Source organism: Rhinopithecus roxellana, chromosome 18, assembly GCF_007565055.1.
Source record: "Rhinopithecus roxellana isolate Shanxi Qingling chromosome 18, ASM756505v1, whole genome shotgun sequence".
In the NCBI taxonomy this organism is placed as follows: domain Eukaryota; kingdom Metazoa; phylum Chordata; class Mammalia; order Primates; family Cercopithecidae; genus Rhinopithecus; species Rhinopithecus roxellana.
The window spans coordinates 79,656,829-79,801,007 of record NC_044566.1 but is presented as its reverse complement, the minus strand read 5'-3'; positions in this window follow the sequence as shown (position 1 = coordinate 79,801,007).

The following is a 144,179-nucleotide window of genomic DNA, read 5'->3' as shown; positions in this document are numbered from 1 at the left end:
TTTGATGGGGTTGTTTGTTTTTTTCTCGTATATTTGTTTGAGTTCTTTGTAGATTCTGGATATTAGCCCTTTGTCAGATGAGTAGGTTGCAAAAATTTTCTCCCATTCTGTAGGTTGCCTGTTCACTCTGACGGTAGTTTCTTTTGCTGTGCAAAAGCTCTTTAGTTTAATGAGATCCCATTTGTCAATTTTGGCTTTTGCTGCCGTTGCTTTTGGTGTTTTAGACACGAAGTCCTTGCCCATGCCTATGTCCTGAATGGTACTACCTAGATTTTCTTCTAGGGTTTTTATGGTATTAGGTCTAACATTTAAGTCTCTAATCCATCTTGAATTAATCTTCGTATAAGGGGTAAGGAAAGGATCCAGTTTCAGCTTTCTACTTATGGCTAGCCAATTTTCCCAGCACCATTTATTAAATAGGGAATCCTTTCCCCATTTCTTGTTTCTCTCAGGTTTGTCAAAGATCAGATGGCTGTAGATGTGCGGTATTATTTCTGAGGACTCTGTTCTGTTCCATTGGTCTATATCTCTGTTTTGGTACCAGTACCATGCTGTTTTGGTTACTGTAGCCTTGTAGTATAGTTTGAAGTCAGGTAGCGTGACGCCTCCAGCTTTGTCCTTTTGACTTAGGATTGTCTTGGCAATGCGGGCTCTTTTTTGGTTCCATATGAACTTTAAAGCAGTGTTTTCCAATTCTGTGAAGAAAGTCATTGGTAGCTTGATGGGGATGGCATTGAATCTATAAATAACCTTGGGGAGTATGGCCATTTTCACGATATTGATTCTTCCTATCCATGAGCATGGTATGTTCTTCCATTTGTTTGTGTCCTCTTTGATTTCACTGAGCAGTGGTTTGTAGTTCTCCTTGAAGAGGTCCTTTACATCCCTTGTAAGTTGGATTCCTAGGTATTTGATTCTCTTTGAAGCAATTGTGAATGGAAGTTCATTCCTGATTTGGCTCTCTGCTTGTCTGTTGCTGGTGTATAAGAATGCTTGTGATTTTTGCACATTAATTTTGTATCCTGAGACTTTGCTGAAGTTGCTTATCAGCTTAAGGAGATTTTGGGCTGAGACGATGGGGTTTTCTAAATATACAATCATGTCATCTGCAAACAGGGACAATTTGACTTCTTCTTTTCCTAACTGGATACCCTTGATTTCTTTCTCTTGCCTGATTGCCCTAGCCAGAACTTCCAACACTATGTTGAATAGGAGTGGTGAGAGAGGGCATCCCTGTCTTGTGCCAGTTTTCAAAGGGAATTTTTCCAGTTTTTGCCCATTCAGTATGATATTAGCTGTGGGTTTGTCATAAATAGCTCTTATTATTTTGAGGTACGTTCCATCAATACCGAATTTATTGAGCGTTTTTAGCATGAAGGGCTGTTGAATTTTGTCAAAAGCCTTTTCTGCATCTATTGAGACAATCATGTGGTTCTTGTCTTTGGTTCTGTTTATATGCTGGATTACGTTTATTGATTTGCGAATGTTGAACCAGCCTTGCATCCCAGGGATGAAGCCCACTTGATCATGGTGGATAAGCTTTTTGATGTGCTGCTGAATCCGGTTTGCCAGTATTTTATTGAGGATTTTTGCATCAATGTTCATCAGGGATATTGGTCTAAAATTCTCTTTTTTTGTTGTGTCTCTGCCAGGCTTTGGTATCAGGATGATGTTGGCCTCATAAAATGAGTTAGGGAGGATTCCCTCTTTTTCTATTGATTGGAATAGTTTCAGAAGGAATGGTACCAGCTCCTCCTTGTACCTCTGGTAGAATTCAGCTGTGAATCCATCTGGTCCTGGACTTTTTTTGGTGGGTAGGCTATTAATTGTTGCCTCAATTTCAGAGCCTGCTATTGGTCTATTCAGGGATTCAACTTCTTCCTGGTTTAGCCTTGGGAGAGTGTAAGTGTCCAGGAAATTATCCATTTCTTCTAGATTTTCTAGTTGATTTGCGTAGAGGCGTTTATAGTATTCTCTGATGGTAGTTTGTATTTCTGTGGGGTCAGTGGTGATATCCCCTTTATCATTTTTTATTGCATCTATTTGATTCCTCTCTCTTTTTTTCTTTATTAGCCTTGCTAGCGGTCTGTCAATTTTGTTGATCTTTTCAAAAAACCAACTCCTGGATTCATTGATTTTTTGGAGGGTTTTTTGTGTCTCTATCTCCTTCAGTTCTGCTCTGATCTTAGTTATTTCTTGCCTTCTGCTAGCTTTTGAATGTGATTGCTCTTGCCTCTCTAGTTCTTTTAATTATGATGTTAGAGTGTCAATTTTAGATCTTTCCTGCTTTCTCTTGTGGGCATTTAGTGCTATAAATTTCCCTCTACACACTGCTTTAAATGTGTCCCAGAGATTCTGGTATGTTGTATCTTTGTTCTCATTGGTTTCAAAGAACATCTTTATTTCCGCTTTCATTTCGTTATGTACCCAGTAGTCATTCAGGAGCAGGTTGTTCAGTTTCCATGTAGTTGAGCGGTTTTGATTGAGTTTCTTAGTCCTGAGTTCTAGTTTGATTGCACTGTGGTCTGAGAGACAGTTTGTTATAATTTCTGTTCTTTTACATTTGCTGAGGAGTACTTTACTTCCAATTATGTGGTCAATTTTGGAATAAGTGCGATGTGGTGCTGAGAAGAATGTATATTCTGTTGATTTGGGGTGGAGAGTTCTATAGATGTCTATTAGGTCCGCTTGGTGCAGAGATGAGTTCAATTCCTGGATATCCTTGTTAACTTTCTGTCTCGTTGATCTGTCTAATGTTGACAGCGGAGTGTTGAAGTCCCCCATTATTATTGTATGGGAGTCTAAGTCTCTTTGTAAGTCTCTAAGGACTTGCTTTATGAATCTGGGTGCTCCTGTATTGGGTGCATATATATTTAGGAGAGTGAGCTCTTCCTGTTGAATTGATCCCTTTACCATTATGTAATGGCCTTCTTTGTCTCTTTTGATCTTTGATGGTTTAAAGTCTGTTTTATCAGAGACTAGGATTGCAACCCCTGCTTTTTTTTGTTCTCCATTTGCTTGGTAGATCTTCCTCCATCCCTTTATTTTGAGCCTATGTATGTCTCTGCATGTGAGATGGGTCTCCTGAATACAGCAGACTGATGGGTCTTGACTCTTTATCCAGTTTGCCAGTCTGTGTCTTTTAATTGGAGCATTTAGTCCATTAACATTTAAGGTTAATATTGTTATGTGTGAACTTGATCCTGCCATTATGATATTAACTGGTTATTTTGCTCGTTAGTTGATGCAGTTTCTTCCTAGCCTCGATGGTCTTTACATTTTGCCAAGTTTTTGCGATGGCTGGTACCGGTTGTTCCTTTCCATGTTTAGGGCTTCCTTCAGGGTCTCTTGTAAGGCAGGCCTGGTGGTGACAAAATCTCTAAGCATTTGCTTATCTGTAAAGGATTTTATTTCTCCTTCACTTATGAAACTTAGTTTGGCTGGATATGAAATTCTGGGTTTAAAATTCTTTTCTTTAAGAACGTTGAATATTGGCCCCCACTCTCTTCTGGCTTGTAGAGTTTCTGCCGAGAGATCTGCTGTTAGTCTGATGGGTTTCCCTTTGTGGGTGACCCGACCTTTCTCTCTGGCTGCCCTTAAGATTTTTTCCTTCATTTCAACTTTGGTGAATCTGGCAATTATGTGTCTTGGAGTTGCTCTTCTGGAGGAGTATCTTTGTGGCGTTCTCTGTATTTCCTGAATTTGAATGTTGGCCTGCCCTACTAGGTTGGGGAAGTTCTCCTGGATGATATCCTGAAGAGTGTTTTCCAACTTGGTTCCATTTTCCCCCTCACTTTCAGGCACCCCAATCAGACGTAGATTTGGTCTTTTTACGTAATCCCATACTTCTTGCAGGCTTTGCTCATTTCTTTTTCTTCTTTTTTCTTTTGGTTTCTCTTCTCGCTTCATTTCATTCATTTGATCTTCAATCGCTGATACTCTTTCTTCCAGTTGATCGAGTCGGTTACTGAAGCTTGTGCATTTGTCACGTATTTCTCGTGTCATGGTTTTCATCTCTGTCATTTCGTTTATGATCTTCTCTGCATTAATGAGTCTAGCTGTCAATTCTTCCACTCTTTTTTCAAGATTTTTAGTTTCTTTGCGCTGGGTACGTAATTCCTCCTTTAGCTCTGATAAGTTTGATGGACTGAAGCCTTCTTCTCTCCTCTCGTCCAAGTCATTCTCTGACCAGTTTTGATCCGTTGCTGGTGATGGGCTGCGCTCCTCAGTTGAAAATGCAGAAATCACCGGTCTTCTGTGTCGCTCGCGCTGGGAGTTGGAGACTGGAGTTGTTCCTATTCGGCCATCTTGCTCCGCCCCTCCTTAAACTTCTTTCTTAGCTGCAAGGTGAAATCCCTGTAATAATTGCATATAGTGAATAATTTCTATTAATTATAATTTGACCTTATTCATGAGGATTTAATAAGCTATAATGTCTGGAATTTTATTAAATGCAGAGGCTCTGAATTGAGAAATATTTTTTACAAAATATGTTATTGTAGAAAATTTATTGTTCTTTCTGTGCCTCTATCATTTTTCTATAACGTGGAAATGATAATAATACGGGAGAAGCTGGTTACGAGGAATAAAAAGTTCATCTACAGCATTTACAAAACACTGCTTTGTTTTTGGCCTTATTTTTTTTCTTTTAAGTTTGATGTAGCATATACCTTTGTAAAGTTTTTATAAGACTTCATTAAGTACATTTTTAATGAGGCTGGACTGTACCAAAAAACTGTTGGTATTTTGAGTTTTGCTTTATACTTACCTTTCTTGCTGAAAGACTGCCATTGTCTAGAATTGTGACTGTCTTTTTTTTTTTTTTTTTTTTTTGAGACGGAGTCTGGCTCTGTCGCCCAGGCTGGAGTGCGGTGGCTGGATCTCAGCTCACTGCAAGTTCCGCCTCCCAGGTTCACGCCATTCTCCTGCCTCCGCCTCCCAAGTAGCTGGGACTACAGGCGCCCGCCTCGTCGCCCGGCTAGTTTTTTGTATTCTTTAGTAGAGACGGGGTTTCACCGTATTAGCCAAGATGGTCTCGATCTCCTGACCTTGTGATCCGCCCGTCTCGGCCTCCCAAAGTGCTGGGATTACAGGCTTGAGCCACCGCGCCCGGCCGTGAGACTGTCTTAACAATGAGAAAAAATAGTATGTTCTCCATAGTATTATGACACTCATGCAATCAGTTTTTGGAGGAAGTGGTCTACATGTCACGGTGAGGTGCTTAAGTCAGCTTTGCCTCTAGCAATATCTACCACACAATATTTCTTCTGTTGATATAGGTTTCTCTAGTGGAAAGCAGTTTTGTGATATCAGACAGCAATGATAACGCTTGGTAATGTTAATTTTCCTGTGTACCCTAAGAAGATAAGTTTTTATAAGCAATTAAAACTAATTTCTTAATACAGTAGAAAAAGCCATAACATGTACATTTGTTTTACAGTTACCATTTCTCTACTTTTGCTTCTTGTCGAGTGTGGTTTAGTTTAGCGATCAACTTGGATCTTATAGCTCAACTAGAAAGTAGTAAGTAGCAGTATCTCTGAAGTTACTCTAAACTGTTTTCTCCTAAAGTTACTACTATTTCTCTTTAAATGACTACTCCATGATAGTTATGTATTTTTTTTTTTTTTTTTTTTTTTTTTTTGAGACGGAGTCTCACTCTGTCACCCAGGCTGGAGTGGAGCCACCGCGCCCGGCCAGTTATGTATATTTTTAAGGCCTTACCCTACCTAGCTTAGATTTGGTCTAAGTCATCAAATTTCTCCCTTAGCAACTGATTTCAACTCAGTATTTATAAAGCATATTCATTGCCATATGAGATAACCGCAATGACCTGGAAGAATGTGTGCAATATATAAATGAAGAATAATTATATATTTCCTCTGTGCAAGAAAGAATATAGAAAAGAAATTGCAAGTAGTATAATAAAATATATATTAGAATAAAATATGAAACATTAAAGCAAAAGGCTACATTAAGTGCAAAAGAGGGCAAAAATAAATATATGTTTTTAAAATAATAGACAAGTTTAAAGAGATAGAACTTGAAGTAGTGTGGACATAAGCATATATCAAGATACTTTCAAATCTGTATCAATATAACTTTGCTTTTCTTATATTTAATGTTATAATTTCAATGTATCCTCATATTAATAATGGAAATATTAATCCTTTCTAATTTTTCAGAAAAATAAGTATTTCTTCTGGACTAAGGGCTGATGATGCTTTTTATTTTAAATGTAATAGCTAATAATAAACAGATCAAATCAGAAGAAAACCAACATGAATGTTCTTTAGTAAAATTATTAATGATAAATTACACTCAGTAGATTTAACACTACTCACCTTATAAATTTTATTTTTTAAAATTATACTGCAATTCTGAGGTCTCTTAGGGAACATTGTACTTTAACTGAATGTATGTATCCTACAACTGTTGTTTTACCAAACAAAAACATCTTGAATGTGTTTACGTTGTAGACAAATTAACGGATTTTTTTCATATTCCAAATACCAAGACATTTCCAGATTATTGTCTAATTCAAGGCAACCTAACATCAATATTGAATTATTACTAAAATTTGTGTGTTCCATAAGTATTGTTTAACCAATGATTTTTTTTTTTTTTTTATTGTTAGGAACAGTATTATTAGGTTGAGAGATATTTAACATAGAGGATAATTTCTCTTAAATCTTCTCAGTTAAGAGCACCAGGAAAATTAATAGACATATTATATTTACAAGCAAACTTTTCAAACTTTCTTCTCCCCCTTGCTTTGCTATTATCCTTGCCTCTCAGTGTTAATTCGTCATTCTTTTTATGTCAGCTGTCTGCACTATTAGTTGAGGATTTCCAAAATGCCGGAAGGTGCACCATCAGCTGTAGATACTTGAGTCAACAAGGTAATATCGGTTGATTTTGTTCTAGACAATACACATACACATCATTGCACAGAGTACACGTTGTGGAGGCACTTGGCACATTTCAAAATATAACCTATGTTATTGCACTAAGTGCCTAAAGCAGCACAGAATTTTCACAATAACATTTCTGCCCCCAATTATTTTTTTAAATTCTAAAAGTTTGGGGATCAGGTATTCTTCAAGAGTCACAATAAGAAAATGTAATTCTCATAATACTTGGATAAATTACTAAGCAATGTAACCGCTGCATTGCTCTACTTCTTAAATGCACTCCAGCGAATGAAACTGCATGTCCCTATTCAGGAAACACGGTCATTGCATCGGTGGAGTTATACCACATATATGCAGGTTGTTAATTTAAAGTTTAGATAAAAAAGCAATCCCTTATTTATGGTATAAAAAGAAGAAAAGAAGATATATAGAACTAATCATAAATATTGCACCTGAAGAACTTCAATGTCTACAGGGAAATACAATTCTGATCCTTTAAGAGTAATCCTGTTAGTTATTAAATGAAACTATATCTAGATTGTTAGTTATAAATTTAGAAACCTAAATTTCCCATGTCATATATTATTTGAGGGTATAATCACGCCAGTCTCTCAGAGAATATGCAGAACATACATCTCTGGTAGATCCATCATCACCTGAATTGATTGCATCAGTGTATACTGAAAGTGTAAGAGGCTATCTTTAAAGTATTAGCAAAGGGAATGATCAGTTAGTGAGTTCAATTTTCCAGAGTCCAGGCAGGATGCAAAAACAACTTGGTCTGTGGCAAGCTGTGCCCCTACTGAATACAATAGGAAAGCAAACTGAAAGCATCCTGGAGAATACAGAAAGCTAGAACCAGGTCAGAAAATCAAAAGTAAGAACACGGAACAGTGATTCCAGTGACTACATAGAAAACCATCAGGAGAAATACCTAAAGAGTCAGGATTCAGGCTCACATTTCATGTGATGCTGGAGATGAATAAAATAAAATTTAAAAAAAGACAACATTTAAATTTCTTCCACTTTAAAAATTATGATTGCTTGATATTTCCTCTTTTACCAGTTCTGGCTTATGTGTTTATTTTTAGAGGTTGAGTTCACCTCACCCTTTAAGAAGTTACGATCTATAATATCACAGTCAAGAACAGTCTTTCTGTAAACTCCGACAAAAATGGATTACTAGAGAAATCTAACTTGTTTTAAAATCATTGCCATAAATAATGTGTTGTCAACTTTGTAAAGTCTTGCACATATGTATACACATTTGAGAGGAACCTGCATTTTGTATAATTTCATAGATATCTAGCATCATGAACATGTATATTAAAATTATTATTATATGTATGCCAATATAATTGTATAAACATGTATTTGTACTTAATGGCAAAAGTTGGTTCATAAGCTGGGAGAAATAATTTTCCCCATGATGTTCATATGTTTATATGTTCATAGCATAATATTCTAATTCATTTTCTAAATGCATTGTATTCAAGCTTATATCTAAGAATTTTTTTGAATCTAATTTAAGAAGTTTTCATAATTCACTATTTGAAAACATATTACTCAATTTTTTCTTCCTTGCAGAAACTTCTATACTTTTTCTCTCAAGGTTATACAGCCCTGAATCTGATAGCAACAGAACTTCAGCAATAACAGCAGATGCCATCTTACATTAATGTGAGTGAATATTTTTTCACAATATTTATAGTTTCTCTTCTTTGCACCCATGTTGACAGGGAACAATGTTGGGTTCAATGCTGGGTGCCCTAGAGGTGCCCTAGAGTTATTTTTAATGGATTCAATTTGCTTGTTCATGTGAGAACGGTTTTTCTTCTTAGATTTTTTTTGAGGTATAGGAGAAACTATTTCTTACATAAAATATGTTTAAAAGTTTACTGTTTATATAAGCCTTCATTATAGAATCATAGAATTAAAAAAAAAACAGAGACTGTAGAGATCATCTATTCTACTGTTTCTCAAGGATAATAAGTCTACCACTCATTCCTATTTTTGTTTCTTTTCATGAATATAGTTAATCTCACCTACTTTGCCCACTTTTCCTACTTCTTTAGGTCAGCAGTGGATAATTTAACTAGTTTACTTTTTTGTAGTATATTTTGAATTATGAAACACTAAAGTGGTTTTAAGTCTTCATTTCACATAAAGAAACCACGTTGCAGAACAGCTTAGCTAATTATGAAAGAGCAAACAAATATCTAGTAGCAGAAGCAGGTCCTGAATGGCTCAGAAATGCAAGGCTGTTTCCCCCCGTGAATTATAACCTAGGAAGACTACACGTGAAACCAGAGCTTTGACTCCTTTCCCAATGCACATAACTGTCTGGCAGATACTGGTCAGTGGCCCTGTTATTCTCCTGCCAGCACCTTCATAATTTCCTGACTGAAAAACCTTAGCTCATCTCTTTCCATTCTTTTTTCTTTATGATTGCTATTTTAATTTTATCTTCATTTGCTTTCTTCTTAATTTCAATAAATTTCCCGTATTAATATATGTAATGCCAGAGTCCATAGAAAAGTGAAATCAGATTATGTAACGTTCTGGCTTGAAATAATCCAATGATTCACATTTCATTTGATGTCCTAATTACAGTGTTTATTCCCAAAATTCTCAGTGATTTGGCCACAGTCTAACAGGCAGTTATGTGCAGTAGGAAAGAGTCAAAGCTCTGCTTTCACATGCAGACACCCTCCATTAAACTCTTGTGTCTACCAACTATTTACAGTATAATCTTGGACATATTATTTTACTGCTTTATTGCACAATTCCTTCATCTGCAAAGTGTGCATAATAATTTTACCTACCTAATGAAATATTTCATAGGATTAAATGAGTTCATCTGTGTAAAGAGTTTAGACTAGTGCATGGCATAGAGCGTAAGTTTGAACTCTGTTATTACCCCCTACTGTTACAATCCCACAACACTGACCTTCTTTCATTTATTTGAACATTACTCTTGGGCCTTTAACCGTTAAGATTTCACTTACCCAAGTGTTTTCTGTGTTTATCACTTTCATGACTTACAAACTTTCAGTTTATATGTCATATCCGTTACAGAGATTACATCTGACTCAAAAACACCCATCATCACATTCATTTATTTTCTGTCACATCAACCGTTTTCATCTTCTTCATGTCAATTTTAGATCTGATATTTCTTGTTTCTTAATTTATTTGCAAGATCCCCTACAAAGATCTTTACATTCCTGAAAATAATAAAATTGTCTGTAATAGTTGTTATCCATTACAGTAGCTTAAGATTTATCCCTAGGGCTTGAACAGCCATAGAGTAGCAGACTCTCAAAATTATTGCTGAAGGAATGAGTTTTCTATTTTTATTTATTTATTTATTTATTTATTTATTTATTTATTTATTTTGAGATGGAGTCTGATTCTGTCACTCAGTGTAGAGTGCAGTGGCACTGTATCTGCTCACTGCAACCTCCGCCTCCTGGATTCAAGCGATTCTCCTGCCTCAGACTCCCAAGTAGATGGGATTACAGGCGCCAGCCACCATGCCTGGCTAATTTTTGTATTATTAATAGAGATGGGGTTTTATCATGTTGGCCAGGCTGGCCTCAAACTCGATCTCATGTGATCCACTCACATTGAACTCACAAAGTTCTGGGATTACAGGCATGAGCTACTGTGCCTGGATGAGCTTACTGTTTTTCAATATTCCTTTTTTCTTTCATTCTGAGCATTTTGTCTTAAAAGCCCTCAATTCTTCAGATATTACTTCATAATTCTTCATACATTTCTTCATACATTTCTGAAAAATGTAAGTGGAAAAGCAAATAATTTTTCAACAATTTACGAATTAAGGAACCAAGCAATATAATTTTATTTCCAAAGAAGATATTTTTGTCCTGGTTATCTAGCCTGACTCCATCAACAGTTCTTTATGTCAGGGTCCACATATGTAACGCATCTGCTTGCCTGAAATAAAGAATTGTAATGAGATGAACCTCCTTTGAACCCTGAAGTTGGGTGTGACTTTACTGGGATGAGGAGAATAGTGCAACCAATGAAGATTTCACAATTGTATGTATATATAGAAAATAGTGATTAACTAACACTGTACCTAAAAACATACCACTAAAATGTTTGGACATTTTGTGAGTTCAATAAACATGTTGATGAAACAATACACATAAATAAGATAGGTTAAAGAGCAAAACAGATTCATTTCACTTGATTTTCAAATATTTTAAATAAGAGCAACACTTTTAAAATTAAATACATTGCCTAAAATTTGGAAATATATATGTTTCTAATGCATTACATCATGATTATGCACATTTTAATTTTATAATACTGGATACTTCTTGATATGAACTATGCATCTTATATTTATAAAAAAATTACATTCATATGCAGCTATGAGAGTTTATGTGTAAAATATTAGATAGGAAAGCAAAGTGACAACTATATTTGTATTAATCTACTTTTTTAAAGAAGTTGGAATTTTAAAAATCATACACCAGTCGGGAGGACCTGAGGTTCCTTTATTTGATTCATTAGATCTTTGGTTTGCTTTATTCATGTGTTATACAAAGCATAGTCACATGTAAGTTAGCTATTATTCTATATTCTTAAAATGGTAAAATTATCTTTATTTTTTGCTTATTGTTTCCTGGGTTTGTTTTTTCCAAATTTTCTTGCTTTGCTTATTTTTCACCTATTTGGTTTTTACATATATGGTGCTTTGTAATTTCCTGTTACACAAGTGTATTTTTTCCTCTTCTATCCATACATTTTGCATATGTGATTTAAATTCTCAATGTGAACCACAATTAAAGATTTTACACATTTGTCAGAGCATGGTGTTAAAAAGTATGAGTTGGTTCTTTAGACTAAAATTATAGAATAGGCAGACATTGATTTAATCACAACTATAGGCATTGTTAAAGAATTCTAATTACATGTATAGATGAAGCATGGTACTAATGTATATTAGTTCACATATATTGGGGACCATGCCAGGGGTGGTGGAGAATGAACAGACACAAGAGACAAAGACAAACAGAGAACATGGCGGCCGCACCTAGAGCCTCCGCCTCACTTTATTTATACTCCATAAATCCCACGTCAGCAAAAATAACACAATGCAAAACAAACTTTCTGCACCCAGATATAACCTTCTGCTTAGTTCCTTGTCTCTAAGTTCTGTCTTATTTGTCTGCCTTCTTGGCACCTACTAGAGTTCATTAAAAGTTCAACTAGAGATACTGTCTTTGACTACTGGAGTTCATTGAAAGTGCAACTAGCTAGAGATACTGTCCTTGAGCCTTATCTATTCTTAGCATATTATTTTCAGTAGCCCCTGCATTTCCCCCTTTTTTGTTTTGCCTCAATCTTAGAAAGGTAGCCCATACTTGTTCCTGTTTTTTCCTTTGTTTTTGGATGCGACGGAGGGAGCATCGGATTACCAGGAGAAGTAGACTCAATCCAAGCGCCCAAAGCAATATACTTCCAGAGATTGTAGAAATCCATGTTTTCATCTGGGTCCATGGATTAAGAGCAGCAAGGCGTTGACCCAGCTCCTGCATAGTAGCTGCTTCGGACAATACATGTAATTGTTGTTGAAATGCTTCAGAAATGTTTTGAGTGAGTTCTTGGATGTCCAAACTAATATTTTTATGGCCTATTAATAATCTTCAGATTTCGGTCCAATTCTGAGAAACATTAAAAGGCACAGGTGTTACGCAAAATTGAGTGGAGTTCCAATCACATTGCAATGTTATTTGAGTACTGAGGACAGTGAGCTGATCTCCAAGCCACGTTAAGGCTTGTTCCACGTTGTCCAATCTTTCAGCGAGTTGAGAGTCAATGTTCCGTTGTTGAAGCCACAGCCGATGAGATTGCTCATGCCATTGTTGCACAAATTCAGCATTTTGTATGCTTTGATGTAGCGCGAGCCCTGCCACAGCTGCAGTGGAGGCAATGGCAACAAGGCTCATCACCAAGGGAATTATAAGTCCAAGGGCACGACGGGTCCGCTGAAGGGAAGTCCAAATATAAGTCTCAAGAGGTGATGCCCCCCACGGTCGCGTAAGGTTGACAGGTAGCCAAATTTCCTTACGAGCCCTGAGGATATAAATATCCCCATAAAACTGTGCCACCAGGAATGATTGAGGCAAGACAAAAATGTACAGGTATCTTTACAATTAACAATCCCCGTATCATTATCCCATGTTAAATTCCCTGCTAACAATAGGTAAGGCTTTCGGACACAAGCAATAATATATCGGGAGACATTCCGATGTAATTGAATATGAAAGGGGTTATTCGGGTTAGAAAGATTAAGGGACATATTCCCCACAAAAGTACTAATAGCATCACCTGCAGCTAATAACTTCCAAAGATGACTTTGTACTTGTAAAGAGTATTTAAGATGAGGCATAGGTGGCGACAAGCCTCTTTCACGCCATATCAAAGTTTCATTACCGTTAGCAGGAATACTTTTATTTACCTGGTGCCATTTCAAAGGTATGTGACTAAATTTTGTTTGAAAATCACCGTGCACACTCCAATCAATTACTTGCATTATATGCTAATAAAATCCAGGGCTTAGTTCCCCGACAATGTTGCCACTCCAATACCTCAATATTAGGGGAAACCTCTGGAATAGGACAAAAAGGTAAGGAACTAGGAATAGTCTCATTAATATATACAGTATGATTATAATGAAAACTTTTAGTTACAATAATAACAGTATTGGCAGCCACATGGCTATGATTATAGTCAACAGCCCAAGCTTCATGTGATTTCCGGAGACAATGAGGACTATTTCCCATGCAAATCGGAAGTCCTTCCACTCCAAATTGGTATATGCTGTTTATTATTCCCTTTTCCCGTTCTGTGTTGTCCTTGTCCATAGAGGGGGACGGCATCCAAGTAGTGTCATTGGTGAAAACCTTAACTTCTGCCTCCCCCCAGGCAACTCCCTGATACAAGGGTGGAAAGGGAATATAAGTCCAATATTCATACAAAGCCTCACTAAGGGAAATAAGTCCCCCACTGAGGCACATCCAACAAAGGAAGAGATGCATGCTGAGTCCAGTTTTCTTTTCAACAGGGTTTTAATCGCCTTGTAGGAAACCACTCAGGTCCGCTCCCTGTAAGGACAAGAGCATAGCCCCATCCCTGTTTTAGAACTTACCCCTGTGCATACTTACCTTCTTCATTAGGATACCAAACCTTTAAATTATCAGCAGGGACTATCACCGAGGGAGGTGAGGAAAGATGAGTTACGGCAGCGGAGTCCTGCAATTGTCTCCATTGATTCAAAAAATTTAAGGTAAACAAAACCTTTAAAATCTGATTTCTGGGGGACTCATTTCCCCCTTTTTTGTTTTAGCAGTTGAGTTTTTAAGGTTAAATTTGTGCGCTCAATGATGGCTTGACCTTGACTGTTGCCCGGGATACCGGTGAGATGTTGAATATTGTATTGCTGTAAGAAAACTTGTAACTTACGAGAAACATAAGCAGGGGCATTATCAGTTTTAAGTATTAGAGGAATGCCCATGATGGCGAAACAAGCTAAGAGATGAGTAATAACAGAATCAGCTTTTTTAGATGGCAAAGGAATTGCCCATTGAAAATGAGAGAAAGTATCAATGGTATGATGAACAGACTTTAATCGTCCAAAAGAAGGGATGTGTGTGACATCCACTTGCCAAATCTGATTAACTTGAGTACCTCGCGGATTAACCCCAGGATGGAAAGATGGAATGCACAAGGAGCACAAGAAGGACAAGCTCGAATAAGAGAACGAGCTTGTTTACAAGTTAAAGGAAATCGTCGTTGAAGGCCAGAACTATTAGTGTGATGTAGAGCATGTTCTTGTTCTGCAGCCTGTAGGTGGCCGATTAAAAGCGAATCAATCTGAGCATTACCATGAACTAACGGTCCAGGAAGTTGAGAATGAGAATGAAGATGAGTGATGAATAAAGGAGCTTGACGTTGGCTCAAAGTAGAAGACAACAAAGAAAAGAGTTTTTGAAGAGAAGAAGTAGCACAACTAGGTAGAGTGGCTTGAGAAATATAAGAAGTAACATACACGGCGTATTGAGAATCACTAACAATGTTACAACTGGTGGAAGGGAAATCAAGTAAGACCATGAGAATAGCAAACAGTTCTCCCTGTTGCACCGAGGGATAAAGATAAACTGTAACTCAAGATTGATGAACACTCCAATATTTAGCTTTACCATTGCTACTAGCATCAGTAAAAAAGGTAGGGCCTTGAACAGGAAATAAAGATATTGGTGAGAAAGGCAACACAAAATGCTGTCTAAAAAATGAAAAGATCGGAGACTTAGGATACTGGGTAGAAAATTGTCCGACAAATGAGGCACAAGCAACTTGCCAAGAATCAGAAGTGGCAAGAAGATAAGTAATCTGACTATGAGTGAACTGAGAGATAATGAAGGAAGGATCTCCTCCCCACAGTTGTCGACAGCGATGCCGTCCTTTGATGACCAATTTAGCTAAACGATCAATATAAGTCAAGCGTTTAGATGTTTTGTTGGATAAAAAAATCCATTCTAACGGCCGATTTGTTTGATGAATCATACCTGTAGGAGAATATAAAGTATGAAATAAACAAAAGGAAAGGGGAACGTTGGGAAGGATATAATGTAGATGGGCCTTTTGAAGTTGTTCTTCTACAAGCTGTAGTTCCTGTAAAGCCAAAGGAGTTAAATGACATGAGCTGTCCAAGTGACTGTCTCCTTCTAGAATAGAAAAAAGATGTTGTAACTGATACGTTGGTATTCCTAAAACAGGACGCATCCAATTAATATCTCCTAAAAGTTTTTGAAAGTCATTTAATGTTTTTAAATGATCGTGTCAAATTTGAATCTTTTGGGGTCGAATATTTTGCGCTCCCAAGGTATAACCTAAATATTGAATAGGAAAATCTATTTGAATTTTTTCTGGGGCAATATTAAGTGAGTATAAAGAGAGCTGCGTTTGTAAGGATGTAAAAGCATCTTGCTGCTCTTTTTCGGTGGGTGCGGCAAGAAGAATGTCATCCATATAATGATATAAAAGAACAGAAGGATGACTTTTTTTTTTTTCTGATGCATAATTTTATTAAAGGCAGAGATGGTCACTTCTTCTAGAGAAACAGATCTCTGAGGTTAGAATGGAAGATAATGAAAGGAGAGATTTCACTTTATAATTTACCATTGTTAAACTATCCTGGAGCATGTCAATTCTATTATGAAAATATTACTTCGACATTGTATAACCAGTTATTAATAGAAAACATACATGCCAAAAAACCTTAAATTCTGTAATCTTCAAGTCAATCATCAACTTTTCTTGGATTTTTGAAGACCCAAAAAGAAAAATAATTTCAAACAACAGCACTCAAACACCATATGCATTTGTAATGAGGCACAGCAACCATTTTTTTTTTTTTTTTTTTTTTTTTTTTGAGATGGAGTCTCAGTCACCCAGGCAGGAGTGCAGTGGCGCAATCCCGGCTCACTGCAACCTCTACAGGATTCAGAGCTCGATGGACAAATTCTTGACACAAGGTAGGGCTGTTTAACATACCTTGAGGTAAAACCTTCCACTGATATTGAGAAAGTGGCTGAGAATTATTAAAAACAGGGACAGAGAAGGCAAAACTCTTACAAGCCTTTTGATCCAAAGGAATAGAAAAAAAAAAAATCTTTTAAATCAATAACCAAAAGTAACCAATCTTGAGAAATCATAGAAGGGTTAGGAAGGCCAGGTTGTAAGGATCCCATGGGTTGAATACATGCATTAATAGCACGAAAATCTGTTAATAGTCTCCATTTACCGTTTTCTATTTTTTATTTATTTATTTTTATTTATTTATTTATTTATTTATTTATTTATTTATTTATTATTTTTTTTTTAATCACAAAGACAGGGGAATTCCATGGAGAAATACTAGGTTCTATATGACCTATGGATAATTGTTCCTGAACTAAGTTTTCCAAGGCCTTAAGCTTTTCACGTGTTAAAAGCCACTGTTCAACCCATACAGGAATATTAGTTTTCCATGTTAAGGGAAGGGCTTGAGGCTGCTGAACAGTGGCTACATGTCTAAAGATTTTTTAAGGGGATTGTAGCCCATGCGGAACATCATATTTTTGGCAGAATTAGAGACATGAGGAATAGAAACAAAAGCACCAAATTGTTGCAATAAATCTCACCCCCATAAATTTAGGGCAATAGGAACAATATAAAACTGAACTTGGGCCACTTGACCATCCAGCCCTCGGCAATTTAAGGATTGAGAACTTTGATACACCTCAGAGGCAGAACCTAATCCTGTAAGAGAAACAGCAACAGGCTGTTTAGGCCACTGCAAAGGCCATTGATCAGAGGCAATAATGGAAACGTCAGCTCCAGTGTCGACCAAGCCCTGAAAAATTTGTCCCTCTACTTCGAGGGGAAACAAGGGTTTTTGTTGAGTTACTAAAGTTTCCCAAAAAATGTTTACCCGTGCTTCCAAAACCTCCAGTTCTTTCTTGCCTCCGTGAAGGAAACTGAAAATAGGGTAGTATAAGGAGTTGTGCAATCCGCTGCCCCTCTTTCAGGGATATAGGTTTATGAGCCTGAGCCATAATTTGAATTTCCCCTTTATAATCAGAATCTATAACACCCAAATGAACTTGTAAACCCTGTAAAATGCTACTACTGGGTCCTATAAGCAATCCAACAGTATGTGGAGGTAATGGCCCAAAAACACTTGTAGCCAATTTAACAACTCCCATTTCTGGGGTGAGCTCGACGACCTGTAAAATCACCACATCAGCAGCGGCGCTACCGGAAGTAGCAGAGAAAAGCTGAGCTAATGAAAATTGGGGGTTAACATTGGCTGACTGGCCTGCTGATGCTGGACCCCTGAGCTGACTGGAAATTGCAAATGAAGAGGGCTTGTATTGTTGTTGAGGCCCCAAGCTGAAGGGCCCCTTTGCAAGTTTCCCGATCCAGAGGTGAGAGAATTACCGTTTTTGTCCACTTTAGAGTGACATTCATTAGTCCAGTGTTGCCCTTTGCCGCAACGACGACAGGGCTCAGTAGGAAGCTTTTTAAATTTTACTTTGGAGGAGTCACTCCTATTAGATAACTTACGGCGCTCCTTTTTAAACTGACCAGTCTTTCCACATTGGAAGCAAACTCCCTTTTTTCCCATGAATGCCTTAGATAAAGCTCCAGCAAACAACTGAGCGTTGTAGGCAGCCCCTCCCACTCCTGCACAGGCTCTAATAAAATCTTCTATTTGTAAGTTTTCAGCAGCCTTTAGAGGATGCAACAACCTCTGACATTCCTGATTAGCATTCTCAAAAGCTAGTGTGGTTACCAGGATTTGGCCTGCAGCCCCACTACCCACAGTCTTTATTACAGCATCTTGGAGCCGAGCCACAAAGTCAGGATAAGATTCGTTTGCACCCTGCAAAATCTTAACAAAAGACAAGGCAGTTTTTCCTGATGGTTCTACTTTACACCAAGCCTTTAAAAAAAAAGTGCTTTAACTTGTGATAATGCCACGTCCTCAAATCCAGATTGAGCTGCTACGGTAGCAGACTGACCAGTGCCTGTTAATTGCTCCTCTGTAGGTCCTGGAGGATTTCTAGCGGCATTGCGGCAGGCCTGCTCTTTGGCATCTTCCAGCCACCAACTGAGTAGCTGAAGCCACTGAGAGCGGTCCAAAACAGCCTTCCCCAAGGTCTCCCAATCAAGAGGCAAAAACAAATTCTCAGAAGAGAAAGAATCTGAAAGCCCCATGACAAAAGGAGATTGAGGGCCATAATTAGCAACAGCTGCCTTCATTTCTTTAAGAAATTTAAATTGAAGAACATTATACTGCACATTTATACCCCCTTGAGGAAATTGGTCATTAGGACCAAAAGGTTGCCTAATAATGGGGAACAATTGTAGAGGATCCTCATCCTCTGGAGAATCCAATACCTTAATTACAGCTTTAGCAGTAGAAGCAGGAACAGCAAAAACCGTGCCTAAACGAGGCAGCATTTCCACCGGCGGTGGTGGTGGCGGTGGGGGAAAACTGTCCTCCTCGTCCGCCTTAGGTACTGATGGGGGTGGATGAACCACGGGAAAAGTAAAAACAGGAGTGGGTGGAGGAGAAGGTTAAGGGGGAGATAACTGCAATTGTAAAATTTGTTGTAACAATTGAACAACCGGCTGAAGCTCCTTTTGAATTTCTGATTCCTTTTCATGAGACACATTATCACACAAAGGACCTTCTCCTTCAGTTACAGAATTATCCAAAGGAGGGGAAATGGCTATTGGAGACTTCAAAGACTCCTCATCCCCGCCTTCCCCCTTTTCAGAGTCTGTCTCTAAGAGCTCCAAAGCCTGAGTAATAGAGGCATAAAGGGCCCACAAAGGTGCTGACATTACATCACCGCGCTAATGCGCTTGACGAAGGGTCTTAACAACCTGTTGCCACTCTCGCTTATTTAATTGTACTTCAGTTTGATATTGAAACCAAGAGCAATGTTGTTCCACATGAGCAAACAATTTCCGCAAAGTTCTCTCTTCTGCATCAACCCCAATAGAAAGTAAAAGCCCTTGTAATAATCTTAAATATTCTGAGGCCAAGGAACTGGAATTCCCCATAATGAAAGCTTAAGAAGGTTCCCCTTAACAATTCCTGGGTTTTACCCGCTCCTAGGGGGTTCCCCTTCTTGTTCCCCACTACTCACCCTGTGCACCCTGCTCGCTGCGCCACTTATTGGGTACCGTGCCGGGGGTGGTGGAGAATGAACAGACACAAGAGACAAAGACAAACAGAGAACATGGGGGCCGCACCTAGAGCCTCCGCCTCACTTTATTTATACTCCATAAATCCCACGTCAGCAAAAATAACACAGTGCAAAACAAACTTTCTGCACCCAGGTGTAACCTTCTACTTAGTTCCTTGTCTCTAAGCTCTTTCTTATTTGTCTGCCTTCTTGGCACCTACTAGAGTTCATTAAAAGTTCAACTAGAGATACTGTCTTTGACTACTGGAGTTCATTGAAATTGCAACTAGCTAGAGATACTGTCCTTGAGCCTTATCTATTCTTAGCATATTATTTTCAGTGGCCCCTGCACACATATTTATTATGATGATTATTGATATTGTTATTAGTATTTAAATAGCCTCATCCATTTCAGAGTGTCTTTTTCTACAAGTTGGTAAGTGAAAATAATGATACATTGGAATAACCGTGACTTTTCTTTTGAATTTCATAGTTTCTTGAACAACATCCTCCACTACTTGACTTTAAAATTGTTCTAGTGTTATCTTAGGAGTTGCTTCGTTATATTTTAACTGGTCATTTATACTTTATTCTGAGCCTGTCTCTCATTATCAATTTTATTGGAAAAAAAGTGAAAATAACACCTAATTCAAGAAGAATAAATTGATTAGACAAATATAAGTAATTGCTTAGCAAAATGCTCTATACTAAGCACAAGTTAACAAAAGTTAACTTTTTACTTCCTAAAAATTGACAATTATTACTTTTATTTGTTTATTCATTCATCCAATCATTTGCTCTCTTTTTGTTAGTTTCTAAGTTATAGAATACTATTTACTTGAAAATGGTTCTTCAGATGCTAAGTATAAAAAGGTGCCATTAAAACAAAAGAATCCTGGAGAAGTGACGGTATATGAACCCCTTACCATCACAGATCTGTGCACAGAATAAAATAAAAACAAAATTGCACACTAGAGACATCCCTGGCTCTGATTTCAGAGTTCAAAATTTAGCCTTGATATCTGTGCTACATAGTTAACTTTTTATTCCTAGACCTTCAGTTATTCATCAAATAAAGAGAAAGGATTTTCCTTATTTTGTGCTCTTCCCTATAAAAATACAGATGGTATGCATAATAATATCAATTTAATTTTATGTTGTGAAAACTAAATATCACTGCAAAATATCCCTTTTGCAGAACTTTCACATAGCAGTAAAGAAATAGATCTCGCCGGGCGCAGTGGCTCATGCCTGTAATCCCAGCACTTTGGGAGGCCGAGGCAGATGGATCACGAGGTCAGGAGTTCAAGATTAACCTGGCGAAGATGGTGATACCCCCATCTACTAATACAAAAAAATTAGCCAGGCATGGTGGCAGGTGCCTGTAATTCCAGCTACTCAGGAGGGTGAGGAAGGAGAATCCCTTGATCCCAGGTGGCAGAGGTTGCAGTGAGCCAAGATCCAAGATCACACCACTGTACTCCAGCCTGGGTGACAGGCTAAGACTCCGTCTCAAAAAAAAAAAAAAAAAAAAAAAAAAAAAAAAAAAAAAAAATTAGTTCTATTACTTCTGTCTTTGAACTACAGTAAGAATTAATTTACAAATTTCTGATGATGATAATAATGACAATCTTGAAGACAGTGAGGGCTATTATAACTTTCTTAGTCATTTTATGTTCGTATTTTTCATTGCATCTTTATGTGCATTATTAGTTTTGTATATGTCTATGTCTATGTCTAAATACTGCAAACTCTCTCAGAGGGGACTTTAGGACCTTTTGTTTGTATTCTCCACAAATAATGTAAAAATAGATTGCACAAATAACTGAAAAATATTTTTAAAGTTAGACCCAAAGCAAAGTGCTTAAATTTACTTTCTTTACTCTTTGAACAAAAGATAGTGAGTTATATTTCTATGTTTTGTTTCTCCTCTAGTCAAATGCTTTAAAATAACACTAATGCCCTTCACACTTTTCTCCGGTAGTGTGAAGGCACAAATATTTATTTGTATGGATATTGAAGTTGGAAGAGTTTGGGAAAATATTCACTTTGGGAAATTTTCTTTTTAAAAAACAAGTTTTTATTCTTGTCACTCTTGTAATCCACTTTAATGATCTAATTCCCATGAACTGTGCAGCTAAATGAGTGCATAAAGTCAGTTTTTTCAGTGTTATTTGATGCTGTTATAGGCAGACATTATTGAATTAATCGTTATGATAGCTGATAGAATTACTTTCTCAGCATATCTTATTGTCTAAACAAGGGCATCTATAAGATATAACTTACTGTTATTATTTGTATAGATTTAGAGGGTTACAAGTGCTATTACTTTTTACATGAATGTGTTGTGCAGTGGTATAATTTAGGCTTTTAGTGTAGCCATCACCCAAACGGTGTACATTGTACCCCTGAAGCAATTTCTTATTTCACAACCCGCTCCCCTCTCCCATCTTTCCAAGTCTTTGATACCTGTTATTACACACATTATGTCCATGTGTTCACATTATTCAGCTCACTTATACGTGAGATCATGTGATTTTTTGAAATTCTGTTCTGAGTTATATCACTTAAAATAATGGCCTCCAATTCTCTCCATGTTGCTGCAAAACACATGATTTCCATCTTTTTATGACTAAGTCATATTCCATGGTGTATGTGTATATGTGTATAATGTATATATCTACATAATTATACATGACTATATACAGCAATCAGTGTCACAGCTCTCAAAATGTACAGAAACATAACAGACCAGGGATCACTGTTTCCCACCAACACCTTTCTACACAATGACAATGTCTTCATTGTAAGATCAGAACAACCCCTTTCTATACAATGACAATGTCTTAATTGTAAGATCAAAAAATAGCATGAGTTTAAATTGGAGCATGTCATATTTTTTGTCATCATAAACTATCTTCTATTGTTACAGGATCGACCAGTATGTACTATTGTTTTAAGGAATACCTTCATGGATGCACTGAGAACTTTTTTCTGACACGTTTGTTCATTTTTATCTTGTATTCTATTACTCCAGTTAAAGTCAAGCTTCTAATATTTCTTAACTTCCTCATAGAACTGAGAAAAAGATTATGAGTTTTACTAAGAACTACCATGACTCACAGCTTAGCTATTACACAGACTAGATAGGAACATGTGGCAATTTGTTGGGGTGATCAGATCCAACACCAGGTCATGGGGATGACAAAGTTTGGCAGTGTCAAAGAATTGAGAAAGACAGTTTGAGCGAGAAATGTGGGACACCAGGCGGCCATCGCTATCATTGAGGCTGCGAAGGCACCGTGCTGTGGGAGCCCATAGTATTTATTGGTAATCCAACAAAGAAACAGATGATGAGAATGTGGAGGTCGAAAGGGCACATTGCATTAACCACGATTTACAGCTGTGATGGTTTTTCATTTATATGGAACATGTTCTGCTACTTGAGATAATGGAACTAGGAGCCAGAAAGTCTCGACACATTCCAGAGGACATTATGCAAGCCCCATCCTCAGTTTCCCTCCCAACACTCAGCTTTTTCCCAACATGCCCCCCCTTCTCTTTTTTGTAAAAGAGAAGGTATCATTATTACTATCATTATCACTAGCTATTATTTCTAGCATAAAAGGTGGCCTTTTAAGTGAGCAAGGCGATTGCAGGCTGTACAGCCCTTAATTGCCGGCTGGTGATCCAGCTTCATTTTTCTTAGCCCTTGTTCAAACTGGAGTCACTCTGGTTTGAATTCTTCCCACATATCTCCCCTTTCCCTTTTACAAGAGGACCCTTAATCCTAGGAGTTGCAGAAGGATGAAGGCCCGTCTTCTGTAACTTCTTCATGCTGAATAGGCGTGATGATATTGCTGCCTATTAGGGTCTTTTGTATTCAGGGTAGAGAGGAGCTGAGTCAGAAAGCATTGGTCCATTAAGCATCATGACACCGGTCGGTCCTCATTCCATCTTGGCATTCAGATTCATCTAGCTCATGGCTCGTACTGGGGGAACCTCGTCCATGGTTGGGATCCATGGGTCCCTCCAGTCTCCTGTTTCATGGTTGTACACATCTTGAGGACATCCACACGTTCATTCATGTCCTGCAAAAACACAAACATACTCTCAACACCATGTTAGTAAATCTACTGAAACAGAAACAAAAACTTCTGTGGCTGTAGCTGAGAGTCATGCCATTGCTGAAGCATTTGTTAACTCCGTTTCTGCCTCTTTCGTTAATTACTGTGAGGTAAAACTTTCCACTGATAATGAGAAACAGGCCTTTTCTGATTAACAGAAGGCATAGAGAAAGCAAATTGAGGCTTTTCAAACCTTCAATTCACACATACAGGTGGGTCCACTAGATGCTGCGGCTCATGATAGATCTTCAGATGTTTGGTGGGCACCCACATAGGCACCTGATTGTCACCTGGAGAGACACGAGCAAATCCTCTTCCCCATAAAATTGTCTTTAGGAAGGGATTGGAGGAAGGAGACTCAGAGGTAAGGAGAATTTTGGGGTCTAATGGTTTCCTGATGTTTGATAACTGTTCCCTCAGAAGTTAAGAATTCCCTTTCTCTCCATATTGCTATGTGGGCATGGAGGACTAGGTAAGCATACTTAGAGTCTGTATATATATTTACCCCTTTTTCTTCTACCTAATTCTAGTGTATAACGGCCCCTGTTTTTCCTAGGATGTCTCTCCCTAACAAAGGAGTAGGGCTTTCGGACATAATTAGAAAGGCATGTGAAAAGAGTAAAGTTCCCCAGTCACAACTTAGTGGCTGGGAGAAGTATCTAGTTGATTGCCGGTCCTAGGACCCCTCTGGTAGTGACAGATCTAGAGGATAGTTGTCCGGAACAAGAGAGTAAGACTGAGAAGGCCATACCAGTGTCCAGAAGACAGTTAACCTCCTGGCTCCTGGTGGTCAAGCATACCTGGGGAGGGTGACGGCATGGGCTGGCGCTTGCCAAGGGCACCCTCATTCCTGCTGCTGGATCATCTGGTTAGTGGCTTCTGACTCAGAGGATCTTCATCCCCTGGGGCAGTGGGCCTTCCAGTGATTCCCTTGACATAAGGGGCATGAACGAGGGGGCAGCTTATTTCTATTCAATCTTTTTTAAAGTGTCCTTGTAGACTGTACTGGAAGCAAACCCTAGTAGGCATTCAATTTTCCTAGCTTTTCCCTTTTCTAGAGGCTCCAAAGTCTGCTTGCCTGAGGGTCATGACTAAAGCGGTGGCTTTTTTTTGTCCCATTCCCTCTGCTCCCTATCATAAAAAACAAACAAACAACACCAAAAAAAAAAAAAAACAGGGTTGCCAAGTTCAATAGGGTTTCTAAGTTTTTTTCCGGGCCTAAGGCAGACTTTTGAAGTTTTTTCTAATGTCTGCTGCTGAGTGATAAACTTATCCTTTAAGATTAGTTGGCCTTCAATAGAGTCAGGTGACAGAGTAGTATGCTTCCCTTTGTCTCTTCGGAAAGGCCGTAGGATTTTCTTCCTTTCCGTGTTATAGTGGCTTCTTCCTAGTTTTCCTTAGTTCTTCTAGCATGCAAGTTAGCAAATGTCTGCAGCACCAATCTTCATATTCTGATTCTGTGTCCCAGTGAGGGTCTACACTGGGAACTGCCTGCTGGCCTGTGGGGAATTGTTCTTTCCTCCGTTGTCATCCCGTCATTGACCTGACAGATACCAGAGATCGCCAAACTCTTGGGCTGCAGTCATAGCGGCACTTCTCTCATTTGGGGTTAGTGTCTGATTTAGCAGTAACATTACATCTATACATGTCAGATCAAAGGATTGTCCTAGCCCTTGTAAAACATCAATATAGCCATCAGGGTTATCTGAGAATTTACCTAGGACTATTTTGTTTAAAGTCTGAGAGGGAAAAAGGTTCATACACTCTGGGCCGAATTCTCCAGAATACATCTTAGGGAAGTTTTTGCCTTGGGAGGAACGTTTCCCATCTGACCAAAAAAAAAAAAAAAAACATAGGGATGCCAGCACCCCTAGTCATTTTCCAATGAGCATTAGTCCTAGAGCATCCTCTATGGTCCTAATGCTTATTCCTTTCCAGGGTGCGTAAGCACCCATGGACTTCTGCTTATCGAATTAGTTATGCTCACCGACATAGCAGTCCTGCACCTGTTTTCCCAACTTTCTTGACTACAAAGGGGTCTGGGCTGCAGGATTCTGGTGGTCCTTTACCAGCATGTCCAACATTGCCTTTGCACTCAGAGGTGAGTTCTAGAGCTGGGCTGGGTTCCTGAGTATTTCATAACAACCCAGTTGCATTCCATAAATAATTCTTATGCAAATTCATTTCAGAGAGGGTTTAGGTAATGCTTTGAGTCAGGATTCAGAATTTTTTGATTCTGTGAGTACTTTCAGGCTTGGCTGAGTGCAAACAGCTCACAAATTTGAGCAGACCAGTTATTAGGCAATTTTCCTAACTCCTTCTACAAGAGTTTCCCTATCAATTGCTGAACACCCATTGCGTGTTTTTTTTTTTTTTTTTTTTAAATCTTTTCTTAATCACCCAGGTGGAAACATCTATCATCCTGTCCTGAAGGGAGTTCCTCCTATGTCTGGTCGAACCTTTCTATGGTAATTAAGGTTTAAATTCCCTGGAAACCTGCTAGGTTAAGGGAATTTTCAGTGGTTAATGTTAAATCATCTTTTTCTAACAGAATAGCCCCATACTTTAAGAATGGGTTAGTAAGCTACCTTTTGCTTTTTTTTTTTTTTTTTTTTTTTTTTAAACTTAGGATAGCTTTGAACTGGTAGGCGTGCTCACAATGAGGTTTCCTCTAAAGGTTATTTTTTCTACTTTCTTCTGCTAGCAAAGCAGTTGCTGCTACAGATTGAATGCATTTGAGCTATCCACGAGTTACAGGTTTAAGGATTTTTGATAGGAAGGCTACTGGTTGTCAGCGGTCTCAGTGCTTTCTGGCTAATCCCTTGTTCACACTGACAGGATAGTATTGGAGTATTATAGGGTCATGGAGAAGACCTTCAATTATCAATTATAGGTTTTAAATTTACCCTGGCTTTTAAAGGAATAGGGTACACTTCTTTAGTTGTATACTTTTTTTCCTTTTTGGATTCTGGAAACAGTGGAAGGACGTTTGCTGTCCTCCCTGCTGGATTATAGTTATGGCAAATTGCCACGCTTCAATGTCTCCCTCCGCTCTAGTCTTTTGAATAGAATTTTGGACAGCACCACCAATTGCTCCAGTTTTTAATGTTGTAACTACAGGAGTTTTTTTGTTTTGTTTTGTTTTTGAGACGAAGCCTCTTTCTCTCGCCCAGGCTGGAGTACAGTGGCGCCATCTAAGCTCACTGCAAGCTCCGCCTCCCGGGTTCACGCCATTCTCCTGCCTCAGCCTCCCCAGGAGCGGGGACTACAGGCAGCTGCCACCACGCCCGGTTTTTTTTTTTTTTTTTTTTGGTAATTTTAGTAGAAACGTGGTTTCACCATGTTAGCCAGGATGGTCTCAATCTTCTGACCTCGTGATCCACCCGCCTCGGCCTCCCAAAGTGCTGGGATTACAGGTGTGAGCCACCGTGCCCAGCCAGGAGCCATAAGTTTTGTAGCTAATTCATCTTCTCATCCATTGAGGGGAGAGACAAGGTGGCCTTTCACTGAACTCAGCAGGTGGAGCAGACAGGCTAGTAAAACATTTTCAGTTTCCCTTTTAATTTCCTCCATTTCCAGTGCCTCACATTCAGAATCTGGAGTTAGTTTACACTCGTCCTCATCTGAATCTGGCTCCTCATCTGTTTGAAAAGGCTCAAGAGCTGCTTTTATTAGCGCCTACATTGACCAAACAGACTGGAATTTTTGCGCCTTTTTAAAAAATCTCTGCCAGTTCTCTCCTATTCATTTAACTCCATAGTCCCTTGTTCCAGGAACCATGGGCAAAACTGCTTTACTGTACTGAAGAGTAGTAACAAATTCCGAGTACTAAATGTCACTCCCCCTCTTCGTAATAAATGACTTAAGAACTTTAAGCAGGACGTCTGCTTTCACTTTGTCCCATTTTTACCCTGATTCTTGTGAGCATTCAGCTTTCCTGCCGAGCTTTCTTTTAGACGTCCTCGGTGTCATTTGACTATGCATCCTCCGCGTTCACATGCTCTACCATTCATTCATCCGGGTCTTTGTTGCCCCACGTTGAGTGCCGGAAATGTTGGGGTGATCACACCCAATACCAGGTCATGGGGGTGACAAAGTCTGGTGGAGTGAAAGGATTAGAGAAAAAGACAGTTTGAGAGAGAAATGTGAGACACCGGGAGGCTATTGCTTTCATGGAGACTGCGAACTCCCCGAGTGCTGGGAACCCACAGTATTTATTGGTAATCCAACAAAGAAACAGATGATAAGAATGTGGAGGTCAAAAGGGCACGTTGCATTAAGCACATGATTTACAGTTGTTATGGTTTAGCATTTATATGGAACATGTTCTGGTACTTTAGATAATGGAAATAGGAGCCTAGGAACCTAGGAGCAAGGAGCCAGCAAGTCTAGACACATTCCAGAGGACATTAGGCAAGCCCTGCCTCAGTTTCCCTCCCAACACTCAACTTTTTCCCAGCAGCAATTGCACTAAGAGTTAGCACTAGAATGAGACAAAGCAAGGAGGAAACATGCAATCAAACTAGGAAAAAAAAAGTGAAAGTGAAATATCACAAATTATATACTTCCTATCATTTTTATTATAATAACTTAAAGACTGTCATTGTATTTTTATCTGTGTAGTTTTGTAAATATACCTATTCTATAATAATAGATACAGAATAACCAGGTACAATCTACCCTATTTCATTTTATATATCAGCTTATTCATTTTTAATTTTTATATCTTCTTTATAGATATAAGTATTAAGAGAGAAAGGAATACATTATTTTGCTCTAATTACTGTAGAAGTGTGCCTGGTAGAAGAAGCAATTGTGAATGTTAGTCAAATAAGCAAATAAATAAGGAAAATATTATGACTTTCGTGCTGTGGTGATTATGGTATTGTGTCAAGGTATAACATTTCCAAGAACCTTATGGGTAAACTCTATTTAAATAGCATCATTTATTTAAATGTTTTTCTAACATAAGCAAACATAAAAAAATACATGTTTCAAGATTACACAATGTAGACATAAATGAAATTCAAATATTATAACAATCCTTAATAAAATGGCAAAAAGTTATGCTATTAGTATGACACTTGTTTCAGACACAAGAAAAGACACTTGACTTAATTTTCTTTTAAGTACATACTTGTGAAATAAAACTAAATGTATTTAGCTAGAGATATCATTAAAGTAAATCATTAAAATACATTTTATTAGCCTCTTTTAAAGACACTGTGTTTCAAAGGAGTTAGTGATATTTGGTGTTGCTTAGCAACATGAGCTTTGGAGCAATACAGACCTGGGTTCAAATTCAAGTCCTGCAATCTTTATGTAACTTTGGACAAAATATTAAACCTTAAAAAGCTTTGATACAATTTTCTATAAAATATAATAATAATGCATAACTTTCTGAAGAATATATGAGATTATACACAAAAAATGTTTAGCATTTTGCTTATTTAATCACTATTGTTATTATTACTATTATTAATGGCAAAAATTTTGATATGAGTTTGTTAGCATCTTAATTTATATGAAGAGTTCAGAAAGTTTTCCTGTGTTATCTGCCCTATCTGGAAAACAATACTTGAAACCTGGGGCTATGGGCTATGTAAAAATTGACCTCATAATGTTTCTCCAAGTATTTGTTTATTCATTATTTTAACAAATAGCTTGAGCAATATCTGAATGTGAAAAGCTTTAAGTTGTGAAAAATGCAATGAATTGAGGAAACAGAGTAGGAGTCTTAACAAAGGCAAGTGAATGAGTGATTGTGGTGTCTAAGATTCACGTGCTGCTGTGTATTGAAAATCTTGAATGTCAATAAGGATAAAATACAGAGGTGCACTAATAGCATTATGAGTGAGATCATATTAATCATGTATAACAAAATCATATTAGTAGAATGAATATGTGAGAAAAGTAGAGATGTGATATCAAAGCAGAGATACCACGTAAAGGACATCATCTCCTTTACTTTTTATTTATTAGATTATAAGATTTCTTCCTTTTTTATCACTTTGGATTTATTTTTTCTCTATTTAAAATTGATACATAATAACTGTACTCATTTATGTGGCACTTGTGATAATTTGATAGAAGCATACAATGTGTAATGATCCAATCAGGGTAGTTGGGATATCCATAACCTCAAACATTTATCCATTGTTTGTGTTGGAAACATTCTAAATGTTCTATTTTAGCTATTTAAAAATATACAATACATTGTTGTTCACTATGGTCACCCTACTGTGCTATCAAACATTAGAACTTATTCCTTCTCTCCAACTGTATGTTCGTACCCATTAACTAACTCTTTTCACCCTCCTCACCCTTCCCAGCCTTTGGTAATTGTTATTCTACTTTGTCCTTCCATGGGATCAATTTTTTAGCTCCCATATATTAGTGTGAGCACATGTGATATTTGTTTTTCTGTGTCTGGCTTATTTCACTAAACATAATGCTCTCCAGTTCCATCCTTGTTGCTGCAAATGGCAGTATTTCATTATTTTCTTATGGTGGAACAGTATTTCACTGTGTGTATATACCACATTTTCTTTATTCATTCATCCATTGATGAAAACTTAGATTAGTTTCAAATCTTAGCTATTGTAAACAGTGCTGCAACAAATGTGAGAGTGCAGATATCTCTTTGACATACTAATTTCTTTTCTTTGGGGTATATTTCCAGGAGTGGGATTGCTGGGTCATGTAGTATTTCTAGTTCTGATTTTTTTGAGGAACCTCCATACTGTTTTCCATAGGGGTTGTACTAATTTACATTCTTACCAACAGTACGCAAACATTCTCCTTTCTCTGCATGCTCATTAGCGTCTGTTATTTTTTGTCTTTTTGATAATAGACATTTTAACTGGGATGAAATTGTGTGTGTGTGTGTGTGTGTGTGTGTGTATATATATATATATATATATATATTTTTTTTTTTGAGATAGAGTCTCGCTCTGTAGCCCAGGCTGTAGTGCAATGGCACTATCTCAGTTCACTTCAACCTCTGCCTCCCAGGTTCAAGTGATTCTTCTGCTTCAACCTCCAGCATAGCTGGGATTACAGGTACCTGCCATCATGACCCGCTAATTTTTATATTTTTTGTAGAGATGGGGTTTCACCATGTTAGCCGGGCTGGTCTTGAACTCCTGACCTCAGGTGATCCACCTGACTCGACCTCCCAAAGTCCTGGGATTATAGACGTGAGCCACCATGCCTGGCCTGAAATTATATTTCATTTTGGTTTTGATTTGCATTTCCCTGATGATTAGTAATGTTGAGCATTTTTTCATATACCTGTTGGCCATTTATATGTCTTCTTCAGAGAAATGTCAGATCTTTTGTCCATTTTTTAATAATTATTTTTGTTTATTGCTATTGTTTGAGTTACTTATTCTTAATCCACTACCACATTTATTCGAGATAGTACTGGAGATAACCAGAGCAATTAGACAAGAGAAAAAAATAAAGGACATCCAAATTAGAAAGAAAGAAATCAAATTGTCCTTGTTTGCAGACAACCTGATCTTATATTTAGAAAAAACTAAAAACCGTGTCCAAAAAAAAAATCCTTTTGGAACAGATAAATGAATTCAGTAAAGTTGCAGGAGAAAAATTAACATACAAAAATCAGTAGCATTTTTATATGCCAACAGTGAACAACCTGAAAAAAAATCCAGAAGGCAATTTCCTTTACAATAGCTAAAAATTAAATCCCTAGGAAAAACAATAACCAAAGAAAAGAAAGATAGAATTAAATTATAAAACATGAAAGAAACTGAAGAGGATAATGAAAAATAGAAAAATATCTAATGTTCATGGATTAGGGGAAGGATTAATGCCATTAAAATGTTCATAGTATCCAAAGTGATATACAGATTCAATGCAATCTCTATCAAAATACTAATGGCATTCTTCACAGAAATAGAAAAATTAATCCTAAATTTCTTATACAACCACAAGAAAACCCCAAATAGCAATCCTGAGCAAAAAGAATAAAGCTGGAAGTATCACATTACCTGACTTCAAAAAATACTACTAACCTATAGTAACCAAACCAGCATGATACTGGTATAAAAAGAGACATATAGACCAATGGAACAAAATAGATAACCTTATGCCTTTAAAGTCAGCTCATTTTCAAGAAAGGCACCAGGAACTTACATTGGGGTCTCTTCATTGAATGTCTCTTCAATTAAAAAGCAAGTAAAACTGGATATCCATGTGCAAATATAGAAATGAAACTAAACCCCTATCTCTCAAAATAAAATCAAACTGAAATGGATTAAAGACTTAAATGTAAGACCCTGAAACTATAAAAATGTTATAAGAAAACACTGGGGAAATGCTTCACAGCATTGATATGGACCAAGATTTCTTGAGAAAGACCTCAAAAGCACAGGCAACCAAAGCAAAAATTGACGAGTGGGATTACATCAAACTAAAAAGCTTCTGAACAGCAAAGGAAACAATTAACAGAGTGATACAACTAACATAATGGAAAACACATTTGCAAGCCATCTTCTATACTTCTTATGTAAATCCCCAGTTGTATCATATCCATCTTTCTGAGAATTGAAAATGCTTACTTAGAGTTTTTAAAGATCTGGATCTAGTAAAAAGTAAATTATCACTCTAAGTAGATAGCATATATAGTATATCTCAGGGAAACTTTTTTGAAAGAAAATTGATACTCACAATTTATATGTTTATGTATATATTTATATATTTATATATATACTTATATTTATATATTTATGTATGTATTTATATATTCATATATTTATATATATTTATATTTTTTATTTACATATATTTATATATATATATTTTGTTTTGTTTTGAGGTGGAGTATCACTCTGTCACCCAGACTGGAGTGGAGTGGTGTGATCTCGGCTCACTTCAACCTCCGCCTCCTGGGTTCAAGTGATTCTCCTGCCTCAGCCTCCTCAGTAGCTGGGACTACAGGCATGCACTACCACATCCTGCTGATTTTTGTATTATTAGCAGAGACAGGGTTTCACTATGTTGGGCAGGCTGGTCTTGAACTCCTGACCTCAGGTGATCCACCTGCCTCAGCTTCCCAATGTGCTAGAATTAGAGATGTGATCCACCAAGCCCCATCTGAAATGTTAAAATGTAACTTCATTAGCTCTGCATTTGAGGGTTAGACAATTGCTAATACTTATTGTGCATAGTGGTTTTCTTTTTCCATTCTTTTTTTTTTTTTGAGACGGAGTCTTGCTCTGTCACCCAGGCTGGAGTGCAATGTCATGATCTCGGCTCACTGCAACCTCCGCCTCCTGGGTTCAAGTGATTCCCCTGCCTCAGCCTCCAGAGTAGCTGGGATTAGAGGCGCCTGCCACCTCGCACTACTAATTTTTTGTATTTTTAGTAGACAGGGTTTCACCGTGTTAGCCAGGATGGTCTCAATCTCCTGACCTCGTGATACGCCTGCCTTGGCTTCCCAAGATGCTGGGGTTACAGGCGTGAGCCACTGCACGGGGCCTTTTGTTTGTTTGTTTGTTTGTTTGTTTGTTTGTTTTGAGACAGTCTTCCTCTTTCATCCATGCTGAACTGCAGTGGCTAGATCATAGCTCATTACAGCCTCGAACTTCTGGAATCAAGTGATCCACCTGAGTCCCCTGAGCAGCTGGGATTACAGGCATGCACCACTACACCCAGCAAATTGTTTTTCGTTTTGTTTTGTTTTTTGGTAGAGATGGGATCTCACTATGTTGCTCAGGCTACTCTCAAACTCTGGGCTCAAGCAATCCTGCTGCCTTAGCCTTCCACAGTGCTGAGATAACAGTCGTGAGCCATTGCTCCTGGCTCCTATTTTTCAAAATGGAAAAACCAAAAAGACCATTAGAAATTTCTTTTCGGGACATGTGAAAATACTCTTAACTATTGACTCTTACAAATGGTAATCAGAATAAGTTATCCATCAAAGGAAGTTACTATAGTGAGTAAATCCCTCTCTTTGCCAGAGTTCTAAAGGAGTCTCAGAAGGGGAACTTCATGAGAAGATACTTGAAGAGTCTTTGTGTCTAGATTCAAATAGTTTAAAGTAGATTATTTAAAGATGAAGATTGATTGGAATAAGACAAAATTTAAAAGATACCAAGTTAGGAATTGTGGACATTAGTTTAATGTATTGAAGTGAGTCTTTATTGGTAAACTGTGGTTTGACTAGCAAGCTACTTGCTCCTGTGAACAAATGGTTTGATCTGTATTAATAGTTTGGAGGTTTCTACCCTTTCCCCCCAAAAAACAGTGAAATTATTATTTTGTACATTGTCTTCCTGGAGAATGATTTCTTAGAATAATGATATATTCCTCTTGGTCTACGTGGTCTTTTTTCTCAGTCTTGTTAATTAAAATACGTACATGAATGTGGTCTTTGTTCTTTGTGTCTATTCTTTTCATACTCATAAGTTTATTCCCAGTCTTTTGTAATTTAAGGGCTCTAATAGAAAAAAGAACTTTAAATAATTTAAATGTGAAGCAATAAGAAGAGTAAGCCTATAGTTAGTATGAAGTAAGACCATTAATTTGTAATGAATGCTTGGATACATTCAGCAGTTTTATTAATAGCAGACTAATAAAAAATATTTTTACACAGACAATGTAGTAGCACTTGTGAAAGTTCCCTGTCACCAAAACTGTTAATTATATTCTGCAACAAGGCATAGTATTTCTTTTAGACAAAATGATAAAATGATTTGATTATAACCAACGATTATTTGGTAATAATCTTATCTTGTTAAAATACAAACTACTTCCAATTTGGAAACAAATCCAGGAATTTAATTAGAAGTTGGAAGCCTTTGAAGGATATAAAAGGTTTACTGTTGCTAGAATATTGAACTAAAATGCAGGAATGTTTGAGATTGTATAATTTCAGGAGCAGGTTGGGGATAGAAATCGTTTCAGTTAAGGCTGATTTTGTTTTTCAACTTATTTCCTCTTCATGTATTGCTACTATATGTACACATGCAAACCACCATATAATCAAAAAGAATTCCCCTCGATGTACTTCATGTTGTAGATCACAGAGAAATGACACACAGCTCTTGCCTATCATTCATATACTTCAAGGTCCAAAGCTATTTGTGCATTTCTTCTATTATAAGTGATGCAACTGGACCCTGTAGTCCACAAAATTTGCTGGGAAATTACATGATGAAAGTACTACATTGATGTCATCATGCAAAGTTTATGATCTTAATGCATTCTGCTTACTCAGTCTTATTTAACAACAAGAATTGGCTGTGCTCAAAAAAGTTTTCCAGTAGTCTAACGACAGAAGTTTACCTCTTCTCTTCATATCCCAAACTTATAACACATCCCCCAAGTTCCACACATGAAACTGTCTAGACACAGTTAATGTGTCCATGAAGCTACGTATGTTTGGTCTGAAATGTTAAAATTTGCTCCTTCACTCTTACTACACTTTCTTTTTAAATATTTTTTCTTGCTCCCACTAGTGTAACACAGCCCTCTCTGTGCTTTGAAAGGAACTTAAATTCTTCAAAATATGATACTACCTTTTAGAATATAATTTGCAAGCTATATACTTATATAGAGGTACTTACGTTGAACTAAATTACAGATTGTGGTTTTAAACATCTCGGACTGGGGAGCAAGTGCATCAGATCGTGACTCTGGTTCTGTTATTTAGACAGAGACAATAGCAGATTTCTAGCCAGGAGGATAAGAGCAGCTTCTACAGACACATGGGTGCTAAGGAAACAGCAACATTCTTCTGAGTTTAAATGTATTTTTCATCTCTGATATAGAGCAGTCTGGAAATCTACTGACACTTTAATTATAATTATTATTATATGAAAATAGTGTTAGAGAAGAATTGTGTGTTTGGCTAAGATGCTGGAATACAGGAGTGGACCTTTTGATTTAAAAAAAAAAATACCCTTTGACTGCTTGTTCTAGATATTTTTTATTTGCATTTTGGTAGTTCTCTTCATTCCTGTTGAATGTGGCTAAAAGTATATGAGTCTTTAAAAACAAGAGTAGATCACCTAGTTTCCCAAAAGGCTAAAAACAAATTGGGGAAAGAGCACATGCTGAGAGAGTGTAAAGGCTAATCCAGTTCTTCTTTCTGTTCCTCTTGAACTTTGAGCAAAACTAGAGGACCAAGTCAGCTTTTTCTCTACCTGAGTGAAGGTAACAATGCAAAGAAAAATTTGAATTACTCTTTGTAATCAACTCATGATTACCGTGAACAGGAGAAATAATACTAGGCAAGACAAGATCATAGTAACTGGAGGACTTTTAACCTCCCTACTTTTTAAGATCTTTGAGTCAAGCATGACTTTTGAGAGACTGAAATGAAAAATGAAGGAGAGAGTGAAAGAGAAGGAGAAGGTCACTGGCCTCAATTTCTTTCATTAATTTGCTTACCGTGAAAATGAATTAAGTGGAAATGACTGACATGTTATTTGTGAATGCTTTAGATCTTGTTCATATGTTGTTGTTTCGTTCTTGTTTCTTTGCCCCTTAATGTCATGATTTGATGTGATTACTAATTGAATATCTACACACTAAAAGCCTTAGATCATAGAATCTTAAGATTACCAGGTTGTTGCTGTTGCTCACTATTGTATATTTGCTGAGGATGATTTAAAAAAAAAAAAAAACACGTCGGTCTATTTACACCTACTAATAGACTAAATATACATATTTGGGTTAATTAAAGACATTTTAAATTTATTCCTCTTTGAAAATACCTAGATTTATGGGAAATATTTTTTTCAGACATGGATTGCATAGTATTTTACAAGCTGAGTATCTTGATAGAAATGACTTCATAGTGCTCACATTTATTTGGTAAGTCTAGCTAGCTTAAAATATATGAAGTATCTTTAATTAAAGTAATGATCTAAATATTTACAAAAAAAGTTATTAGCCAACATATAATTTTTAGTGTAACATGTTTTTCTAATGTTTTATCCAAGCATCTCTCCTTATGTGAGAAAAAGAATATTGTGCCTCTATCACGTTAATTTATTGCCATCAGTCATCCATTTGAAATTGTGAAAGAAGTCAGCATGAAGGAAGGCAAATTCTGGCTTCTTTGCTTTCATGCTTCATGGACCCTGAAACTGTCCCATCATTGGTCATTCATTTCCCATGCCTCAGATTCTGCTTTTCAAGAGATGAATGAACTCATACTGACATAATTTATTCTTTCGGAGTCTCTATGTAAAACCATGTACTCTCAAGTCAAAAAAGTACAGAACAACATTTTACACTAATAATCACAACAGTAATATGATTTTTGTTTTTAAGGAATTTAGTAAAGAAAAATGTCGGCACTAAAATATATATGCTTAGAAATTCTAGAATATCCAGATCTTTAACACTGAAACATACATTCTAACATAACATTTTTACAAAGATGGCAAATTTAAACTCAAAAAGTGTGTTGTTATACATAACACCTACAGTTTTATGTTGAAGGCTCAGAGTTCAATATGCAAATGCACAACTTTAGGGCTCCAAAGATTATGCAACTTCTGCTAATCTGATACCAAGGTAGCTTAGACTTGAATTTGAGGTTGCTAATAAGTAAGTGGTGACAAGGGATAAGATTTATTGAATCCTTCAGTTTCAATTTCCCCATTGTAAGATTCTTTGATATGGTGATTTTTAAGCATTGTACAATGTACATTTAGGAGATAAATTGTATTCTTTCGCATATCCATCATTAGACAAGCACCAAAGTGGATAGAAGGCCAGTATTTAAAACAAAACAAAACAAAAAAACACCAAGTTTTTGTTAGGTCATCAATGGATTAGGAAAAGAGAACACAAATAAAAACTGTCAATCTTATAAGCATTTCTTTATAACTCACCTTCATTCATTTGAATTTCTAGGTAAATCAGATTTTTATCTCTTAGCTTTATTCTTTTTATAAACATATGTGTGTAGTAGGACAAGTTCTTTCTTCCAAAAAAATAGTTTGAAAATATATTGTCTTCCCAATTGAATGTGTGTTTTTTTGCTAGTTGTACTTTGCAAAATAATTTGTCTGTGACCTTTACCTTCCATGATGTGCATTTTTTATTTTCTGACAATACTTTAACAAAACCTTCAATATCTTACAAAAATGGATTAACATGGACAGTAGGATATGATAAAATAACATTGTAAAATGTTTATATCAGGTACCCCCAAAAGCACACATACACACATATAAATATGTACATAAACAAATATATACAGGTTCACATGAGAATATACAACTTGCCACATTGGCTATGTTTTTCCAGTAAAATCTCCAAAACTGGGGGCGGAGCAAGATGGCCGAATAGGAACAGCTCCAGTCTCCAACTCCCAGCGCGAGCGACACAGAAGACCAGTGATTTCTGCATCTTCAACTGAGGTACTGGGGTCATCTCACTAGGGAGTGCCGGACAATTGGTGCTGGTCAGCTGCTGCAGCCTGACCAGCGAGAGCTGAAGCAGGGCGAGGCATCGCCTCACCTGGGAGGTGCAAGGGGGAAGAGAATCCCTTTTCCTAGCCAGGGGAACTGAGACACACAACACCTGGAAAATCGGGTAACTCCCACCCCAATACCGTGCTTTTAGCAAATGGGCACACCAGAAGAATATATCCCTCACCTGGCCAGGAGGGTCCCACGTCCACGGAGCCTCCCTCATTGCTAACACAGCAGTCTGCGGCAATCTATCTGCAAGGCAGCAGTGAGGCCGGGGGAGGGGCGCCCGCCATTGCTGAGGCTTAAGTAGGTAAAGCCACTGGGAAGCTCGAACTGGGTGGAGCTCACAGCACCTCAAGGAAACCTGCCTGTCTCTATAGACTCCACCTCTGGGGGCAGGGCTCAGCTAAAAAAACCACAGGGGAAGCAGCAGAGGCCTGAGCAGACGCGAACGACTCTGTCTGACAGCTTTGAAGAGAGCAGTGGATCTCCCAACATGGAGGTTGAGATCTGAGAACGGACAGACTGCCTACTCAAGTGGGTCACTGACCCCTGAGTAGCCTCACTGGAAGACATCCCCCACTAGGGGCAGTCTGACACCCCACACCTCACAGGGTGGAGTACACCCCTGAGAGGAAGCTTCCAAAGTAAGAATCAGACAGGTACAGGCGCTGTTCAGCAATATTCTATCTTCTGCAACCTCTGCTGCTGATACCCAGGCAAACAGGGTCTGGAGTGGACCTCAAACAATCTCCAACAGACCTATAGCTGAGGGTCCTGACTGTCAGAAGGAAAACTATCAAACAGGAAGGACACCTATACCAAAATCCCATCAGTACGTCACCATCATCAAAGACCAGAGACAGATAAAACCACAAAGATGGGGAAAAAGCAGGGCAGAAAAGCTGGAAATTCAAAAAATAAGAGCGCATCTCCCCCTGCAAAGGAGTGCAGCCCATCACCAGCAACGGATCGAAGCTGGTCAGAGAATGACTTTGATGAGATGAGAGAAGAAGGCTTCAGTCCATCAAACTTCTCAGAGCTAAAGGAGGAATTATGTACCCAGCGCAAAGAAACTAAAAATCTTGAAAAAAGAGTGGAAGAATTGACAGCTAGACTAATTAATGCAGAGAAGGTCATAAACGAAATGACAGAGATGAAAACCATGACACAAGAAATACGTGACAAATGCACAAGCTTCAGTAACCGACTCGATCAACTGGAAGAAAGAGTATCAGCGATTGAGGATCAAATGAATGAAATGAAGCGAGAAGAGAAACCAAAAGAAAAAAGAAGAAAAAGAAATGAACAAAGCCTGCAAGAAGTATGGGTTTATGTAAAAAGACCAAATCTACGTCTGATTGGGGTGCCTGAAAGTGAGGGGGAAAATGGAACCAAGTTGGAAAACACTCTTCAGGATATCATCCAGGAGAACTTCCTCAACGTAGTAGGGCAGGCCAACATTCAAATTCAGGAAATACAGAGAACGCCACAAAGATACTCCTCCAGAAGAGCAACTCCAAGACACATAATTGCCAGATTCACCAAAGTTGAAATGAAGGAAAAAATCTTAAGGGCAGCCAGAGAGAAAGGTCGGGTTACCCACAAAGGGAAGCCCATCAGACTAACAGCAGATCTCTCGGCAGAAACTCTACAAGTCAGAAGAGAGTGGAGGCCAATATTCAACGTTCTTAAAGAAAATAATTTTAATCCCAGAATTTCATATCCAGCCAAACAAAGTTTCATAAGTGAAGGAGAAATAAAATCCTTTACAGATAAGCAAATGCTTAGAGATTTTGTCACCACCAGGCCTGCCTTACAAGAGACCCTGAAGGAAGCCCTAAACATGGAAAGGAACAACCAGTACCAGCCATTGCAAAAACATGCCAAAATGCAAAGACCATCGAGGCTAGGAAGAAACTGCATCAACTAATGAGCAAAATAACCAGTTAATATCATAGTGACAGGATCAAGTTCACACATAACAATATTAACCTTAAATGTAAATGGACTAAATGCTCCAATTAAAAGACACAGACTGGCAAACTGGATAAAGAGTCAAGACCCATCAGTCTGCTGTATTCAGGAGACCCATCTCACATGCAGAGACATACATAGGCTCAAAATAAAGGGATGGAGGAAGATCTACCAAGCAAATGGAGAACAAAAAAAAAGCAGGGGTTGAAATCCTAGTCTCTGATAAAACAGACTTTAAACCATCAAAGATCAAAAGAGACAAAGAAGGCCATTACATAATGGTAAAGGGATCAATTCAACAGGAAGAGCTAACTCTCCTAAATATATATGCACCCAATACAGGAGCACCCAGATTCATAAAGCAAGTCCTTAGAGACTTACAAAGAGACTTAGACTCCCATACAATATTAATGGGAGACTTCAACACTCCACTGTCAACATTAGACAGATTAACGAGACAGTAAGTTAACAAGGATATCCAGGAATTGAACTCATCTCTGCACCAAGTGGACCTAATAAACATCTATAGAACTCTCCACCCCAAATCAACAGAATATACATTCTTCTCAGCACCACATCGCACTAATTCCAAAATTGACCACATAATTGGAAGTAAAGCACTCCTCAGCAAATGTACAAGAACAGAAATTATAACAAACTGTCTCTCAGACCACAGTGTAATCAAACTAGAACTCAGGACTAAGGAACTCAATCAAAACCGCTCAACTACATGGAACCTGAATAACCTGCTCCTGAATGACTACTGGGTACATAATGAATGAAAGCAGAAATAAAGATGTTCTTTGAAACCAATGAGAACAAAGATGCAGCATACCAGAATCTCTGGGACACATTTAAAGCAGTGTGTAGAGGGAAATTTATAGCACTAAATGCCCACCAGAGAAAGCAGGAAAGATCTAAAATGGACACTCTAACATCACAATTAAAAGAACTAGAGAGGCAAGAGCAAACACATTCAAAAGCTAGCAGAAGGCAAGAAATAACTAAGATCAGAGCAGAACTGAAGGAGATAGAGACACAAAACACCCTCCAAAAAATCAATGATTCCAGGAGTTGGTTTTTTGAAAAGTTCAACAAAATCGACAGACCACTAGCAAGACTAATAAAGAAGAAAAGAGAGAGGAATCAAATAGATGCAATAAAAAATGATAAAGTGGATATCACCACCGACCCCACAGAAATACAAACTACCATCAGAGAATACTATGAACACCTCTACGCAAATAAACTAGAAAATCTAGAAGAAATGGATAATTTCCTGGACACTTGCACTCTCCCAAGACTTAACCAGGAAGAAGTTGAATCCCTGAATAGACCAACAGCAGGCTATGAAATTGAGGCAACAATTAATAGCCTACCCACCAAAAAAAGTCCAGGACCAGATAGATTCACAGCTGAATTCTACCAGATATACAAGGAGGAGCTGGTACCATTCCTTCTGAAACTATTCCAATCAATAGAAAAAGAGGGAATCCTCCCTAACTCATTTTTTAAGGCCAACATCATCCTGATACCAAAGCCTGGCAGAGACACAACAAAAAAAATTTTAGACCAATATCCCTGATGAACATCGATGCAAAAATCCTCAATAAAATACTGGCAAACCGGATTCAGCAGCACATCAAAAAGCTTATCCACCATGATCAAGTAGGCTTCATCCCTGGGATGCAAGGCTGATTCAACATTCGCAAATCAATAAACATAATCCAGCATATAAACAGAACCAAAGTCAAGAACCACATGATTATCTCAATAGTTGCATAAAAGGCTTTTGACAAAGTTCAACAGCACTTCATGCTAAAAATGCTCAATAAATTTGGTATTGATGGAACGTACCTCAAAATAATAAGAGCTATTTATGACAAACCCACAGCTAATATCATTCTGAATGGGCAAAAACTGGAAAAATTCCCTTTGAAAACTGGCACAAGACAGGGATGCCCTCTCTCACCACTCCTATTCAACATAGTGTTGGAAGTTCTGGCTAGGGCAATCAGGCAAGAGAAGGAAATAAAGGATATCCTGTTAGGAAAAGAAGAAGTCAAATTGTCCCTGTTTGCAGATGACATGATTGTATATTTAGAAAACCCCATCGTCTCAGCCCAGAAGCTCCTTAAGCTGATAAACAACTTCAGCAAAGTCTCAGGATACAAAATTAATATGCAAAAATCACAAGCATTCTTATAAACCAGTAACAGACAAGCAGAGAGCCAAATCAGGAATGAACTTCCATTCACAATTGCTTCAAAGAGAATAAAATACCTAGGAATCCAACTTACAAGGGATGTCAAGGACCTCTTCAAGGAGAACTACAAACCACTGTTTAGTGAAATAAAAGAGGACACAAACAAATGGAAGAACATACCATGCTCATGGATAGGAAGAATCAATATCGTGAAAATGGCCATACTGCCCAAGGTTATTTATAGATTCAATGCCATCCCCATCAAGCTACCAATGAGTTTCTTCACAAAATTGGAAAAAACGGCTTTAAAGTTCATATGGAACCAAAAAGAGCCCACATTGCCAAGACAATCCTAGGTCAAAAGAACAAAGTTGAAGGCATCACACTACCTGACTTCAAACTATACTACAAGGCTACAGTAACCAAAACAGCATGGTACTGGTACCAAAACAGAGATATAGACCAATGGAACAGAACAGAGTCCTCAGAAATAATACCACACATCTACAGCCATCTGATCTTTGACAAACCTGAGAGAAACAAGAAATGGGGAAAGGATTCCCTATTTAATAAATGGTGCTGGGAAAATTGGCTAGCCATAAGTAGAAAGCTGTAACTGGATCCTTTCCTTACTCCTTATACGAAGATTAATTCAAGATGGATTAGACTTAAATGTAAGACCTAATACCATAAAAACCCTAGAAGAAAATCTAGATAGTACCATTCAGGACATAGGCATGGGCAAGGACTTCATGTCTAAAACACCAAAAGCAACGGCAGCAAAAGCCAAAATTGACAAATGGGATCTCATTAAACTAAAGAGCTTTTGCACAGCAAAAGAAACTACCATCAGAGTGAACAGGCAACCTACAGAATGGGAGAGAATTTTTGCAATCTACTCATCTGACAAAGGGCTAATATCCAGAATCTACAAAGAACTCAAACAAATATACAAGAAAAAAACAAACAACCCCATCAAAAAGTGGGCAAAGGATATGAACAGACATTTCTCAAAAGAAGACATTCATACAGCAAACAGACACATGAAAAAATGCTCATCATCGCTCGCCATCAGAGAAATGCAAATCAAAACCACAATGAGATACCATCTCACACCAGTTACAATGGCAATCATTAAAAAGTCAGGAAACAACAGATGTTGGAGAGGATGTGGAGAAATAGGAACACTTTTACACTGTTGGTGGGATTGTAAACTAGTTCAACCATTATGGAAAACAGTATGACAATTCCTCAAGGATCTAGAACTGGATGTACCATATGACCCAGCCATCCCACTACTGGGTATGTACCCAAAGGATTATAAATTAGTCTACTACAAAGACACATGCACACATATGTTTATTGCATCGCTGTTCACAATAGCAAAGACTTGGAATCAACCCAAATGTCCATCTGTGACAGACTGGATTAAGAAAATGTGGCACATATACACCATGGAATATTATGCAGCCATAAAAAAGGATGAGTTTGCGTCCTTTGTAGGGACAAGGATGCAGCTGGAAACCATCATTCTTAGCAAACTATCACAAGACTAGAAAACCAAACACCGCATGTTCTCACTCATAGGTGGGAACTGAACAATGAGATCGCTTGGACTCGGGAAAGGAAACATCACACACTGGGGCCTATCATGGGGAGGGGGGAGGGGGGAGGGATTGCATTGGGGAGTTATACATGATATAAATGATGAAATGATGGGTGCTGACGAGTTGATGGGTGCAGCACACCAACATGGCACAAATATACATATGTAACAAACCTGCACGTTATGCACATGCACCCTATGACTTAAAGTATAAAAAAAAAAAAAAAAAAAAAAAACAAAAAAACCTCCAAAACCTAGAGATGTGTGAACCATGATGTCATAATCTTTAAATAAATTTGACTTTGTATGTCAGTGTCCCTCACTTATTTTATAACCATTTTAAACATTTCTACTTTATCTTAAATATTTAAATATTTTAACTTTTTAAAAAGTTACAACATAAAACATTTCTATGCTTTCCTAAAATACTAATTCACAATTGATATTTGAAAGGGTAATGCATGCAAAATAACTGTTAGAGCATTAAGTTTACACACAAAAAGAATATTTTGATTTTACCTCCTCAGAAATATGGACAGGACCAGGGACAAGGTGTCTGTGTAATATACATTCGCAAAATCCTTCTTTGTATACTAGTTTTCCAAATAAAGATTTTGTTATGTGCATTAGGGACTTTGTATCTATATATATTTCAGTGTGGAATATAGGATATATCTTTTAGGTTATATATTTTAGTGCAGGCATTTTTCCTCTAATAAATATATGTATACACACACCATTTTCTACCTATATCTCTTCAAGGACACAAACTTAACATTAATATCATGGTCACTTTAACATTCTATATTCAGGTTCCCTTTTCTATGAATGCTGTCATGAGCTGAACTACACAATTTTTTCTTAGATTCTAACTATAATTCATTACACTCTTGTGATTACTTTATGACACTTTGTTTCTTGATTTGCAGGAAAGTCTTCAAAGGTAGACCATCAATCACTGAACATGCACATGAAGAAATGACCTTCATGTCCGTTTTTTGTTCTACATAATTTTCCTCTTCTTGGACAAATTCTTCAAGTTAGTAGTATTTTTTTCCAGCTTGTTTTAAGTTTTTACTATGCGATTATAATTGGAGATAGCAGGATATCATATGTGTATTTATACTTCTTCATATATATGTAATATGTGTGCATTATATATATATGTATATATTTATATAAGCCTGAGCCATTAATTATTTAGCTTCTTTTTTTTTCTTTTTTGTACATTTTAGTTACAAATAATCAGACAAAAGAATAAAGAATATATTATGTAATAAGAAAATATTATGTGTATATTTCCTTTTGAATAGTTTTGTTATTTTGAATACTTAATTATATGATCTGGTTAGAGATACCTTAATTACTTTAAATCATAATTTTTCAAACTACTCTTATGAAGTGCAAAAAGTTATCAAACAAGGCTGTAATTTTTATTATTTTTTAAATTTTCAACATGTGAGGAGTAAGCCTCTGAATGGAGCTGGACTAGACCCATTCTAATTATGCAGCATCTGTGGATTGGTTACATTAGACTGGATTATGCTTTAATTGTGAAGAACGTGCAGATTTGTTACATAGGTGTACATGTGCCATGGTGGTTTGCTGCACCCATTAACCTGTCATCTAGGTTTTTTTGTTTGTTTGTTTTTTGAGACAGAGTCTCACTCTGTCTCCAGGCTGGAATGCATGGTGCTATCTCAGCTCACTGCAACTTCCATCTCTCCTGCCTCAGCCTCCCAAGTAGCTGGGACAGTAGGCACACACCACCATGCCTGGCTAAGTTTTGTATTTTTAGTAGTAGAAACAGGGTTTCGTCATGTTGGCCAGGATGGTCTTGATCTCCTGACATCGTGATCTGCCCCCCTTAAGCACCGCATACCTTAGGTATTTGTCCTAATGCTCTCCCTCCCCTTGCCCCCCAGGCCCCAACAGAGCCCAGTGTATGATATTCCCTTCCCTGTGTCCATGCGTTCTCATTGTTCAACTCCCACTTATGAGTGAGAACATGTGGTGTTTGGTTTTCTGTTCCTGTGTTAGTTTACTGAGAATGATGGTTTCCAGCTTCATCCATGTCCCTGCAAAGGATATGAACTCATTCTATTTTATGGCTGTATAGTATTCCATGGTATATATGTGACACATTTTCTTTATCCAGTCTATCATTGATGGGCATTTGGGCTGGTTCCAAGTCTTTGCTATTGTGAATAGTTCTACAATAAACATACACGTGCATCTTTTTTTATAATGGAATGATTTATAATTCTTTGGGTATATACCCAGTAATGGGATTTCTGTGTCAAATGGTATTTCTAGTTCTAGATCCTTGAGGAATCACCACACTGTCTTCCACAATAGTTGAACTAATTTACATTCCCACCAACAGTGTAAAATTGTTCCTATTTCTCTGCATCATCTCCAGCATCTGTTGTTTCCCAACTTTTTAATCATTGTCATTCTAACTGGCGTGAGATGGTATCTCATGGTAGTTTTGATTCTCATTCTCTAATGACCAGTGATGATGAACTTTTTTTCATATGTTTCTTGGCCACATAAATGTCTTCTTTTGAAAAGTTCTGTTCATATCCTTAGCTTGCTTATTGAAGGGGTTATTTTTTTCTTGTAAATTTGTTCAAGTTCCTTGTAGATACTGGATATTAGATCTTTGTCAGATGGATAGATTGCAAAAATTTTCTCCTATTCTGTAGGTTGCCTGTTCACTCTGATAGTAGTTTCTTTTGCCATGCAGAAGCTCTTTAGTTTAATTAGATCCCATTTGTCAATTTTGACTTTTGTTGCAATTGCTTTTGGTGTTTTGATCATGAAGTGTTTGCCCATGCCAATGTCCTGGATGATATTGCCTAGGTTTTCTTCCAGGGATTTTATGGTTTTAGGTTTTATGTTTAAACTTTTAATTCATCTTGAGTTAATTTTTGTATAAGGTGTAAATCCAGCTTTAGTTTTCTCGATTTGACTAGCCAGTTTTCTCAGCACCATTTGTTAGATATGGAATCTTTTCCCCATTGTTTGTTTTTGTCAGGTTTGTCAAAAATGAGATAGTTGTAGCTCTATCATGTGATTTCTGAGGCCTCTGTTCTGTTCCATTGGTCTGTGTATCTGTTTTGGTACCAGTACCATGCTGTTTTGGTTACTGTAGCCTTGTAGTATAGTTTGAAGTAAGGTAGCATAATGCCTTCAGCTTTGGTTTTTTTTTGCTTAGGATTATCTTGGCTATATAAAGGGTCTTTTTTAGTTCCATATGAAATGTGAAGTTGTTTTTTCTAGTACTACGAAGAAAATCAATGGTAGATTAATGGGAATAGCATTGACTCTATAAATTACTTTGGACAGTATGGCTATTTTCACAATATTGATTCTTTTGATCCATGAGCATGGAATGTTTTTCCATTTGTTTGTGTCCTCTTATTTCCTTAGCAGTGGTTTGTTCTTGGAGACCTACAAAGAGACTTAGACTTCTACACAATAATATTGGGAGACTTTCACACCTCACTGTGAATATTAGACAGATCAATGAGATAGAAAATTAACAAGGATATCCAGGACTTGAACTCAGCTCTGAACCAAGCAGACCTAATAGACATCCACAGAGTTCTCCACCCCAACCCATGGAATATACATTCTTCTCAGCACCACATAGCACTTATTCTAAAATCAACCACATAATTCAAAGAAAAACACTCCTCATCAAATGCAAAATAATGGAAGTCATAATAGCCTCTCAGACCACAGTGCAAACAAATTTGAACTCAGGATTAAGAACCTAACTCAAAACCACACAACTGCATGGAAACTGAACAACCTGCTCCTTAATGACTACTGAGTAAATAACAAATTAAGGCAGAAATAAATTATTTGAAACCAATGAAAACAAAGACACAATGTACCAGAATCTCTGGGACACAGCTAAAGACATGTTAAGGGGGAAATTTATAGCACTAAATGCCCACAACAGAAAGCAGGAAAGATCTAAAATCAACACCCTAATATCACAATTAAAAGAACTAGAGAAACAAGAACAAACTAATTCATAAGTTAGCAGAAGACAAGAAATAACTAAGAGCAGAACTAAAAGAGATAGAGACATGAAAAACCCTTCAAAAAATCAATGAATCCAGGAGCTGTTTTTTTTTTTTTTTTTTTTTTTAAAGATTAACAAAATAGACTACTAGCCAGACTAAACAAAAAGAAAAGAGAGAAGAATCAAATAGACACAGTAAAAAATGATAGAGGGGATAACACCACTGACCCTACAGAAATACAAACTACCATCAGAGAATGCTATTAACACCTCTACACAAATAAACCAGAAAATCTAGGAAAAATGGATAAATTCCTGGTCACATATACCCTCTCAAGACTAAAACAGTAAGAAGTCAAATCCCTGAATAGACCAAAAACAAGTTCTAAAATTGAGGCAGTAATTAATAGCCTACCATCAAAAAAAGCCCAGGACCAGACAGATTCACAGCCAAATTCTACCAGAGGTACAAAGAGGAGCTGGTACCATTCTTTCTGAAACTATTCCAAACAATAAAAAAGAGGGACTCCTCCCTAACTCATTTTATGAGGCCAGCATCATCCTGATACCAAAACCTGGCAGAGACACAACAACACGAAAAAGAAAATTTCAGGCCAGTATCCCTGATGAACATCAATGCAAAAATCCTCAATAAAATATTGGCAAACAGAATCCAGCAGCACATCAAAAAGCTTATCCACCACAATGAAGTCAGTTTCATCCCTGGGATGCAAGGCTGGTTCAACACATGCAAATCAGTAAATGTAATCCATCACATAAACAGAACCAATGACAAAAACCACACAATTATCTCAACAGATGCAGAAAAGGCCTTCGATAAATTTTGACACCTCTTTATGCTAAAAATACTCAAAAAATTAAGTATTGATGGAACATATCTCAAAATAATAAGAGCTATTTATGACAAACCCATAGCCATTATAATACTTAATGGGCAAAAGCTGGAAGCAGTCCCTTTGAAAACTGGCACAAGACAAGGGGATGCTCTCTGTCAGCACTCCTCTTCAACATAGTATTGTATTGGAAGTTCTGGCCAGGGCAATCAGGCAAGAGAAGGGAATAAAGGGTATTCAAATAGGAAGATAGGAAGTCAAAGTGTCTCTGTTTGCAGATGACATGATTGTATATTTAGAAAACCCCATTGTCTCAGCCCAAAATCTCCTTAAGCTGATAAGCAACTTCAGCAAAGTCTTGGGATATAAAATCAATGTTCAAAAATCACAATTCCTAAGTACCAATAATAAACAAACAGAGAGCCAAATCATGAGTGAACTCCCATTCACAATTGCAACAAAGAGAATAAAATACCTAGGAATACAATACCTAGGAATACAACCTAGGGATGTGAAGGTCCTCTTCAAGGAGAACCAGTCAGCTTCTAATGTTTAAATTATTTAATCTTTTTACCTTTTGTTAGTATTTATCATTAAATTTATATTTATAATTTTAATATTTAATAATCAATTGACTTTCATCTTTTCTTATTTTATGTATGTCTTGCAAAATTATACCTGATAACTCAAAATTATGGAATTTATCTTGTTTCCAAATGTTTCAGTGAAGAAAATTAATATTTTATAAATGTATTTTTGTTATTGTTGAAAAAATAGTCAGTTGCCAAAAGTTTAAAGAATCATCTATATTTTTTCTCAGGTATACCATATGTTCATGGCTCTTTTTTTTAAGGAAAAAAAAGGAACTGTATTTTGCTTTGTTTCCTTGTGATAGTTTAAAAGAATTTGTAAAGAACCCTTTGGCGCTTACACAGTTTGATCATATTATTATCTGCTGTACTAATGCTTCTTTACAGCACAGCACAGCTATATCACATTATGTTCATTTATATAAACTACAGATTATTTTCTCAAATTTTGTCTAAAGATTTTCTCTATGGCTAACTTGAATAGTCGAGTCAACACTTTTGGAATGTCTGTTATGCTCAGAGCACTATGATACCTGCTGCAAGTACTAAGCCTAACTTGATTAATATAATATTGTTGAAGAGATAAAACATTTATATATGCATTTGTTTGGTTGTTTTATAGCTCAAGAGAGTTCATTTTCAGAATTGCATAGTAAAATAGAATTATGTTCACAGAAATGGGTAAATCTCTCTTATCTGTGCATGGATTATGGGATATGAATTGTAAAAAATCATTTCAAACCATTTACATTTCAGTTTGGAATATTTAGTACTATTTGAAGCTGTAGAATAAACAACAATCTGATATATATTTTGCTTGAATTAAAGCTAGAATTGTCTGCCTTGTCTGGGAAAACTTGTATTATAGACAAAGACAAGGATGTTCTTTGTGTACTGAAGGAAGTCAACTTAGAGAATTACAAATACAACATGAAAATAAGTAGGTATGTCCCCCCCATTTATGGTTTAATTGAAGAAAAGGCAAATTATTAACACAGCTGACTTGGATGCACTGATAGTAATCAATGTTGCAATTATACTGGCTAGATGACAATTTATAGATTGCATTTCCTGATTTGCCATTTGCCATTATGTTTGTGCTATTTATCAAAATCTTATTTTCACAAAGCTCTTGTATATATAAAAAAGCTGTAGCCTGCCCTGTTTCTAAATCTAATCCTACAAAGTAATATACTTTCCAAAACTGTTTTACATATTTATGAATTTCTTACAGGCCCCCTAAGGGATTCATTTCTCAATTGTGTCATAAGACACTACAGTATAATGCTTGACTTATTTTCCCATCAAGTATTGTTCTACAGTTACATGGTGTTTTCTATTTGTTGTTGTCTAGAGCAAACTGAGGATGTAGCATTGACCCAGCCTGCTCAATGTGCAGGACTCATGCCTGCAAGCACTGGGACTCGTAAGACTTATCACTGTGTGTTTCTGTGTCATATCAGCAAGCTCATCTGCAGAAATACATTCTGACTGAGTAACCCTGAGGTGGACAATGCTTAATTCTCCATTTCAAAACCTTCCAGGAATGGAAAAATGATTCCGCTGGAAGGCATCCACCCTGTGAGCACCCCATTATCCTAACACAGTGTTTACTCTGTTACTGGTTTCAGTTATCCTTACACAGTTTGATAATCATTTGTGAAACCAACCTGGTGTATAACTTAGCACTGGTTCATAGTATGTTTATGATTGGTTTTAACATGATACCTATGGATTTGCTTCTATCTTTTTGCCTACTTTGTCTATTCTCTTATTTTGAGAAAATATACTTAAAATAATGTAATTGAAGAAAAAATATTGAACATTAAAATATATTGGTTAAAAATATTCTAAAGCTTATTTTAGTAATTACCAATAAGCAATTTATTGAAATTAACATATATACACACATACAGACACACAAAGAGAGAGAGGGAAAGGTGCCATCAACAGTGTGTGTTTGCAAATGATCACGTATAATTGTCTGTAAGATATGATGCAATTATATTAAGAAAGCATATTAAGAAACTCAATCTTTCTTGAAAGTGAAATAATCAAATTTACCATTTAGTGTTCTACATTTCCATATATATTTATAAGATATTCAATGAAAACAAAATTTATACATATTTACTATAAAATAAAATCTTTATTGAAAATATGTTTTTTTATATTAGCTGTGTTTAAAATGACAGATATTTTGAAAAAAATAAAAATAAACAAGCCTAAAATTTCAGTAGGCTTAATATAAAGCTGGCTTTAAAATTATATTTTCTGCATAAATCTAGGGGATATATTTTATATACTACAATATCATTACAAAAATATCAGCATTAATATTATATTTTCTTGTCTTCATGATAACGATTAATGACTTTAACACAAATATATTGAGTTGAATTATTTTTAATTTCATAATTTAATCAATGAATAAATATTGTTTGTGCTATATGTCAAGATACTTTCTTTAACATAATGTACTTTGAAATTTTAGAAAAATAGTATCAAAGTCATAAGTACATTAGTGTTAACACTGATATATTTGCTCTTTTACTCTTTTCTACTTGCATCTTTTTTTAGTATCGTTCAGGGATGAAACTGCTGAAAATCTGTTGTACACCATGCCAAAATGCTTTCAGGGTTCATATGTAATAATGGGTTTTAAAATTTTCTTTCTGAAGGTTTATTTTTGTCTTGATTATATATAGATTTTTCTATTTCATATATTTAAGACATTTTAATGTAAACATATTTAGAAAAAGATCTTTTCAGTTGATTTTACATTTGATTTGAGAATTATGCCATCGTGTGTACATTTGAAAGATATTTGATTGATAATATACATATGTTTCTATTTATGGATAAATTTTCCTTCTGGCATGATTTGGTTTTAAATGAATTAAATTTGTATAATCATATATATGTGTATGTAATGCACCTCTATATCTGTACATGCATAATCAGTTATATTGTTTATAATCATCATGTCTATGTATATACATGCATATGTACATGTATGTATGCATGCACATATGTTTGTGTGTGTACAGTGTTTTAGGACTGCCATAAACAAATTACCACACACGTGGTAGTGGTAAAAATCAAGTTTAGCCTAAGGCTACCTCCTTACATATTTTAAGTTTGGCCTAAAGGTTTCTCTGTACATTGTGAACTATAACAAGTGAAGATGTAAACAGACCGTAGCCTATACTTGTGCCAATCACTGAGTTTTGACCAATCAAATGTAGCCAACTGTTCAAACAGTGTCAAATAAGCCCTACAGTAACCAATCTGGCTGTTTCTGTACCTCACTTTCCTTTTTTAATTCATAAATCCTCTTCCACCATGTGGTTGTGCTGGAGTCTCTGAACATACTCTGGCTTGAGAGGCTGTCCCATTCACAAACGGTTCATTGCTCAATAAATGCTTTTAAATTTAATTCAGCGGAAATTTTTCTTTTATCGTACTTAAAAGGACAGTTCTGAAAGTTAGATGCCGGAAATCAAGGTGTCAGCAAGGTTGGTTTCTTCTTAAGTTTTTTTTTTTTATTATTATTATACTTTAAGTTCTAGGGTACATGTGCATAATGTGCAGGTTTGTTACATATGTATACTTGTGCCATGTTGGTGTGCTGCACCCATCAACTCGTCAGCACCCATCAATTGGTCATTTATATCAGGTATAACTCCCAATGCAATCCCCCCCCCATAATAGGCCCCGATGTGTGATGTTCCCCTTCCCGAGTCCAAGTGATCTCATTGTTCAGTTCCCACCTATGAGTCAGAACATGCGGTGTTTGGTTTTCAGTTCTTGTGATAGTTTGCTAAGAATGATGGTTTCCAGCTGCATCCATGTCCCTACAAAGGACGCAAACTCATCCTTTTTTATGGCTGCATAATATTCCATGGTGTATATGTGCCACATTTTCTTAATCCAGTCTGTCACAGATGGACATTTGGGTTGATTCCAAGTCTTTGCTATTGTGAATAGTGCCGCAATAAACATACGTCTGCATGTGTCTTTATAGCAGCATGATTTATAATCCTTTGGGTATATACCCAGTAGTGGGATGGCTGAGTCATATGGTACATCTAGTTCTAGATCCTTGAGGAATTGCCATACTGTTTTCCATAATGGTTGAACTAGTTTACAATCCCACCAACAGTGTAAAAGTGTTCCTATTTCTCCACATCCTCTCCAGCACCTGTTGTTTCCTGACTTTTTAATGATTGCCATTGTAACTGGTGTGAGATGGTATCTCACTGTGGTTTTGATTTGCATTTCTCTGATGGCGAGTGATGATGAGCATTTTTTCATGTGTCTGTTTGCTGTATGAATGTCTTCTTTTGAGAAATGTCTGTTCATATCCTTTGCCCACTTTTTGATGGCATTGTTTGTTTTTTTCTTGTAAATTTGTTTGAGTTATTTGTAGGTTCTGGATATTAGCCCTTTGTCAGATGAGTAGTTTGCAAAAATTTTCTCCCATTCTGTAGGTTGCCTGTTCACTCTGATGGTAGTTTCTTTTGCTGTGCAGAAGCTCTTTATCTTCTTAAGTTTTTAAGGAAGAATCTGTCCCATGCCACTCTCCCAGCTTTTGGTGGCTGCTGACAATCTTTGGTGTTCCTTGGCTTGTCAACACAGTTTTCAATCTCTGCCTCTGTCTTCACACAGCATTCTCCCCTGTGTTTCTGTTTTTCTCCTTAAGATGAGAGACGATATGATACAAGATCATGATATGGTTAAGTAATATCCAGTATACAGCCCACACTGATCTAATATGAAATCCCCATCTTAAATGAAGCCGTTACTACAAAGTCCCTGTTTCCAAATAACATCACATTCACAATTACTGTGCACAGGATTTCAACAAATCTTTCCAGGAAACTCTCTTCAGCCCACACTGTTTGTGTATACATATGCATATATACACATGTATATAACAATTCACTTTAATAATAAATGACAAGTTTTCATCTGTCTGTCGCAAAAGTCTGTGTCATTATCACATACTGTTTTATTTACACTGCTTTAACTATTAACTAAATACTAACTTAGTACTAACTTGGTTATGTCAGTGATTCAGAGCATTATATCTTAAATAAATTTTGAATACAATCAGTTAAAAACAATACACAATATTTTAACAATAAAAATAATAAACAATTTATTTTAACAATAAAATTCATGAATTAGAGAATTCTTCAGTGTTTGAAATTTTCAAGAATGCCAATTAATTGCAAACATTAGTTTTAAGACTAGGTGGATACCTAGCATTCATGTAATGTTAATATTTAACTTTAGAAAATGTCAAATTATAATAAAAGCATATTTTAAACATAAAAATGGCATTATTCATAAATACAGTAGACTGATAGGACTAAACAGAATGGCCTGAAAAAGCTCAGAAGTATCACCCAATTCAAAAATAAAATAACTTACGTATAGGAGGCCAGGCATGGTGGCTCACGACTGTAATCCCAGCACTTTGGGAGGCTGAGTCTGGAGGATTGCTTGAGAGTCCAGCAGTTCAATACTAGCTGGGCAACATAGTGAATCCCCAGCTTTACAAAAAAAAACACAAAAATTAGCTAGGTGTGGTGGCATGCACCTGTAGTCCCAGCTACTTGGGAGGCTGAGGAAAGCAGATTGCTTGAGCCCAGGGAAATTGAGGCTGCAGTGAGCTCTGGTTGCACCACTGCACTTCCGTCTGGCTGATAGAGTGAGACCCTGTCTCAAAATAAATAAATAAATAAATAAATAAATAAATAACATAACCACATTTATAAAGTTAGGTTATAAAACAATAAAACATCCTTTATCTCTCTCCAAATCTCCACAAGCAATATTTTTGTTTATATTCTGAGAAGACCTACTCTGAAACTCTTGTTAATGTCTTTCTAGATATGATTTTTATTATGAAAATTTATAAATATACAACAATGTTGAAATAATTTTACAGTGAACACTAATATATCCATTATCTAGATTCTATGAATAGTATTTACTGCATTCATGTAATCACATGTATATCAATTTGCCTTCTATCCAGCTATCAATTTTGTTAATTTTTGATGCATTTCAAAATGAATGTAAATATTGGTGTATTTCCCTTAGTACATCTTTATGATAACATTAGTCAAAGGTCAGTATTTATTACTGTTTTAATTTGATATAAAGTTTACATAAAATGTCATGCATATTTCATAAGTATATATTTGAGTTTTGAATACATTTACTCTTATAACCATATCTCTACAGGTGTATAACACTATCATCACCCTAGAAAGTTATTTCGTGTTTCTTCTTAAAAGTTATTTTGGTTCACTTCCCAACCCCAACTCCCTGGAGGTCTGTCTTCTATTTTACTTCTTCTATAGATTAGATTTGCTTCTTCTAGAATTAAATTTATATTAAATCTTACAAAAGGTTCTCTTTTGAATAATACTTTCTTCACTCAGAATAATGTTTTTGAGATTCATCCATGTTGTTGCAAGTATCATTAATTCATAGCTTACAATAAACAATTTATATGTATTCCAAGTCATAGATATCCAAACTCTTTCTAAATTTTGGCTTTTCTAAAGAAAATGTCTATGAACTTTCTTATGGAAGTTTCATATATATTATATATACATATTTTTAATTATGTATTTTGATAAATACCTAAGATAAAACCATGGATTTATAGAGAGATGTGGCCCATATTTAATTTAAAATAACTTCCATATCTGCATGGTTGTACCATTGTATTCTACTACTAGTGTGTAAGGTGGCTTCATATCTTTGCTAACTTTTGGCATTATCAGTCTAATTTCAGTCATTCTCTAGGTTATCTGTTCACACTTACACTATATTTAGGATCTGAGGAACTGTCAAGGCACTGTCAAACATACTTTACTACTTTACAATTCAGCCAGCAATGTATGAGAGTTCAAATTTCTTCACATCCTTGCCAACAATTGTTTTTGCCTGTGTGTGTGTGCTTGTTTTTCTTTTTTTAATTAGAGCCATCGTTATGGGTATGAAGTGGTATCTCCTGGTTTTTATATGAATTTATCCGATGACTAATGATGCTAAGCAGCCTTTCATTTCTAATTAATTATTTGAATATCTACTTTGGAGAAATGACTGTCAAAATGTTTTTCAATAATTTAAACCTTAGTTTAAAATTGGATTGTTTGACTTTACATAATTAAGTTGTAAGAGTTCTTTATATATCATGGATAAATTTCCTTATTAAATACATAATTTGCAAATATTTTCTCCCATTCTGCCTGTTGTCTTTACTTTTTTGATACCATCTTCATAAGGTAGTTCTATGTTAAAGTTCATATTAAAGCTCATATATACAATTCATATTAAAATTAAATATGTATTTCTGTTTCTCTGTAGCCTTGCCAACATCTGCTCTTGTTTTGTTTTTAATACTGGCCATTCTGACTTATGTTAGATAATAGCTAATCAGAGTTTTGATTTGCATTCCTGTGATGATGAGTGATGTTGAGCATGTTTTTATATGTTTATTGGTTGCTTGCATGTCTTCTTTTGAGAAGTGTTTGTTCATGTCCTTTGCTCACTTTTGTGCTGTTGTTGCTGCTGTTGATTTAGAACTTATAGACTCTGGATAATAGACCTTTGTTGAAAGTATAGTTTGCAAATATTTTCTTCCATTCTGTAGGTTGTCTGTTTATGCTGTTGTTAGTTTCTTTTGCTTTGCTGAAACTCCTTAATTTAATGAGGTTCCACTTGTCAATTTTTGTTTTTGTTGCACTTTCTTTTGTGGACTAAGTCATAAATTATTTGTCCAAAAGGGTATTTCCTAGGTTTTCTTTTAGGATTTTTCCAGTTTGAGGTCTTAAATTTATGGCTTTGATCCATCTTGAGTTAATGTTTTCATATGGTGATAGGTAGTGGTGCAGTTTCGTTCTTCTATATGTGGTTAACCAACTTTCCCAGCACCATTTATTGAATAGGAAGTCCTTTCTCCATTGCTAATTTTTGTCAACTTTGTGGAAGATAAGTAATGCTATTCCATTGATCTACATTGTCTATTTTTCTATCAGTACCATGCTGTTTTGGTAACTGTCATTTTGTAATATAGTTTGAAGTCAGGCAGTATGCCTCTGGCTTTGTTCTTTTTGCTTAGAATTGTTTTGGCTATTTGGGCTCTTTTTTGGTTCCATATAAATTTCAGCATAGTTTTTTCTAATTATGTAAAAAATGATGTTGGTAATTTGATAGGAATAACATTGAATATATAGGTTGCTTTGGATAGTATGAACATTCTAACTACCTTTATTATTCTAATCCATGAGCTTGAATTTTTTTTTTTTTCATTTGTGACATCTATGCTTTCTTTCAGCACTATTTTGTAGTTCTTCTGATAGCAACCTTTCACCTCTTTTGTCAGATGTGTTCCTAGGTATTTTATCATTTTGTGGTTTTTGCCCACTTTTTAATTAAGTTGTTGTATATGTTAGATATGACTAATTTATCAGACATGTGTTTTGCAAATATTTTATCTCAGTTGTGACTTGTATTTTCATTCCCTTAACACTATCCTTCACAGAGCAGAAGTGTTTACAATTTTAATGAAGTCCAACTTGTCTATTTTTTTATGGATCTTGCTTTGTGTTATATCTAAACACTCATTACCAAACCTAAGGTTACATAGATTTTCTCACATTCTATCTTTAAGAAAGTTGAAAGATTTGCATTTACATTTAGGTTTATAATCTATTTTGAGTTAGTTTTTACAAAAGATGTAAGATTTGTGTTTATATTCATGTTTTTTGCATGTGAACATTTAATTTTTCATCACCAATTGTCAGATTTCCATTTCTCTTCTGGCAAAGATGAGTTGACTGCTCTAGTGTGGGTGTTATTTTGAGCTCATTTTTGATTCCATTGGTCTTTTTGTGTATATTTTTGTTAAGACCACTCTGTTTTTGTTACTCTAGCTGAATAGTAAGTCTTGTAGTCTTACTAGTCAGTCATGTAGTATCAGTTCTCTGACTTTGTTATTTTTCTCCAAAATTGTGTTGGTAATTTAGAGTCCTTTGTTTCTTTGTGTAAACTTTAAAATAGTTTGTTGATATATACAAAGTAAATTGCTGATATTTTTGTTGAGATTGAATTGCATGTATAGATGCAATTGGGGAGAAGGGCATCTTAAACAATATTTAGTCTTCAAATTCATGAACATGAAATATCTCCACTTATTTAGAGCTTTGATTTATTGTATTACAATTGTGTAGATTTCCCCATATACATCCTGTACATATTTTGTTAGATTTCTTCCTCCTTCTCTTCTTCCCTCTCCTCTTTCACCTTCTTGTTCTCCTTCTTCTTTTTGGAGATAACAAAAACTGTGCTGTATGTTTTATTTTAGTTTCCAACTCCTCAAAAGAAATTGGCATTGTATATTACACATGTATCCTATGCCTTTATTATAATTACTTATTATGTCTAAAAATACTTTTTCAGATTTCTTTGAAATTTTTAAATATATGTTAAAGTGAACTATTACCTGAGAAGGAATCTGGACTTCTATATTTGAGTCTTTGTGGACAAACCATAACCTAACTTAATAGGTAGACAAGATTGAAAACCTTACTTAGGAGTATGTGCCTGTAACAATAACTGAGACTTGGTCAGTCCCAGCAGCCTTACTTCAACCAGTCATATATTGCTGAATGTTCAAACCATGTCCAGACAAGGTAAACGCTGAGCTGCAACCAGTTCAGCTGTTTCTGAACCTCACTTTTCATTTTTGTAAATCGCTTCTGTTTTTTTTTTTTTTGTCTATAAACTTGTGACCACAAGGCATCCCTTGAGTCTCTCTCTGAATCTTTTGTGATTTTGGGGTCAACTCAATTCATGAATTGTTCATTGCTCAATTAAACTCCTTTAAATTTAATTCTTCTGAAGTTTTTCCTTCATTAGATGATGTCAGAAGTGAGATCCAAAATAGAGGTTCTAATGAACTCCAGGAACACCAAGTGACAAAACAAAGTACCTGCTGGACTCTCTTGTGTCTGCTGACCTTTCAGGGCAGCTGGGGATTGTGGTAAGTTTTCTCTCGGATTCTGAAACTCCATGAATTTGTGCTATGAGCTCTCTGAGTTTCTTTGAGCAAATTTCTTTTCCACACTGGGTTTGGAAGTTGTGACAGAAACTGGACTGGGTCCAGGATTGGATTAGATCTGATAATTAAGTGGGTTGGATCCAGTTAGAGGTCTCTTACATCTGACTAGGTTAGAAAGAAATTGGCAGTAAATGGTAATATGGCAAGAATTGTAAAATTTGGCTTTTGGAAATTCTCAGGGATTTTTGTGTTCTACCTCTGTTTCATTTTTCTTGTACGCTTAGGTAGGAAAAAAAATCACTGGCAAGGAAAAGGGAAAGGAAACCCAAGAGCAAAGACACTATCTCAGGTAAAAACGGAATATTTAACTTCTGAAGAACTGAGTTCTTTCTGGCTTATACGTGCATAAATCTTAGGCCCCAGAAGCAGCAAAGTCTTACAGAAATGGTAAAATCTTACTAAAGATAACTTGCAGTGGAACATTCTGAATGAACAACAACACACTGAAGTGCATTTAAGAATGAGGGCTCCCAAATTAGTCTCATCTAGGGATGCCTATTGATGTGCAGAAGTTTCTTAAAAAATGTCAGTGTTTTTATTTAAACACTTTACAAAAGGCAAATAAAAAGCTTAAGCAACTAATTGATTTTAAAAATCTGTCCTGTCCTTTTTGTGGATGGCAATGGGTGATGGGATTAGGCATGCATAGAATCATGGGATACAGGAAACATTTTTCTTCCTAAAGGAGGAGCTGGAGAGCTGATGGGACTGCTTAAAAGTCCCTTCATGACTGAAAAGTGGTCACCTGAATTTTTGATTCAGTATCTCTGCAATGGGTGGATCGTTCTCTGGCCTCCCTGAGCTTCTTACCTTCCCCACCCTCAGGCGATGCTATTCCCTCTCCTCTCCTCTCCTCTCCTCTCCTCTCCTCTCCTCTCCTCTCCTCTCCTCTCCTCTCCTCTCCTCTCCTCTCCTCTCCTCTCCTCTCCTCTCCTCTCCTCTCCTCCCCTCCCTTCCCCTCCCCTCCCCTCCCCTCCTCTCCTCTCTCTCTGTACAAACTGGTGTGGTAATGATAAAAATCACTATCTCTTGCAAAGGTTTAATTAATGAGAAAAGGACTCGTGAGGATAGTCTTAAGCTGTACCAAATTTAGTGTATTTTGTGCTATGAATCTGTCTTTCTGTGTCATTCTGTCATGAAGAGGGGTACCTTAGGATAGAACATGGTCTTTGGACCCCATATGGTTACTGTTCAAGACAGTCCAGCAAGCTGGGCAGTTACAAACTTTTGCTGCTGATCTCCAACACAAAAAACTGGATGAGGTCTTTAGTAGTTAAAAGCCATTGCAAGTTCAAAATTGACCACTCAAGACTCCTTCTGGGAAAAGCAATGGAAACGGCCCTAATGTTGTAATTCGGCAGCTAAGGCTTTGTTATTTTATAATGGCAGACTGATTCAATCTAGCTTGGGGAATGATTACTTTCTGGTTAATATCTTTGTGACATTTACCATTTGTTTCTTCTCTTCCCCTCCAAGAACAACTTCTGGTTTCTTTCTTAAATTTTGCTTACCTTGAGCTACCTTGAAAGACTTTAGATTTTGTAAAATCTGCTTACAACCTCTTTGAAAATATCTCATATACTCATAGTTACTTAATAACCTTAGTTGAAGCTTGGTGGTTTCACTTACTAGGTTAACTTTGATGAAGTTTAAAGTCCCCAAATATTGGCTCTTTGGCCTGGCAAAAGTAGCATAATAAAAGATTTAAAAGGACATTTTTTACAGAGCATTATGGGTAAAAGTGAGCTTAATTAAAAGTGGATATCCAAGGTATACGTATATTTAAAAGGCCTTTACTTTTTTTTTTCTCTCTTTTTGGACCTTGTTTTTCTGGGAAAAACGTTGTGTTTTTTTTGTTTTGTTTTGTTTTATTGTTTTTGTTGTTGTTGTTTTCTTCTTGTTGACTGATTTTTCTCCATTTTGTCTTGCCACTCTTAATGCACACATGAGTGGCCCTAAGATAACTTTTGATGGCCTGGGAGTCTTTGGGAAAAACAGAGGAGGCACCAGAGACCAAGATTTGAGAAAAAAACTCTGTTTTGCTCAGGAAACTCCAGGAATTAAAAGTGAATAAGTTTCTCTTAAAACCTAAGACTCTGTTCTGTTTTGTGTTGTGTTATCTGATGGTTTTTAGTTTGAGGGGTATCAGAAATTTCTTCACATTATGAGAGAGCTTTGGTGTGTAATAACTAGGTAGGCAATAGACTTCTAGGGCTGACTAATGGCAGTTATAAGGGAATACTTATACTCTTTGCACCTTTGGATCAGGGAAGCATGTTCTTGGCCACCTAGAAAGTATGGAAATGTCCCCATCTCCCACTGAGAGATAAAACTTCCATGAGGGATGGGCTAATTGCAAAATAGGCTAATTGGGTTAAGGTTGCCACGAAATAAAGTGCATGGTAAAGGCATTGCACTGTCTTGTCCTGCAGCATTTTTCTCTTTCAGGGGCTTCAGGATGTGATATAAAAATGAGATCCTAAATTTTGGAGATCTGTTTTTGTCTTCCAGCTGTGTCTGCTTATTAGGCCCTAGAAATTGCATGCTTTCCTGGTCCTGTTACTTGAAGAACTCCACCCTAAAGCCAGTAATCCAATGAAGCAACTTTAAAACTGGCAAATTAAAGATATTATAACTACTGGTTATTCTTCTGTTTGTCTGTGTAGTTATATGTTATTGTGTGTGTGAAGTTTATGTAGAAGATAACTGACTTTAAGAAAAATAAGTGCTTAAATCAAATATTTTTAAAGAAAAATGAAACCTAATGCCTTTTAGATAATGTGAGTTTACAAATCTTTGGGAAGTAAAAACAGCTTTAAAGATTATTAATAAAATGAAGACATTTGGTCTAAATTAGGCAGGTCAGATATTAGGTTTTCTCAATGTTTTAAGGTCGTAAACTGCTTATTTGCTTTTGAAAATTGTTCAACTTGTCTGCTTTACAGCTAAGTAAGGCCTGGGGTCTTGTGGAGTTAGCCATACCCCTAGCTATGCTAGAAAGAGTAAAACCTTATCTGTGCTTCTGTCTGGTGTCCTAAGCTCCACTCCTAGTACATAATTAAAATAACTTACCAGGTTTTTCACCAAAATTTAAAATTTCTAAGAGTTACCATTATAACATGGAATTGAGACAACTGTATGAGTGATTGAAGTTTGGCTGCTGGGAATTGACAAAAGTCAGGTATTGTTACAGGTACATGCTCCTAAGTTAGGTTTTCAATCTTGTCTGCCTGTTAAGTAAGGTTACAGTTCATCCACAAGGACTCAAATATAGAAGTATAGAGACCTTCTCAGGCCATATTTAGTTTACTTTAAAAATTCCCCTCTTTTTCGTAGCCTCTCAATTTAGAAAGGTTGACCAAAACTTTAAGCGTTGATGCCACTCTCTGTCACCATCATAAAGACTTATTTGGTCTCAGGGTAGAGTTTACAAGTCTCCTTTAGTTTCAGCATGGAGCTTCACAAGTCGTCTTTGGCATCAACATGGAATTCACAAGTCACAGCTCTGTACCAGCTGAATGATTATGTTCTTGCTGACCCATTTCTTGATGATTTGTTGTTCTTGAGACCATTCCACTCTCAATGGATGACTGCATCTGAAACATTTAAGACTTGAGAGAATATACCACATGAGGGGGACTGTTGTTATGATTATCAATAAGATAACATCAAAATGCCATTGCATACTCCTTAATAAGAGTTCCTATAAAACAAACAAAACAAAATTAAATGAGTTAAGATTAAGACAATATAGGCAGTTTAACAGTATTAGTATCTAAATCATCATAGTCCTCGTTTGGAGTGTGATAGAAATCAAGGACCATAGTACACTGTAAAGTAGCCTTATTTTAAGAAGTACTCCTTTTTATTGTTACCCTGGTAACACAAATCATAATAACTTGGAAACTTACTAGAAGTAATGTAACGATTAGAAACCCTTGGAAAACCCAAGCTTGCCATTCATCATTTAGGATGCCTGCAAACCAACTGTTGGTTGCTTCTGTAAACACATCATAAGTTCCTTTCTCTAGAGAGATTTATTTAATGTATTTGGTGGCAGTGTCTAAGGAAACATCAATATCAGCCACCATTTTTTTTTTTTTTTAATATGGAGTTTCGATCTTGCCACCCAGGCTGGAGTGCAATGATGCGATCTTGGCTCACAGCAACCTCTGCCTCCCAGTTTCTAGCGATTCTCCTGCCTCAGTCTCTTGAGTAGCTGGGATTACAGGTGCGTGTCACCTATCAAAATTTTAGCTGTCTTTTCCTAAAGAAATTGACAAGTCAATTTTAAAATTAATATGCATGAGTCCCAAAATAGCCAAAGCAATTTATAAAAGAAAGAAAAAAGTTAGAGGACTTATCTTTTCTGAATGCAAAACTACTAAAAAGCTACAAGACATTGTGACACTTCCATAATGATAGATACAGCTCAATAAAATAGAATAGAGAGATAATAAATAAACCCCTGTGTTTATGAGCAAATGAATTTTCACATGGATACCAAGACCATTTGATGGGGAAAATAAATGGAATAATTGTATATCCACATGGAAAAGAATGAAACTGTTGCCCTTCTTCAAACCACACAAGTAATTTAAGCCAAAATGATGAAATATGTAACTGTTAGAAGTAAAATTATAAAATTATTAGAAGGAAATATAGGAGTAAATCTTTATAAATTTGATTTTTTAGAGCCTTTATAGCTATACCACACACAAAACAATCACAAACAACACAAAAATAGAATAAATTAAACTTTGTCAAAATTAAACTTTTGTGCTTCAAAATATACCATCAAGACTGAAAAGACAACTCATATAATCAAATAATATTTGCAAACTATACATCTGACAATGGACTTTAATCTGTAAAATATAACCCTTTCATTTCTATAACACTAAGAAAAACTAATTAAAACATAGTCAGTGAATAATAATATACATTTATTTAAACAATATCTACAAATAGTCCATAAGCCCATGAAAAGATGTATTTGTCCCCCAGTTGCCGGATATTTTATTTCATCTTTTAAATTGTTTTCTCTCTCCCTGTTTCCATTTTGAAAGTTTGTATTGACATATATTCTGCCTCACTGTTTTTTTTTTTTTTTTCCTCTGCTGTGTCCAGGCTACTGATAGAGCCATCAAAACCATTCTTCATTTCTGTTAAAATGTTTTGATTTTTAGCACTTCCTTTTTACTCTTTGTTAGAGTTTCACACTGTTTACATTACTCGTCTGTTCTTGCATGCTGTTCACTTTTTCCAGTAGAACATTTAGCATATTATGTATATTCTACATTTCTGGTATGATAATTCTAAAATCTTTGTATTTGAGCCTGAATTTGATGTTTTCTTTGTCTCTTTAGACTGTGATTTTTCCTTTTAGCATACCTTCCAATTTTTTGTTCAAAGCGGGATATGATTTATCAAGTAAACAGAACTGAGGTAGACAGTCCTTTTGTGTGATATTTTATACTTATCTGGTTAGTAGTTAGGCTGTTTGCAGTAGCTATGGTATTTTAGGCTATCATTTTCTCTATTGTGTTTGTATTTGTCTTTGAGTTTTCCTGGAGATTCTTTAAGTAGGACCTGAGGTTTGCAGTTATTTTAGCTGTAATGCTCTTTTATTATAAAGGGGCAATATTGATGTGATGGTAAGGTGAGTGTGAGGCGGAGGAGGGTTTTGTGTAGTTCTATAATTAGTCTCTTAATGATAAAGATTAGTCATTAAGCTTTCAATGAGCTTGAGTTGGCTGTTTACCTTTTTTCCCCTCAAAGGCTGGAGAGCCCTGACATTTGGGTATTTTCCTTTACCCGTGTCAGTTAGGTTTGGGTAAAACTCCAGTGGGTTAGGCCTTGGTAGTTTTCCTTGAGGGTAGGCTTTGTTAAGGAAAAGAGAGAACTCTGGGCCTGAGTAACTCTAAGAATGGTTACTCCGCCCCTTCTCTCTGGTAGAAGCACCAGGGTATTCCTTCTGTCACCCATCTTCACAATAAGTCAGATAGAGCTTATGCAGAGAAAACCCAAAATTACAGGGACTTGCCTAAGACCGGGCTCCATCGGAATTGCTAACTCTCAAGCTAGTCTATGCTGAGCATCCAGAAATTTGTCAATTACTCTTTAAGATGTTCCTATCAGTATTGGCTGCAGCTCCAGGCTTTTGCTTCTGGGCTTTTAACTTCTGGGCTTCAGCTCCAAGTAAACCATGATTCTCTGCATCTATCCACCTATATATCCCACCAATTATTCTGGCAGGAGTGTGCCCTGTGATCTAAATTCTCTGATGCATTTAGGATGAGTTCGTAATTTTTATTTTTAAAATATTTTTTCCTGTTGTGAGGAAGACAGGAGTGATGACTTCCAAGGTCTTTACATAACAGACTGGATAAAGCAAATTATATTTCAAAAATTGGCAATTGCTATTAATAAGAATGAATAGATTTTCAAAACTAATATTCTTGCTAAATTGGGCTTATAGATCCATAGGTTTTCTCTTTTAAAGCAGTTAATTAGAATTATGTCATTATTTTATCAATAACCCCACATTGACATTAATTCATTTTGATTAAACTTTTCAAATAAAATGATCTCCTCACCCCCACTTCAAAAAAGCACAAAATGAGATTTGGTATTTGAGACCTAAAAGAAATAAGCCTAATACTTTGCCACATATTCTTACAAAAGTTATTGGGTTCTGGTTGCTCATTTTTTAAGAGCAATAAATCATTCTTTAGGGTTTTATGAGGCTAGCAAGATTTCACTATAGTAGAAAAGGTATCCATTTTTCCCCTAGTTAAATCTTTCTTCTAGAACCCTATTATAAAATTTAAATTTAAAGGGTTGGTAAATATTTAGCAGAATTTGACACATATGATGAAGACCATAAAAATTGGTTCCCAGGAATGAAAAGGGGACATGGAAATGGTGTGGGGGCAGAAGAAGAAACTTTCCTGAGGAAGCAGGATAAAGATTGTCTTCACCTCACCATGTATGCACAAAAAACTTAAAGGAAGAGTGACTAAACTGGTTATCTTTTGGGGGTAGTTACTGATATCTGAGTACATTGATCATAATGCTTATCAGAGGTTGACTCTAGAGATGGAGGTTCAAGTGTTTCAGGAAAAGAAAGTATTCATATACAGTATATAAAAATATCATGTGAGGTTTAGACTTGGGTAAAAGATGTTGATTAAATAAATAATATATACAATAATACATATGTGTATATATAAATGTAAGCATAGATAAATATATGTAGTTTAAAAATAATTTTGTATTTCAACTAATTTGTATTCATTTTTTGTCACATGAGTTTCAAAATTAAAATAGAGAAATGATAAAATACAAGGTAAAAATGAACTTCAATCATCAAGGCTGTATTCGTAGGTCTCTGAAAGTATTTTAGTGATACAGTTTCTAACAGGTTCTGCTGTTAAAGAGTGACTGTTCTGCCTGTCGTTGTTCGGCTTGAGTATAATTTTGCTTTGTTTCAGAGTCCCTTTTACATCACAGTCTGACAGAAAATTTCTAATTTTTCCACATATAAATATATTGGAAAATATGTTACCTTCCTCTTCATATGTCAGTACCTTACAGTATTCAATAGAATATTTTATAAACCCACATTAAAATACTTGTATCTGAATTATATTACCACTATTTGAAGCTGTATGAAGAAACTGGGTAGTTTTTTTTTGAAATAGAGGACTACCTAGATGTTCAAGAAGCCTCTTGAAGTCACACCTTACCAATTAGTAGAGGGAAAGCAAACTGCGTCAGTTTGGTCAACTAATCTCAGAGAATCCAAACTCAGAAATGGGAAAATACATTAGATGACAACAACTGGATGTGATTATTTTAATTTTTTATTTTCCAACTATGGAAGTTAAATCAAAATCTCAGTATCTGGAAATCTTATATAAATAAAACTGTAATGTTCATTAAAAAAATTGTGGCAGAATTTTCACATACGTTCAGAACCCCAGATTCATGAGAGGAGAAGTTACCATCTGTGGGTTGTGCAGCTTCCAACGCAGTTTGTTTTTGGTAAAACTGAGCAACATGCTACCAATTCAGCAAATTCAGCAAAGGATCCTAGATTATTACTTCAAAGCTCTATTCTACTTAGCATAATCCCTCAAAAAAAAGAAAATTAAGTTTATTTTCTCACACCAATTTTAAATATAAAACAGAAATGATAGGATTAAAGTTTAATACTGATGGGGGTTTGCCTCTTTTTTAAAAAAAATTGGAACATTCTAACTGCATCAGAGACACAGGATGGCTACATTACTCTCCCTTATTTTCACAATGATTCATTCATTTATCAAGTATATGCTGAGTATTGTGTGCCAAGCACTCTTTAGGCGAAGTTATCTGAAATATACATAATATATATTATTCACAGTCTAATGTGTGGGGCAGAAACAAATAATAGTTAAATAAATACATATATGATATCAGGTAGCTTTAAGTAACAAGAAGACAAATACATCTGTGTATTGAATGGAAAAGAAATAAAAGTTACTATACTAATTTTAGTGGTCTTGGTATGTTTCTTTAAACAGTTCATATTGCACAGAAATTGAATAAAGTTATAGAGAGTCTCATAGAAAATATCTTCTTGAAGAAGGTTCCAGTTAGAATAAACAGGCACTGTGAATGTGTTCAAATATTTGCTTGGCATATTGGAGAAACATAAAGAAGGTCCGTGTAGTTGGACACTGTTCTGAATATTTTATTTAAAAGTTTCCAGGTCCTTTGAAATAAGGTATGATATGGCTTTCACTGGTGGTTCCCAAACTTGAATGCAAATTGTATTCAACTGGAGATCTTTAACATACTATTGTCTGGATTCTACCCCTAAACATTGTCAATTACTATAGTGTGCTACCTCAGCACCTGCTTCCCAGGTGATTCTAATGAGCAGCAAAGTCTGTGAATTTAACTGTGCTCTAAATTACATTTGAATCCCTGGACAGCATAAATAACAAATTATTTAACAAAACAGAACGTCGTCTTCACAATCTGGTCTGTTTCTTTCCAATCTTATTTTCCACTAGATCTTTTGCTGTATTTTTCAGCAGGTTTCCCAAGTCCTTTTTTTTTTTTTTTTTTTTTTTCCTTTTAATTCAGTGCTTCTACTCATGCTGGGCCATATGCCTTGATTTCTTTTCTGTTTGTGTATTCTCTCTATCTTTGAATAGCTCCCAATTTAAGGCTACATTCCAACTTGTTTTAGAAGTCTTCTACCTCTACTAAGCTAACATGCAAATTATCCAAGTTTTGAATATACAATTCCTGTTCATGTTGCCGCAGCATAATTATTAATAATCACTCTCATTTTACCCATAAAAGAGTCCCAGTTTACACCAAAATTTATATAATGGCCCTCTGGTCTGTGCTCCCACAGTTCACATGATGTTTATCATTTGTTGTACTATATTATACTTTTTAAATAAGTTGGGTACATTACTCCGTTGTGAACTCTGTAAGAGGCAGACCACACAATATTCTCTTTTATAACCCCCACAACAGCCACACTGCCCATAACACAGTAAATATCCACATAGAAGTTTGAATGGCTTTAATGGAAGTACAGAAGTTAATGCATGTGACAAATGATGCAATATTTGCATGAACTAGCACAAGTGTTGGTATTTTTCATTTTAAAAATATTTTATTTTATTTTTTACTCTTAAGGCCAGTTTTTCATCAGCTGTATAGCATATTATGAATTAAATTTACATATATTCAGTCAAGGTCACTTCTGTAATACAGCGACAATGATTTTACCAATATAGTCTGAAACAAATTGAGGTCAGTGTACATTTTCTCATAACTCTTGCTCTCAGCTTTCTTCCATGAACTGCAGAAGGTTTCAATTTACTGAAGCGCCGAGGTAGGTAAGATCCAATCAAAGTAAAAGCAAAATCAATAAATGCTAACCTTGAAGGGCTAAATAGTAGTGACATCAGTCACAAAGAAAAGTTGTTTGCAGGTTTGAAATACTATTGTGGTATAAAGGTAAGAGAATAAAACTCCAATTATGGACACTTGTAAGTTTTGTTTATCCAAATATATTTAACCTGCAGACAAAGATAACAATGTCATTACATTGCACAGGTAAAATAGTGCTAAACAATGAGAGATAATTTGATCTCATAACTGAAAATATTTTGTCATCACAACATATTTCTATAATATATTCAAAAAGAATCACCAAAGTGTTTTTAAATGTTTGTGATAACATTTATATAAATGATTATTTCTCATAATATTAATGCTTTTAGGGACTATGTGTGAAGATTTAATGAATTTTACATTTGCAACAAAATGTAAAAAACAAAGAGTGAAACTATGGCTCAAAAATGTATAAAAAGGTCATTAAACGCATATGTCCCAGTTCTGCCCCTTAAAGCTGCATGAACTTGATAAAGTTATCTTCACTAATTCTGTTCTTATATTTGTAACATAATAATGCCACTTGTCTAGAGTGTAGTAGGTGTTCATTAAATAAATATTTAATAAATGATGGTGTGCAACAGTAAGTAATCAAGGAATTGAAGCTGTATAGTTATGATGGCTTGTTTGGAGAGAAATCTTTGATTTTCCATCAGTGATTTTGTAGTAAAGGAGTCAAATTTTTTGACTGCCAATTATAACTTGTGACACAGTTTATTTTAATATTTTAACTGAATTTTAACATTGTCATTCATTGTCCCTTCAATGATTTATGAATCATTTGATTGAATCATTAAGCAATTGAATCACTTAATTTGACCATTTTAGACCCACAAAACTATTAGTTTCATATTTGACCTAAGTTTTAATCCTCATACACTTCAAATTTTTACAAAGATTATCATTTTGTATTTTTTCAATCTCTGTAAAGAAAATCAAGGTAAGGATGGTGCATGAACCCTTTGGTCAATATGATTACATGGAAAGCTAGAATCCTGAGCTCATGAAAATATCTTTAAATGTTCTTTGTACTGTTTCTACCATACGGTTTGTTGTTCTATATTCAGTATAGGAATCATTATTCTCTCATTTACGTTGAGTTTATTTTTTCAGTACTTCTACCTTGTCATTAAGTTACCCAATCTTTAAAGTAATTCCATAGTACAGCATAGATGTAACCCTAGGAGGAAGGTTGAGTTCAGCAAATTATAGTCAAGCATACTGGTATTGGGCCGTCTATGTCTTTCCCAGAGAAGATTATGATTCATCCAGGAAAGAGATGGATGTAAACACTAGGAACTGAAACTAGGAAGATAAGTATCACATATCTCTGTGTAGGGGTAGACGGGTATAAGGACATCCTAGATGACAAAAGACTCTGCCACATGAATCAGGTTGGGGTCCATGAGGATGTTGTACTCTCTCACGTTTACACTTTTGTTATCGCCTAAGGCCTAATAAAATTTTGATTTAATGTCTTGCCTGACCTCATCTCTTCCAGGTGGAATGGATAATGGGGTCAAGCAGTTAAGTGTATTAAAGGTAAAGCATGACTCCTTGAAAACCATGTATTACCATAATAACTGATTGGAAATCCCCAGGGTAAGACAAACAGGAAACCAGAATGTGACCTAATGAGGTTTAGCGGCACTTTTTCACCAGAATATTGTCTCTTCTGTAATAATTAAAATTATTTAACCTTGGTTTCATGAAAGTTTTTGCAAAAATTGAGCTTTATTTTCAAATTCTGAAGAAATAATTTGTGAGAAAAATTTATTTTTTCTATCACATAAGAGGCAATACAATTATTTTTATTACTGCCTCTACAATGATATTCCATTAAATTCACCTGATGAATTTAAAAATAATACAGTTGTATAGCCAATACATTATGGCTTTTGCAGTTGATTTATAGGTAAGATTAATACAAATCTTACTGCAAAGCACATAGTGAAAACCCGATAATTGATGCCAGAGAGTGCCCCTGTTTTGGGGAGGGTGACATATGGTAGATCTTTGTAGCTGCAGCTAGCACTATAGGGATGATGTTTTGTTGTTTGTTTGCTTGCTTTTGGGTTGGTTTGTTGGTTGGTTTTGCTCATCTGAAACCAAGAATTTAAGACTAGAAGGGCAAACTGATGCAGGAATAGAGGAATACATCAAAGCCCAATATATCAGTTTGGAAGTCCAGGATTTTTTTAAATGATAAAGTTAGAAGCAAATATAAACACAAAACCATGCAGTGACAATCCAAGGAAGAAACAAGAGCAGGAGAAAGTCACAGAGCAGGAATTTTATTTGTCTTAAATTGGCTCTAGTCCCTCCCAGCGGACCTCTGCACTTCTTTGAACTGAAAAAAAAAAAAAAAAAAAACATGTAAGTTATTTTTCTTTAAAAAAGGTAACTGACTGAATTAAAGAATAAACATGTTAAAAGTAAATGAGAAAGATTTCTGCAGCTCATTTTAGGCTGTAAATTATTTATTAGCATATGATTATTTTCAATTGCATAATTAACCTTGAAATTTTTGAGCATGTTTATTTTTTTCTTTTTAAAACTAGTGCCCAGGATAACAACCACATCCTTTGCTTGACATCACATTTTTGTTAATGAACCCTACTCATGCTCATACTGTTTTTCTTCTGGAAATCTATGCTTACAAGACAGGTGTATTAGTGTTCTCTGGAGGGAAATAAGTAAAAGGATATATATATATATCTCCCCTAAATATATATATATATATATATTCTCCCCTAAATATATATATATATATTCTCCCCTAAATATATATATATGTGTGTGTGTGTGTGTGTGTGTGTGTATATATATTTTACCCTAAATATAGAGGAGTTTATTTCATGTATGTGTATGTATATATGTGTGTGTGTATATATAGTGTGCGTGTGTATTTGTGTGTGTGTGTGTATATATATATTCTGCCTGCTTTATATTCTCTGGCAGCTGATTAGATTATACCCACCAGATTGAGGGTGAGTCTGCCTTCCCCAGCCCACTGACTCAAATGTTAATCTCTTTTGGCAACACCTTCACAGACACACCCAGAATCCATACTTTGTATCCTTCAATCAAGTTGACACTCAGTATTAACCATCACATCAGATGAGGTTTTACAGAAGCTTTTCTTAATGGAATGCTAAACCGGCACAAAGCAGGCTGCTTTGCTTTTATGGAATTTAAAATTTACTATTCATTGTAGCCTTTAGAATTCCTTTGTGGTAGTGATCTCTGTGGAAATCATACCTCATTGTGCAAATCCACAAGGTCATAGGAGAATATAATTCTCAAGCTCTTTTCAAACGCAATTAACTTCTTTTCTGGTTCCAACTCCTTGAGTTATAGCAATATATCTACCCATGAAAGCCAAAAATGTATTCCCATTTGTTTGAGTGACCCAAGCACATTACAGCTGTATAGATCACTGGTTATTATGGGGTGTGTGTCATGTAAAGAAGACCTTCAGCTTTACTGTAATAAATCAGTTCACTTGGTTTTCAAGTGTCCTGTCAATTTTGGTTAAATATTGATAACTTTGCACAGCAGAATGCAGAATGTTCATTTTGTGGGTAGATAGCAGGCGACTAACAGGTAGAGTGAAGCTTTTTATATTCTGTGGAAGTGCAGAAGTCATATAGCATATTGACATAACAAAATCCCATTATACAGAACCTCATACAAAGAGTACAAATAATGACAATATCCTACATGTAAAGTCATGAGGTTAAATAAGACATTCTGATCTTTAATAAAAACATGAATAAAATTGTTCTAAAATAAATTGATTAACATACTTCTGACAGCTAAAGCACATTCAACATACTTCAGGAAACATGATTTACTTTTCTCAGGGAAATTCTGGAAAATCAGAAAGACTACATGTATTATTAACTATTACTATCCACCAGAACCCTCAGAGTTTTTAAAACTTTTCAATTTAAAAATGTCAGTGATATAAAGTATATTCATAAAGTATTTGTATATCTTCAACTGCAACTATTATATACTTTAGTATTGTATACCTTAACTCTAAAAAATACATAATTTTCTTTAAGATTTAACAACTTAGATCTTTAAGTAGACAGTTGATTAGCATAATTAAAAGTTAAATCAGTCTATTTTTGAAATAAAATTACTTTTTCTATAACAAAAATATTGCTTGAAACATAGTGAAGATGTTTAATGTAAAAGTAATTTTGTTGTCATTTCATTTTTGTTTCAAAAATATGGATCAAACGTATTTTTATAACATATCCTGTGCTAGGTACACAACTACTAGCTCACAATAGCAATGAACAGGTCAGACCTTAGCTTCATACAAATATGTCAAGTTACAGGACAACACATTAAACACATAATTATTGGCTGGGCGTGGTGGCTCATGCCTGTAATCCCAGCACTTTGGGAGTCCAAGGAGGGTGGATCACGAGGTCAGGAGTTCGAGACCAGCCTGGCCAACATAGTGAAACCCCATCTCTACTAAAAATACAAAAAATAAAATTAGCCAGGCATGGTGCTGGCCACCTGTAATCCCAGCTACTCAGGAGGCTGAGGCAGGAGAATCGTTTGAACCAGGGGGGCGGAGGTTGCGGTGAGCGGAGATCACGCCATTGTCATTGCACTCCAGCCTGGGTAAAGGGCAAGACTCCATCTCAAAACAAAAAAATCCCATAATTATGTAATGGAGATTTTAATAAGCAATGCATTGGTTCTCTTTTACATACAACATTATATCCTCTAGTCCCTATCCATTGCAGCCACTGAGCAGTATCTAGTCCCTCACAGGCTCTAAACAGCAGCTGTGTCTGCACAACCTGATTATCTTGCAGGCACAACTTTCTTCTTATCAATTCAGCTATGCACACATGCTTGTACCTCATATATACAGAGCTCAAAAGTGAAGGGAACTTAAGGCACAATGAGCAACAGTGGGTGACTCTTGCCCAATGGGAAACAGGAGCTGATGTGTAAATATTTTTATTTTCTCCATTCCCCCACCTGCTCCATGCCAGCTCTCTGGGATAACATTTGCAAATAGACTATTCATACATAAATTTTTATCATAGCCACTGTTCAGGAGAAAAACCCAGGCTAAGATAGTGAGTACAATAAATACATTTAAATAGTAGACACTTGGGATGGGACTGTGGAGCTGTATTATTTAACAGTCCCAAAGCAATAATCCTTTGCAGAAGCAATAACTTCTGGCATGAAGCAATATGGCATAATTATACACACTGTCACTTGTGCTTCACTGAAAGGGTGCAGGTGAAAGCTGAAGTGTTGGCTTTTGCAAAGGTTGTGGTACTTCATCAATATGAGGGAAAGACTAATTATAAATATAGGGAGAAGTGGTATGGCTTTTTAAAACTAATTTGAAAGCATTTACAATATAACCACATGATGCCCTGATATTATGAAATGCATCATCTTTCAGTAGTCGGCCTGATGTAATAGTGAAATTACATGTTGAAGACTCAGCTAAAAGCCAGATGTAGAACAATTCTTTGCAGAGCTGTTTTTCAGGATGGAAAATAGTTACTGAATCAATGGCCAATGTTTCAAAGTATGACTGCAGCATGGTGCTGAAGAAGCAAAAACATGAGAGGAGGGTATATAATAAGGGAGATATACACATATATAAAATTTATACACATAGAAAAATAGACAAAGATCTATGAATATACATATCTACATATATATCTGTATATAATTCAGAAAAAAATAATGCTTATGCTTTAGAGATATATGCTCAGAGATTGGAGGAAATTAGACAAAAAAAAAAAAAAAAAAAAAGAAAAAAAAAAAAACCTGGAGAATAAGGAGGTTATAAAACCAGTGATCCGAGCAAGATGGCCGAATAGGAACAGCTCCAGTCTCCAACTCCCAGCGCGAGGGACACAGAAGACCGGTGATTTCTGCATTTTCAACTGAGGTACTGGGGTCATCTCACAAGGCAGTGCCGGACAATCCGGTGCTGGTCAGCTGCTGCAGCCTGACCAGCGAGAGCTGAAGCAGGGTGAGGCATCGCCTCACCTGGAAGCACAAGGGGGAAGGGAATCCGTTTTCCTAGCCAGGGGAACTGAGACACACAACACCTGGAAAATCGGGTAACTCCCACCCCAATACTGCGCTTTAAGCAGACAGGCACACCAGGAGAATATATCCCACACCTGTCCGGGAGGGTCCCATGCCCACGGAGCCTCCCTCACTGCTAACACAGCAGTCTGCCGCGATCTATCCTCAAGGCAGCAGCGAGGCTGGGGGAGGGGCGCCTGCCATTGCTGAGGCTTAAGTAGGTAAACAAAGCCACTGGGAAGCTCGAACTGGGTGGAGCTCACAGCAGCTCAAGGAAGCCTGCCTGTCTCTGTAGTCTCCACCTCTGGGGACAGTGCACAGCTGAAGACCAACAGGGGAAGCAGCGGGGGCCGGTGCAGACGCGAACGACTCTGTCTGACAGCTTTGGGGAGAGCCGTGGATCTCCCAACGCAGAGGTTGATATCTGAGAACGGACAGACTGCCTGCTCAGGTGGGTCCCTGATCCCTGAGTAGCCTAGCTGGGAGACATCCCCCACTAGGGGCAGTCTGACACCCCACACCTCACAGGGTGGAGTACACCCCTGAGAGGAAACTTCCAAAGGAAGAATCAGACAGGTACACTCGCTGTTCAGCAATATTCTATCTTTGGCAACCTCTGCTGCTGATACCCAGGCAAGCAGGGTCCCCTGGAGTGGACCTCAAGCAATCTCCAACAGACCAACAGAGAGTCCTTCTGACTGTCAGAAGGAAAACTATGAAACAGGAAGGACACCTATATCAAAACCCCATCAGTACGTCACCATCATCAAAGACCAGAGACGGATAAAACCACAAAGATGGGGAAGAAGCAGGGCAGAAAAGCTGGAAATTCAAAACATAAGAGCGCATCTCCCCCTGCAAAGGAGCGCAGCCCATCGCCAGCAACGGATCAAAGCTGGTCAGAGAATGACTTTGACGAGATGAGAGAAGAAGGCTTCAGTCCATCAAACTTCTCAGAGCTAAAGGAGGAATTATGTACCCAGCGCAAAGAAACTAAAAATCTTGAAAAAAGAGTGGAAGAACTGACAGCTAGATGAATTAATGCAGAGAAGATCATAAACGAAATGACAGAGATGAAAAGCATGACATGAGAAATACGTGACAAATGCACAAGCTTCAGTAACCGACTTGATCAACGGGAAGAAAGAGTATCAGTGATTGAGGATCAAATGAATGAAATGAAGTGAGAAGAGAAATCAAAAGAAAAAAGAAGAAAAAGAAATGAACAAAGCCTGCAAGAAGTATGGGATAGTGTAAAAAGACCAAATCTACGTCTGATTGGGGTGCCTGAAAGTGAGGGGGAAAATGGAACCAAGTTGGAAAACGCTCTTCAGGATATCATCCAGGAGAACTTCCCCAACCTAGTAGGGCAGGCCAACATTCAAATTCAGGAAATACAGAGAACGCCACAAAGATACTCCTCCAGAAGAGCAACTCCAAGACACATAATTGCCAGATTCACCAAAGTTGAAATGAAGGAAAACATCTTAAGGGCAGCCAGAGAGAAAGGGAAGCCCATCAGACTAACAGCAGATCTCTCGGCAGAAACTCTACAAGCCAGAAGAGAGTGGGGGCCAATATTCAACGTTCTTAAAGAAAAGAATTTTAAACCCAGAATTTCATATCCAGCCAAACTAAGTTTCATAAGTGAAGGAGAAATAAAATCCTTTACAGATAAGCAAATGCTTAGAGATTTTGTCACCACCAGGCCTGCCTTAAAAGAGACCCTGAAGGAAGCCCTAAACATGGAAAGGAACAACCGGTACCAGCCATTGCAAAAACATGCCAAAATGTAAAGACCATCGAGGCTAGGAAGAAACTGCATCAACTAACGAGCAAAATAACCAGTTAATATCATAATGACAGGATCAAGTTCACACATAACAATATTAACCTTAAATGTTAATGGACTAAATGCTCCAATTAAAAGACACAGACTGGCAAACTGGATAAAGAGTCAAGACCCATCAGTCTGCTGTATTCAGGAGACCCATCTCACATGCAGAGACATACATAGGCTCAAAATAAAGGGATGGAGGAAGATCGACCAAGCAAATGGAGAACAAAAAAAAGCAGGGGTTGCAATCCCAGTCTCTGATAAAACAGACTTTAAACCATCAAAGATCAAAAGAGACAAAGAAGGCCATTACATAATGGTAAAGGGATCAATTCAACAGGAAGAGCTAACTCTCCTAAATATATATGCACCCAATACAGGAGCACCCAGATTCATAAAGCAAGTCCTTAGAGACTTACAAAGAGACTTAGACTTCCATACAATAATAATGGGAGACTTCAACACTCCACTGTCAACATTAGACCGATTAACGAGACAGAAAGTTAACAAGGATATCCAGGAATTGAACTCATCTCTGCACCAAGTGGACCTAATAGACATCTATAGAACTCTCCACCCCAAATCAACAGAATATACATTCTTCTCAGCACCACATCACACTTATTCCAAAATTGACCACATAATTGGAAGTAAAGCACTCCTCAGCCAATGTACAAGAACAGAAATTATAACAAACTGTCTCTCAGACCACAGTGCAATCAAACTAGAACTCAGGACTAAGAAACTCAATCAAAACCGCTCAACTACATGGAAACTGAACAACCTGCTCCTGAATGACTACTGGGTACATAACGAAATGAAAGTAGAAATAAAGATGTTCTTTGAAACCAATGAGAACAAAGATACAACATACCAGAATCTCTGGGACACATTTAAAGCAGTGTGTAGAGGGAAATTTATAGCACTAAATGCCCACAAGAGAAAGCAGGAAAGGTCTAAAATGGACACTCTAACATCACAATTAAAAGAACTAGAGAGGCAAGAGCAAACACATTCAAAAGCTAGCAGAAGGCAAGAAATAACTAAGATCAGAGCAGAACTGAAGGAGACAGAGACACATAAAACCCTCCAAAAAATCAATGAATCCAGGAGTTTTATTTTTTTTTTTGAAAAGATCAACAAAATTGACAGACCGCTAGGAAGACTAATAAAGAAGAAAAGAGAGAGGAATTAAATAGAAGCAATAAAAATTGATAAAGGGGATATCACCACCGACCCCACAGAAATACAAACTACCATCAGAGAATACTATAAACGCCTCTATGCAAATCAATTAGAAAATGTAGAAGAAATGGATAATTTTCTGGACACTTACACTCTCCCAAGACTAAACCAGGAAGAAGTTGAATCCCTGAATAGACCAATAGCAGGCTCTGAAATTGAGGCAACAATTAATAGCCTACCCACCAAAAAAAGTCCAGGACCAGATGGATTCACAGATGAATTCTACCAGAGGTACAAGGAGGAGGTGGTACCATTCCTTATGAAACTATTCCAATCAATAGAAAAAGAGGGAATCCTCCCCAACTCATTTTATGAGGCCAACATCATCCTGATACCAAAGCCTGGCAGAGACACAACAAAAAAAGAGAATTTTAGACCAATTTCCCTGATGAACATCGATGCAAAAATCCTCAATAAAATACTGGCAAACCGGATTCAGCAGCACATCAAAAAGCTTATCCATCATGATCAAGTGGGCTTCATCCCTGGGATGCAAGGCTGGTTCAACATTCGCAAATCAATAAACGTAATCCAGCATATAAACAGAAACAAAGACAAGAACCACATGATTACCTCAATAGATGCAGAAAAGGCTTTTGACAAAATTCAACAGCCCTTCATGCTAAAAACGCTCAATAAATTCGGTATTGATGGAACGTACCTCAAAATAATAAGAGCTATTTATGACAAACCCACAGCTAATATCATACTGAATGGGCAAAAACTGGAAAAATTCCCTTTGAAAACTGGCACAAGACAGGGATGCCCTCTCTCACCACTCCTATTCAACATAGTCTTGGAAGTTCTGGCTAGGGCAATCAGGCAAGAGAAAGCAATCAAGGGTATCCAGTTAGGAAAAGAAGAAGTCAAATTGTCCCTGTTTGCAGATGACATGATTGTATATTTAGAAAACCCCATTGTCTCAGCCCAAAATCTCCTTAAGCTGATAAGCAACTTCAGCAAAGTCTCAGGATACAAAATTAATGTGCAAAAATCACAAGCATTCTTATACACCAGTAACAGACAAGCAGAGAGCCAAATCAGGAATGAACTTCCATTCACAATTGCTTCAAAGAGAATAAAATACCTAGGAATCCAGCTTACAAGGGATGTAAAGGACCTCTTCAAGGAGAACTACAAACCACTGCTCAGTGAAATCAAAGAGGACACAAACAAATGGAAGAACATACCATGCTCATGAATAGGAAGAATCAATATCGTGAAAATGGCCATACTGCCCAAGGTCATTTATAGATTCAATGCCATCCCCATCAAGCTACCTATGAGTTTCTTCACAGAATTGGAAAAAACTGCTTTAAAGTTCATATGGAACCAAAAACGAGCCCGCATTGCCAAGACAATCCTAAGTCAAAAGGACAAAGCTGGAGACGTCACGCTACCTGACTTCAAACTATACTACAAGGCTACAGTAACCAAAACAGCATGGTACTGGTACCAACACAGAGATATAGACCAATGGAACAGAACAGAGTCCTCAGAAATAATACCACACATCTACAGCCATCTGATCTTTGACAAACCTGAGAGAAACAAGAAATGGGGAAAGGAATCCCTATTTAATAAATGGTGCTGGAAAAATTGGCTAGTCATAAGTAGAAAGCTGAAACTGGATCCTTTCCTTACCCCTTATACGAAGATTAATTCAAGATGGATTAGAGACTTAAATGTTAGACCTAATACCATAAAAACCCTAGAAGAAAATCTAGGTATTACCATTCAGGACATAGGCATGGGCAAGTACTTCATGTCTAAAACACCAAAAGCAACGGCAGCAAAAGCCAAAATTGACAAATGGGATCTCATTAAACTAAAGAGCTTTTGCACAGCAAAAGAAACTACCATCAGAGTGAACAGGCAACCTACAGAATGGGAGAAAATTTTTGCAACCTACTCATCTGACAAAGGGCTAATATCCAGAATCTACAAAGAACTCAAACAAATTTACAAGAAAAAAACAAACAACACCATCAAAAAGTGGGCAAAGGATATGAACAGACATTTCTCAAAAGAAGACATTCATACAGCCAACAGACACGTGAAAAAATGCTCATCATCACTCGCCATCAGAGAAATGCAAATCAAAACCACAATGAGATACCATCTCACACCAGTTAGAATGGCAATCATTAAAAAGTCAGGCAACAACAGGTGCTGGAGAGGATGTGGAGAAATAGGAACACTTTTACACTGTTGGTGGGATTGTAAACTAGTTCAACCATTATGGAAAACAGTATGGCAATTCCTCAAGGATCTAGAACTAGATGTACCATATGACCCAGCCATCCCACTACTGGGTATATACCCAAAGGATTATAAATTATTCTACTACAAAGACACATGCACACGTATGTTTATTGTGGCACTACTCACAATAGCAAAGACTTGGAATCAACCCAAATGTCCATCTGTGACAGACTGGATTAAGAAAATGTGGCACATATACACCATGGAATACTATGCAGCCATAAAAAAGGATGAGTTTGCGTCCTTTGTAGGGACATGGATGCAGCTGGAAACTATCATTCTTAGCAAACTATCACAAGAAGGGACAACCAAACACCGCATGTTCTGACTCATAGGTGGGAACTGAACAATGAGAACACTTGGACTTGGGAAGGGGAACATCACGCACTGGGGCCTATCATGGGGAGTGGGGAGGAGGGAGGGATTGCACTGGTGAGTTATACATGATATAAATGATGAATTGATGGGTGCTGACGAGTTGATGGGTGCAGCACACCACCATGGCATAAGTATACATATGTAACAAACCTGCACGTTATGCACATGTTCCCTAGAACTCTAAAGTATAAAAAACAAACAAACAAACAAAAAAAAAAACAGTGATCCAAATTATTTCAAAAATTGATTTTCTAAGAGAAGGAATAAATTGACTTTATGAAAGTTAATTGATGGTCTCAATGAGAGTTGTTTTGATGCTATCAGAAGAAGTCTGAATAAACAGAATAATATATATATTTGCTTATTCAATAAATATTTATTGGCCAGCTGCCATGTGCCATACACTGTTCTAAGTCCCTGGGAAACATTGGAGAACAAAACCAATGAAAGCCCTTATCACCTCATGAAAACAAATGAGAAAAAAAAAATAGCGTGTTAAATAAATTAGTCACTGAGTATATTAGAAGGTGACAAAAACAAAAGTAAAATTAAAAATGGACCTGGGGAAGTAGGTCCAGGAGTGTAAGGGGAAGAGTTGGCAGACTGCTATTTTAAAGAGGTTAGTTAATAAGATAGGAAACATTTAGGAGGCATTTGAGGAGAAAACCAAAGGAGGAGGCTCACTGATGGAGGACAGGAAGTTAGTCACAAGTATGTAATTGGAGAAAAGTTCCAGCCAGAGAGAAGAGCCAGTGCAAAAGGCTCACGATGAAAGGCCATGTGGCTGAATGAAAACTGTAATAAAAGACTAGCAAGAGATAAAGACAATCAATAAATAGGAACGCCCAATCATTTAGAACCTCACAGGCCATTGTCAGCAATTTGGCTTTCATCTTGAGAAAGATGGATTTAGTGGAATAGCATCATTTGATTTGTGTTTTATAAATGATTACTCTAGCTGTTCTGTAGTGAAAAGATGCTGGAGGTATAAAGGTAGATGCTAGAAAACTAGTATACATCTCATAGGCTAGCCCACTGTCTATTTTTGTAAGACATTCAATGAAAAACTTTTGGTAAACAATCAACTTGATGATGGGAAATACTAAAAGGAATAGATTCCAGTTCTGTCATTATTAGACATGTGTTATTTAAAGAATTGTGCTCAATTAGTAGTATTACATTTGAATTTTGTCAATAAAAATGTTTTCTCTCTTTCTATATATGTACCTACCTCATATCCTGGTTTTTGCCTCTTGTCCCTCAAAGTCAAAAATATTTACTAACTATACTAATACAATGTTATCAAATGTATTATTAAATATATTAGCAAATTAGTAAATATTAGCAAAATATTTAATAAAAATATGTAAAATATCTGACCCTTTAGATAAAATATTTCCAATCCCCTGAGTTAGAAAACTACTTAATTAATCCAGGCAAAAGAGATTGTGTTTGACATCTGAGTCTTTCCAGTAGAACTGACAAAAAAATGGCAGAGTTCTAGATGTATTTTGGTAAAGAAAATAGAATTAGTAACAGATTAGATATAGAATATGAGACAAAGAAAGAGGACAAAAATGCCATCAGTATGTTTGGCCTGAGCAACTGGAGAGAGGAGTTGTCATCTCTAAAATATGGAAAGCAGTAGTGGGGCAGATTTGAAAGTTAAAATCCGTAATTCCTTTTTAAGATGTGGAGATTAAGTTGCATGTTAAATACGCAAGTAAAAATTACACATATGCAAGTCTGGTGTTGTCAAGAGTGGTATCAGGAAGGTGAGGAAGAGGAAGCACTGAATATCGATGCCTCTTTGAAGAGGACACTTGATATATAGTATCAAGTAGTAGATACAGATGAATCAAGCAGTAGATATGTATGAATGAAAGTATAACCACCCAACAGGTTCTTCTTACCCGCTGCCTAAACTGAGCTAATTTATCAAGACCGGCAAATTGCAATGGAGAAAGAGTGTAATATGTGCAAAGCCAACTGTATGGAAAACTGGAGTTTAATTATTACTCAGATCGGTCTCCCCAAAAATGTGGGGATTGGATAGGGGATCAGAAAGTGGGGCGTGCTGATTAGTCTGGTTGGAGACGAAACCATAGGGAGTTGAAACTATCCTCTCGCACTAAGCCAGTTCCTAGGTTGGAGCCACAAGACCAGATAAGCCAGTTTATTCATCTGGGTTCTGCCAGCTGATCCATCAAGCGGAAGGTCTAAAAAATGTCTCAAGCATTAATCTTAGCTTTTACAATAGTGATGTTATCCTTAGGATTGGGAGGTTTGGAATCTTGCAGCCTTCAGCTGCATGACTCTTAAACCATAATTTCTAATCTTGCAGCTAGTTTGTTAGTCCTATAAAGGTAGTCTAGTCCCCAGCCAGGAAGCGGTCTTATTTCAGTGGAGTGCTGTTATTATCTTTGTTTCAAAGTTAAACTATTTGGTTTTCTGTTCTTGCGTTAGTTTGCTAAGGATAATAGCCTCAGCCCCATCCATGTTCCCACAAAAGATATGATCTCATTCATTTTTATGGCTGCATAGTATTTCATGGTGTAGATGTGGCACATTTTCTTTATCCAATCTGTCATTGTTTGGCATTTAAGTTGATTCCATGACTTTACTATTGTGAATAGTACTACAATGAACATTTGTATGCATGTGCCTTTATCATATAATGATTCATATTCCTTTGGGTACATACCCAGTAATGGGATTGCTGGGTTGAATGGTAGTTCTGCTTTTTGGTCTTTGAGGAATTACCATACTGCTTTCCACAATGGTTGAACTAATTTGCACTCTCACCAACAATGTACAGGTGTTCCCTTTTCTCCACAACCTCGTCAGCCTCTGTAATTTTTTGACTTTTTATTAATAGCCATTCCAACTGATATGATTGTGGTTTTGATTTGCATTTATCTAGTGATCAGTGATATTAAGGTTTTTTTTTTTTTTTTTGTCACATACATTTTGGCCTCATGTGTGTCCACTTTTTAATAGAGTTGTTTGTTTTTCCCTTGCAAATGTGTTCAAGTTCCTTATAGATGCTGGATATTAGACCTTTGACAGATGCATAGTTTACAAATATTTTCTTCCATTCTTTATGTTGTCTGTTAATGCATGTTCTCATTTATAAGTGGGAGCTTAATGATAAGAACTTATGGATATAAAGAGAGAAACAATAGACACTGGGGTCTTCTTGAGGATGGAGGTTAGGAGGAGCAGAAAAGATAACTATTGGGTACTGGGCTTAATACATGGGTGATGAAATAATTTGTACTCCAAACCCCAGTGACACGACTTTACCTACATACCTATCCTTCACATATATACATATATTCCAGAAGCTAAAATAAAAGCTAAAAAAAAAAAAAAAGTAAAATAAAATTAAACTATAGACTAACTTCCTCCCGAAGTTAGTTTGACCTGTGCCTAGGAATGAACAAGGACAGATTGGAGGTTAGAAGCAAGATGGACTCAGTTAGGTCAGATTTCTGACATTGTAATAATTTTCTCACTTAGAATTTTTGCAAAGGCTGTTTGAAAAGGTTCCAAAGATTTTATTTGGTATTATATTTCATCTTATTTTAAACATAAAGGATATTAAATTATTTTTGTTGCTGATAGAAATAGGATGGTGCCAGAGATTTGGGGAGATTAAAGTTAGAGAATACAGCAAGGAAAAAATCATCAAAGTTTTGATTGATACACTCAATAAGCACAACTCCAGGGCAATATTGTAAATACAACTTTATTTTAGCTTCCCATTTGTATTTATTCAGGTAATTTTTCTCTGCTCTTAGATGAAAATTTAGACAGGTTTTGTTACCAGAAAGGGGTACCAATCCAGACCCCAAAAGAGGGTTCTTGGATTTCATGCAAGGAAGAATTCAGGACGAGTCCATAAGTAAAGTGAAAGGAAGTTTATTAGGAAAATAAAGGAATAAAGAATGTCTACTTCTAGGCAGAGTAGCCCTGAGGGCTGCTGGTTGGCTATTTTTATGGTTATTTCTTGATTATATGCTAAACAAGAGGTGGATTATCCATGAGTTTTCCCGGAAAGGGGTGGGCAATTCCCAGGACTGAGGGTTTCACTCCTTTTCAGATCATATAGAATAATTTACTGACATTGTCATGCCATTTGCAAACTGTCATGGTGCTGGTAGGAGTGTCTTTTAGCATGCTAATGCCTTATAATTAGCTTATAAGGATGACCAGAGGTCACTTTAGTAGCCCTCTTGGTTTTGGGGAGTTTGGACCAGCTTCTATACCACAGGCGGTTTTATCAGTAAGGTCTTTGTGACCATACCTGGTGACATCCTTTGATCTCATCACACTTAGAATGCCTAAACTTCTGGGAATGCAGCCCAGTAGGTCTCAGTCTTATTTTACCAAGCTCCTATTCAAGAGGGAGTTGTTCTGTTTCAAACACCTCTGATAGTTTTATTACTTCTGGTCATTCTTACAAAACGGAAATTCCTAAGATCTTTTAAAATTTCAAACACAGTCTGAACTCAGTAATTATAAATTCTAATTGCAGTAAATAATCAGAATTGTGAAGTTAACTTAGTGTCAGATATTTCCCCTCCATCACCTGGAATTCTTGGAAGTTTAGTGTGGGAAAGAGCCATGTGAGGGCTGGAATTTTTTTTTTTTTTTTAATTATACTTTAAGTTCTAGGGTACATGTGCATAATGTGCAGGTTTGTTACATATGTATACTTGTACCATGTTGGTGTGCTGCATCCATCAACTCGTCAGCACCCATCAACTCGTCATTTACGTCAGGTATAACTCCCAATGCAATCCCTCCCCCCTCCCCCCTCCCCCGCCATGATAGGCCTCAGTGTGTGATGTTCCACTTCCCGAGTCCAAGTGATCTCATTGTTCAGTTCCCACCTATGAGTGAGAACATGCGGTGTTTGGTTTTCTGTTCTTGTGATAGTTTGCTAAGAATGATGGTTTCCAACTGCATCCATGTCCCTACAAAGGACACAAACTCATCAGCCCTTTGTCAGATGAGTCGATTGCAAAAATTTTCTCCCATTCTGTAGGTTGCCTGTTCACTCTGATGGTAGTTTCTTTTGCTGTGCAGAAGCTCTTTAAATGTTCACAGGATGGAACCTTTTTCTCTGGGCGTAGTCATGCTAATAGCTCATTTTCTCCTCTGTAATCCGCATCCCACATTCCTGGTAGTACATCTCATTTGCAAGCATTTTCATATTCATTTCCTGGTTTTCTCTCTCTCCACATTGACCCCACACTTGGAGTTCTATTGCTTTTTCTATGTGTTGCTTTTGTGCTGAACTTAAATTGGCCTCAAAAAGGGATATTGTATTATGAGGTCCACATTTGATTCAGATAAAACATGCTCAAAAATGTGGAGCTCCATTCAAAAAGAAGTACTCCTGTGTTCCAGACATAATAGTGACCCATCTTTACCTTGCTGCCCAAGCAGTTCATCTCCGTGTGTTACCTCTAGCCTTCAGACTTCCTGGGATGGGTCAAAATTGTGTTATTGGCTCTGCCAAATTCTATGAGAAATGATTCAAACTCTATTTTTCTTCCCATCAATGTCTTGTCTTTGTCCCTTGGTGGTAGAATACAGGGTGGGGTAATAGCAGCTCTCTCCCAAAAGATTGCTTTACAATTCTCTTCCTGAAGCTCCACCTTTTTTATACTTTATATTATCGAATTAGGTGAAGAGTTCAAGGGTTTTGAAACATGTTCTTCATCTACTTTTCAATTTTTACATTCAGTCTATGATATTTTATCAGATATCATATGTATTGAATCCAGGTGGTGCAAATCGAATCTTTGCATTGACTATTCTGTTACTTGTAAATTTACTGAGAAGATGGGTAAACTGGAAGTATAATGGAAAATAATCTAGCATATTGATATGGCAGATAGCATGGTTTTCATCAGAAATAATTTACAATATTTCCAAAGCATGAAATGAGTCTTGCTTTAACAGTATTCTGAGAGGAGTTTATAAAAACAATTCTTAAACATGTGTTTTCAGCTTTAGATAATATAACATTCAAAATCACACGATTCATTAAACATATATTGTTTGCAATTCAGTTTGGTGACTTGAACTTGCAAATCGCAACGTGTAGCACCAAGACACAGCAGACCCTCCATTTCTTTATCTGAGTCCCATGGACCCTCTTTTTAATCTACCTCACATAAAAATAAAATAAGTCAATCAGGACAATTTTGGGAGAATGTTATTATGATTTTATGATTTGAGTTTCAGAAAACAATTTGGACTAAAATAGGAAGATATCAGAGACTTTTAGGGAGCCAGCTTTCTGTTACCTAAAACACTTTAAAATAATGTAATTTATCATTTTCTGTTCATATTTCAATGGATTATCTTCAAAATGAATAAAATTCATACAGCATATAAAAGTGTTGAGGTTTGTTGAAGGAGGAACTGCTTTCAATGTTGTAAGAATGAAGGAGAAAAAATAGATGCAAACATTGATTTTTGGTACATTTACAGGTTTTGTGTCTGGTGGATTAGAGAATGCCTGAGTTGAATTTTGAAGCCAGATGAAAAAGTTGTTGCATGATTCAAAGCATGAACTGTACATAATACCACATAAGAGAGTTGTGAGAAATGGGGATGAAACAGTAGTCAGGTGCTAGATAATAAAGGATTATGTGTGGCATACTAAGGAGTTTGTTAATTCTACAGGAAACAGAGGGTCATTAAACAATTTCATCAAGGTAAAATCTCATGCTGGTGCTATTTATGTAAAAGGTTTATGGTGGATGAAGAATGAGAAGCAAGCATCCAACTAAGGATGCTATTACGGAAGTTTAAAGATAATAAGAGGCTATAATGCCCCATAGTGTAAAAAAGAGAAGGAAAGAGAACCACTAATGAAGGCCAATGGGCTGGACTTGAAGAATAAGATGTGGAAAATGAGAAAGAGCCGAAAGTCAAGAATAAGATTCAAACTTTGACAGCAGCTCTATGTTTTGGTATTAACCAACATAAAATTTAAAGAGAAGAAATACAGTTTAGAAAGGAGGGGGAGGCAAAATTAATGATGAAAAAATAATTTGGTTTTGTAAATATTGATTTGGAGATGCCTCCTGGATGTTCAGATATATAAGGTAAAAATTGTGTATCAAAATTTGAAACTCAGGTGGAGGTGTAGGCAAGATCACTTGATTTGGTACTCATCAAGAAAAGCATGTGTTGGAGTTTCAAGAAAAGATGAGGTTATCCAGATATAACTAGCTTTGTAAGGATGTTTTCTACAGAAGTCTTATCATTTTTGCAAGGTATGGAAGATGAAAAAAAAATTTCTTTGGTCTTTTATTTGTACATTTTATTGAATTTTCTGTTTGAATTAAAATAAATGCACACTTTTTACAATAAGCCAAGCAACTTTCTGAAATGTCTTATGGTTTTGATTACAAATTGCTTCATTAATATTATCTTCTTCTGAATCTTCATATGTTTTCTCATTCTCGTATCTCTGTAGTATTATTTTATGAATCCCTTTTTAAAATTCTTTTTCCTGCTTGTTCACTCCGGGATAAAATATACAAAGCAACCTAATATTTTATAAAGTGTATGAACTGACTTTAGGAATGCTTACTATCTCCATGAATATATGTATGTAACTCCTTAGTTGATATTAAGTTGGGGAACATTTGAGACTGGGATCCCTGGAATAAACATTCTGAATTAAATATTTATACATAGAAAAGTTAGGGGTGTGCACTTGGGAAAATTTGTAAGTGAGGGAGGCAGGACTTGGCAGAGGTTGAAGTTAAAATGGACTGCAAAGGCTTCAGCTGACCTCAAGGGCTGAGCTGTCCAAAACAAAGACAAGAGGTCTGGGCCTCTGTATCCCACTATCAATCATGCTTTAAATGCAGGTGACCTTCGAAAAAGAAAATCCCAGGAGAAAGACTGAGCTGTGAGTTCTCAGCCGCCAATACTAGCTGTGTGAATGAGGGCTTTCTAATAAAGCAGGAAGCATCATGGTTCCCACTATGGTACCCACTTTGTCTCATTTTGATTCACATGTTTCTAGTAGCAAGCTCACCCTCACCTGGTTCAGATTCTCTAAGATTCCATTTTGTCTCATATCCTGGGGAAATGTATAATATGCATGTTAGTGGGATGATTTATATCTTCTCTCTCTTCTCTGCATTGTTCTCAAGGATAAATATTCTTTCAACATTCTTCTCACACTGAATGACACCTCTGTTGGTTTAGATGGCTTACCTGGGAGGTGAAATTCTCTTTTGTCTATTAATAATGACCACTTCAGTCTGGGGTGAAAACTTACCCATTTAAGATTAAAAATTTAATACAATAGGTACAATGAGATGTGTCAAGGAATTAAAGGCCAAACTTCTTCTTTCTTGCAGGCATTTTCTTTTCCTTTTCCTTCTCTTCCCTTCTCCTCTCCCCTTCCCCTCCCCTCCCATCCCCTCCCTTCCCCTCCCCTCCCCTCTCCTCCCCTCTCCTATCCTCTCCTCTCCTCTTTTCTGACAGCTCTGTTGCCAGGCTGGAGTGCAGGTGCAGTGGTGGAACCTTGGCTCACTGTAACCTCTGCCTTCTGCGTTCAAGCAATTCTCCTGCCTCAGCTTCCTGAGTAGCTGGGACTACAGGTGCACACTACCACACCTGGCTAATTTGTTTATATTTTTTTATTTTTTTTTGTATTTTCAGTAGTGATGGGGTTTCACCATGATGGCCAGGATGATCTCGATCTACTGACCTCGTGATCCACCCGCCTTGGACTCCCAAAGTGCTAGGATTACAGACATGAGCCACAGGGCCTGGCCTCTTGCAGGCATTTTCTAGCAATAACCCTACCACTCACTGATGATTAGGCCTATTATCTTGCCAGTATGTTGATGCCTTTACTTGCAGGTCTCTGGTTACACAGTACTTGAAATGGCCATATGGCAGCTGCCCAAGACGATGGGAGCCCACCTCCTGCAACAGCATGGCCAAGATGAGAGACATGAAGTCAAAGGAGATCATTTTGGAGCTTTCATATTTGAGTGCCCCACTGGTTTTTGGACTTGCATGGAACCTGTAGCCCCTTGGTTTTGGGCAATTTCTCCCATTTGGAATAGTTTTATTACCCGATGTCTGTACCCTCATTGTATCTATGAAGTAATTAACTTGCTTATGATTTTACAGGCTTATAGGCAAAGGGACTTGCCTTGTCTCAGATGAAACTTTGGGACAGCGGACTTTTGAGTTAATGCTGAAATAAATTAAGACTTTTGGGACTCTTGGGAAGTCATGATTGGTTTTAAAATGTGATGACGTGAGACTTAGGATGGGTTGGGTGGAATGATATGGTTTGGCTGTGTCCCTACCAAAATCCTGTCTTGAATTATAGCTCCCATAATTCCCACGTGACATGGGAGGGACCTGGTGGGAGGTAGTTGAATCATAGGAGCAGGTCTTTCTCATGCTGTTCTCATGATAGTGCATAAGTCTCATGAGATCTGATGGTTTTTATAAAGGGAGCTTCCCAGAACAAACTCTCTCTTGTCTGCCACCATGTAAGACGTCCATTGCGCTTCCACCATGATTGTGAGGCCTTCCCAGCCACATAGAACTATGAGTCCATTAAATCTCTTTGCTTTATAATTTGCCCAGTCTTTGGCATGTGTTTATTAGCAGCATGAGAACAGACTAATACAGTGGCCATAGCTTAAAGTTCAATGGGACTATTATTGTATCCTCTAGCAAAAGTGTCCCACCCTCTCCTTTTGGGAATTAGTGCCTCTATACCTGCAGAGCATAAGTTATAGGAATGAAAAGTACTGCCAGTGGATCATTGGAAGGACAGAAAACAACTCTACATCTATTTACCCTTCCTGGCTTCTACCTTGGGAAAAAAGCACCATCTAAATGTTGGTGATTTATCCTGGAGGATGACACCCTCACAAAGTACCAATTCCTGACTTTCATCTCAGCTATTGTGTTAAGAGGTCATGCCCCTGCTCTGTCAGATCAATAGCTTTGAAGTTGCAATATTTCATGAGTAGTGTATCCCATTGTTGTGCATCCATGGCCACATCTCTGTTGTAAATGTTTCCCTTGATCAGAGGCATTGTTATGAGGCATTGCTATGAGTAGATCAGATATTCTGTTAGGCCTTGAGGATAGTACATGTGAGGCTGGTGAGCAGGAAGGCAGAGTAAAAAATGTTCATCAATTTCATACAAGATGGATTTTAACCCTTTCCAGGTTGTTAGGGGTCTAATGTAATCAACTTACCAACAAGTGACTGATTTGTCTCTAAATAAAAAGATGTCATCAACATTATGAATCAATGTGCTCTGCTAAATAATGTGCAGATATCAAAAACGAAGAGTGCATTTGCTAGATCAATGGCAACTTAAGCTATGTTTATCTGTTCTAGCAAAAACATATCTGTTATGGTACCTGCATGCCATATGAGCTAAAACTTTGGATGAGTTTGCAGTAGTAAACTCTTTTTTCCTTGGATCCACCTTTTTTTATGGGGTCCAACTGGTTAATTAAATAGAGATATAATGGGGATCACTACCCTCATCTTTAAGGGGTCATTTTCTTCTGGGTGTGGTATAAATTTGGATGTTTCTCCTAGCTGGCAGAGGGACGGATTCAGAGACTTCCATTTTGCCTTCACAATCATAATGGCTATGACCACACAGGTAAGTAAACTGGTGTGAAATTGCTGCTACCTGTCAAGAACTGCAAATAATCTGAGCTTTCACCCTACATGCAAGCTAATGCAGAGAATGCAAGGCTTCTGCCTCAGAGGCAAATAACTCGATTATACACAATAGAGCAAGCAGAATGAGCTTCAATGTTTACATGAGTTCCCTGCTCTCCAAGTCCTACAGGGGCAATGCAGAGTAGTCTAAGTGGGTTCAACATGTGCAATGGGCTTGTTTCACAGTAGAGGAACATCAAGTTTAGAGAACACATATTTCTGTTACTGAGTAGTTCACATACCTTGGCTTGCCCTGAGTGGACACATTTTCTTTATTAAATTAGGCAATAAACAAACTGGTCCTATACTTCAAAATGAGGCAGTATCTCATTCAGCAAAGAGTATAGGGTTGTACAATTATCCTTGAAACGTTACCACAGAACAAAGCAACCAATCCCTCTGCTCTCAGTACATGCAGTAATGTAGGAGACTGATAGGAAATTTTCTTTCAAAATTATTAAAAAGCTATAATAGAATAATCTAATTCAAGTTCTGAAAAATCACCAAGGATTAACTACCTAAACAGAGTGGACCAACTATCAACCAGATGTAGGCCAGGATTTCATTTATGATTTTGCTCTTATGTGTTCTGATTTTAAAAGTTGACTGTCCTGATGCTTCCAGTCTTCAGGAATTGGTGTCAAGTTAGGACCCATCTTTAACAGTCCTTAAAATGTCTAGTAATTTTCTATTTCCCATTGTCTGGTAACATGAGTAAATGCCATGCGTATTTTGGTAGGAGAGTGGGGAGAACCTGGGACAATCATTACAACAAGCACCTACTGTGGTGTTGCAGTGTCTTTCCTCCTGGGCACATTGTTTCTCCCTTAGCCATGTCTAAAATCTGGTTCAATTTTTCAAGCGGAGTAGGAAATAATGAGCTCCTATTAATCCAACTTTCCTCATTTACCTAGTTATTAATCTTTGATTGCTTAAGCAGTATGTTTTTTGGCTACTGATTTACCTTGTCCTAAGCAACACTATATTTTGTTTCTTGACTGGTTTCTTTGAATAGATTCCCCCTAGTTTCCACTATGGTCTTATAACTCGTTATGATACTTGAACCCATCTAAATTCTGACATTTAAATGTTGCCATGTGGCTTCAATATCCCATTCCTTTTATTACTAGGAAATCCAGTTATGTAATAATATCCATTATTATCGGCCTTTTTCTGCAAATACACACTCATTACTGAGTTTCTTAACCATGCTGGTGTCCCTTTCTTTAGAACATTTCTTGATACTTCAGTAAGTAGTGTGCCCTCTGAGTCCTCTCTTGGATAATAGTCTCACAGTGGAGGTTGTGAGGTTACATAGTAAATCCAGCTAGCATGAGACATTATTTGTATCTTTTGATCCTTTCCTCCATTGTTTTCTATTCTAGAATTTCTATATTATTTAGAGGAAGCCATTGCTTTCCCCAAACTTCCAAATCCCATCTCCTCTCTGGATTTTTATTAGAGTAATAAATCAAAAATCCTGGGAGAGTATGTCATATTAATAAACTTTCCAATTTCCAACTTTATGTTTCACCCCTGCTTTGATCATCATCCTCAGATCTCATTTCTATACGTAGTCTCCTGGCTCTAGCCCATACATGTTGGCTTGCTCTGTAGCTTTTGTTGGCTTTTAGTTCCTTTTCTTCCTTAGTGAAACTGGCATTTTCCCAACCTGGCTGTGTTAGTTATGTATCTTATGACCAGGAGGGAAAATGGGAATAGATTCCAAGGAAGTTTATGTTTTCTTTCAAGGCAGATGACTCCATATCATGTTCAAACCAGGGTAGGAAAGCGTCTGGCATTTAATAGGGAAGAGTGAGCCACTTCAGCCCTTTAAAAGAGTTGAGAAGGATCTGGAGTCTTGATGATTTTCAAATGAACTCATCTGAATTCTCAGGCTCTTGTTCCTTCATAATCAGGACCTTGATTTTGTTGTAAGAGATTTGATTGGGTGAAGGATTCTAACATCACTGGAGCTCTGCTACTCTCAAGTCTAATGTCTACATTTGATGCTCAACTTCTTTAGCCCTCTGAATGTAGAAATGAGATTAGCTTTATAAGCTACAAAGGAATTCCATTGGTTTCCAAACATGATATTAACTCAGCCTTAATTTGCTTTCCATTGTGCATGAATAGTATCCATCAACACCTATATGATTCCATAGTGTTTGTAAGTATTATTTCCTTCATAGCTTTCAAATGTATAAAATATTACTCTAGCCAGTTAATTCCCATTCATAGTTATCTCACTTGAGTTCAACACCAATAAGAATTTTAACAATTGCATGGGTATATAATTCCAAGGACACTCAGTACTTCCATCTACTCGCAGTGATATTTTTATGATTAATACACCGTAATTTCAAGACAGCGCAGAAATTGACAAAGCTGGATAAAATTCCACTCAAATATACAATAATAATAAGGCTTTAAAAGTTATTACATGTTAAATGTTTAAAGACAACAAAATAAACGAAAACTTCCTAAACCTTCCAGTTGAAAGTACCAAAAAGTTTTTATTTTATTTTCACCAGTGGTTCGAGTCCTACTTTTTTCCATAAATAAGTTCAAATATTAAATATTAAATACAAACTTTGAGACAAGAAGATAGCCTTTACTTGACATTGTTCTAACTCACTATTTGACCAATAAGAAATCCTGTCCGTCTACAAAAGCAATGAAACTATTTCCAAAGCAGGATAACAAAAAGATTCTGGAAAAGAGTTAGAAAATCAAGAGGTCAGAATTACACATTTATCTTTTCAGAAGCTAAAAAAGTTATCCTTATATTGTCATTGGAATGTTTCCTCTGCTAAATTCTAATTTCTCATTCAGTCTTCCTTAATTTCACTGTGAATGAAAAGGGAGAGGAAGGGAATGAGGGAGAAGAGTAGGAGAAAGAGGTGGGATAAATCATACCTTCTTAACTTGAAGGTCCGCTTTTCTTTTCTTAGTACCTTTAGCAAAGATTTTTTCATGTATACTGGTATTGTTATGGACACAGAGTCATCAGGCACTTTCCATAGTCATTGATGAACAGTAGTAGGTCTTTGGGTCCTGCAGTGAAGAACTCTATTACTGCCATCTTCTTCAGATGACTGTCCCATTTGGCAAACATTCTGCATGATTGCTATTGAGCTTCCATCTGTCACAGCTCAATCCAACATTTAGGACAGGCACTTTAGAAAGGCAATTGCTGTACTGTCTAGTGGACTTAAAAAATAAAGAGAAAGAAAACACCGTGGGTGTTTACATTAAATTAAAACAGAAGCTCATTTATCGAGTACTTCTTACAACCATTAATTCCTAAGGGAAACTTGCCTCATAAATTAATACATTTCAAAATATAAGTCAAATCTGAAACTATGTATTTAAAAGCAACTCTTCATCTTGGCTATAGTTTTTCAAACACTTAGGACTTCATGTTATTTTTAGGATATATTAAAAATTTTCATTTAAAAATATCAATTCCACTTTCTATTCATTATCCTGAATCCATGTCTTTAGGCTCTGGCCACTCTTTAATACTTTTTATTTGAGTCTATTTCATTCAGTTCTTAAATAGTTGGCCTTATTTTTATAAAATGTAGATTGCCTTTAGCCATTTTTTTTTCCCTTTGTTTCAGCTCTACTTTTTTTTTTTTTTTTAACCATTATTGTTTTCTTTTCTTTTCTTTTCTTTTCTTTTTTTTTTTTTTTTTGAGATGGAGTCTTGCTCTGTTGCCCAGACTGGAGTGCAGTAGCATGATCTCTGCTCACTCCAACTCTCGCCTCCCATGTTCAAGCGATTCTCCTGCCTCACCCTCCCAAGTAGCTGAGATTACTGGCACCCGCCACCATTCCCAGCTAATTTTTGTATTTATTTTTTATTTTTTGAGATGGCGTCTTGCTCTGTCACCAGGCTGGAGTGCAATGGCGTGATCTCAGCTCAATGCAACCTCTGCATCCTGGGTTCAAGCAATTCTCCTGCCTCAACCTCCCCAGTAGCTGGGACTACAGATGTGTACTACCACTTCCAGCTATTTGTTGTATTTTTAGTAGAGATGGGTTTCATCCACCTGCCTTGACCTCCCAAAGTGCTGGAATTAAAGGCCTGAGTTCCCACACCTGACCTTTTTTAAACCATATTCTTATCCCATATAGCAAGATATAAAAAATTACTTCACACAGCTTGAGAATCCTCTGGGTAGAACCCCATTCTACCTTCAAATGTTTCCTCTCATCCTTATAAACAAGCACTCCACACATCTACATGGATATATTAGCAATGGTCACATGCTCTTATGGCTCATTCTATTTTTAACTCATGATACTCCCCTCTTTACCTCTTCTTCACCTTTGCCCCCCAAAATGTCTCTTCCGTCTACCTGATGAATTACTACTTGTCTTTCAAAATGTGTTAGAAATACTTCCTCATCTTTGTGTCCTCTTCTGATACCTTGAAATCCAACGTTGTTATTAATTCTTTGTTGTGTTCCTTATTATCCCAAGTATGTTCTTACAAAAGAACTTATCATATCTCTTTCCATGTTTTCATGTCTCTCTCCCATTAGACTAGAACCTTTGAGAACAAGCATTACTGTGTCACAGTGAGTGTTGTAATCCCACAGTCTTGCTCTATACATATTACTCAAAGGCTTTCAGTAATAATCCTGTAAATAAAGAGAATAATTCATTTCTGACATTTAAACACCACACTGAAAAGCCTTGTACTGTGCTTACTCATAAATTAAGAAAAAGGTCTTATTAACAAGTTTTATTTTCTTAAAGTAATAAAATTCTGGGAGAAATAAAAAGTTTTACATTTTACATTATAAATTTTTAATGTCTTATATGGGATGTTTTCTAAAATATATAGCTCTTCTATTCTAAAATTATAAACTGATATTTAGTGTAACAGTAATAAATTTTTACATGGACACCTATGATTGTCAAAGCACTTTTAGAAACCTAAATTTAAATGGCTATAAAACTTGAAAACTTGTCTTTATGATATTTTTTAAAAAGCTATTTTTCCTGCTGTTGTGTTTGCTCCCTGAAAGTCCAAAGTGAACTGTCTCGTTATTGTTATATAAATTATTTCATCAGTGAAGTGTTTGCAAATGAAATGCAGAACTTTAAGTGACACAAAGCGCAGGATTTGTAGAACATAGCTAGTAAAACATAAAACTTGTAAAAAGGGTTTTGTAGGGAATAGTGAGTTCATATTCCATTTTACCCAAAGCTCTATTTAGCAAGATTTTCTTTTATTACCTTGCAATTCACCAAGCATGAGTAATTTCCCCATCAATTCTTTTATCCAGTGGCAACATAAACACTCACACTTTCTGAAATAAAGGAGTTGGAGTATTATGGTTGCTCTGTTCAAGCAGCTATCTTTAAGGTTGTGTCAGCATTTCCATTACATACTCAGTTTCTTGAAGTTTATAACTTGCAGTAAAAACTAACCCTTGGGTTGAATCTTTATTTACAGAGGTATTTTTCAGTTCAACTTATGGAGATATAGCTGCAAGACACCCCATTTCTGTTAATAGAAGCCAGGTCATGAATCCCTTCCTGGCATATTGAACAGATTTATCCTGTAACTTTTCTACTGGGAGAAAATTATTTTTATCAAAATGGGAGAAGTATTTTGGTTTGATTTCAGTGAAGTTATAAAGTGCAATACCTATTCCATGAAGGGGTGAATTTTCAATAGCTTTTCTACACTTACGGCAAACTCACCTATTTTTTCTCGCAAAAGTGACCTTGGTAAAGTATAAGCTAGTTGGTTCTACTCAGATAAAAATTAAAACGAAGCTCATACTATTTTTCCTTCAAAATCTATTTTCTTTCTTGAGCATGCCACTAAAAGATAGAAACAATTTAAAATACGTTTTACAAAAGAAAGTAAAAGAATGAAATTGACTATTGTTAGTACACTCCAGTTCTACCTATGGGATACACACGAGTTCTATTTGTATCCCATAGTTATTTGTTGGGATGCAAATGGAAGTCATGTATATGCTGTACGTAGCATTTTTTTATTTTTTAATACATGACTGTAATAACTGACAAAATTCTAATTTTTTAAAATATAGAAACATATAAATCAAGTCACTGCAGAAATCAGAAATTTTTTTGTTATCATTTAAATAAGCAAAGTTGCCTGAAATTGAGCATTTTAACATGTAATTTAGTTCCTCTACATTTTTAATGCACACACTCAGGTGTCTTTTTTCAGTACATAAACCTCCCAAATTCAATAAAAATCAGATAGCACATATTCTGAAAAAATAAAAGGGAGGTGTTAAAACCAATTAAATCAATGATCCTTGAGCCTCAGATAGGCTATAGGTGTAAACTGTAATGGAGCAAAGCTCCATCAGTTCCAACATCTACCATAACACTCATAAAATACAGTATGACTGACAATTCATAATAAAAATATTAACATGACAAATAAAAAATGTATAAATTGAAACATATTTAAATGATATTTAACAAAAATATATATGCATGCTAACATTAATTTTAATATTAGATTCAAACTACTTTTTTAAATTAACATGACTAAAAAAATTAAATGGTCACTAGTTATATTTTTAATTGTTTTATCAAAGACTGCCCATTGGTGCTTGATATAGTTTGAAGCTGTGTTCTCACCCAAATCTCACGTTGAAATGCAATCTGCAAAGTTGGAGGTAGGGCCTGATAGGAGGTGATTGCATCATGAGGATGCATTTCTCATGAATGGTTTAGTTTAGCACAGTCTTCCTTGGTACTGTCCTCAGGATAGTGAGTTCTCCCGAGATCTGCTCATTTATGAGTGTGTAGCACTTCCTTGCCTTGGTCTCTTGCATTTGATCTGCAAGCTCCCGCTTCATCATCTGCCTTGATTGTAAGCTTCCAGAGGCTTCCCCAGAAAGAGATACTACTATGCTTCCTGTACAGCCTGCAGAACCATGTAGCAAATAAACTTCTTTTTAAATAAATTCCCCAGTCTCAGGTATTTCTTTAGAGCAATGCAACAACAGCCTAATACAGTGATTTACAATTTAGGCATTTCTTTTTAAAAACATTTCTCTATTTTAAGTTCTGGTATACATGTGCAGAACATGCAAGTTTATTACATAGGTATACACGTGCCATGGTGGTTTGCTGCACCTATGGACCTATCATCTAGGTTCCCTCCCCTCGCCCCCCGCACCCCAAGAGACCCCAGTGTGTGTTGTTCTCCTCCCTGGGTCCATGTCTTCTCAGTGTTCAACTCCCACTTACGAGTGAGAACATGTGGTGTTTGGTTTTCTGTTCCTGTGTTAGTTTCCTGAGAATGATGGCTTCCAGATTTATCCATGTCCCTGCAAAGGACATTATCTCATTCCATTTTATGGCTGCATAGTGTTTCATGGTGTATATGGGCCACATTTTCTTTATCCAGTGTATCATTGATGGACATTTGGGTTGGTTCCATGTCTTTGCTATTGTAAATAGTGCTGCAATATACATGTGTGTGCGTGTGTCTTTATAGTAGAATGATTTATATTCCTTTGGGTATATATCAACTAATGAGACTGCTGGGTCAAATTGTACTTCTGGTTCTAGATCCTTGAGGAATTGCCACACTGTCTTCCACAATGGCTTACACTCCCACCAACAGTGTAAAAGTGTTTCTATTTCTCCACAACCTTGCTAGCATCTATTGTTTCTTGACTTTTTAATAATCACCATTCTGACTGGTGTGAGTTGGTGTCTCATTGTGGTTTTGATTTGCATTTCTCTAATGATCAGTAATGTTCACTTTTTTTTCATGTTTGCTGGCTGCAAAAATGTCTTCTTTTGAGAAGTGTCTGTTCATATCCTTCACCCACTTTTTGATGGGGTGTTTGTTTTATTCTTGTAAATTTGTTTAAGTTCCTTGGAGATTCTGAATATTAGACTTTGGTTAGATGGATAGATTGCAAAAATTTTCTCCCATTCTGTAGGTTGCCTGTTCACTCTGACGGTAATTTATTTTGATGTGCAGAAGCTCTTCAGTTTAATTAGATCACATTTATCAATTTTGGCTTTTGTTGCAATTGCTTTCAACGTTTTTGTCATGAAGTCTTTGCCCATGTCTGCATCCTGAATGGTATTCCCTAGGCTTTCTTCTAGGGTTTTTATGGTTTTGGGTTTTACATTCAAGTCTTTATCCATTTTGAGTTAATTTTTGTATGAGCTGTAAGCAAGGAGTCCAGTTTCAGCTTTCTGCATATGGCTAGCCAGTTTTACCAGCATCATTTATTGCATAGGAAATTCTTTTCCCAATGTTTGTTTTTGTCAGGTTTGTCAAAGATCAGAAGTTTGTAGATATTATTTTGTTATATTATTTCCGAGGTTCTGTTCTGTTCCATTATGTATGTATCTGTTTGGATACCAGTACTATGCTGCTTTGTTTTCTGTAGCCTTTGTAGTATAGCTTGAAGTCAGGTAGCATGATGCCTCCAGCGTTGTTCTTTTTGCTTAGGAATGTCTTGGTTATACAGTTTCTTCTTTGGTTTCATATGAAATTTAAGGTGTTTTTTTTCTATTTCTGTGAAGAATGTCAATGGTAGTTTGTTGGAAATAGCATTGAATCTATAAATTACTTTGGGCATTGTGGCCATTTTCACAATATTGATTCCTCCTATCCATGAGGATGGAAAGTTTTTCCATTTATTGTGTCCTCTGTTAGTTCCTTGAGCAGTTCTTGAAGAGGTCCTTCACATTCCTTGTTAGCTGTATCCCTACGTATTTTATTCTCTTTGCAGCAATTGTAAATGGGAGCTCATTCATGATCTGGCTCTCTGCTTGTCTAGTGTTGGTGCATAGGAATGCTTGTGATTTTTGCATATTGTTTTTATATCCTGAGACTTTGCTGGAGTTGCTTGTCAGCTTAAGGAGTTGGGGGCTAAGATGATCCTCAGCAAATGCAAAAGAACTGAAATCATAACAAAGAACAGTCTCTCAGACCACAGTGAGAGAAATTAGAACTGAGGATTAAGTAACTCACTCAAAACCACACAATTACATGGAAATTGAGCAACGTGCTCCTGAATGACTCCTGGGTAAATAATGTAATTAAGGCAGAAATCAAGAAGTTCTTTGAAAACAATGAGAACAAAGAGACAATATATCAGAATTTCTGGAACACAGCTAAAACAGCGTGAATAGGGAAATTTATAGCACTAAATGCCAACATCGCAAAGCTAAAAAGATCTCAGATCAACACCCTAACATCACAATTAAAATAGCTAGAGAAGCAAAAGGAAACTAATCCAAAAGCTAGCAGAAGAAATAACTAAGATTAGAGCAGAACTGAATGAGATAGAGACATGAAAAAGCCTCCAAAAAATCAGTGAACACAGGAGCTGTTTTTTGGAAAACAATAACAAAATACATAGACCACCAGCTAGCCTAATAAAGAAGAAAAGAGAGAAGAATCAAATTGACACAATAAAAAATAATAAAAGAGATATCACCACTGACCCCACAGAAATACAAACTACCATCAGAGAATACTATAAACACCTCTATGCAAATAAACCAGAGAATCTAGAAGAAATGGATAAATTCCTGGACACATGCATCCTCTCAAGACTAAACCAGGAAGAAGTCCAGTCCCGAATAGACCAATAGCAAGTTCTGAAATTGAGGTAGTAAGTAATAGCGTACCAACCATAAAAAGCCCAGGACCAGACGGATTCACAGCCATATTCTACAGAGGTACAAAGAGGAGCTGGTACCATTCCTTCTGAAATGATTTCGAACAATTGAAAAGGAGAGACTCCTCCTTAACTCGTTTTATGAGGCTAGCATCATCTTGATACTAAAACTTGACAGAGACACAACAACAAAAAAAAGAAAACTTCAGGCCGGTATCCCTGATAAACATCTATGTGAACATCCTTGGTAAAATACTGGCAAACTGAATCCAGCATCACATCGAAAAACCTATCCATCATGATCAAGGCAGCTTCATCCCTGAGATGCAAGGCTGGTTCAACATATGCAAACCAATAAACATAATTTAAAAATTTCAAATGCAGAGTATATTTGAGAGTTTTACTTTGAAATAGTCTTAACTATTTTGATTTCTATATGCAAACTACATATGTAATTTAAATAAAATATTAAAGTTTAATAAAAAATATTTAAATTTGGTTTTGATTCACTCATTTATCAATATATGAGACAAAACATAAAAAAAGGAGAAGTTCACTTAGATTAAGATATATCTTTTAAAATTTGAAATAAACAGCTTACTCAGAAGTGAAAACATTTCTGTAACACATATTTCTTAAGCCAATTAAAAATTTCATAATCCTGGGAAAAAGGGAATAATGACTTGTAAATCACAATTCATAGCACATACCTCTATACCCAAACAAGTTTGCTTATGTTATAGAAAAACATAATACTATCAGAAGAATATATATTGAGACATAAAACGTAAAGAGTAGAACATTGCAAATTGTTTCGCATATTTCAAATTAATGCTTGCTCCACCTTCTCACCACATTTTTGTTTGGTTGGTTGGTTTTAGGAAAGTTTGTGTTGTAAATAATAGCTTCCAAAATTGAGATAATTAAGAAAAACTTTAAATATCCAAGGTCAGTAAAAGCCAGAGAAGACTATTAGCATGTATATCTAAGCCACATGGTTCCAGATTGTCAAACTAAATAAGGACCAGATTTTAGAGCTACTTACTTAGAATAGGCAGATTAAATTACAGGATTGAAAAAAATTTAGAAAATATTATTTACTTTTGTCTTGCTCAAAGGTACATATTATGCTGAGTAACTCTCACGGCGAGTTTAGCTATCATGAAATTTCTTCAAAATGGTTTATCACAATTTGTTTAATGTCCTTAAGGCTCTAAAAATTTTGATTTAATATATTCGAGATAATTTTAATATTAGCATTCAAGCGGTTTGTTATCTGTCAAATTGGATAAGGTGACAGCAATACTCAGAATTCCCTTCTCTGTATGTTTTAAAATAATAATTATTATTTAATTTCAATAGGTTTTGGGGAACAAGTGGTGTTTGGTTACATGAGTAAGTTCTTTAGTGGTGATTTCTGAGATTTCAGGGCACCCATCACCGGAGCAGTGTACAGTGTACCCAATGTGTAGTCTTTTATTCCTCACCCACCTCCCACCCTTTCCCCCAGTCCCCAAAGTCCATTGTGTCATTCTGTGCCTTTGTGTCCTCATAACTTAGCTCCCACTTATGAGTGAAAACATACAGAATGGCCATAATCAAAACATCAAAAACATACAGGGAAGGGAATTATCAGTAATGATGTCAGCCTATCCAATTTGACACATTACAAGCCACTTCAGTGATCATATTAACAGTTATATTGAACTTATTAAAGCAAAATTCGGAGGTGCCACAGAAATGTTTTTTACAAGATTTGAAGTGAAAGTGAAGCATCAGCCATGATGTCTGCATACTTGGAAGGTAAGTACATGGTCACCAAGTGCTATTGCAGAATATACGTATTGTGACGTCTCCAGGCTCACCTCCATGTCACAGCTGAGTCTATAACTGTTCTACCACATTTTTGGAAACTCCTTCAGCTTCTGTGACTTTGGGGTCAAGTCATATGTTTAGCTCTGTGATGATGCATTCCTGTTTCTCCATCAAAGAGCACCAACACCTACCATCATAAAATATCAGAGAGATATTGACATTGGTACAAATCCATCCTTGAGGGATTATGTTCCCTCTGTCCCTTTATATTGTCTTTTCTTCACAACTGCCTGCTCTGCAGACTTTAAGTCCTAGAATCAGACATGAAGAGACTCTACAAAGAATAGTAAATAATAGTAAATAAGTATGTTTGTGTTGGGGGGTGCTCCTGATCTGAATTCTGATTGATACAATGTTAAATAGCAATTACAAGATACTATTCAAGAGACTTTCAGTAAAAGCCTTTTATAATTTGCTCTTGTGTTGAATTAAATGATAAAATTTATTCTTAAAGTTGTGAGTTTTCAAGGTTTCACATACTAATAAATGAGTTTAGCAATGTGGCAGGATATAAGATTTTTTATGAAAGTATAATTAACAAATAAAAATAAAAATTATATATATAAAACATGGTATTTTGATATCATTATAAAATAGTTAAATCAAGCTAATTAGCATATCTATCACCTCACATACTTATCAGTTTTTGTGGTGAGAACATTTAAGACCAGAACTCTCTTAATAATTTTCAAGTATAAAGTACATTAACTCATAGTCACTGTGATATACAATAAATCTCCTGAATTAATCCTCTTTTCTAACTGTAACTTTATATCCTTTGACCAACATTTTTCCATTCCCCTCACCTCTGGCCCCTGGCAAACTACCAACCTATGCTGTTTCTATGAGCTCAACTTTTTTAGATTCCACTTATAAGTGACCATGCAATATTTGTCTTTCTGTGACTGTCTTATCTCACTTAGTGTAATATCCCCCAGCTTCATCTATATTGTCCCAAAGGACAGGATTTCCTTCTTTTTAAAGGATGAATAGTATTTCATTGTGTTTTTGTGTATGTGTGTGCATGTGTGTAATTTTTTTTATTCATCTATTAATGGGTACTTTTGTTGATTGTGTACCTTGGCTATTGAGAATAGTGTTACAGTGAACATAAGATTGCTAATATCTCTTTAAAATACTGATTTTAATTCCTTTGCCTATATGTTTAATAATAGGATTGCTGCATCATATGGTAGTTCTATTTTTAATTTTTTTAGTAACTCTCATACTGTTTTCCTTAGTGGTTCTCACCAACATTATGCAATGGTTCTTGTTTCTTCATCGCAGTATATAAGATTGACACAAAAAAATCAATTCTACTTCTATACAGTAACAGTGAACCCTCAGAAATAAAATTTTAAAATATTCTACTAATAATAACAGCAAAAATCATACATTATCTAAGAATAAATTTGAGGAAAAAAAAGCAAAACTTATTCCCTGAAATCTACAAAACATTGTTGAAAAAGGAGACCTGAAAAAATAGAAAGACAACCATTAAGAAAAGAGTGTTTAAAATATAACCAAATTTGTCATTGATATCGCCACCTCTGCCTCCATACCCACCTCTATTGTGCACTGCAGATTTTTCTATAATTAGAATTCTCTATAGACTAACGTCTATCTCAGTCTTCCCCTTCCTCCCTTTTCTATTCTTTTTTACACATTGTTATTCAAGGGAATATTAAATTATCTTATTTTTCTTAACCAAGTTCTGAATCAATTTAGAATACTAAAGGACAAAAGACATGGAGACCTGTGTTATCTGATATATACTAGAAAAGATGACATTTGTAGGCAAGTGGAATCAAAATACTGATATTCAAGATTAAAAAACTCAATTTTTACCAGCAATCCTGGAAAGCTTAAGCTCCAGGCTCATGACAAAATCAAAAATAATCAAGGAAATATGCTTTTCCAGGAATGTCAGTATACAAGACAAAGGGGAGAGGAAGAGTAAAGGGCATAGCATGAATTTCCTTTCTCTCCTAAACTCATCCTGTTTATTTCCCTGGGAGAGAGTATGTGAGGAAGTAGAGAGAGTCTAGAAGTTTCACACTGATAGCTGTTCCTCTGCATTAAAGAACATATTAGGATACAAAACAAAAACAAAACAAAAAACAACCCACTGTCCCTTGAATAAAATTCTTCCATTATAAAAGACTTCAATTACTAGGCTCCATTTTCCCGCAATTATAAGTATTGAACTAAAACTCAAAATTGTCACTAAAGTTTCTGTTTGTTCAGTCTTTAAAATGAAACAGCCCAATGTAAAACCGACAGTCTTAGATAATATGCTCCTTCATAGTCAACTTACTATTGCATACTTTCTTCTTTCTCCCAAACTTCATCATACATCCCACTCTCAGATGATTAACACAGAAATTTTTCACATATGAGGACATACAAATAATCAGAGGCAATTATCTCATCTCTGTACCACAACATCTCAATGAATTCCATCTTGCCAGTTTTAATGATTTGTTCATTGTCTTCATTTCATTTAATTTCTTGGAAGCATTTTGAGTGGTTGATTACCTTTCCTCTTTAAATGGGTTCTTCACTTCAAATGCAGGGATGCTATATATTCCTGATTTTTCCTCTATCTCACTGGGTACTCCTTCTTGATCTTTGCCACATGTTCTCCTTTTTTTTTTTTTTTTTTTTTTTTTTTTTTTTTTTTTTTTGCTTACTTATAAGTGTTCTCAGTTTTGAACTCTGATCTTAGACTCCTGTCAATATTCCCTCACATCCTAGATTATCTTATTCTTGCTCATGTTTTTAAATATTCCATATTTGCTGAAGATTCACACTTTAATATTTTAATCTGTTCTCCCCCAAGGGCCAGAATTACATTCACAAATGTCTACTCAACATCTAAATGGATGTCTAAATGGTATATACCAAATGTAACATGTATGAAACAAAATTCTTAATTCCACATCTCATCCCAAATCTATTTTTAATCCAGATTTCCTCATTTCAGTAGAAGGCAACAGGATTCATTTGAAGTCAGTTTGGATTTCCCTTATTTTTAACTCTTCACATTCAAACAATCAGAAAATCTTACACTGTATACCTTTATTCTTAAGAAATCAGAATAGTTCTCACAGAACCACTCGTGGTTGCAACTGTAGTCACTTCTTTTTTTTTTTTTTTTTTTTTTTTTTTTTTTTAGGAGACAGAGGCTCTGCCACCCAGGCTGGAGTGCAATGGCATGATCTCAGCTCACTGAAATCTGTGCCTCCAGGGTTCAAGCAATTCCCCTGCCTCAGCCTCCTGAGTAGCTGATATTACAGGCATATGCCACCATACCTGGCTAATTTTTTAAAATATTTTTAGTAGAGACAGGGTTTCACAATATTTGCCAGGCAGGTCTTAGACTCCTTATTTTGTGATCCGCCTGCCTCAGCCTCCCAAAGTGCTGGGATTACAGGTGTGAGCCACTGCATCCAGCCCTGTAGTAACTTTCATCAGACATAGACATGATATTAGTTTTCTATTGCTACATAACAAATGACTATGCACTTACTGGCTTAACACAGCAATCATTTATTTTTTCACTGTTGTATCCTAGGACTCCAGACATAGTTTAGTGACTCTCTGTTCACTGAATTAATAATGACAGGTTCTATCTAGGTGTTAGCCAGGGCTGTGGTCTCAACTGAGGCTCAGGGGTTCTTTCTAACTCACATCACTGTGGGTAGAATTCATTTTCTCTTAGCCATAAAATTCATAGTGCCTTATTTCATCAATGTCAACAAGAAAGGGTCTCAGCTCTTTCAAGTTTCCCTCCTCTAGACCCTGTTATAAAAAGGCTTAACTGATTATGTCAGGTCCATGAAAGATTGTCTTCCTCTTGAGCCCCACAGCTGAACTCATTAGGAACTTTAATTTTATCTGCAAAAAAAAAAAAAAAATCCCTTCACTTTCCACATATAATGTAACATTATCATGGGAGTGGCATCTACCATATTTGTAGGTTGTACTCCACACAAGGTAAGAGAGCTATGTAGGGCAAGTACACCAGTAGATAGGAACCTTGGACTGTCATAAAATTCTGCCTACCATAGATGCAGAGACCTTACCATGGTTGTTAAAAAAGTTCTTCAAACTTATCACTATTCTCTCATCTCCCTTTAATCTACCATTGTTTCTGTTCCCCTAACAGGTCAAGTAAAATTCAGCCTCAGTGCCTCTGGAAATTATTTTCTCTGCTAAAATGTTCTTTTCACAATATTCACATATTTAATTTCCCTTTTACTATTGTCTCATATGTAATATTGCAAAAAGGTTTTTACTGATCAACTATTAATAATTAAAAAAAACTTTAAATCTTGTTATTCCTTCTATCCCTTTATTCTGTTTTGCATGTATCATTGACTAGAATTATATCACATTGTATTATATTATTCATTAGCTAATATATTTTCTGTCACTACCTTTGCAGCTTAATATCTATTAGAGAAAGGGACTATTCTATTATATTGTGGACCACTTTATCCTTAAACATAATCAGTGCTCCTAAATGTATGCAAGACAAAAAAAAAAAAAAAAAGGAAGGAAGAGAGTAATAAAAGAATAATTATTTCAAAAAGAATATTTAATCTCATAATTTCATGTTTACATTTTAATGGCTTTCATTACTTACAGAATAAAATACAAAAAACCTTAAAGTACTGAAATAAAAAATACATAATCTTGTTCTTGCCTAACTCCCAAGATTTCTGTCCTACAATTCTGTGACCCATACTCTGATTCAGTGCAGCACTGAACTTCTCAATACAAAAGTCACATGTTTTGTTGTATAATATTTCTGTTTCTTTGCTAATGCATTTACCTGTCCCAGTTAATCTGCAGTAATCATTTATCTCATCCTGAGGTTTCTTTCCACAGAGAGTATCTCTACTCAAGTTTGTGACTGAGATAGGCATTCTTTCTATTTGCTTGTCTAATAAAGCTAACATAGTTTGATAATTGGGCTATATATATTTATTATTTTCCAATACGTATGTATCTGTTTTTACCATAAAGGTGATCAAAATTAGAAATTGAGTTTTATTCCTTGATCTTTTTGTAAATTGATTTGTTCCACTTTTTAAAGTAAGATATAATTTAATATTGGTTATAATCTCAATTTTAGTGATTCTTCTGCAAGCTTGGATAAACATTTATCAAATGTGGTAATTAATTATGATGGGAATTATATTATTCATTATATTAATTAAGATAAATAATACATTCATGAAATAAATTCACTATGCCTTTTGTTGTCAATTCCTCCCCAAACCCAGCCCCTAGTAACAACTGATCTGTTTTTTATTTCTCTAACTTGACTCTTCCAAGAACATAGTATACTACAAATTTAAAAATATGTATCTTTTGAGTCTGGTTCCATTTAACTTTTCATAATGCATTTGTAATTAATCTTTGTTGCAGCATGTATTAAAAGTTTGTTGCTTTTTATTGTTGAGTGGTAGTGCATTGTAAGATGTACCACTAGGGTGTGCATCCTTTCCTCTTTTAAGGGTATTTTTTTTTTTAATTCTCTAAATTATTAAAAAATAAAATAAAATCTTTATATGCACTAAAGTACTGGATTTTGTGAGAAAATACCTTTTTTTTCTATTTTCAGTTGACAGCATCTCTTTATGTCTCTCAGGCTGGAGTGCAGTGGCCTGATCATACCTCACAACAACCATAAATTCTAGGGCTCAAGGGATCCTCCTGTCTCAGCTTACTGAGTTACTGAGACTACAGGAGCACAAAACCATGCCTGATGATGATGATGATGATGATGATGATGATGATGATGATGATGATTTTATCTTTATAGAGTCAGTGTCTCTCTCTGTTTCCCAGGCTGGTCTCAAATTCCTGGCCTCAAGCAATCCTCCTGCCTCAGCCTCCCAAAGTGTTGGGATTACAGGCATGAGCCACTACACCTGGTCTGAGCACATTTTTCCAATTTGCCTGGGAAATACCTGGGAGTTTGTTTGCTGGGTTATAAGGTAAGTTTTTCTTTTAATGTCATAATAAACTGAAAAATACATTTTCAAAGTGACTATACCATTTTGCATTACTATCAACAATATACGATATTCCTGGACTGTCCCCTTGTCTACATTTGACGTTGTCAGGATTTTTAGCCATTCTATCTGTGTATATATACAGATGTGAAATCACAAGTATATCATTGATAGCTTAATTTTATTAAAATCTAATAATGGTTATTATTAATGCCACTACTTTGAGATTAGTGGTATTATTAATTTGGTAGGTCGAGGCAGATCACTTTGAGATTCCGAGGCAGGCAGATTGCTTTGAGCCCAGAATTTGAGACCATTTTGGGCAACATGGCAAAACTCTATCTCTGCAGAAAATAAACAAAATTAGTCAAGCATAGTAGTGCATGCCTGTAATCTCAGTTACTTGAGAAGCTGAGGTGGGAGAATACATTGAGCTTGTGAGGTCAAGAGTGCAATGAATCATGATCGCACCACTGCACTCCAGCCCAGGCAACAGACCAAGTCTCTGTCTCAAAAAAAAAAAAAAAAAAAAAAAAAAAAAAAAAAAAAAAAAAAAACATGAAAAATGAATAATGATAAACATATGTCTGTATGCATTTACCATCCATACATCTTAGGTGGAATGAACATTACAATATCTTGCCCACTATTAAACATTGTGTTTATTTTCTTCTTATGTATTAGAGTTCTTTCCTTTTAAATTTTCTCTCAGACCAGGATTATATTTTCGCCCCCCCTTTTTTTTTTTTTTTTTTTTTTTTGAGATGGAGTCTCGCTCTGTCGCCCAGGCTGGAGTGCAGTGGCCGGATCTCAGCTCACTGCAAGCTCCGCCTCCCGGGTTTTATGCCATTCTCCTGCCTCAGCCTCTCGAGTAGCTGGGACTACAGGCACCTGCCACCTCGCCTGGCTAGTTTTTTTTGTTGTTGTTGTTTTGTTTTTTTGTATTTTTTAGTAGAGACGGGGTTTCACCGGGTTAGCCAGGATGGTCTCGATCTCCTGACCTTGTGATTCGCCCGTCTCAGCCTCCCAAAGTGCTGGGATTACAGGCTTGAGCCACCGCGCCCGGCCTGTATTTTCGTCCTTTTAACAGTACTTTTAAGAGAACAGATCTTAATTTTGATAAAGTCCACTAGAGTAAGAAAAAAGCAAACAAAAAACCTGGTGTATATATGGAAGATAAGAAATCTTGGCTTACCCCAGAGTTATATTTTCTGATATGTTTTTGGCTTTAAGTTCAAACGTTAATTTTAGTATACTCTAGGAATTAGAATAGAGTTTTTTTTTTTTTTTTTTTTTTTTTTTTTTTTTTTTTTTAATATATGTATATCCTTTTGTTTGAGCACCATCTGTTAAAAAGTCTGTCTGTTCTCCCTTGAATGACCTTTCTCATTTTCCATATAAGTTGACCATATATGCATGGCTCTGTTTCTGAACTTTCTTCTGTTCCATTGATCTATAAGTCTTCTCTTCATCTAAAACCAGGTTGTCTTGACTAACACAATTTTTCTAGTGCCTGGAAAACATGAAGCTTGAGTCTTCCAGCTTGTTCTACTTGTTCTTCCTTGGATTGCTCATTCTGTTTTCTTTTTATATAATTTTGAATCAGTTTGTTGATTTATTAAAAAAAAAATTCTGGGATTTTGATTTGAATTGTGTTAAATCTATAAGTTAAATTTTAGAGAATGGGAATCTTGACAATATGGAATATTCACTCCATGAACATGCTATATCTCCCTATTTGTTTAGATCTTCTGTGATTTCTGTTATCAGTGTTGTGCTGTTTTCAGTGTACAGATAGATAGATGTTTCCTATAGTTTATAGGTTTCATACTTAAATATTTTAGTTTTGATGTTATTAATATGGTACTGTTAAAATTAAATTTTTCTTTTTTATATATTTTATATATATATTGAAATACATTAAAAAAACACTGGCCTTGTGCCTTGCAACTTTGGTAAATTCATTTCCCAGTTCTATATGATTTTTGTAGCTTCTTTTTGTGTTTTTATGTAGACATTTATGAAATATGGAAGAAGAGGCAATTTATTTTTTTTCTTTCAAATGTATATACTTTTATTTCTATTTCTTATCTTGTTACCCTGGCTTTTTCTCCAGCAAGATGTAAAATATGAGTGGCATAAGTAAACACCCTCATCTTTGAAGAGCTTAATAGCCCACCAAAGTGCTATGAAAATTACTTCAAAGTGAAAATATCTGACCAAACAGCAGCACATGAAAAAAAAAAAAAAATATGTAAATTTAAACAGAACCTCTCAAAAATACAGCTGTATTGGCCCTCCTCTCAGAGAGTTTTCTGATTTGGAAAAGATGGACCCTTAGCATGGGAAAGTACAAATTCAGCTGTCTGTCAGCATCAAACAAACCAAGATGACTTTTCATATTTCCCCAGTGAAACCCTAAACTCTCCCGCTCATTGTAGCTTAGAATATCACAAGCCTGTTATTTCTGTTTGTGTGTGTTTGTGTGTTTTACCACTTTACACAACACTAAGTGTTTCTGCTTATACGCCAGTGCACACATGACTAAACCTCATGGTTTAACATAAGCAAGTAAATAAATGTGATACATCACATATACAGAATTAAAAACTAAAATGATATGATTGTCTCCCTAGACATAGAAAAACCTTTTGACAAAATCCAGTATCCTTTTATGGTAAAAACCCTGAACAAACTAGGCATAGAAGAAACATACTTTAAAATTAAAAAAAAAAAAAAAAAAGCCATATATAACAAGCTCACAGTCAACATCATACTGAATGGAGAAAAGTTGAAAACATTCACCCTGAGAACTGGAACAAGACAAGGATGCCCACTTTCACCAGTTCTATTCAGCATAGTACTGGAAGTCCTCCTAGCTGGGACAATCAGGCAAGAAAATAAAGGGCATCCAATTTGGAAAAGATGATGCCAAACTATCTCCGTTTGCTGATGATAATATCATATACCTAGAAAACCCCAAAGACTCCTCTGAAAGACTTCTAGATTTGATAAATGAATTCAGTAAAGTCTCAGATTACATATCAATGTGCACAAATCAGTAGCACTGGTATATACCAACAATGACCAAGCTGAGAAAAAAGTCAAGAACTCAGTTCCTTTTACAATAGCTGCAAAAAACAAACAAACAAAAAACACCCTAGAAATACACTTAACAAAGAAGGTGAAAGATCTCTGTTAGAAGAGCTACAAAACACTGCTAAATGAAATCATAGATGATACAAACAAATAGAAATACATCCCATGTTCATGGATTGGAAGAATCAATATCTTAAAAAGGACCATACTGCACAAAGCAATCTACAATGAATCAATGCAATTCTGATAAACATACTAACTTATATTTTTATAGAATTATGGAAACCAATTCTAAAATTCATATGGAACCAAAAAAGAGCCTAAATAGGTAAACTAATCCTGTGCACAAGAAACAAATCTGAAGGCATCATATTACTGGACTTCATATTACCAAAACAGCATGGTATCTGTATAAAAGTATGTACATAGACCAATGTAACAGAAGACAGAACCCAGAAATAAAATTGAATACTTACAATTAACTGATATTTGACAAAGCATGAAAAAACATAAATTGGGGAAAGGACACCCTATTCAATAAATGGTGCTGGGAAAACTGGCAAGCCAATTGTAGAAGAATGAAACTAAATCCCTATCTCTCACGTAATACAAAGTTTAACTCATGACGGATCAAAGACTTACATCTAAGACCTGAAAACCTAAAAGTTCTAGTACAAAACCTAGAAAGAACTCCTCTGGACGTTGGCTGTGGCAAAGAATTTATGACTAAGACTCCAAAAGCAAACATAATTAAAACAAAAATAAATAAATTGGACCTAATTAAACTAAAAAGCTTCTGCATAGCAGAAGAAATAATCATCAGAGTAAACAGATACCCACAGGATGGTAGAAAATATTTGCAAACTATGAATCTGACAAAGGACTGATATCCAGAATCTACAAGGAAGTCAAACCAGCAAGAAAACAAAAACAAATAATCACATCGAAAAGTGGGCAAATGACATGAGCAGACATTCCTCAAAAGACGACATACAAATGGGCAAAAAACGTTTGAAAAAATGTTCAACATCACAAATCATCAGGGAAATGCAAACTAAAACCATAATGAGATATCACCTTACCCCTGCAAGGAAGGCCATTATTAAAAAGTCAAAACACAATAGATGACATGGACGTAGTAAAAAGGGAATGCTTATATATGGCTGATGGGAATGTAAATTAATACAATCTTTATAGGAAATGGCATAGAGATTTCTTACAGAACTAAAAGTAGATCAACTGTTGATCCAGCAATCCCACTACTAGGTATCTTCCCAAAGGAAAAGAAGTCATTATATCAAAAAAGACACTTACATGCACGTGTTTATTGCAGCACAATTCACAGTTGCAAACATAATGAAATCAACCCAAGTGTCCATTAACTGATGAGTAAATCAAGAAAATGTGGGATATATGCACCATGGAATACTACTCAGCCATTAAAAAGAATGAAATAATTCTTTTGTAGCAACTTGGATGAAGCTGGAGGCCATTACTTTAAGTGAAATAACTCAGGAATGGACAACCAAATAAAGAATGCTCTCATGTATAAATGGAAGCTAAGTTATAGGTATGCAAAGCCATGCAGAGTGGTAAAATGGACTTAGGATATTCAGAGGCGGGTGGGTGGGGAGGAAGGATAAAATACTTAAGCGGGTCATTGTCTGTGGTAAATTTCCAGGGTTTGTCCTCTCGCGCCAAGAGGATTAATGACAGAGATACACAAGAGGAGTGAATATAGGAGCTTGGACACTAATAGGCAAAAGAAAGAGAAACGAAAGCAGCGCTCTCTCGGCGAGACAGAGGGGTGTCCGAAAGGGAAAAGCCAGCCTGCTACAGACTGCACCAGATTTCATAGGTAGGCTTGAGAGGGAGATGTCTGATTTACATAGGGCCCACAGATTGGTTGTTCAGGTGTGACATTTACACAGTACATGAGGAAGGTGGCCACACCACCCTAATCTTATTATGCACATGGGCTTTCCACTTGGTGGCCATGTTGTCTTCTTCTTACTGTACACGTGGCTGACAAAGAGCAGGGAAGATGGAACCACCATTTTGAACCTGCTTAGTCCCAGGTAGCCTTTTTCTATTAGCACAGCTGCCAGTATTCACCCATGGAAGCTTCCAGCTTGCTTGTCTATGTTTTCAGTTCAATTTTACAGGCTGCTCTCTGTTAGAAAAGGAAATGATTTCGGGGCTACTTTACATTAAAAGGAAAACCCTACAGAGGACTTCCTTACCTTCACTATCTGCCTACCTAATTTCTTTTTAACTATTATATCAGTACTACATATTGAGTACAATGTGCATTACACAGGCGACAAGAACACTAAAATATGACTTCACCACTATACAGTTCATTCATGAACCAAAAAACGCTCGTATCTCCAAAGCTATTGAAATTTATTCATAGATAGATATTAAAAGCCTGTCTTTTTTTCTGTTAATCTGTATATTGTCATTTCATTTGTAGGCCCCCAAACACTAGACCCAAGTTGTAGAAGTAAAATTTTCCTGTCCTGTTTTGGCAAGGAGGAGGGAATGGTTTAGTCTCTTAGCTTACCCTGAAGACTCCTGCTGAGATACTGGATTCTATGACCAAGCTGGCAAAGGGAAACCTTTTACCAGTCAGACCCCTGAATCTCTGCTCAGGGTCCTGAGGAAACACAATAAAAGCTACTCCTATTTTTTTTCCAAAGAGTATTTTCTAAAATTTAGATTTAAAGGAGAAAAATTTTGGTTAGAACTAGTTTTTTGTATACTGCGACTCTTCTTGCAGATAGCCATTATGCTTTCGTTTTTCACTGTCTATTGCGCTATAATTTTGTGTTGTGCTGTCTAAACCGTGTTGTTTGTTTCCTGACAATTTAGCTGTGCAACTCAAAAAGAATGTTTTCTTTGGATTTTGGCCTGCTGGGAGAGAGGTGACAAATTGTCAGGTCTGCGCTCAGACGTGGACAGCCATCAGGAGGAAAACATTATCTTTCACCATGAAGTATGATATTTAGTCTCTACTCATTAGCAATATATAGGAGTGGCATTCTATTGCCAGTGTACTGAGAGCTTTTAACATGAATGATGTTGATGTTTTTGTCAATTTTTTCTTTTGCATGTAATAAAATGTTAGCATAGTATTTCTCATGTGCTCTATTAACATGGTTACTTTCATTGATTTTCTATTGTAAAATCAGTTTTGCATTCCGTAAGTAAAACACACTAGGACACAGTATACTATTATCTTTAATATTAAAAGCAAATATTAGTGGATTTGCTTTACTAGTTTTATTTTTATTTTTATTTTTGAGAATTTTTCACCTATATCATGATGTTTACTGCTTGATAGTTTTATTTTCCTACTCTCTTTGTTTGGCTTTGCTATCAGTATAAGTCCAGCACCATAAAATAAACTTGTAAATATTTTTCCTATTCCACATTCCAGGAAAAATCTATGTTAACTTGGTATTATGTCTTCCTCAAATAATTGGTATAACTCCTCAGGATAGCCACCTGGGTAAAGAGGTTTCTTTGTTAGAAAATTGTTAGCTACAAATTTAAATCTTAAACGATATAAAATATTTAGGTTATTTAATTATTCTGGAGTAGTTTGTACATTTTAAGACATTTGCCCATTTTAGAGAAGTTGTTGGATCTATGAATACAGCGTTGTTTAAATTTTTAAATTCATATTATTTTCATATATGCTTGTTCTGTGATGTCACTTCTTTTGTTTTTATTATGGGTATTTTGTATCTTATCTCTGTAAAATTTTCTTTGTCAATTATGCTAAAACTTCAATTTTGTTAACATTTTTTTAAAAAACCAGCGATTTTGTTGTTGTTATTTATATTTGTTTTTTGTTTGTTTGTTTGTTTGTTTTGAGGCAGAGTCTCACTCTGTTGCCCAGGCTGGAGTACAGTGACATGATCTTGGCTAACTGTAACCTGCACCTCCCAGGTTCAAGTGATTCTCATGTCTTTGCCTCTCAACTAGCTGGGATTACAGGTGCAGGCCACCATGCCCAGCTAATTTTTGTATTTTTAGTAGAGATAGGGTTTTGCCATGTCACCAGGCTGGTCTAGAACTCCTGGCCTCAAGTAATCCACTGGCGTTGGCCTCCTGAAGTGTTGAGATTACAGTTGTGAGCCACCATACCCAGTCCAGAGATTAGTTTTTAAAAATGTCTTTATTTATTTTGTTTTCAAGAATGTTAAGAATTTTTTTAATAGATCTTTCTGTCGACTTGCTTTTACTTTAACTTATTATTCTTTTTCGAGTATTAACATTACACCTTAAATCTTTTCCATCTTCCAAAAGCACATTGTAGTTCCTTGACACTTGATGCTTGCTCTTGTTTTGGTGCAGAGGGTGCAAGAGACTTATTCTTTATTCTTACTCACTATAAAGCTCAGATAGGCACTGTATACCTGGCCCTGAATTGTGGTGCCTTCTTTGTGATTCTTTTACTTTTCCACCTGTATGTCTGGTGTCAGGATATATCGCTGCCCCTCTCCTAAGAGTAGAGAGGTCTTTTTTATTCCTCCTGTCTTCTTTTTTCCTGAACTGCAATGGGTTTCCACCAATGCCATAAGTGCAAAGGAGTTTCTTGCCCCTTTCTAGCATTTTAAGGCCTTTTTCTATTATGCATGATAGAAATGTTTGTGTGGGGCTCAAACAGCAGCTGCTATTCCCTCCCCAAGGCCTGCACAAGAGTGTTGATTTATCAGTGCTATCACCTTCCCCCCACCACCCCCTTTTTTTTTTTTTTTTTGGTGAGGCTGCAAAAAGTACAATTTCCAATTTGTATCTGCATCCCCCAGAGATTTGTATTCTCCCACTTGTCCATACATTTCCTTTTTCAAATCATTAAAATTCTAGCTAAATTATATTTTTTCTCACTACCCAGACATCTTCTCTACGAAAGTAACTACTTATACCTGATGCTTTCATGAAAATACCATCTTTCATTAAATTTTGGTCAGTTGGTTTACCAGTGATCTACTTCCATGGTGCACTCAAGAGAACTTATAAATTTGCAGGTTGTCTAGCAGTTTTTTCATAGGTGTAGAAATGTTCTTTCAATTTTATTAACATTTAAGGTAGAAGTTAGACAATATTGATAGTTTAAAACACAGGCTCTCGTATACAATGTGTCTTAAGACAGTCTCTCAATAAAGGCTTATTTAATGAATGAATTGCAGTATTTTATATATAATGTATGATTAAATCTTTAGAGTAGTATTCAAATTATATATATGGATTTAGAGGATTATGCCATGAAAGACTCCTACAATAGTTATAAAAATTAATCAATATGATTAGGGGAAAATCCAGCAACAGAAAGATAGTTACTGTGGTTTGACTATTTTATTAATGATGAGTGTTTAGGAATATTTAGCAGGACTGATGGTGAAGCAAAACAGTATTTTAAATTTGGAGTTTGGGCTGGTGAACTGCTTCCTAGAGGTATGCTACGTGAAACAAATGCATTCTGAATGTAAAATGATACACTAATTCCTGGATGGGAGTATTAAGAAAGTTCATTGGAAACTACTTTGATCATCTTCTACTCAAACATATTTTTACCATGTTTTTTGGATTCCACTGTGCCAGGCTCCTGTCCTCAATTAACATTTCAACCACAGTCATTATTGATTATTTGCATATTTTCATTTAAGATTTATTTACATAATAATGATGTTGATAGTAATAATAGTTATGTATATAACATTTATCTAGTGATAGACACAGTTTAAAGTATAATACATATATTTTTAATACTTAAAATGCACTAGGGATTAAGTATTGTTATCTATAATCTATGGATGAAGAAACTGAGGGAGAGAGAGGCTGAATAACTTGTCCAAGTTCACAGATTATGAGTTACAACATAGTTTGGCCTATTAAGTAAATGTTTGAAAATAATGGCCAGATGTTGTGGTATTTCTCCAAGTAAGAATCTGTCATTTATTTCTCAAGTGCCATGTGGAGAACAGCTGTTTCACAGACATACATAGCACCTTAAAGGTCATGAGGTGGGAAGAACTGATCAAAGACTAAGTCTCTATTCTCAGTAAAGCCAAGTTTTTCATGGAGGGTGTAATAGTCCATTCTCACACCACTATAAAGAAGCACCTGAGACAGAGTAATTTATGAAGAAAGAGGTTTAATTGACTCATAGTTCCACAGGATGTACAGGAAACATGGCTGGGAAGCCTCAGGAAACTTACAATCATGGTTTACATTTTGTTTGCCTCTCCAAATTAACACATTTATTCATATTAGACTCTGAGGTTTTCCTGTTTTCTTATTTTCATCATGTTTTATTAAAAATATATTTTAGCATACATTTTACCACCACTTTTAGTTATTTAGTAAAAGGCATACTCAGGGGGCCTGATAGAAGATGAGTGCAGCAGTAATTCCTTGCATACACAACAATGACTTGCAAAAAAATTTCTTAAGTTTTTAAATACTCAACTCTCTAGTGTTCACGCAAAAACTCAGTCAAAATACTATTTTTCTTTGAATTTGTTTTCAGGCCTTATGTTGCCTCATTAAATTTAGAAGGAAAAAAAAAATCCGAAACATTTAAATCTTTTGAATGTTCTAAGCTGATGGGCACATTTCTTTCTCAAGAAGACGTGATCTTATGTAAATGATTTTTTAAAAAGTAGTCATTCTTTGTGGATGCGGCACCACATAATTTCACAAGTTACTAACCCCTTTAGCTGGACAACTTTGTGTAGGCACAGCTTGTACAAATTGTTCCTGCTCTTTTCTGCTTGAATGATTAAGTGCAGGCAAAAGATAACTGAGCACATATAACTGTGCTCATTGGATAAAATCCTTGAATTTTTCTGAATTGAAAGTTGATACCAACACAAAATATAATACATTTTTAATACTGAAGCATACTTACAGTAATTGAGAAACCTATATATCCTAATTTTTAAGTTCAAGAGACTTTACATTTTTAGTGAATTACTGACCATAATAAATAATTCATAGGTTATCTTATAGTTACTTGTGTTCACATATAAAAACACTGAAAATAAATCTCAGATTAGGATATTATGTGGATAAGTCAAATTTCTTTCATTAAAATTAGGAATAAAATAGCTAATTACATATCATTACATCATATGAATAACTGGTATTATATTTCTTTTTTTGGTGATATCTTAGCATCATACCTACTTTTTCTGATAATTCGTATTATTATGTAGTGTGACACATTAGTTGTGTCATATCAGACAGATGTCATAAATTTTCCCTGTCAATAAAGCAAAGCTTTTACTTGTAACCTGATATTGTTATTTCAGAAGTAAGTTAAATTTCAAATTTTAACAATTTATGGCAGTGCAGTACTTAAATTGGCAGATAAAAATGCATATATTTATCATGTGCAACATGATGTGTTGAAGTATATGTACATCATTTGCACATTTTCACCCCAATGTAAAGTTATTTTTACATTTTTCTGCAATCTACTCCCATGATTTGTTTACAAATAGATTACAAAATTAACACGCTAAGGATTATATTCAAGCTCTATATAATAGAATTCACAGTTTATTTTTTTTCTTTTTTTCATTTTTATGTATGTTGCCATCTTACATTCCAGTAAAGAGGAAACAATTATTTTAATGTACCCTGATTTCAATTATTTCTTCTAATGTGGGCTGTATTTTTTAGGCATACATTTTGTTTCTACAATAGAAAAAATAAGGTGAATGTCTGAGGAATTCATCCTAAGCATTTATAACTGCATCTGAGAGCATGCTATCTGTCTCCTAAAGTCTAGACTATTCTCCATGTGGAAAATCTGTGACCAGAAGCCAAAACTCACTTCTTGGCACATACCCTCTTGGATATGATTAGTGCTGAACAAAGCAGAAATAATAGTTTTTGGAACAAGAAGGTAAAGCAGAGTTGGTCTCCTAAGCCTATGGAAAGGTAGATTAACGCAAAGGGAAGAATCAATTTCATTGTTATGAGTAGGATCATAACTAGCTGAAATTAATAGATAATTCTTGCAGCAGGGATCAACTGGGTTAGGTGTTACTCATCTTGGAGTCCTTGACATCACTGGGAATTAAAGGTTTTCATTATATTATCTGAAGTTAGTTCAAGATAATTATGAAAATCCTGTAGTCTATTTAAAAAAGTATTGTTTCCTGTGGTTTCATCAGACTTAACTTTATTTTAGGTGCATAGTATGTGTACATGTGTTAAATGCATGTAATTTATTTCACTCTCCCAACTGGAAATTCTTTATTTTGCTAAAAAGAAACTAAAATATATGTCGAATTTTTACTGTGACATTTGAAAGATGCTGTCCAAGATGTTATTGTGCCCAATTATACCTACTTTGTTGAGCTTGAATATAATCCTTAGCATGTTAATTTTGTAATCAATTGTAAACAAATCATGGGAGTAGATTGCAGAAAAATGTAAAAATAACTTTACATTGGGGTGAAAATGTGCAAATGATGTACATATACTTCAACACATCATGTTGCACATGATAAATATATGCATTTTTATCTGCCAATTTAAGTAAATTTTAACAAAATAAAAAATACAAAAAATAAAGTTACTTTGAATCAGTGCAGTCTATCAGTATGTAGACTAACATCAATATTTGGGACCTGCTTTATTAAGATGAAATTTTTATGTAAATTCTTATAAGAATAGACTTTGTTTGCAGTTGTTAAAATGAATACATAAGAAACAACAAGACAGACAGGCTGTCACAGTAGCAGCTACTCCAGTCTGTACAAGAGACACGGAAGAGAACAAGTAGACGTCTGTTTTCTTGCTGCCTGGAATAGAATGAGCTGCTAAGGAGATTATGGCCTTAGGCTTGCCTGTATGTATGCCATTCAATTAGAAAATGGAATATGTGAATTTCTCTAAGTTGACAAAGAATTCCAACTGATAGTATTATAGTTGAACGTGAACCTTTGCTCCATAATTTATCTTTAAAGATTATTTGATTTGTTTTTATCTCTTAAAGTCTTCTCTTGATACAATCTGAAAATTAATTTAATAAAAATTTTATAATGTGCCAACTTATAACTAAATCCTGCATATGCAGCCTCTCCAGAGCTTCTTATTTTCCATACAGCTTTAAAAAATATAAAAGTACGGATTGTTCTCAAAACATATCAAAGTTATTTTGAAAATTGTTTAAGCATATATATTAGTTGAATCACAATAAAATAAATTGGTATCTCCATAACATGTAATACTGTAAAATAACACAACAGAAATTTAGAGCTGTAATTATTAGCAAAAAGTATCAGACAATAGTATGAGGGAAAAGCAATGACAAACATCATCTATGAATACAATTATCATTGAAGTCAGTTTACAGGTACACACAAGCACATTACTTTCTCAATGATTATATGGTGTGATTACTAACAGTGGTGCATCTATTCCCCATATACTCATGTATACATACACTTAATTAAAATTCTACCCTATATTAAAGAAAAGCAGAGTAGATATCTAAAGATTTAGATAGTGTCATGGTATAAGTAGAATGAGGAATAACATGAATCTGTTCACTAAATTCACCATAAGGTCTATCAAAGCAGAAATGTTGCCCTGGACCTAAACACAGACACAGACAGATACTTACACACACAAGCGCATACCTACTCATGCACGCACATTTGGACATCTTATTTTTTTTTTCAACAATTTGATTTCATATACAAGAATGCTAATTTTCTTTTACATTGAACATAGACAAATAATGTAATTGCAATCAAATTATATCTATTCATGGACTTACATGATGATTGGTTAAGAATATCTTACAAAGTGGCAACACTGACAACTTCATCTCTATCTCACAATCTCCAATTTTGTTAGCATGGTGACTTCCAGGGTATCTGGCACGTTTGACCAGTGGTCTGCACACACACCTGGCCCACGATTCAAAGCAGTTACAAGAGGAAATTTGTCTTGAGCTGGAAAAAGTATAGGCCTGGTTACTATTTCCTGTCAACAAGATGTGTTAAAAGATCAGTTACCACATGCAGGAGGTGTTACAGCACCACATCCTACACCAAAATTCAGAGCATAAAAATAAATGCTTATTGTACTTTTGAAATATTGCACAAATTTCACTCATGACCAATCCTAGCCCAGGACCACATAGGGAAGGAGGTTCTGGAAAACATAATTCTAGTTTAGCTACTTAATAAGAAACAATGCCACCATAATAAGGAGTGAGGGTGTTGTTCTGATTTCAGTATTTTCTACAGAAAACACTAGGAGAGAAAGTAAAGAGCCAGGATAGGCAACAACTGTATTCACTGTACCTAAAAGTAGAGAAATGGGATGATAACTTGAGAGGGTTATGAATTTATGACTGGGATTTTTGTAGTTAAATGAGATCAATCATAACATATATGCTTCATTAGGATACATCAGGAAAAAGTGAAAATATGATTCAAGAGAGAAAGAACGGCATTTCTGGACCCATGTCTGAATTAATTAAAAGATGTCCCTAGTGTGTAAATAGGTGGGTTGGTTTTTGCTAGAGAAATTTAAATTAATTTATAGCAATAATAGAAAAATTATAGTATATGACCATAGATAAGGGTAGCTAGATAACTTAAATGTCAGGAGCTTGTGGCAGTAATGTTACAAATGATTCCATTTTGAAGTAAAATAGATAATCATTACATGAGAGTGAGGTTGAAATCAGGGCGTTGGAGTTTCAAAGAGAAAGTGAATATTATGAAATAATTGTGTAAGTGACTAAGGGAGTAAATAGATTAAGGAAGTATTGTATGGCTGCTGGTAAGCACTAAATCCAGAGCAAGACTTTTCAGAACATAGAGCTCTGTACAACTACACAAGTCGCTTGCTCATAAAGCCAGATCTGCATAGGATGTGATCCAAATTAAAGTATTAATATATATATATAAGTAAATCTACATTATTCAAACTCTTCATGATTCTAAATTGCTTAGACAAGTGCTTCTGGCAGTATTATTTTATTCTTGAATTATATTCTTTCTTATGTAGACATATAGAAGTCAAAATATTTCTCACAAAATGCAACTGGAATATGTTTTGCTATGCAAATTAATTTGATATTTTACATGAATGTTATTTCTGAGTCAGTTTTTAATCATAAGATGTTGGTAAAATCAATATGGGTGAAGTATTCTCTTGATTATTTGCTCTCAATTATCTTTATGGCAAATCTATCTACATTTCCTGACCAATGACCTACTCTGTGACTTGACAGACACTTCTGTGCTTTCTACCACTGTGCTTGTCTTTCAGCCTCTTTAGTTCTCTACACTATGACATGATTTTGAAAAGTAAAGAAACCATGAGGCCACACCAATTATTTCCATTTTTTTAGACCCATGAAGCAGGTTTTAAATACAGAGGTTGTTAGGTCAAAGATGTTAAAAGGTTTTCAAATATTAATTCATCAAAGCTATGTGCTTAAAAAAGATTTTTAATATGAGCAGCCATCTGTGCATTTGCAAACAGTTTAACAAAAAGTATACCTAATTACTAAATGTGGATACAAATCTTCTTAAACACCTACATGAAATGTAGAGATATTGAGGTGAGAATTTGCCATGAATGTGTAATAGTGGCTTTTAGTTCCTATTGTTGTTATAACCATCCACGAATGCAATTGGTAACCACTTTTTATCTTATTAACTTTGTTTTTAAAGATAATTTATTTCTTTTCTTTCTCGACCTATGTTTTTGGTGCAAGTTCCTGGGATTAGACTCACCTCGGAAGGTGTAGAGATACACCGAACATCTTTTGTTAGTATAGGTACACATCCATCAATTTAGATGACAATTCCATTGGAAATCAATAAACACAGAAACTAAATATTTCAAAGCTTGTCAACAAAGTGGTTTGTGGAGCTAGAGAGCTCAGAAAAATCACCCAATTTATGATCACTGGCTTAAATGAGTGAACTGTACTATGATCAATTTCAAATAAAACTTACGTATGATACTTGACTAACAATTTGTTCTATTTTTCTATTCCATTCGCCTCTGTACATGATCTTTTCATTTTCCGTCAAGTAATTGGTAATAGTAATCAGAGCCTGTAGAAACACAAATTGTCTGTCAGTTCTGGTAAAATAAGACAATCATGAATTTGAAAAATATATCCATTTCATCATCCAATCACTAATATTTGGAGAGTTACTGGATCTGTAATATTATTAGCGAAATGAAGGAATAGATACTAGTGATAGGCAGGACAGGAAGATTGGCCTTTTGTATTAAAAGTTACAAAGTTATCTTCAAATTAAGACAGGAAATAATTTTGAGAATTGTATATTTTCATAGTGTTCAATAAACACTTTTGGAATTTACGAAGAAAAGAATCAAACGGGTAAGTAGAGTTCTTTGAGGAAAAGAAAATATGAATCACTCTGGTGACATATAAATGAGAATGTGAAAGTGTCAAAGGTAATTCAGCATGGCTGTCTCATAAATATTGACAAATTAAGCATTTTAGGCAAATGTTTTGTTTATTGTTCTTCTGAATTTTATTCTTAAAATTTTGTTTAATACAAAGCAGCCACTGAAGTGAAAGGCAATGATAAATTGCTATATGTATATCATTATAGTTAAGCAAAGAATCACATATAAATTCTATTGTAAGGAAAAAGTAAAATATTAAAATAGATATCTGTACCCACTTCACCCACAGGCTTCATACTATTATAAGTAAAATCCATGATTTATTCACTGATAATAATAAACATGTTGAATGTGTCTCTTCAGTCTGCTATTTTTCTAGTAATTTATTCTCTTAATACATACTTTAAAGACACACAGGTATGCTTATTTTTATTGATTTTTCAATCAGATGTCAATTTACCCTTACTGGAGTAAGATAAATAACTTTGAATTATCATGATCATTAAAGCATTTTTAGCATTTTTACTGAGGTAGTGTGTTAAATTATATTAGTCTTTGTTTAATCCACATGCACTTAATGAATGGTAAACTTTAAGGGAGAGTTAGTATGGCACAGTAAGGAAATTCATTTCTACTTTGTCACCCTCTATAAAGATGGGAAAAGAAGATATCTACAAAGAAGTGTGAACTTGCATGTATTCACACCCATAGCGTTCCTTCATTAATTGTGGTTAACAGACATTCTTTTTAACTGTTTTCACTTAGGAGTCATAATCATTGTAATTCATCCTTATTATAAATTGGCTTATGTTAGAAAGAAAATAAATTTATTGTTATATAATTGGAGGATCTTTAGCCTTTTTTCTGTATTTATATGGCCTACTTTATTGTAAATAATATTTAAGGCTAACAATCATTAAATGACTTTCAATACAATGGCCAAAAATTGTGTGTGTGTGTGTGTGTGTGTGTGCATGTGTATCTAAATGCATTAATTGATTGGTAACCTTATGCTTGATATAAGATGTATACACCCACAGATGACATATTTAGCATTCTAAAATTGTTTTAAAATTTTGATTTAGGCTGTACTGCTCTTCTGGAATGTTTTCTGTGAGAACATGTGGTATTACAAATTAACCACATAAATTACTAATTATATAACATTTTATTGATTACTGTTGTTACCTTTATAATTTCATTTTTCTTTTATATCTGAAGAAACTTTTTATAGTATTAACTTATTGACTTTATGTCCTACTTGGATCAATTGATATCCTTATGGAGAAATTTTAAAAAGATACAGGGGAACTGTATAGAGTTAAAGATCTATAGAAACACTGAAGTGTTAAAATAATGATTAAAAATTTCAACTAATTAGAAGGAGAAAACATTTTCAAACATTAATAGCACCTAACAGTTATGTGCTAAATGAAAAGAAAGACACTATCTCTTTCAGGGAGAAGCTATACAAAATAAAATAGCAGAGAAAAAGTATTTATTTAGTAGGAAAGATGAGGGTATAAAAACAACACACTTTTTAGTTGTGCCCTGTGGGTTTGTCAAGTCTACTGGGTTCTTATTTTACGTTCTGTCTCATTCTCTAATAACTTGAAGTTCAAAGAGAGAAAGTTTAGGAGGCTAAATTGATGAGCAAATATAGCAAAACATTTAGGTTTCATTTACGTTTTTCCACCCCCAATTTGCAATGGTCCAGTGGAAACAGGAAAAGAATTGTGCATGTTTCTAGAGCAGAGGAAGCTTGGTCTTACAATGAGTATAGGAGGAATAGGACACTACAATATATAAATGCTACTTTACTAAAAGTAATTGTATATAAAACTATTTTATGATTGTAATCATTCAATTTAATGTCTATTGACAAGTAGATAGACATGCCACTGCCTATCATCTGTTGTGATTAGAAATGAAAAAAATATTCTGAGAGTCACATAGCTTCATCAAAATTAATAGATGTCATATTTATTTGTTACATATTTATTAAATAAGATATTTTAAATTTCCATCATACATCTCATAATTTATAAAGTTTCACATGAACTAGTTGATCTTTGTTAATGCTTGGAATGGGTATACATTTATTTTAAAAGGCAATTAATTGTTTTTACATTAAATATATTATTAAATTATCTAATTTTTAATGAACATGTAGCATATTATATAAGAATATAGCATATTTTACAGAAAAAAAGCTCTGTATGTGAGCAGAATCCAAATTTTCAGATTTTGCACCTTCTTTATGAGCATGTTGGCATAACTTTCAAGAAGAAAAGAGGTGACAGTGACCCATTAGCAACACCAGATATAAGTTTATAGTAAAAATCATAGCTCTCCAACAAACATTAATAATGTAATGTTAATACATAGCGAAATAAATATCTGACATCTTAATTTCAGTTCATTACAAATTTAATTTAAGGAGGTAAGCTTATACCCTCAGAGGAAAAATAAAATTTGAATATGAATACAGCACAGAGCAGATGTTTACACTCGGCTCTCATAGCTAGTCAAGTGTATAGCCTATTTTGATATTATTTGGGACACAGTATAAAGTTTGGGAACTCTCATCTTAAGTTGTTAATATCAGTTCAGAATCATTTTTTTTTCTTTGTTTAAATCCAAGGGGTAACAGTATGATTTTAATTGGCTATATTGCATAGTGGTGAAGTCTGGCCTTTTAGTGTAACCATCACCTGAGTAATGTACATTGTACTCATTCAATTTTTTATCTCTTACCACCATCCTATTGTCCTACCCATCTGAGTCTTCAGTGACTATTATTCCACACTCTCCATGTGTGCACATTATTTAGCTTCCACTTATAAATAAGAATGTGGCATTTGTCTTTCTGTGTCTGAGTTGTTTCACTTAAGATAATGACCTCCTGCTCCATCCATAATGTTGCAAAAGACATAATGTCATTATTTCTGTAGCTGAATGTTATTCCATTGTGTGTTCCATTCCTTTCCACCATGTGTTCTTTATTCAATCATCTGTTAGTGAAAGGTTAGTTTGATTCCATATCTTTGACATTGGGAATAGTGCTGTGATAAACATATGAGTGCAGGTATCTTTTGATGTAAATATTTCTTTTCCTTTGGGTAGTGATAACAGTTTGGCTCTGTGTCCCCACCCAAATCTCATGTTGTAACTCCCATCATTCCCACATGTTGTGGGATGGACCTGGTGGGAGATTACTGAATCATGAGGGTGGATCTGCCTCATGTAAGAGCAAATAAGTCTTGTAAGAGCAAATAAGTCTCATGAGATCTGATGGTATTATGAGGGGGAGTTTCCCTGCACCAGCTCTCTCTCTTTGCCTGCTGCCATCAATGTAAGATGTGACTTGTTCCTCCTTGCCTTCTGCCATTATTCTGAGGTCTCCACAGCCACGTGGAACTATGAGTCCAATAAAACCTCTTAATTTTGTAAATTGCCCAGTCTCGGGTATGTCTTTATCAGCAGTGTGAAAATGGACTAATACAGTAAATTGGTACCGGTAGAGTGGGGCATTACTGAAAAGATACCTGAAAATGTGGAAGCAGCTTTGGAACTGTGTAACAGGCAGAGGTTGGAACAGTTCGAAGGGCTCAGAAGAAGACAAGAAAATGTGGAAAAGTTTGGAACTTCCTAGAGACTTGTTGAATGGCTTTGCCCAAAAACCTGATGGTGATATGGACAATGAGGTCCAGGCTGAGGTTGTCTCAGATGGAGATGAGGAACTTGTTGGCAGATGGAGCAAAGGTGACTCTTGTTATGTTTTAGCAAAGAGACTGGTGGTATTTTGCCCCCACCCTTGAGATTTGTGGAACTTTGAACTTGAGAGAGATGATATAGGGTATCTAATGGAGGAAATTTCTAAAAAGCAATGCATTCAAGTGGTGACTTGAGTGTAATTAAAGGCATTCAACTTTATAAGGGAAGCAGAACATAAAAGTTCAGAAAATTTACAGGCTGATAATGTGATAGAAAAGAAAATCCCATTTTTTGAGGAGAAATTCAAGCTGACTGCAGAAATTTGCACAAGTAATAAGGAGCTGGAAGTTCATCCTCAAGACAATCAGGAAAATATCTCCAGGGAATATCAGAGGTCTTCATGGCAGCTTCTCCCATCACAGGCCTGGAAGCCTAGGAAGAAACAAAGGTCTTGTGGGCCAGGTCAACGGTCCCCGTGCTGTGTGCAGTACAAAGACTTAGTGCCCTGTGTCCCAGCCACTCCAGCCTATGAATAAAAGAGACCAAGGAACAGATCGTGCCATGGCTTCAGAGGGTGCAAGCCCCAAGCCTTGGCAGCTTCCATGAGATGTTGAACCTTCAAATGCACAGAAGTCAAGAATTGAGGTTTTGGAACCTCCCCCTAGATGTCAGAAGATGTGTGGAAACACCAGGATGTCCAGGCAGAAGTTTGTGCAGAGGTGGGGTTCTCATACAGAACTTTTGCTTGGGCAGTGTGGAAGGGAATGGTGGTGTCGGAGCCCCCACACAGGGCCCCTACTGTGGCACCAACTAGTAGAACTGTGAGAAGAGGGCCACTGTCCTACAGACCCCAAAATGGTAGATCCATTGACAGCTGGCACCATGTGCCTGGAAAAGCTACAGACACTCAACAGAAGCCTGTGAAAGCAGCCAGGAGGGAGTCTGTACCCTGTGAAGCCAAGGGGCAGAGCTGTGCAAGACCATGGGAACCCACCTCTTGCATCAGCATAACCCCAACACGAGACATGGAGTCAAAGGAAATAATTTTGGAGATTTAAGATTTAACTGCCCTGCTGGATTTTGAACTTGCATGGGGTTTGTAGTCCCTTTGTTTTGGCCAATTTCTTCCATTTGGAGTGACTGTATTTACTCAATGCCTGTACCCCCATTGTAACTTATAAAATCAAAAGTAAATAACTTGCTTTTGATTTTATGGACTCAGAGGGGACTTGCCTTGTCTGAGATGAGACATTGGATTGTGGACTTTGGAGTTAATGTGAAAATGAGTTAAGACTTTGAGGAACTGTTGGGAAGGCATGATTGGTTTTAAAATGTGAAGATATGATATTTGTGAGAGGCCAGGGTGAAAATGATATTGCTTGAATGATTGGTTTTGAAATGTGAAGACATAAGATTTGGGAGAGGCCAGGGCAAAATGATATGGTTTGACTCTGTGTGCCTACTGAAATCTCATCTTGTAACTCCTATCATTTCCACATACTGTGGGAGTGACCTGGTGGGACATAATTGAGTTATGGGAGTGGGTCTTTCCCATGCTGTTCTTGTAATAGTGAATAAGCCTCATGAGATCTGATGGTCTTATAAAAGGGAGCGTCCCTGCACAAGCTCTCTCTCTTTGCCTGCTGCCATTGATGTAAGATGTGTCTTGCTCCTCTTTGCCTACCGCCAAGATTCTGAGGCCTCCCCAGCCATGTGGAACTGTGAGTTCAATGAAACCTCTTTATTTTGTAAATTGCCCAGTCTCAGGCATGTCTTTATCAGCAGTGTGAAAACCTACTAGTGCAGGTAGATACCCAGTAGTGGTATTGCTGGATCAAATGGTAGTACTATTTTTAGTTCTTTGAGAAATCTCCATGTTATTTAATCAAATATTTTTGCAGAGAATCAGGTCATAGTCAAAAAGGCATGGCCTTGATTTATTTTCAGACAAGCATTAATTGCTACCACCCCTACAAAATTGTATCTGCTGATTTTTTACATTTACTATTATAAATAACATTTAAATAATATGCAACTCATTGGGGGGAATGAGTTTAAGTAATTATATTCAGTGGAATTGTAAAAGCAAACACAATATATTTTATATCCCAGAGCATTCACTCTTTTTGTTCTCTCTGGCTAATCCACTCTATGCCACAATTTTTAAAACAGGCTCCTTTTTCTCTTATAAAACTAAACTCTATAATACCACTTTCTCAGAGGAACCCTCTTCAGCCCTTTATTTAAAACAGTCCTATTCACATTTGTTTAAAACAGGGCTTACTGAGGCAGTTGTGTAAGCTCTGTGTAGTTAGTGCCTGGAGTATAATGGACACTCAAAAAATATTTATTGATGAATGAATGAATAAATTGTCAAAAATAAGTATGGACCTTAGGTAAAGAGAGGCATTATTTTAAAAGACTATTGCAGTAGGGGAAAATCTTCAGATCATAAGATCTGCAAGCACCTTATAGAACAGGCAAAGGAGAATTTCCTTTAATACGAAGGGGTAAAGAAGACAGTAAATACTGGTTACTGGGGAGTAGGATGGAATGGTGGCTTGATAGGGCAGTTGAACAGAAACAGTCTTTTCCCAAGGTTGTCAGATTCTTGGGAGCAGTCCATAAGGAGATATTGCTCCATATTCCCATGCTAGCATTGGCTGAGTGTGATTCATAGTTCTGGGTTATGGGAAGAAGGAGAGAAAGTTAAACTTGGTCAAACCAAGTTGGAAGGTATTTTGAGCAGATTGGTCAGTGAGTTCAAACAATTAATTATTTATGAAACACAGAAAGGAAATCTGGTAAATCTGCATTTGACTTTGTCATAAGTAAACAAGGGAAGCATTTCTGAGTCTTACCTGACTCATATGGGGGAAGGTGTATTTTTGTAGTAAGGCATTTCCCAGAACACAAAAGGCTGGGGGGCGGGGGTTTCTTAATCATTGCTGCTTTTCAGAACACAGGGCTCTTATAAATCTTAAAGTTGCCAAAATGAATAATTAAATGAATGTTTGTTACAGTATGTTTAAAGTAATATTTAATGTGAAATGACTATGTACAAGTCTACATATGTACCTTTATGTATTTATTTTTATATTGATATTGGTATTTATAATATTATTCTACATAAATATGATCTAATCAACATTTTCCAACATGTCTTATTGTTAGAGACTAATCCATGAATTATAGAATGCAAATCATGCTTGGCTTGTGGCCACTGTATGCCAGTTTCACCCTTAAGATACTATGACAATTAAAAGCACATCCTGGCTTCTCCTCTTATAACCAAATGCCCCTTAGTAGAGCAGCTCTAATCTTAGTTGAGAATCATTGGAACACAGGCGTGTTATAGATTCTAAATGCTAATGTTATATTTCAGTAATATTCTCTATTTATTCTCATATGCATATCCATTGTTAAATTTGCTGAATATGTAAATCCTAAAACATAAATCGTTTATTTTATATTATCCATTCTACCATAAGTGGTTTATTTAAGCCAATCATGGGTTATACATTCTGCTTACCTGGTCAGCTATTTTCATCCCTCTGGCAAATGATACTACAAAGAAGCCTTCTGACAAGTTGTTGGAAATTGATTCCTTGCTATTAATAAAAGACAAACAAATACATGTTAACTTTGCTTTGTCTGGATGTTTTTAAAAGTAGATGATTATAATGTGTAGCCAAACTCCTATATCCATCTTTTGCCAATCCCAGCATGAAGCTAGTTCATTGGAAAAAATACAGAGTGTAAACGTTGTAGAGTGCAAAACTGTTAGTGTAAAAGTTGTGATAGATAATTTCTAAAGATGACATTTCTTATGAATGTCTTTACATTCAAATAAGCAAATTTTCTTACTGCTGAAAAATCTGAGTTGGAGATTTTGTTACTGGTGACCAGAGACATTTTATGTTATATGCTATATTTTTGTTGAAGTCCAATAAATTCCAAGGAACTGTTTATTTTCTGCTATTCCTAAAAACTCATGAATATATGTCATAAAATCTTTCACAGGTTAAAAATTAAATATCTCTTAGCATTGAGAATACAAATGCATTATTAGGAAAGTAAAAAGAAGTTTACAATAAAATTATCTAGAATGAGAACATTAAAGATATGTCTACTTACTGAAAGGAGTTGACCAAAAAAATTTTTTGTGAAAGGAGAATTTTTACAATCCCTAATTTTAAGTGTATTTATTTCGATATTCATAGTGTAGATACATCATTCTTTTAGCTGTTTAAAAATCCATTTATAAAAAATATAAAAAGTTATTTATTCCATGACAATCATCATCCATTTACTATTCCTAAGATGAGGCAGAGCATTATAATTATCCCTAGTATCCATCAATTCTTTTTAGAAACAGAATTCTCAAGTTTATCTGGGCACCTTGTTACATACCTAAAGAAGAGTTTACCGTCCTCCCTTATAACAACTATGAAATTTCTGGGTCAACTCCTTAAAGATGTAGTTACATACCCTACACTGTGTTTTCCCTTATTCTTGATTGTTAAGAGATGGTAAGACTGTCGTCTAGAACTCTGAAGGAGAAGCAAAATGCTGGGGAACTCAGCCAAATTTCCAGTCTGATTCCCTTGATAACCTTGTGCAGTGAGTTGCCCTAAAGCCCACAAATAATCTCTCTAGATTATCACAGGAATGAAAAATAACTTCTTACTTAAACCCTAGCATTAAAAAAAAATACCTTAGCCTAGTTTGTACCCTTACTAATAATTATATATTCCCTGGAAAATCATACTTACTAATAACATTTATGAAATTGCTAACAAAGATGGAAAGATGGACCATTGAGTAGGTTGTGTTTTTGTTGAAAGAATATAGGTGAACCAACAGAACACTAGAGTGAAAAAATAATTTTGCCTATCTTTCTAACTGAAATAAATTGGCAGTATTTGTCTATATGGCTGAGTTGGAAGGAATGTGAAATAATGGTCACACTCCTTAAGAGTGATTGCTATAACCTAATATTGCTTGCAATAGAACTGGGATAAAGAAGTGGTGGTATATATGCAACATGTTTTAAATGTTAATCTAGGATTCGAAATAAATGTCATAGCAAATCAATCAGAAGATAAATGAGAACTTTGAAAGAAATACTGAAGTAAGCGTTGACATTCCTCCTCATGCCACAGAACTCACATAACTTGTGATATTCTGCTGCAGTATACTTTAGAGGTATTACACTTTCTATTGGCATTAGTAAATATAGAAAATTCTAGAATAACTTCATTCTGTGAGTTGAATATTCTGCAAGTTTTAAAATCCTATATGTAATGCTGAAAATGGGCATTTTCTTGCTTTTCCACAGCAGCCAAGTAAGAAGTGTGTTTGAATAAGCAAGTTTAAAAACATATTCAGACTATATCTTCTCAAAAGAAAATGAATAAAGCAGATGCAATAAGTTATCCTTCTTGTTCTACAAAACATGCATAGCAATCAAACTGTCATCTCATATTTTAAAAGTTTAGTCAAGGTCATGATTTTCAACTTTATATCCAAGACATTTAATTTGTAAGAGACCGGTAGTGACCCATAAACACACTTACAAAAATATACTTAATGAAAAGATCAATTTAGTTGAAGAATAATGGGAAATGTAGCATAAACATTTTGTTTGCATTGCCCTTCAGTTGAACCTTAATATATGAAATGTGCCATAGTGCTTTCTTGATGTGGAAGAGAAAACTAAACACTGAAGTTTTGCGTCTTCTTTCCTTAAAGTGAAGTTGTTGTTGGAAAATGGCTGTTTGGTCAGCATCTATATTTTTCAAACTCCTGTGGGAAATGTAAATAATTAATTGTACCATCAAGTTAGTCAGTAGAAAGATCAGAAAATTAAGCAAAAATAGATATATCAATTGGAAAAGTCACTGAAATAGTAATAGTTGAATTTATCACTTTAATTGATCTCCTAAACTTTGGTCTATCAGATTTTCTAATTCATTTTATATGCAGGCAGGATAAAAGGGAAGGAGATAAGGAGAGAGGGGGAAAAGAAAAATAAAGAAGTAGAATAAGATGGAAGAAAGCCTCCATTTGGAAATAGGGATGTAGAAAATATCACATCATCTCTAATTTCTTCATTTTCTTGTTAACTAGAAATTGGAATTATCAGGTTAGATTGTTTGAGATAGGAAACTTGGATAGATTGAATCATTAGTTCTGTCTTGAATGTTTGAGTTGTAACTTTGAAACAGAAAAGTTTGCAGAAAAAAAGAATTAAACTTCACATCTTAATACTTTTTAACATTTCGTTCCTACTCCACACTCCCCTCCGAACAATAACAATAGCACTTTTTAAAAAAAAAATTTTCTCTCAATTTTTAAGAAGTCCTTAAATTTCTCCATCTACCTTAGGCCTGTTGGATTAGTCTGGTGCTTTGTTAGTGCTCTGGCAGAGAAAACCAGTGCAATGTTTTCTACTCTATGGGATGGGTAAGAACCTGGAGAAACGAGTTGGAGCACTGGGAAAGGACCAAAAATGTAGGCATAGCTAGATAGGCTTTGGCCTTAGACTTCTATGGACTCTGTGAATGAGTTAATCATGTAAATTATCAGCCTAATAGTTTGGGAGAAAAATCAGTAATTAAACCAATGGAAGAAAATGCCCATGAGCTAGGGGTCTCAGTTGGCATATTAAGAGTCCACAGAATTCTAGGTCAGAATAAGAAGGAAAAGAAAAGACACCTGTAAGTATCCTGGTAACATCAATTAAGAGAAAATATTATAAACTTTCATATAAAAAGCATGGTATCTACAAAGAGAAAAAATAAAAATAAGGTCTGTCTGGCATTATATTTCTCTTTTAGGGCACTTAAAGCAAAATTGAGTAGACTACATGTTCAGATTGCCAAGGAGGAAGATCTGCAACCATTCCAATATAAGCTACCTTTTGGAAAACAAAAAAATAAAAAAAATTGTGTGGATCTTCAGGATGATAGAAGCACTGTCTTTTAATCATCATCTCATCTGATGTCTTGTATTATGTCACCAGTAAAATATAATCTTATTCTGTCTTGATTTTGTCCAACATTTCATATTTATTCTCCCTTGCTTTGTAATCAATAAACAGATGCCAACTCTAATGTATTTTCTGTATAAAAATTAAAAAAAAATTGAAGAGCCCCTTGTATATACTTATTAATATCATCACTTCTCAAGGTATTTAATTGAGTATTAGGAGATGTTCGTTATAGAGTTCAATTATTAACACGGCAGGTGTTTCATAGTTCTGCTTTTCTTACTTTGCAGTAAATAAATGCAATTATAAGTCTTTAGTTATCTTAGATCTTGTCCTCTTAAATAATAGCAACTGCATGTACATGTTTTTTTTTTTTTTCTTTCTTTGTTTTTACCATATACACTCAATTTCACTTGAAAGTCATGGCAAATATAGAATAATCTTCATAGGGTTGACTTAATTGTTTTCTAATTTTGACTTTAACCTACTTAAAGAATCATATAATTCATATAAAAGTCAAAGACTGACAGGTTTTAAACCAAAGGTATATTAAAATGTTTTATCTCATCATGAACATGTTTCTCATTACTTATCCTGCAATCTTCTGAGTGCTATTTTTCTTACTTTTATTTTTTGACATTCTGTATACACCCGATGCAACTTAACAGGTTGAGATTGAAAAAAAAACAAAAAACAAAAAAAAGTATCATATTAGCTAATAGTTTTTCTAAGCATAAAAAAGACAAAATTGTGCTGTAAATTTCAACTAGTAATAAAACATGCTTGTTGTGCATATGTAAGACTCAAGAAACAGAGAAAACATCCTATGATCATTTAAAAAATAAATTATCAATTAAATATAAACTAACATTTAAAATATGACAAAGCCACCCATGTGCTTTATCAGATTTTGTAATGTCTCATTATTCCATTAATTTCATCTGTTCTAATATATTGCAGGTAAAGCCTTTGTGATGGCATCGATATATCTCAATGCCTCTAATTTAAAGTAGTAAAGAAGCAATAGAAGTAATAAGGAAAGAAAACAATTTTTGAAATAGCAATCTATTTTCTAGATGAAAAATATAAACCACAACCATATATTTGACATGAGTATACATCAAAATCTTCCTCAAATGTGAACTGAAGCCTGAGTGTTACTTGCAGGACAGATTACAGTGCAAGGAAAACCCAATAAAAATTGTAACATCCTACTTCTTATAGGCCCTTTTCTCTAATAAGTATAGGTTTTTATATATTGGTAAAAATTAGAGCTTGTAGGTAAGAAATTGTTGCCTCAAATATAGTACAAATAATTTTTTTTTCTAAGTGAACTTGTTAGCTATAATTTGCCAAGGCAATTTAATACAATTAATGAAATTGGAAGTAGCATTAATTCCTGGTCGTTGTTATATTTGACATATTAAAGATAGTTTTAAAAATGGTTAGAAATCTTTTTCTATGTATTCAAGGATAATTAACTTTGGCACATAAAATTTATTAAAATCAAGGCAATTTATATTACAGAGCATTGTAACATACCTAGGTCAACATGAAAACACCATGTCTCTACTAACCACTAGATGACTATAATTCACAAAGGTACTTTTTCCTAATTTTGAGTGATTTATGTACATAGTATAATCAACAAATAAAGATGAGCATTAAATCTAGAGGAACCTTCATTGTGAGCATTGCGATACAATGCTTTTAATATACTGTATTTTATAAAAGAAACACTTGAATAAGGGATGCAGTTATTAGGTTATTTCTATTGAATTACTATAATTACATGTAGTTGACAAGTATAATATGAAAAAATATGTTTTTATATTAGCTTAACATTTTAAAAGAAAAAAACAGGTAGACATTTGTTTAAATATAAATGACTAATGAAGCGTTAATTGTTCTGTATACATGTGGCTCAAAAACCTGCAAAAACAATTACTGAGATAAAAATTCATTTGTAACTTAAAATTTTTAACAATTAAAACATTTTCAATAGTTTACAGAATCAGAGATATTATTAGTAGATAGTGAGAATTTGGGCATCTTGCTATAATTTTGCAGTCACTTTCTTCCTATTTTATCCAAACCCAAATCAGGCAAAAACTACATCAAAATACCAAATCAATTCTTTCCCAGCATGTTGGTTCAGAGACACAAATATGACCATGAACTAGAACAGACAGTGCAACAAAGAAAACAGTCTTAACATATATAGAATAATTAGAAAACATTCTAATGTCCAATTTTATCATATTAATTTTTGGAAAATAACTTTTCAAATGAGAAATTAGTTGTCTTGCAAGCTAGGAAAATATTTGTGGATGAGAGAAGACTATGCTGGTGCTACATATAGGTTACATGACATATATTGGTGAAGGAGGTATTTTTTCCACATTTTATGGCAACTGTTTTAGCAATGATTTAGTGGTGAAGAGAAGCATTGAATACAAAGTGAATTTATTTATCCATTTATTCATTCAATGAATAATAATTAAAATAAATAAATAAAAACCAGGGATTACTGGGAACAAAAAATATAAAAGATCAACACCGAAGAAGAATGTCATGTCTTTCATATATCAAGCATTGAAGTAATACTGACTAACTACATTTCCCTCTTTATTCAGTTGCCAGGGGCTGCATCTTCTTTGGGAAGCTTTCACTGACTTTCTTGGGATATATTTATTGTCCTTCAGAGTAGTCAAAGAGCAGTATTTTCTGCACATTCCTAAAGTTAAAATCATTGTTTTATAATTTTACTTATATATCTATCCAGAGGTATTGAGTAAACACTTAAAAAATATGCTATTAGTTTTCAGATGTGTATCCCATCATCTTAGCACACTGTCAGAAAACAGAACAGTGTTTCTTAAATTTAATAGGCATATAAATCACCTGGAGAACTTATAAAAATGTAGGTTCTGATTGAGTATTTTTGAAATATGGACTACTATTTTGCGTTTCTAATAAGATGTTGGTGCTACTGGTCTATGAACCACACATTAAGTCACAAAGTAGCAGATATGAAATTGCAAATTATTTGATGATTTAAAAAGATGAGAGATTAAGAGTATTAATATTTAGTGAGCAAGTAGTGAAAGACGATTTAAAAGATACTAGACAGCTTGGTATTGCTAAAGACCAATAGAGAATGGCCACTGGGAGCAAGCCCATAGATTTTATGGAAAAGCCTGTGCATTAGATAAACTTTTTTTCAGGCATGAGTTATAGTGCTGTTGGCTACAAGTTCAATGTTAAAAAGTTAGCAATATACAACAAATAAGGGGTCTTTATAAAGAAACACACATTAAACAAGAATCTGTATTGATTGCTTGTTGAATCTAACCCTGTACTTCAACTAGGAGCAATGGTTCAGCATTTGCTAATTCAGTTTTCATGGAAACTGTATAGAACATAACTATTGCAAATCTTAAGAACCAACTATACCTACATAATATTCTAAATTTTGCTTTATCACCAGCAAAGAATAAAATACTATTTGTTCCTTTATAGATGAGTTTGCCAACCCCAGGCTTAGGTGATAAAGTGAAGCAAGGAAAAGAAAGATGTTGGCTTAATCTAGAGCAAACGGGAAGATTGTGAGACATTTTTATATATGATGTATCTTAAGGATATGTTATAAGACATTGAAGAATATAAATATATTAATATATAGTATATATAAACATATATTTATATATTTGTATTACCAACTAAGTTTTTATTCACACTGTTTAGCTCATTAGATATTGTTATAATATTGTGTTATAATGATTGTATCTGAGTCTAGTTCTACCTTTATTTTATGTGTTATTATTGGGTTTGATACCAGATTATTAGTCATATAAATGTTCCCAATTATTATTATTAAATAAAATAATATTTTACTGTTTCATGGTAGTAATATTTATTTTGTCATTTGGGGGATATTTAAAATGTGCACACTGCTGCTTTGATTACTTTAAGAAATATTCTCTTGCTTACTACAACATTGCTTTCAGGGAAAAAAAAAAAAACGTTCTTTTACGATCAGTCAGTCAGTCAGTCACTTCTTGTTTTGATGAAAACTGCATGATGAGGCCAGCCTCAAGACAGCAGTGTAATGATGTATATTAGCAATAATCGTGGTGGATAGATGATTGGAATAATATTTGTAATAAAATTTTAATAGGACTGAATATTTGCATTGGGGGGGAAAGTATGAGGAAGAAACCAAAGATTACAATTTTATTTTTTCCTGAAAGGAAAACTAAATTAAGAACACTTGGCTTTTTCCAAAATATGCAATCTTGGAGAAAATTATGTAAAATTTAAGACATGTTCTTTCTGGTATAAATTTCATATGTTTATTGTAAGTTCAAGAGGTGGGTTTAAGAAGGATAGGTATTTGAAGATATATTAAGAAAGATATGTGACTATTAAATTTTTGGAATTACATTAGGTCACACAGATAGTCTATAGTGAGAAATAAGTTTGGGCTGAATTCTGTAAAAACAACAATATTTAAGGCATATGCAAAAGAGTGGATCTCCTGCAAAAGGAACAGAGAAGTGGCCAAAGGATATGAAAGGAAATAATTTGTGATGGAGAAAATGATTGATAAATCTCTAAATAATTTACTTGAGTTAATACAGTTAATACATATTTATTGGTGACATTGGAGAGAGTTTTTGTTGTTGTTGCTGTTGTTGTTTTGTTCATTTGTGTTTTGAAACAGGATATTGCTCTGCTGCCTTGGCTGGAGTGCAGTGGCATGATCACAGTTCACTGCAGCATGAATCTCCAGGGCTAAAGTGATCCTCCCACCTCAGATTCCTGAGTAGCTAGGACTACAGACACGTACCACTATGTCCTGCAAATTTTTCACATGTATTTTTTTGTAAAGATGGGGTCTTACTGTGCTGCCCAAGCTGGTCTGGAACTTCTGGGTTGTAGCAATACTCCTGTCTTGCCCTCCCAAAGTGTTGGGATTATCATCGTGAGCCACCATGCCCAGCCAAGTTTTTTTCTGTTTTTTAATTGAGAAGTTTATAAATAAAATAAACTTCAATACATTAAGAGGTAAATGATAAGAAAATAAGAGAGATATTTGTCTATGATGTGGAAATAGGACACAGGAGGATAGGAGTGTAACAACATGGTAATGGTTTATTTTTTGATAAAAGAGTAAAGTTGCATTTGCCTAAGGCTACACTACTAACTTACTATTTCAATGTCTTATTTCTCACATTGTGTCCCAAGCTAGAGGGTTAGAAAATTTGCTCATTCATTGTTAATAGACCTGTCTTGTGTACTCACTTTATGGTGGACACAATTATTAGAGCTGAAGAAGCACAGTTGAAAAAAAAATTGCAGTACCTGCTTTTGTCATTCGTCCTTAATCACTCAAATATTTGCTGCATCATTAGTGATCTATACCTAAAAAACAGAGAATGGCAAATCCTGGACACATGTATGCTTCTAGTACAATGATTCAGCAAGTAGAATCAGAAAAATATATGTTACACAGGGCTTTTATGTCTAATATATAATTAGAATGGTTATTACTAAAAAAGTCAAAAAATAACAGATGCTGGCAATGTTGCAGAGAAAAGAGAACACTTACATACTGTTGGTGGGGTGTAAATTAGTTCAACCATTGTGGAAAGCAGTATGGTGATTCCTCAAAGAGCTAAAAGAAGAACTACCATCTGACCCAGCAATCCCATTACTAGGAATGTAGCCAGAGGCATACAAATCATTCTACAATAAAGATGTGGCATGTAAAAGTTCATTGCAGCACTATTCACAATAGCAAAATCATGGCATCAACCTAAATACTCATCGGGAACAGACTGGATAAAGAAAATGTGGTACACATATACCACAGAATATTATGCAACCGTAAAAAAGAATACGAGATTATATCTTTTGCAGGAACATGGATAGAGCTGGAGGCTATTATCCTTAGCAAATTAATGCAGGAACAGAAAAGCAAATACCTCATATGCACACATATAAGGGCAAGCTAAGTGGTGAGAACATATGAACACACAGAAGAAAACCACAGACACTGGGGTCTACTGGAGGGGAGAGACTGGGAGGAGGGAGAGGAGCAGAAAAGATAACTATTGGGTCCTGGTCTTAATTCCTGGGTGATAAAATGTTCTGTACAATAAACCCCCATGACTTGAGTTTACCTTTGTAACAAACCTTCACATGTACCACTGAATCTAAAATATTAGAGCACAAGAGACTAAAACATCTGCAAAAGACAATGAAATTGAGTTTTTTGAAGACATAAACAAAATAGACAAGGCTTTAGTTAGACTAACAAAGAGAGAAGACTACAATAAACAAAATCACAGATTAAAAAAGACACAGTAAAGTTGATACTACAGAACTACAAAGGAGCATAATAAATTACTATGAAAATTTATATGTTGACAAATAGGAAAACCTGGAAGAAACTGATATATTCCTGGATACATACAATCTACCAATACTGAAAAAAGGAGAAATACATAATGTGAAAGACCTTCAACAATTAGGAATTAGGAAAAAAAAAAAGATATTCAAATTGGAAAGGAGGAATCCAAATTGTTTCTCTTAATAGATTACATGTTCTTATATATACAAAATCGTAAAGATTCCACCAAAAAACTGTTAGAATAAATAAATTCAGTAAAGTCATAGGATGCAAAATCAACATACGAAACTCAGTAGCATTTCTATAGGTCAATAACAAACTATCTGAAAATGAAATTAAGAAAGCAATTCCATTTATAATAGATAATAAATAAATAACAAATAAATTTAACCAAACAGGTGAAATATCTGTACAATGAAAACTATAAAACACTGATGAAAGAAACTGAAGAGGAAGTGAATAAATGGAAAGATATCTGATATTCATGAATTGGAAGAATTAATATTGTTAAAATGTCCATGCTATCCAATGTGATCTACAGATTCAATGCAATCTATCAAAATTTTAATATAATTCTTAGCAAAAGTAGAAAAAAATTACTAAAATTTATCTGAAACCAAAAAAGGAGATCTCAAATAGACAAAGCAACAATGAGCAAAGAAGAAAACTGGAGGCCTCACATTACCTGATTTCAAAATACACAACAAACCTGTGGTAACCAAAACGACTCAGTGCTGGCATAAAAACAGACACATAGACCAGTGGAACAGAAAACAGAGCCCAGAAATAAGTCCACTCATTAAAGGCAAGTGATTTTCAACAAAGGTGTGAAGGGCAAAAGGGCAGTCTCTTCAATAAATGGTGCTAGGAAATCTGGATATACACATACAAATAATAAAATGTGACTCTTATCTGTCACCATATACAAAAATCAACTTAAAATGGATGAGACTGACTCTATGAAACTGCTGAAACTACTAAAAAATAAACATTATACAAATTGATTGAACAAGGATATTTGAGACAAGATGGCAAGAGCAAAAGCAACAAAAGCAAAATAATCAAATCGGAGTACATCAAACTAAAAAGCTTCTTTGCAGCAAAGGAAATGTTCAACAGAGTGAAAAGATAGCCTATAAATTGGAGGAAATATTTTCCAAATATACATCTGAAAATTTGTTACTATCCAGAAAGTATAAGGAACTCAAGCACCTCAATAGCAAAAGCACGACAAATCCATTTGAAAAATGGGCAAAATCTATTTATAGATATTTCTCCAAAACACACACAGACACACACACACACACACACACACACACACACACACACAGCATACACACACTAATCAACTGTCTTTGGTCTTTTTGATTATATATAATCAAAAGGTTATGTATTACGTATATAATCAAAAAAACAAAAAATAAATTCTGGCAGTGATGTGCAGAAAGGGAAATTTTTGTACACTGCTGATGGGAATGTAGATTAGCATAAGCATTATGGAAAACAATAAGGCAGTTTCTTAACAAATTTGAAAATAGATGTGCTGTATGATACCATATGATCCAGAAATCACACTACTAGGTATATATCCAAAGGAAATACATTGAAGAGACATCCAAACTCACTTGTTTTTTTCAGAACCGTTCACAATAGCCAAAGTAAGGAATCCATCTAAATGTCCAACAAATGAAAGGGTAAAGAAAATA